Consider the following 144179-nt stretch of genomic DNA (forward strand, 5'->3'; position numbering starts at 1 on the left):
CCTTTAAACACGTCTATCTTAGTTCGGGCCGTCTTCATGAATGGCCTCCCAAGAAGAATCAGCAAGGATGGAGCATGGGTGGTTTCCTCCATTTCAAGGACATAAAAATCCGCCGGGAAGATCAAATTATTCACCTGCACTAAGACATCTTCCAATACGCCATTTGGATAGGCATTAGATCTATCGGCCAACTAAATAATCACACCATCATTTTTCAATTCACCAAGGTTCATTGAAGCATAAATAGAGTATGTCATGACGTTAATTGAAGCTCCTAAGTCTAACATAGCATGTTCGAACTTAGTTTGACCAATAATACAAGGGATTGTAAAGCTACCTGGATCTTTGCACTTTGGTGGTAACTTTCTTTGTAAAACAGCGGAAACATTCTCACTTAACCTTACTACCTCTTTATGTGACGCCTTCTTCCTTGTAGTGCACAATTCCTTCAAGAACTTAGCGTATTTGGGCACTTGCTTTATGGCATCTAGGAGCGGGATATTGACTTGAACTTTCCTAAATGTTTCAAGAATGTCCTTCTCATGCTCCTCCTTCTTTGTTTGCAAAAATCTGTGAGGAAAAGGAACATTGGGTGGAACGGGGTTAGAATTAATCGAATTTGAACCCAACTTACCTTTGGTGGCTGAATGGGATGGCATGGATGAGTTTTGGTCCTTTTGGGCTTGCGGCAATGGAAGTTGTGTCCTTGACGTGGGCTTCCCTTCAGCCTCCTCTTCATGTTGCAATGTTTCTTCTTCGTTAGGACTTGTTTTGGGTGGTGTGGATGTGGTGCCAACTTCTTTTCCACTCCTCAAAGTGATTGCTTTGGCAGATTCGAACCTTCCCTTTGGATTGACAATGGTTGAACTTGGAAGCTTGCCTTGGTCTCGGAATTGTCCCACAAACTCTGCAATCTGCCCTATTTGCTTCTCTAAGTGGTCCACCTTTTTGTCTTGGTTTTGCATTGCCTTTTCTTGGTTTTGCAATACTTTGTTCTGATTTTCTTGCCCCTGAGACAAACTAGTAAGTAACTTAAGAATTGTAGCATTATCTAAAGACGTACCTTGATGGTTTTGGGTAGATTGGGGTTGGTTTTGGTCTTGGCCGTGGGTTTTGGTGTAAAACTGGTTCGAAAATTACTTGACACTCAAATTAAACCCTCGTTTGACAATTGTAGTAGAATGGATAAGTGAGGGATCGTTCTGGACCGGGGATTAGGAGGGATTGTTAACCACTTGGATTTGACTTCAAAAACGTAAAAAACAATATAAAACACTAAACTAGACTCAAAGAATGTGAAAGTAAACGTTAAAACACTAAGACAAACCAAAAGACTCAAAATGCTTTAAAAACACAAACTAAAATGATTTCTAACTAAATTGAACAATAAAGTAAAGGGGGATTGAGTTTTGGACGGAATTAAACTAAATGAACAAATTGCAATTAAAACATAATGTAAATATGAAATTGATGAAATGGAATGAATGGATGCTAGCCAAGGGGTTAATCTCCACACATGTTACACTTGCATAATAAAAAGATTTCTAATTGCTTTTCAATAAACCATGAATTCTCAACGCCCCGGGTTAATTAGGTCCGCTTAAATTAACCGTCAAGTTTTCCTTAAGTTAATGAATTGGATGATTGCATACGACAATCCAAAGCATTCCTCACAAGTTCCCTACATGAATTGCATAATAGAGATACAAGCAAGAATCATTAAGCATCATGAAAACTATAAGTGTTGACGAGGCATTCGTTACTATGATTGCATGAAACTTATGCCAAGAATATGTTTAACGCGATTGTTTATAAGCAACCTCCACTACTTGTGAATATAAGTTCATAACTATTACGTGAAACTCACTTATATTCTAGCGTCAAATTCATGCATGAAAATTAAGCGTTCATTCTTAATAAACATACATAAATAGGTTATCAATCAAACAGTTAAACAAATTGAATTCATAACTTATGAAACGTAATTAAAAGTAATCAAATCATATTACAAACATAAACATAGTTTCGAATCACCCCCTAGCTAAAGGGGGTTTAGTTCCTCATAACTTTGAAATCAAAGAAACACCTAAACATTCCAACAACTCAAAACTTGAATTGTATGAACGTTTAAGCACTCTTTTCTTCCATTTCTCATACGTACAAAACAAAGAGAATTAAAATGAAACTTTGAAATCAAAGAAACACCTAAACATTCCAACAACTCAAAACTTGAATTGTATGAACGTTTAGGCACTCTTCTCTTCCTCGTTGTTGTAGCACAAGGTTTAAGGATAGGTTGGTTGGGGGGATGGAAGTGTTGGGGAATTATGGAAATGGATGAGGATTGGTGGAAATGGAAGATGGTTTTTGGATTCTAAGGGAGAAAGGAATGTGTTTGTGGTGTGTTGTTGTGTTGTGAATGAGATGAGATGATTTGATTGAATGGGAATGCAAGGGTATTTATAGGAGGAGTGGAGGGAACATATGGATGTTTGTTTAAGCATTTGTGTGAAGGAATGATGAAGAATTGCATGTGGAATTAAAGAATGAGTGGTGGTGTAATGATGAAGTGAATGCATGTGGAATTAAAGAGGGAGAATGTGGTGAAATGATGAAGTAGGAAGGTGGAAATGCATGTGAGATGTTGGAAAGGAAATGGGAATATGAGTGCATGTGGGTGAATGATTTGTGGTGCAATGATGAAGAGTGAATAAAGAATGCATGTAGGGTTAGCTAGGAAAGTGGGAATGTGGTTGAATGATTAAAGGGACATGCATGTGGCTTGTTTGATTGCTTGGTGAGATGATGCATGCTTGTAGTTTAGGGTGTTGAATATGGATTTGCATGGCATTTGAATTGATTGTGGGCTTTGGAATTGGAAGGAAATGCATGGCAAAGGGCTTGGTTTAAGAGAGAATGGGCTAGGCCCTTTGTTTTATGTCCAAAGTGAATACAAGGCCTTCAAATTCGTCCAACATTTTGGCTCCAATCATATGCCATCCATTCCAAGCCCAATTTTGCTCCAAAATGCTCCAAAATGCATCTTTTTTTCTTCCTTAAGCCCTTAGAACCTGAAAACACACAAAAGAAGCATAAAGGACTAAAATAACTAGAGAAACATAACGTAAATGCACGAGAACAAGCCATTTAAGTCGCATGAATATGCTCCTATCAAACTCCCCCACACTTATCTTTTGCTAGTCCTCGAGCAAAACAGAAAGAAAAACAAAACAAAACGAAACGAAACAAAACAAGTAAAACACACCTAAACCTTCCAACAACCGTCTTAGGGATTTCCAATGCACATGACAAGTTAAAAATCATCATTCCCACAGATTTTAGTCATCTTCACACTTAAGTACATTCTTAATCATAGTCACCATATACTAGTTCACAATTAAGCATTTAAAACCATGTTTTGAATGTAGTAACATGCCTTAGAGAATTTGCTCAATTCCTTACAAGATATGCACTCGATTTTCACTCAGATTTTCTAACTACACACCCTAATCTAGTCATATGTGAGAAGATTGATGTAAACATGAAAACGAACACTCACATATATGTATCACAAAGAACGCAATTTCTGGAGTTAATAAGCATGTTTAGATATGATCTCATGAATGGAATGCTACTACTTAGACGCGAGAACCAGTGACACCATATGCTCATACCAAATTCAAACTCCACAATTGAAATGCACAACACTCAAGATAGAAGTCAAGGGTTGTAACGGGGCTTGGGATATTGGCTCACAAGGAAAGGTAGGGATAAACAAAAGTTCTTTAAACAATAGCAAGCAAAGTAATGAAATTAAGGCTTAGAATTCACTTGGCATGCAGAAATCAACTTTTAGACATAAGGGGGAGATTCAACAACTCTTAGGGCCTAATTTATTGTTTTGGGCCCTTACTTCAACCAACAATACTTTTCAACTCTTTTTTTTTTTTTTTACTTTTTTTTCTTTCTTTCTTTTTGGCCGTGCCTATGGCACATCAACTCACATAAACACTCTTTCCCCCACACTTATTTTCTGCAATACCTTAATCAAAAGGAATTCATTGCTTACTATGCTTCAAGAACAAGGGTAAGGACGGTCATATTCTAGGTTAGGTGAGGATAAAGTGGGTTAACAAAGAACATGGGCTAACATGGCTCAACGGGGGTAAAACTTACAACATATACGAAATATGGGAAGTGAGGCTATTTGGCTATGGTGGCAACTACACAACTTCATCTTGATATATGTTATGCAAATCAATAACCTGCTTTGAATGAAATGGGCATGAGTTCTAGCATTTGGAACTATATGATGAAACGCCTTCTAAGTAGTAACCAAGCAAAGAATAATGAGATCATGCAACAACTTTGGAAAACAAGAAATCACAGATTATACTCTCCAAAGAACGTTATAGGCTCAAGTCTCTCAGGGTTGTAGCGTTTGTTTGAGTTCCTTCCTTCAAGCATGTTACATAACTAATTTTTTTCTTTTATGATTGCATGTGAAGTCATACATTATAACCATAACCAAGCATATACCAAGAGTAAATCAAACTTTTCTCCATGTTTATAACTCTTTTTAACAGTCATGCAATTAGAAACCAAATCCTTATCATTGTGTTGGAAGGTGACCTACAACACAAAAATGACTCAAAACACTCTTTTTAGGCTTTTCAAAACATGTTTTTCAAATTTTTATGTGATTTTCAAATTTTTAAGTCAAAACACACTCAACACACTTAAAAACAGCAAGAAACAACATTTGAAGTTATGGTGGATAAAACCCTACGAATTTGCATCAAAACACTTTAGAAACTCCCCCACACTTAAATCAAACATTGTCCTCAATGTTAAAAACCACACTAAACACAAGCAAACATATAAACAGCAATTAAACATACTAAACATGGCAGAATGTATCTAACAAAGAGAAGAGTTTAGAGATGCAAATCTGGTTATGGAGTGTTCGTTCCATCTTCTCCTTGGTGATTGCAGTGAGGCTTGGATCTTTATGATTCCACAGGCTTACTCTTGAACTGCGCTGCTCCCATCGTTGATTTTCCTTTGTGCTACTCTTGAACTGGGCAGCAGGCTTCCTTTGGTCTCCCCCGAAGGTCTGAGCTTCCTTCTCTTATCTGTTTCTTTGTTCAATCTCTCCAATTCGTATTGAAGAGGGTTAGAGGATAGCTCAGCAAAGCTAGGTAAGCAACCAGGGAATAGAGTCTAGATAGACTCCAAGTGCCGGCTGATTGCTTCTTTCACTTTGCTATGCGATTAATAACAAAGACAAAGGAAAAGACAGGGAAAGAGCATGATATGGGATACTTTTGCTTTTGACCTTGATGATATGAGATACCTTTGCTTTTGAAGAAGCGGTGAATGAATCAGCACATGTATGTGTTGTGCTGCTGCCTCCTGGGTCATCTGTACTCCAGGCATCTGGTATCATCTTTGGGGAAGAAGAAAGAAGTGAGTGTTTCGAAAGGCTTTGCTGGGAGTGCGCCCTCAGAGGTGAGAAAGAGTTGGGCATTTTCTTCAGGTTTGCCTTGCCATAAAAGATGAAAGTCGACAAATATAGGGATAGCAGGTGGTGGTACTGTTCTCTTACCCTTGTCGACAAACGTTTTGATCCCGCAAATCCGGCTTTTTGAAATAGTGACGACTCTTCGATATTTGAAGACGCCTCTTCGATTTCTGAGCAGGCGCTTTCTGAAAAGCAGAGAAAGCGTCGCCGAACTTTGCGCTTGTCGGCTAAAGACGTGTAGCTGCGATGATGGCCTCCACGTGTTGAACGCGTTTTCTGAAAAGCTGAGGGAGCGTCGCCGAACTTTACGCCTCAAATTCCGGCTTTTTGAATCGGTGGACGCGTTGCCTTGGCTTTTTATAGAGCTATCGATCACCGCCAACTTACACACTCTGAAGATTTCCCATTCTTGAAACTCGTTTCCGGCCCTTTGAAAATTTACTCCGTCCACCCCTTCTCTTTGAACATTTTTTTTAAAAAATGGCAAACCCATCGAACCTTAGCTTAGAATTGAGTCTCCGCAGTGATACGGGCGTGCCGCTTCAAGGTAACGTATGGCGCCCTTCTTTCTTATCTTCTAACGGTCCTCTTACAGGTGAAGATTCCGTGATGCAGGACGCCACAACAGCTACGATAGTAGCTCGGAACCTCCTCACTCCCAGAGATAGTCAGCTGCTTTCAGGACGGTCCGATGAGTTGGCCGTTCAAGAGTCCCTGGCTCTCAGCGTTCAGTGCGCTGGTTCTGTGTCAAACATGGGCCAACGCCTCCTTGCTCGCTCCCGTCAGGTTGAATCATTGATGGCGGAGGTGGAGAACCTGAAGCAAGAGATAAAACAACTTAAACACGAGAATAGAACTTTGCACGTGCTTGCAAATAATTATTCATCAGGCATGAAGAGGAAGCTTGATGAGCTTGATGACCGTCAACGGTTTGCAGCTTTCTTCCAGAGGCACCTCTTTCCTGGGTCATCCAGCGTTCCACCAAGGTTTGGGGCCTTGAATGATCTATCCTCGGTGCCTCCCGCTCCTATGCCTCCTGCTCCGATGCCTCCTGCTCCTATGCCTCCTGCTCCGATGCCTCCTGCTCCGAGACCTCTTGCTCCGAGAGTGTTGCCACGTAGTGGGGCCTCACGTACACAACCTTTGTAAAGGCTCCATCTTTCTACCATGTTTAGATACAATTGTAATTTATCGAAAAAAAATCAATGAACAAGCAAAAGTTTTATTTACTGTATTGGGTTGCCTCCCAAGTAGCGCTTGCTTTTACGTCTTGTAGCCGGACGAATAACACAATCAAGCCTTAATGGAACCCACGGCATGGAGTTGATCATTGAATGGATGATGATACTTGAAATGTTCCGGCAATGGTTGAATTTCAAGAGTGGGTGCCCTAATCATTGACATCAACAACATATTAGTCAAAAACGACTTTGGATTTTGAGTTGGTGGCTTACCTATGGGCTGCAATATTGGCTCTAAAGTCGCAGCACATTCAACAAATGCACAAGGGATGTTTTCATTCAGATTGGACATTTTGAAGGTTGTGGCTGTGTGATCCACTCCAATTTCCTCCTTGATGAATTCAAGATGCTCCTCAACCACTTTTTCCTCGTGAATTGTTGGAAAGGTGTCCAAGATGTCTTTCTTCCCCTCATCTTTCATGGATTGCATGAACCTGCCAGGGAAGGGTGCATTTGGGGGAACAAAGTTAGAAATAATTAAATTTGGAACAACCTTACTTGAATGGGGTGGTGTAGGAATATTGGGAGGTTGCGGCAAGGGTTGTTCTTCCCTTGCCGTGCCTTGTGCATCCTCCTCCTCTTCGAGCAGTAGCAATTCATCCATGGGCTCATCTTCAACCATTTGTTCTTGAATTTGTTCCATGCATTCTGCATTCTGCCTAAATTGACTGTTCCACTCAGCCAACTTTTTTGCTTGATAGAAATCCTCAATTGGTCGCCAAAATGCGTCTTGTTGAAATGGTTGAGCTTCCCTGCCCTGCTCCACAGAATTCAGTTGTTGAATAACTTCATTATAATAATTTGATATACCTGAATTTGGATGTGAAGATTGAGGGGAAGGCTGTGGTGGTGCATATGAATCCTCATATGGTTGCCAATATGTTTCTTGGTGAGTCTCCTTAGCTTGATTTTGTGAACCCTGCACCAAAGAGTTTAATTCATTAAGAATTTGATTATAATCTATTGACGAATTTGAGTTTGGTTGGGCATATTGAATATGAGGTGGCTCCCAATATCTTTCTTGTTGAACATTTTGAGGTTCCCACCACATAGAAGTTGATTGATCACTCCAATCCGAATTGTAAGTATTGGAAAACACGTTATTCCTTGATTGAAGATCAACTATATCAACGTTTTACATTTGGGACCTTTCCATGAGCTGTGACAAAAGATAAGCATTATCAAATGCCATGTTGTGCTTCTAAAATCAACAAAATAAAACTAAAAATATATACACACAAACGAAAATAAAACAATCCAAGGGATTAGCAAAGTTGCTAATCCCCGGCAACGGCGCCAAAATTTGGTTCGAAAATTACTTGACACTCAAATTAAACCCTCGTTTGACAATTGTAGTAGAATGGATAAGTGAGGGATCGTTCTGGACCGGGGATTAGGAGGGATTGTTAACCACTTGGATTTGACTTCAAAAACGTAAAAAACAATATAAAACACTAAACTAGACTCAAAGAATGTGAAAGTAAACGTTAAAACACTAAGACAAACCAAAAGACTCAAAATGCTTTAAAAACACAAACTAAAATGATTTCTAACTAAATTGAACAATAAAGTAAAGGGGGATTGAGTTTTGGACGGAATTAAACTAAATGAACAAATTGCAATTAAAACATAATGTAAATATGAAATTGATGAAATGGAATGAATGGATGCTAGCCAAGGGGTTAATCTCCACACATGTTACACTTGCATAATAAAAAGATTTCTAATTGCTTTTCAATAAACCATGAATTCTCAACGCCCCGGGTTAATTAGGTCCGCTTAAATTAACCGTCAAGTTTTCCTTAAGTTAATGAATTGGATGATTGCATACGACAATCCAAAGCATTCCTCACAAGTTCCCTACATGAATTGCATAATAGAGATACAAGCAAGAATCATTAAGCATCATGAAAACTATAAGTGTTGACGAGGCATTCGTTACTATGATTGCATGAAACTTATGCCAAGAATATGTTTAACGCGATTGTTTATAAGCAACCTCCACTACTTGTGAATATAAGTTCATAACTATTACGTGAAACTCACTTATATTCTAGCGTCAAATTCATGCATGAAAATTAAGCGTTCATTCTTAATAAACATACATAAATAGGTTATCAATCAAACAGTTAAACAAATTGAATTCATAACTTATGAAACGTAATTAAAAGTAATCAAATCATATTACAAACATAAACATAGTTTCGAATCACCCCCTAGCTAAAGGGGGTTTAGTTCCTCATAACTTTGAAATCAAAGAAACACCTAAACATTCCAACAACTCAAAACTTGAATTGTATGAACGTTTAAGCACTCTTTTCTTCCATTTCTCATACGTACAAAACAAAGAGAATTAAAATGAAACTTTGAAATCAAAGAAACACCTAAACATTCCAACAACTCAAAACTTGAATTGTATGAACGTTTAGGCACTCTTCTCTTCCTCGTTGTTGTAGCACAAGGTTTAAGGATAGGTTGGTTGGGGGGATGGAAGTGTTGGGGAATTATGGAAATGGATGAGGATTGGTGGAAATGGAAGATGGTTTTTGGATTCTAAGGGAGAAAGGAATGTGTTTGTGGTGTGTTGTTGTGTTGTGAATGAGATGAGATGATTTGATTGAATGGGAATGCAAGGGTATTTATAGGAGGAGTGGAGGGAACATATGGATGTTTGTTTAAGCATTTGTGTGAAGGAATGATGAAGAATTGCATGTGGAATTAAAGAATGAGTGGTGGTGTAATGATGAAGTGAATGCATGTGGAATTAAAGAGGGAGAATGTGGTGAAATGATGAAGTAGGAAGGTGGAAATGCATGTGAGATGTTGGAAAGGAAATGGGAATATGAGTGCATGTGGGTGAATGATTTGTGGTGCAATGATGAAGAGTGAATAAAGAATGCATGTAGGGTTAGCTAGGAAAGTGGGAATGTGGTTGAATGATTAAAGGGACATGCATGTGGCTTGTTTGATTGCTTGGTGAGATGATGCATGCTTGTAGTTTAGGGTGTTGAATATGGATTTGCATGGCATTTGAATTGATTGTGGGCTTTGGAATTGGAAGGAAATGCATGGCAAAGGGCTTGGTTTAAGAGAGAATGGGCTAGGCCCTTTGTTTTATGTCCAAAGTGAATACAAGGCCTTCAAATTCGTCCAACATTTTGGCTCCAATCATATGCCATCCATTCCAAGCCCAATTTTGCTCCAAAATGCTCCAAAATGCATCTTTTTTCTTCCTTAAGCCCTTAGAACCTGAAAACACACAAAAGAAGCATAAAGGACTAAAATAACTAGAGAAACATAACGTAAATGCACGAGAACAAGCCATTTAAGTCGCATGAATATGCTCCTATCAAAAACCCCGGGGGTTGCTGCCTAAAGCCTCCTTGTTGGTAAGGTTGTTGAGGCTCCCTCCACTTGAAATTTGGATGGTCTCTCTAACCCGGATTGTATGTATTGGAATATGGATCATTCCTTGGCTGATTTTGGCTTGGAAATCCAATGGCGTTTGCACTCTCTTGCCCCCCATTCTCAATCAATTGAGGGCATTTTTCCGAAGGATGACCTTGAATAAAACATACGCCACATACAATTGGACCTTGGATCTTCATTCCTTCGGCCATCTGAGACACAAGAGAAGTAAGATTAGCTAATTGAGTTTGAATGTCGGATTGAGAACTTACCTCATTCACTTGTTGCCGTGGGGGGTCCCTTTGCCCAATTCCTTCATATTGTTGTGCATTGAGAGCCCGATTCGCAATGAGGTTCTTGGCTGCCATAGGGGTTTTATCCACCAACGCTCCTCCCGCCGAAGCATCAAGCATTTGCCTTTCAATGGGAAGAAGACCTTCATAGAAGTATTGAAGTAGAAGCTCCTCCTTCATTTGATGTTGAGGACATGATGCAACAAGGGTTTTAAAACGCTCATAGTATGTTGGAAAAGACTCCCCCTGACTTTGTTGAATTCCGCTAATCTTCTTTCTCAAGAGAATGACTCTTGAAGTAGGAAAGAACTTTTCAAGAAACGCCCTCTTCATGCTCTCCCAAGAAGTGACCGTTCCGGGTGCTAACTCGTATAACCAATCTTTGGCCTTCTCTAATAGTGAGAACGGGAAAGCCTTCATCTTCAAAATACTACCATCAACGTTGATTGGAGTCATGCTCGAACATACCACCTCGAACTCTTTCAAATGCTTGTTAGGGTCCTCCATGGACAATCCATGGAACTTCGGAATGTGGTGCAACAAACTTGACTTCAATTCAAATTCATCGGTTTTGTCTTGAGCTGCCCTTGGGTATTGGATGCATAAGGGTGCGGCATTGTCCATTCCCAAGGCAGAAAGCTCCTTGATTGTACGATTGTCCGCTGCCATGGTTTCTTCCTCCCTTGCCGTGGGCTCTTCTTCCTCCTCAAGGTTGGGAGCCGAACTAGAACTTGATGGGTGAAGTTCTGGGTTCTTCTTCTTCTTTCTCAAAGTGCGCTCAAAATCGTCGTCAAAATCCAAGATGTTTGCACTTATAGGTTGAGAACTACGAGTCATAAACTAGTACCTACAAACAAGAAAAGAAACTAGGTCAGTAGCTAAAACAAAAAGAAAACAAAAAGAAACAAAAAGAAACAACGGGGGATTAGCAAAATTGCTAATCCCCGGCAACGGCGCCAAAAATTTGATGTGATAGAAGATAGCACACAAATTAAACCCCCTTTTTGACAATTGTAGTATAGATATAAGTAGGGATCGTTCTAGGTCGGGGATTAGGAGGGATTGCTAATCTAATGAAAATTGACTCAAAGATGTGAAAATATGCTTTAAAACACTATAAATAAACTCACAAGACTCTTACTAACTTGTATGACCAAAAACAAACTTTAAAGACTCAACTTAGACTCTAGTACTTAATTTGGACGAAAATACACTTAGTTTTGACTCTAAAGACTCAAAAAGACTCTTTTGGACATATTTGGAACAAGTAAGAAAAGGGGTTTTGATTTTGGACGAATTTAAAAGAAAACAAATAACTTAAAACTTAAAAACAGCTTTTGGACGAATTTAAGAAAGATCAATGGATGATGGGATAGCCAAGGGATACTTCTCCACACATGACACTTTCAAACATAAATTGATTTCCTGTTGCTTTTTCGATAAACCATGAACCTCAACACCCAAGATTAACCGTGGCATCACTAATTAACCCTCAGATTTCCCTTAAGTTAGTGGATTGGATGACATCATACGACAACCCAAAGCATTCTTCAAAAGTCCCCTACATGACATCATAATAGAGATACGATCAAAGATCATTACGTTCAATAGAAATCATAAGTATTGACAAAGCACTTGTAACTATGACATCATGATACTCATGCTAGGAATTTACTTAACATGATTGTGAAAACAACCTTAACTACTTGTGAACATAAGTTTGTAACGAGTATGTGAAACACCCTTATATTCTAGCCCCAAATTCAAGCATGCAAATTAAGTAGGCCTCCCTAATAAACATACAAGAATAAGTTATCCATCAAACGATTAAGTAAATTGCGTTCACAATTTATGAAATCACAATTGGACTTAATCAACTCATATTATAAATGTAATCATGGTTTCAAAGCATCCCTAGGCTAAAACGAGTTTAGCCTCTCATGTTCATGACAAAACAAAGCAACATAGAATTAAACATTGAAAATAAAAGATAGATTACACCTAAAAACGTCCAACACTCCAATTCGAATGCACAAACGCCCAAGGCTTGGTCTTCATTCTCCTCTTCCTTGCTAAGTCACGGCACAAGGTCTAGGGTGGTTTTGTGGATGATTTTCTGGGTTTTGGATGGATTTAGGCAGGTGGGGTGGTGCGGCAAGGTTTGATGGTGGTGTACGGAGGTTGGGATGGAGGTGTGGAAGTAAGGGAATGGTGTAAAGTTGGTTGTAAGGTCACGGCAAGGGATGGTTCTTTGAATGGATGAATGAATGTTGTGTGAAGGGTGGTGATCTAAATGGTGCGGCAAGGGCTGTTTATATAGGCTAATTTGGCACACTTAGTGAAGGAAAAGGATTATACAATCCCATTGAAAAAGGGTTAATTCAAGGCAGAAATCAAGTGGGAATTGGAATAGGTAGTGTAGCTAGGATTTAGGAAATTCTAGAAGGTTAGGTGCGGCACACATGTAGGGATAAGATAAGGTGTTCTAGAATAAGTGTTTAAGGCAGATTCCTAATCCTAAAGGGCCTAGGACATGTGATATAAGAGTAGGAGAAGGATTGTAATTCCTAAACCTACAAGGAATGGTGTCTTGCGGCATTTAAATGGATAAGTCTTCTAGAAACTGAAATAGGTGTTTAGATGTGTAATTAATTCCCTCTAACTAGCTGGGTTTAAGTCCCAACCTGATTTGGATAGGATAGAATAGGATAATGTTAGAGTTAGGATATGATAAGGTTTCTAGGATAGGATAAGATAAGGTTTGGATAAGGTCCCTTGTTTCTTGCTTCTTCCTTATCTTCATTGTAGTAGAACTTCTTCCACCAGATTTGTAGCCTTTCCTAGCTCTTCTTGTCTTCAATTTCGTCCATCCTCTTTGCTCCATGGGTAAGCTATCCAATCCATGCCCAAAAATGCTCTAAATGGCCTCAAAATGCACTTTCTTGCTCCCTTTGCCATTAGGACCTAAAAACATACGAAAATGGCTTAAACTACTAAAACAACTATGAATTAACAACATTAATGCACGGAAACAAGCTAAGTAAGTCGCCTAAATATGCTCCTATCACTCTGTATTACCTCCACCTCCTCTGTCACTTCTTGACAGCCCCAATTCCTTCGGTAACCTCCGATTCCCATCAAATTTCTATCTTTTAGCTTTCTGTTATGATGGTTTTTTTCGAGTTGCGCATCAAGTGTTTGATATGTTTTGCCTCTGAAGGCTATTTTTGTTATGATGGCTTTTTCTGATTCCCATCAATTTTGCTTCCTCTTCCTTCAATCTACTTTTGCTTTCTACCCAATTGTCCAAAGCACTTTTTTTTGCATGTGAGATCTTCTAATTCCTCGAAAATTGCAGTTTTAGAGATCCTTCCACAAGCTTAATCTGCCATAAAGGCACAAAACCCAGGTGGGTTTTTGTGTTGGAGCTCTGAAATGGCCAACTGCTCAGAGAAATTGGATAATGCAATTGGTGAGTTTTGAGTTCTTTTTTTTTTTTTTTATATATATCAAATACCCATGATTCCATTTGCCCTTGATAATGGCTGCATGTTTTAAATTTCACTTCTTTTTGTTACAATTTGATTGGCTTGTAGTAGCTTACTAGATTTATTTTTGTTCATTTTTTATGCTGTTAAATAGCAAAATTGCATCAAAACTTTCAGGAATTGAGGTACCACCTTGAGAAGTCATTCTTAAAGCAGGGCAGGGCCTGTTGAAATTTGAAGCTCAATGGAAAGATCTTAGCAGAGAAAATGAGCAATGGCAAGTTCACCTGCAACAAATGGTATCTAATTATTGTTCTCTCAATATAAATCAAGTTAACTTTGGTTTTGCATATGGTGCATTTTTGTGTTGGTTTGAATGTGATCTGAATTTGAAGTTAGTGCATTCCCATTGGGGTTCTTCAATCCTTACATTTATTCTAGACTTCTACTTATTCCAGTACTTATGTGATATTCAACGAAATAAAAGGGATCTATCGGACACTCTTCTCATGCTTGGTTCTGCATAGTCTTTCCAATTGAAAGCCATGTTTGGACTGAATTTTAAGGAATTTCCAAACACAAAGAAATAAATGATTACTGTTCAGAGATTTTTTTGCAGAAATTTAGAGCTCACACACCCTTTCAATGTAAATTTTATCTGAACGTATTCCGTTTACAAGGCATAACTGAATATCTGAACGTATTCCGTTTATTTTTCTTTATCTTTTCCACCAAAAAATAAAACAAAAACCAATGGACCCGTGGACCCGACCCATTTTAACCGGGCAGGGTAAGGTCTAGTTCCTATATTACAAAGTGTTATCCCTAGCCCGGCCTTGCCTGTGCCCACCCTTAGGGGCAGGGGTAAGAGGTACTTTTCTTTCGTTTTTATTTTTTTATTATTTATTTTTAATTTTTATAATGTTTTAATTTTTATGCAATATATAAAAAGATCGTATGAATCTCATGTATGTTATAAATAGACAAAAGTTGAAGAGATAACCTTTCTAAGGACAGGAGCGAAGCAGATGCAAAATATCACACTATGATTTTAGTAGCTATAACACAAAAAAGGATGGTAGATAAAGAGAGGGAGGGATACTGATATTATTTCTCTTGCTTTCTTTCGCAGTGCATTTGATAACAAACAGAGTGCTCTATTTATGGAGCGATTCTCGTAACTACAACCATCAAAATACAATGATGATACTTTTGAAAGTATCAAACACTATTACTCATTATTACTAAGTTTTTGGGCATTTTTTTGAGTGGGCATTCACCCACTAATTCTATAACACTCCCCCTTGGATGCCCACATATCAACATCAATTGCCTCGTTAAAACCTTGCTAAAAAAAACCCAGTGGGAAAAATGAAGGAAAATTTGTGAAAAACATGTTCATTTAAGCAACATCAATAGCATGCAATTAACAATTAAAGGCGGAATCATGCTTGTATGCACTTAAAACAAAACATTTACCCATGAAATTCAAAGCCTAGTAGATAGGTGAACCAAGACTCAACTCAAAACAAAGTGAGTTGAGAAATCAATACCTTTGTAGATTCCTCTTTGCATAAGCAAAGGCTAATCACCCAAAGAGAGGGCCTTCATTCCTTGCATCTTGGATCCATGGATTTGGATGGATGAAAAGGTTTCTCCAAGTTCCCAAAATTGAGAACCTCTAAGTCTCCACACCAAGGTATATTGTAGAAGAAATGAGTGACCTAGAGGAAGTAAGATTGCTAGCTATTCCCCTCTAGATTGGCCAAAATTTTTGAGAGAAAGGAGAGCTTGTGTTCTCATCCTTTCCCCAAAAATAACCCTTAGTAAATTTTAGGCTATAAAGTCCTTTATATAGTCCCTTCAAATAAGTGACCTAATGGACCAAAAGCCCTATTCTTTTACACATGGCTAGCCTATAGGTTTATTGGGCTTTCAAGCCCTTTGTTTTATTCAAGTTGTCATACAACTTGAGTTAATGGGCTTGACATTCAAATCCCATTGGGCCTTGCGGCCCAAAACTAACCCGAGGTCTTTAACGAACTTATTCGTTTGATTAATTAACATATTAATTAATCCTAGCCATAAATAATTAAACAATTTAATTATTCTTACTCATCTCCGTTGAATCTTCAATCTCTACCTTACACGGTGTACGATCCATTAGGTTCCTTTTAGCGAGGCAGTGGGCGATTCAAACTCTTTCAAATCGATTGTGAATTGAAACTTACTTTCAATTCTCCCGTTAGTGATAATACACTTTTAGGGCTTCCACAAACCATGAGTGACACCTAGCAGCATATCATGGTTACCCAAGCTAATCAGAAGAGGTGGAGAACCTATTCAGTTTAGGATTACAAATGCAATACGGTCTTTCTCTAATACAATACTCTTGACCACATTGTTTGGTTTGATAGTTTATTCATGTCTACTATCCAATGTGAATCTTATACTTATATGATTACCTTGAATGTGATCTAGAACGCATTCCAACATCTCATTCATACTCTGGCCAGAGATTCTAAATCATATCATAGAGTATTCTCCCTCAAACAGTTTGAAGGTTAGAGATCCCTTGTTGCGCATTCACTTGCCTCCATGGCTAAATGGCTTAACCCCAACGATGCCGTGGACACCCTGATAGAGTGACGTTGACAAAATCAAAGATTAAGGACCTAACCACAAGACAACTGTGATGCCTCAGGTCAAAAGACTAATTTGCATTATCCCAACCATGAGTTCTCATGTGACATGAATATGAGAACTCTTCGTTGATCGTGTTCAGTGAACTCATTCTCTATTGAGCACCTACGTACTTGTCTTGATGTCACACACACCAATGACTCGAGACTAGTCACTCTCCCTGAGAGAAGACATAGCACGTACTGATCTTAACGGACTGTCAATGCCCAATTGACAATCCTATGATCAGGAACGTTTAGGATGTGTCAACGAAAGAATGGTCTCATGAATCTAACTTCTTTAGATCGCATTCTTCCAATCACATATTCCTTGGACTTATCGTTTAAGCATATAACATTTATATTAGACGGCTCAAACAATAATCTTTGCCCTTTACATTTAAACTACATTAGTTTGAAATGAACTACATTAGTTTGAAATGTCCGTAAAGTATCATCATATGATTGGTTTTAGGGCACATTTCCAACAATCTCCCACTTGCACTAGAGCCAATCAGCTTAGTCATCATTGATGATACCTCTTCTGTAATTCATTTCATAAATGGCTGAGTAGTAGGCCTAAACAATGAATATCTATATGTTATCCATAGAAGCAACCTTGAGAATAACGACGTCACCATTATACATGATTCTCAATCATGTGGTTCAGTCTCTCATTTGAGTTCGGACCTTGATGAGACCTTGATTCCCTGGCTTGAGCTATCGCCCCATTAGTGTCATACACTTTCTGGTTGGAACCGAATGAAGAGTTCATGAATGAACTTTCCCATCCAAACAACAATGTTGTAAGCTTCTATATGGCAATATATTTTGCATATATGATGGAACACATTAAAGTCATTTACTTTTAACGTTTCCACCCAAATATCTCTTTAGTCATAATAAAGAGATATCTCTTTATCACTTCATTCATAATGAAGAGATATTCTATGATGGATTAGATTCATAATCTAATACATTTACGCTTCCATTACGTTACTCTAATTCTTCCTCATTCTTGAGGAATCCATCCTTAGTATTTCTTAAATACCTAAGGATTCACTTGACAGTTGCCATGGTTCTGATCCTGGGCTTGCATTGATATTATCTTGTACCGTTCTAGGTACGACTTATATCAATGTTTTCATACAATATGAAATACATAAATCACCTTTCTGCGTATGCATAAAGGATTCTATTTACGCATTATTTCTTTGGGAGTCAAAGGGTACATTCCCTTTGAGAAGAACAACTTCCTAGTCTCACTAGAATTGTCATTCTAATTGAAGTTTATCATCATATGAGAAACTTCCTAGCATCTCTTGTCTATTTTAGGGATTGATATAATCCAATTATATCTTGAAATCTATCATTATAGATTTCCATCCCATGTATATAGACTATGTCTCCCATATACATTCTATCATTATAGAATGTTTAAAGTCATAACTTTAACGATGAAGAATTCCTTTCATTTTCAAAATTAATATATATCATGTATATATATTTTATTCTAATTTAGGAATATGATCAACTCCCACTAATCTTTTGTAAACCTAGTAAACAAAAGATTCATTTACATCTTTATGAGAAATCAAACAATTGATCTTTTCTCATAAGACGCTTATAGCTCCCACTAGCTTGCTAAGATCCATGATGGATGGATCTTCTTACAACTAACATGTCTTAGAAGTATATATCATATATATATGGGTAATTGATAATGTCCAACGAACTAAATCTTATTTATGTTCATTCTCTTCCTAATGGAGAAATTCATTATCTTATGATGCTACTTTCCTTGATATTTTTCAAGGAAATTAATCTAAAGTGTTACTTTTTCTTTGGATCAAATCTAAGGAGGTAAATACTTTAGACGTCTTACTCATCTACTTACATTTCTTGAATTCTTTGAAACCTTTTACAAAGTATTCGGACTTATGTTTATTCAAAATAAACTATAGTCCAACCGAGAGTGATCTTCGGTGAATGTCATACAACATGAGTAGTATTATGTTGTGGACAATTGCCACTAACATCTAAGTGAATTAACCTCAACAACTTTGTGATTCTTTCTTCTTTCCAAAAGAATAAAGATTCGAACATTTCGCCTCTATGCAATTTTTAACAAGAAGGTCTTGGATCCGGATCTAACGATCCAAAGCATCCATCTATGACCAACTCGTAACTTATGTTTTAGAGGTATCACAACTCAGTTGGGATTAGTCACTACCTTGCAACCTTTTGGGTTTTAAGCATCATCGTATTCTAAACAGTTAAACTACCACATCATCTCTACTATAGAGACAACCAATTAAATTACAATAATCTAATTATTGATTAATAAAGAACAATGTTTTTGTCAAAACAAAACATTTATCCATCTCTACTATAGTGACGGACTTATGTTCCTTAAAATTGGAATGTAAAGACAATCTTTAGTATTTTCCAATTTCTTTGGTAGTTCATATGAGGAAGTAAGTACAATCCGCTTTCGCAGAGATCTATATTCGATTCACGTTTGGAATGTGAAGTACTTTCTCTTCTCTCATTAATCTTCTACTTCTTATTAGCACACTTTTACATCAATTGTAAAACATAGTTACTAATACAGAATCATGCATTCAAGTAGAAGAACCAACTGTTATGAACTTTTCAAGAACGTTTTTCAACACCTTCGAAATGTGTGTTCTTGACACTTGCAAGACATTTCTTGCAAATACCCCTTCCAATGTCCATCCTTTCATAAAGAAAGTTTGTTCCCTTGGAGTTATTTTGCCTTCTTCATTTGACTTCCCTTTTGATTACAATAGTCATGGTCCCTAAACTCCCATTATCTCTCTTGAAACTTATTTCAAATGTGTTATACACATCAAACGATTTGGAGAGCGTGCGGTTATTGTTCACTATATAGTTTACAATAAACTTAGTGAACCATTAGGATAGGGACACAAAGGTGAAGTCCTTGCCTAGTTTCCGTCTCGTTAAGTGGTTTAACACTTCAACACTCAATGATTCAAAATCATCATAAGTCCATATAAATGGACTATTTTTGTCAACCAACCATTATGTTCTACACATAACAATAAACTCTCAAGAGTTGTTCAAGGCAACTCTCATTTCTTCATACAACAATTTGTAAGTGAAGAAGCATGGCACATAAAGTGTCCATGCCCTTGTGCTTACTTCTCAAGTTCCTTGTTCGTGTAACAAAGAGACAAGCACTAGAGTTTGCATTGTCCTCTTCATGGTAGACTTATCTAACATGTTCTTCCATTGATACATTATCAATAGGAAGATTGTGAGGATGAGACTACTTAGTTACATCTACAAGCCATTAAAGACAATCTATGGGATTGTAGAACTAAGTCCGGAAATTAAAGCGTTTGGTTTTTCATTGTCAAGTTTTGGATAGCGTTTGCAAATATATTGGTAAACAAATACATAACGAATATAAATTGATTGATTTTAAGCCATTTGATTCGGGTCTTTAAATCAAATAGCACCACCCACTATTTTTGGCAAATTCCATATCCCTCATCGGAATTCGAGAGTTTTGGAGGAAACTCTTAGTAGGGTATGGGAGGCTCACCATTACCAAGCCCACCTCACGATTATACGATGTTGGTTAGCAAAAATAATGATGAGAGAATAACGCTTTACTCATTTACAACTCTTGTAATTACCCATCTAGTTTGGCCTCTAGAGAATGAATGCCTCAGAATTATATCATGTTGGCACCATTGCACTTAGTTAAGTTATTCCCACCATGCTTAGTTTATGTAGAGGTTCAAGCACAACCTCAGAATTATATCATGTTGGCCATACTCGTTGTCTACACTCACCTCATCATATGCGTATAGACTCCTCCTGAATGTAAGCATGCACTTTGTACTCCCCCATTATAGGGTGAAGCCGGTGTACAAGTCACAAACGATTGGAGCCTACCACGATGGAAGGCCACGAAGAGATATTCAAAGCATCTCTCGCTTATTGATAGGAGCATATTCATGCGACTTAAATGGCTTGTTCTCGTGCATTTACGTTATGTTTCTCTAGTTATTTTAGTCCTTTATGCTTCTTTTGTGTGTTTTCAGGTTCTAAGGGCTTAAGGAAGAAAAAAGATGCATTTTGGAGCATTTTGGAGCAAAATTGGGCTTGGAATGGATGGCATATGATTGGAGCCAAAATGTTGGACGAATTTGAAGGCCTTGTATTCACTTTGGACATAAAACAAAGGGCCTAGCCCATTCTCTCTTAAACCAAGCCCTTTGCCATGCATTTCCTTCCAATTCCAAAGCCCACAATCAATTCAAATGCCATGCAAATCCATATTCAACACCCTAAACTACAAGCATGCATCATCTCACCAAGCAATCAAACAAGCCACATGAATGTCCCTTTAATCATTCAATTCATCCCACACTTCCATTTCATTCAATTCCATCTCTCCATTCTCACACCACAAATAAACACTTCCCCTTAGAATCCAAAAACCATCTTCCATTTCCACCAATCCTCATCCATTTCCATAATTCCCCAACACTTCCATCCCCCCAACCAACCTATCCTTAAACCTTGTGCTACAACAACGAGGAAGAGAAGAGTGCCTAAACGTTCATACAATTCAAGTTTTGAGTTGTTGGAATGTTTAGGTGTTTCTTTGATTTCAAAGTTTCATTTTAATTCTCTTTGTTTTGTACGTATGAGAAATGGAAGAAAAGAGTGCTTAAACGTTCATACAATTCAAAGTTTTGAGTTGTTGGAATGTTTAGGTGTTTCTTTGATTTCAAAGTTATGAGGAACTAAACCCCCCTTAGCTAGGGGGTGATTCGAAATATATGTTTATGCTTGCAATATGATTTGATTACTTTTAATTACGTTTCATAAGTTGTGAATTCAATTTGTTTAACTATTTGATTGATATCCTATTTATGTATGTTTATTAAGAATGAACGCTTAATTTTCATGCATGAATTTGACGCTAGAATATAAGTAAGTTTCACGTAATAGTTATGAACTTATATTCACAAGTAGTGGAGGTTGCTTATAAACAATCGCGTTAAACAAATTCTTGGCATAAGTTTCATGCAATCATAGTAACGAATGCCTCGTCAACACTTATAGTTTTCATGATGCTTAATGATTCTTGCTTGTATCTCTATTATGCAATTCATGTAGGGAACTTGTGAGGAATGCTTTGGGTTGTCGTATGCAATCATCCAATTCATTAACTTAAGGAAAACTTGACGGTTAATTTAAGCGGACCTAATTAACCCGGGGCGTTGAGAATTCATGGTTTAGAGAAAAGCAATTAGAAATCGTTTTGTATGCAAGTATAACATGTGTGGAGATGAACCCCTTGGCTAGCATCCATTCATTCCATTTCATCAATTTCATATTTACATTCTGTCTAGTTTATTAACTTGTTTCGTTATTTCAATTTTCGTCAAACCTCAATCCCCCTTTTTGCTTTAATGTTCAATTTAGTTAGAAATCAATTTAGTTTGTGTTTTTAAAGCATTTTGAGTCTTTTGGTTTGTCTTAGTGTTTTAACGTTTAGTTTCACATTCTTTGAGTCTAGTTTAGTGTTTTATATTGTTTTTACGTTTTGAGTCAGTTTCCAAGAGATTAACAATCCCTCCTAATCCCCGGTCCAGAACGATCCCTACTTACGTACTTACTACAATTAACAAAAAGAGGGTTTAATTTGTGTGCTTATCTATTTCGCATCACTTATCAACTTAATATTGATTTGTTGAGGGTTTTAGGTCTCATCACATATAAACATACATTTTAATCTAATTAAAACATTTTGGTCCTATTACAACTATTGGTCCATTTGATTGATTTAGTTGTATATAATACTCCCACTAAGCTTTTAAAACGGTTTTTAAAGCAAGAGTATATGATACTACTAACATAAGGTTTGCATTCATTGATGGACTATATAGTTGCCTTAGGGCCTTAGGATGACTATGAACCTTTGATTCGATTCAAACACGAGCCTAGTGTTGAATCTCGTTCTAGGGATGGAGATTGATTTTAGTTACGCGTTTAATCACATTAAGGCGTGTTGTCTTATTGGGCGTTGGACCCAACTACTCCAATTTCATGCATATCGAATAAAACAAGAAAGGAGTACTTCAAAGTAAATAAGAGCTTATGCTCTTTTACAACAATTTATCAAATCAAATTACTTTAAAGTAAAGAAGAGCTTATGCTCTTTTACAACAATTGATCATATCAAATTACAACCAAAATTTAATCTACACATTCCCATGGTTCAAACAAATTTGAAACGGCCTTTCACATAGCTCAATTATCGTAGGCTAAGGTTCATAATCACCCTTTCTTTAATTAATTAACGCTTTAACTAATTAAACTTGAATGCAACATTTTCATTTGGTTTTTGTATCCATAGAATTGATTTAAATGGAGCTAAATGAAATGAAAATCCAATTCTCATTTAAAGAGACAAAACAATTTTGTTCTCTACCTAATTTGGGCCAAAATGCTATGACCTCAACTTGTTTGGGCCATAGTGCAATTAACCTCAACTTTTGGGCTATTTTGCAAAAACTTAAACTTTTGGGGTCACTTTGTAAAAACACAAAAGTCCACTACTTCATGTAATTACAACTAGAACCCAAAATTTTCCACAAAAAATAAAACTTCATTAAAGGAGCAAAACAATTTGTCCTTTTAGTGATTTTGGACCTTTACGTAAAAACGTAAACTTTTGGGTCAAAATGCAAATACACAAAAGTATCAAAACTTTATATAATTGCATGAAAGCCCCACAAGGACCCTAATTGATTAGGGTGGCTGATTTTGAAGCAAAGTAATAAAAAAAAAATTTCAAAGTTTTTGTAAGTGGGGTGTGTGTAATGGAATAAATCATTACACACCAACCCACTAAAATTTCTTTAATTTTTCAAAATAAATATCTAATATATTTAAACATAAGAAATATTTCAAAACAAAAACTTTATGAAATAAATCAAAACTTTGAATCAAAACACCAAACCTTTTGTTCTTGGCAAGAACATATCAAGAACAATGAAGAACATTCATGAAAACCCATAAGAGCTCCATGAACATTCTTCACCCAAAAACATACCAAAACCACTCAAACTTAAGGGAAATAACATACAACCATACTAGGGTACATAGGGGTTCCAAAAGTCACTTTAAAACAATTTTAACAAGTCAAACAAGAACCCAAAATTCCACCCTTTGGATTTGGCCGAATTTCCCCAAAAACATGGCACCAAATTTTAGCTCCAAAATTCATGCTCATATGAACTACATCTACAACATTTGAGATGGCAAATTTTCTAACAAAATTTACATTCAAAGAAGCAAGAATAAAGCTTGTAACAATTACAACATTCAAATCACAAACTATGAACTACAAAACCCAAAAGGATTCACCAACTACTAGACTTAGGCTCTTGATACCACTTGAAGGAAAATTTGTGAAAAACATGTTCATTTAAGCAACATCAATAGCATGCAATTAACAATTAAAGGCGGAATCATGCTTGTATGCACTTAAAACAAAACATTTACCCATGAAATTCAAAGCCTAGTAGATAGGTGAACCAAGACTCAACTTAAAACAAAGTGAGTTGAGAAATCAATACCTTTGTAGATTCCTCTTTGCATAAGCAAAGGCTAATCACCCAAAGAGAGGGCCTTCATTCCTTGCATCTTGGATCCATGGATTTGGATGGATGAAAAGGTTTCTCCAAGTTCCCAAAATTGAGAACCTCTAAGTCTCCACACCAAGGTATATTGTAGAAGAAATGAGTGACCTAGAGGAAGTAAGATTGCTAGCTATTCCCCTCTAGATTGGCCAAAATTTTTGAGAGAAAGGAGAGCTTGTGTTCTCATCCTTTCCCCAAAAATAACCCTTAGTAAATTTTAGGCTATAAAGTCCTTTATATAGTCCCTTCAAATAAGTGACCTAATGGACCAAAAGCCCTACTCTTTTACACATGGCTAGCCTATAGGTTTATTGGGCTTTCAAGCCCTTTGTTTTATTCAAGTTGTCATACAACTTGAGTTAATGGGCTTGACATTCAAATCCCATTGGGCCTTGCGGCCCAAAACTAACCCGAGGTCTTTAACGAACTTATTCGTTTGATTAATTAACATATTAATTAATCCTAGCCATAAATAATTAAACAATTTAATTATTCTTACTCATCTCCGTTGAATCTTCAATCTCTACCTTACACGGTGTACGATCCATTAGGTTCCTTTTAGCGAGGCAGTGGGCGATTCAAACTCTTTCAAATCGATTGTGAATTGAAACTTACTTTCAATTCTCCCGTTAGTGATAATACACTTTTAGGGCTTCCACAAACCATGAGTGACACCTAGCAGCATATCATGGTTACCCAAGCTAATCAGAAGAGGTGGAGAACCTATTCAGTTTAGGATTACAAATGCAATATGGTCTTTCTCTAATACAATACTCTTGACCACATTGTTTGGTTTGATAGTTTATTCATGTCTACTATCCAATGTGAATCTTGTACTTATATGATTACCTTGAATGTGATCTAGAACGCATTCCAACATCTCATTCATACTCTGGCCAGAGATTCTAAATCATATCATAGAGTATTCTCCCTCAAACAGTTTGAAGGTTAGAGATCCCTTGTTGCGCATTCACTTGCCTCCATGGCTAAATGGCTTAACCCCAACGATGCCGTGGACACCCTGATAGAGTGACGTTGACAAAATCAAAGATTAAGGACCTAACCACAAGACAACTGTGATGCCTCAGGTCAAAAGACTAATTTGCATTATCCCAACCATGAGTTCTCATGTGACATGAATATGAGAACTCTTCGTTGATCGTGTTCAGTGAACTCATTCTCTATTGAGCACCTACGTACTTGTCTTGATGTCACACACACCAATGACTCGAGACTAGTCACTCTCCCTGAGAGAAGACATAGCACGTACTGATCTTAACGGACTGTCAATGCCCAATTGACAATCCTATGATCAGGAACGTTTAGGATGTGTCAACGAAAGAATGGTCTCATGAATCTAACTTCTTTAGATCGCATTCTTCCAATCACATATTCCTTGGACTTATCGTTTAAGCATATAACATTTATATTAGACGGCTCAAACAATAATCTTTGCCCTTTACATTTAAACTACATTAGTTTGAAATGAACTACATTAGTTTGAAATGTCCGTAAAGTATCATCATATGATTGGTTTTAGGGCACATTTCCAACAAAAAAACCATAGCAAAAGAAAAAGAGTATAAGTTTACCTGGATTGTTGATATAATGTTATGTATGCTTATGTTGCCTCGGTAAAACATTGATAGGAAAAACCTTGTGGGAAAAATCCTAGTCAAAGGAAAAAGAGTACAACAAGCATGTATCATGGATGTTTCCCCTGATATTTATCTCTCCTGATTCCGCATTCTTAAAATTTAGCTGATTGGTAAATCGACGGAATCTGATACTCTGCACTAACTTCTGAAACGTGCACTTTGGTAGAGACTTGGTGAACAGGTCTGCCAGATTTTCATTGAAACGGATTTGTCTGATTTCAATAACTTTAGCTTTCTGAAGCTTATGTGCACTGAAAAACTATGGCGATATGTGTTTAGTCTTATCGTTCTTAATGAATCATTGCTTCATTTGGACAACACAGGTTGCATTATCTTCATGGATGACAATTGGATTATTTGTCTTTGAAGGTAGACCACATGAATTCCGAATATGATGGATCATTGATCTTAACCCAGAACATTCACGACTTGCTTTATGTAAAGCAAATATTTCTGAGTGATTTGAAGATGTAGCAACTAATGTTTGCTTTGTTGAGCACCATGAGATTGCTGTATCTTCATTAGTGAACACATATCCAGTTTGTGAATGGGCTTTATGCAGATCAGAGAGGAAACCAACATCTGCTTATCCAGCAAGGATTTGGTCATTTGTGTATTTTCCTGAGTAGAAGAGGCCCATGTCTGTTGTTCCACGAAACTATCACAAAACATCTTTGACTACTTTCCAATGACGCATTGTTGGAGCAGAGCTATACCTTGCTAACAAGTTAACTGAAAAAACTATATCTAGTCTAGTACATTGCGCTAAGTACAATAAAAGCACTTATTGCACTCAGATATGGTACTTCTGGACCAAGGACCATTTCATCATCTTATTTTGGATGGAATGGATCTTTCTTAATGTCCAAAGAATGAACGGCCATTGGCATGCTGAGTGGATAAACCTTGTCCATGCCAAATCGCTTCAGGATTTTTTCAATGTAAGCTGATTGGTGGACCAAAATTCTATTAGCACAATGCTCGATCTGCAGGCAGAGACAATATTTTGTTTTCCCGAGGTCTTTCATTTCAAATTCGCTTTTCAGATATTCAGCAGTTTTATTGAGCTCTTCAGGAGTTCCAACTAGGTTTATATCATCAACATATACTGCCACTATAGAAAATCCAGAATTGGATTTCTTAATGAACACATAAGGGCAAATGACATTGTTGATATATCCTTCCTTGATCAAATATTCACTGAGACGATTATACCTAGGGTTGGTTCGGTATGAGATCCCAAACCGAAAATGGGATCCCTAATTCCAAACTGATTTTTTTCGGGACAAGGTTTTGGAAACCAAAACCAAACCGAAATTTCGGTATTCCTGAATATCGGGATTTCAGTATAGTTCGGGATTCATCAACTTCCCACCTTCCCCGCTAGCCCACACGGCCACACCTCATCCCAGATTCATCTCCCCATCTCCATCCCTCTCTAATGCGTTACGAATGTGACATACAAATTAAACCCTATTTGTGACAATTGTAGTAATGATGTAAGTAGGGATCGTTCTAACCGGGGATTAACTAGGGGTGCTAAACACTTTAAACTGACTCAATTAAATAAAACTAACCTTTAAAACACTTAACTTACTTAACAAAAAAACTCAAAACAAGTCCACAAGACTCCAAATACTTAAAAACACAAAATAAGATAGATTGTAATGACTAAGACTAAACAAAATATGGGGGGGATTGAGGTTTTGACGAAATTAAACTAGAATGCACAGATTGCAATTAAGGGCAGAATGTAAATATGAATGTGATGAAAATATGGATGAATGCTAGCTAGAAGGTTCTTCTCCACACATGTTACACTTACATACAAGATGATTTTCGATTGGTCTTTCGATGAATTATGAAACTCAACACCCCGGGTTAATTAGGTCCGCTTAAATTAACCGTCAAGTTTTCCTTAAGTTAATGAATTGGATGGGTTAGCGCAACGCAATTCACAACATTCTCCAAAAGTCCTTTACGTGAAAAGCACAATAAAGATACAATCAAAGATCATTAAGCATAATGAAAACTATAAGTGTTGACGAGGCATTCGTTACTATGATGAGCATGAAACTAGTGCCAAGAATTCATTTAACGCGATTGTTTATAAGCAACCTCCACTACTTGTGAATATAAGTTCATAACTATTAGGTGAAACTCACTTATATTCTAGCATCATATTCATGCATGAAAATTAAGCGTGCACTCTCAATAAACATACATAAATAAGTTATCAATCAAATAGTTACACAAATTGAATCCACAACTCATGAAATTCCAACCAAAGGTAATCAATTCATATTGCAAGCATAAACATGGTTTCGAATCACCCCCTAGCTAATGGGGGGTTTAGTTCCTCATATGTACAAGACAAAGATAAGTAAATTAACCATTGAAATCAAGGAGAGAAAACACCTAAAAATTCCAACAACTCAAACTTGAATTGTATGAACGTTTAGGCCCTCTTTTCCTCCTCTTTGTTGTGGCACAAGGTCTAAGGAAAGGTTTTGGGGTGGTATTTGTATGGAGGAATGGATGTGTGATGGTAGGGTAGTGTTTTGGAGGGATGGGGATGTTGGAAATGTGCCCTAAAACCAATCATATGATGATACTTTACGGACATTTCAAACTAATGTAGTTTAAATGTAAAGGGCAAAGATTATTGTTTGAGCCGTCTCATATAAATGTTATATGCTTAAACGATAAGTCCAAGGAATATGTGATTGGAAGAATGCGATCTAAAGAAGTTAGATTCATGAGACCATTCTTTCGTTGACACATCCTAAACGTTCCTGATCATAGGATTGTCAATTGGGCATTGACAGTCCGTTAAGATCAGTACGTGCTATGTCTTCTCTCAAGGAGAGTGACTAGTCTCGAGTCATTGGTGTGTGTGACATCAAGACAAGTACGTAGGTGCTCAATAGAGAATGAGTTCACTGAACACGATCAACGAAGAGTTCTCATATTCATGTCACATGAGAACTCATGGTTGGGATAATGCAAATTAGTCTTTTGACCTGAGGCATCACAGTTGTCTTGTGGTTAGGTCCTTAATCTTTGATTATGTCAAAGTCACTCCATCAGGAGGGTGTTTACAGCATCGTTGGGGTTAAGCCACTTAGCCATGGAGGCAAGTGAATGCGCAACAAGGGATCTCTAACCTTCAAACTGTTTGAGGGAGAATACTCTATGATATGATTAAGAATCTTTGGCCAAAGTATGAATGAGATTTAGGAATGTGTTCCAAATCACATTCAAGGTAATCATATAATCACAAGACTCACATTGGATAGTAGACATGAATAAACTATCAAACCAAACAATGTGGTCAAGAGTATTGTATTAGAGAAAGACCGTATTGCATTTGTAATCCTAAACTGAATAGGTTCTCCACCTCTTCTGATTAGCTTGGGTAACCATGATATGCTGCTAGGTGTCACTCATGGTTTGTGGAAGCCCTAAAAGTGTATTATCACTAACGGGAGAATTGAAAGTAAGTTTCAATTCACAATCGATTTGAAAGAGTTTGAATCGCCCACTGCCTCGCTAAAAGGAACCTAATGGATCGTACACCGTGTAAGGTAGAGATTGAAGATTCAATGGAGATGAGTAAGAATAATTAAATGGTTTAATTATTTATGGCAAGGATTAATTAATATGATTATTAATCAAACGAATAACTTCGTTGAAGACCATGGGATAGTTTTGGACCTTAAGGCCCAATAGGCTTCGAACGTCAAGTCCATTGACTTAAGTTGTGTGACAACTTAATGAATAATGATTCACAAAGGCCCAAATAGCCCAATGAATACCCTAAGGCCGGCCATGTTAGAGAAGGAGTGGTTTTGGACTTATTTACAAGTTTGCCACTCAAATGAATTAAGGAATAAGTATGACTTAATAGCCAAAATTCATTAAGGGTTGTTTTTGGGGAAATTGGAGAAACACAAACTCTCATTTCTCTCTAGAAATGGTCGGCCACCCTTGAGGAAAACATCTAACAATCTTACTTCCTCAAGATCACTCATTTCTTCTACAATATGCCTTGGTGTGGAGACTTAGAGGTTCTCAATTTTGGGAACTTGGAGAAACCTTTTCATCCATCCAAATCCATGGATCTAAGATGCAAGGAATGAAGGCCCTCTCTTTGGGTGATTAGCCTTTGCTTATGCAAAGAGGAATCTACAAAGGTATTGATTTCTCAACTCACTTTGTTTTGAGTTGAGTCTTGGTTCACCTATCTACTAGGCTTTGAAGTTCATGGGTTAAGTTTTGTTTTTGAGTGCATATAAACATGATTCCGCCTTTTAATTGTTAATTGCATGTTGTTGATGTTGCTCAAATGAACTTGTTTTTCACAAATCTTCCTTCAGGGGAGTGGTTGGAGTGGCTGCAATGGAGGAGAAAATGCTGGAAAGCTGGAGGGTTATGCACGGCAATGGATGTTGTTGGTGTGGATGTGTGATGCACGGCTTTCTTTGGGAGATGGTGTGAAGTGTGTATGAATGGATTTTGTGGCTGCAATGGATGTTTATTTATAGGTGGCTGAATGATTTAAAGAGGGAATATGACAGCTAAGGAGAGAATGTGGCTGCCATCATGAAGAGTGCATGGATGTGGCTGAATAATGAAATGGGAAAGCATGTGGGTGAATGGATTAAAGAGGGAATGATGATGGGAGAGCATGTGGGTGACAGCTAGGTTGTTTGGTGGCTGCAATGGAGGTGTGGAATGCTGGAAAGGGTATGAAATGCACGGCAAAGGGGTTTGGAGGTGCTGGAAAATGATGGTGAATGCATGGGTTTAATTTGTGGCTGAGATGCTTTTGTGGCTGAATAGAATGAATAATGAAATGGGAAAGCATGTGAGTGACAACTAGGTTGAATGATGATGAGTGCATGTGATTGGTGGGTACGGCTCAAAGGGAGAGAATGTGGCTGAGATGGAATAATGTTGGAATGGAGTGGGGAATGGTGGGAAGATGGCTGGAATTGGTGAGAATGGAGGGGGAAGTGCACGGCTTTGGTGTTAGAATGGGCTAGGCCCTTTGTTTTATGTCCTAAAGTGCATACAAGGCCTTCAATTTCGTCCAACACTTTGGCTCCAAGCATAAGCTATCCATCCTTAGCCCAAAAGTGCTCCAAAAGGCTCCAAAATGCACTTCTTTGCTCCTTTAGCCTTTAGAACCTGAAAACATACGAAAATAACTTAAAAGACTTAAAGAACTAAGAAATAACAACGTAAATGCACAAGAACAAGCCAACTAAGTTGCCTAAATATGCTCCTATCAAATTCCCCCACACTTAGTTTTTGCTAGTCCTCGAGCAAAACAAAACAACAAAAGAACATGAAACTAGACAAAACGAACAAAACACAACCTACACCCTCCAACGTTGCCTCAGGGATTTTCAATGCACATGACATGTTAAAAATTCATTATCTCCACAGATTTTACTTAAGTACATTCTTAATCATAGTCACCACATACTAGTTCACAATTAAGCATTTAAAACCATATTTTGAATGTAGTAACATGCCTTAGAGAATTTGCTCAATTCCTTACAAGATATGCACTCAATTTTCACTTAGATTTTCTAACTACACACCCTAATCTAGTCATATGTGAGAAGATTGATGTAAACATGAAAACGAACACTCACATATATGTATCGCAAAGAAAGCAATTTCTGGAGTTAATAAGCATGTTTAGATATGATCTCATGAATGGAATGCTACTACTTAGATGCGAGAACCATTGACACCATATGCTCATACCAACTTCAAACTCCACAAATTGAAATGCACAACACTCAAGATAGAAGTCAAGGGTTGTAATGGGGCTTAGGGTATTGGTTAACAATGGAAAGATAGAGGGAAACAAAGGTTCTTAAAGCAATAGCAAGCAAAGTAATGAAATCGAAACTTAGAACTCACTTTAAAACACAGAAATCAACTTTTAACACAAAGGGAAGAACTAAGCAACACTCAGGGCCATATTCAACATTTTTGGACCCTTTCCTCAACTACCACAAACATGTGAACTTATTTTCATTTATTTCATACTCTTTTTTTTTTTTCCTTTCTTTTCACAACTTTTTCTTTTCTTTTTCTTTTTGCCTTTTCTCTTTTCCACCCGTGCCTATGGCACACTAACTCACATGAAACCTACTTCCCCCACACTTGGGTTCTGCCAAACATTAATCAAAGGGAGTTCAATTCAAATCATGCTTTGCTATGCTTCAAGAATAAGGGCATGGAAAGTCCTAATCTAGGCTAGGTGAGGATAGTGTGGGTTAACAAAGAATGTAAGCTTAACAAGGCTCAATGGGGTTAACTTAAACATATAATGAAGTAGGATACACGACAATTTGGCTTTGGTGGTGGTCACTACACAACTTCTTCTTGAATATGTGTTATGCAAATCAATAACATGCTTTGAATGAAATGGGCATGAGTTCTAGCATTTGGAACTATATGATGAAACGCCTTCTAAGTAGTAACCAAGCAAAGAATAATGAGATCATGCAACGACTTTTAGAAAACAATAATGCATAGATTTTAACTCTCCAAATAACGTTTAGGCTCAAGTCTCACAAGGTTGTAGTGTTTGTTTGAGTTCCTTCCTTCAAGCATGTTACAAAACTAATTTTTCTTTTATGATTGCATGTGAAGTCATACATTATAACCATAACCAAGCATATACCAAGAGTAAATCAAACTTTTCTTCATGTTTATAACTTTTTTTAACAGTCATGCAATTAAAAACCAAATCCTCATCATTGCGTTGGAAGGTACCCTGATAGGAGCATATTTATGCGCCTTAGTTAGCTAGTTCTTATGCATTTTTGTTATGTTTTATTCGTTAAAGTAGTCTTTTAAGCTACTTTCATGTGTTTTCAGGTTTAAAGGACATATTACATGAAATGATGCAATTGGGAGCTTTTGGAGCAAAACTGAGCTGGAATGTGGTGTATGCAAATGGAGCACGAGGAATGAACGAGGTTGAAGGTCAAAGGAGCTTAAGAAATGAAGAAATGAAAGTGAAGAGCAAGGAAGTCGGAATTGGTAACCAAAGTTTCTAAAGTTGGAAGTTTCTATTCTTGGAGGTTTCCATTGTCGTGAGTTTCTATTCTTGGCTTTGGGCTTTTAGATGACCTAAACCCTAACCTTAGCCCATTTTAGAGCCATTGCCATGGGCTTTAGCCCAAGTCCTTTCCCTTGCCATGCAAGGGGAGGCATTTTAGGCCCAAATCCATGCATTAAACCCTTCACCCTAATTCTTCCTCCTAATTAGTGCATCCCACCATTCCATTCCATAATTTCCATTAGTGCATCCCACCATTCCATTCCATAATTTCCATTAGTGCATCCCACCATTCCATTCACACTTAAATGCCCATTATCCCATTTTTTTTAGCTTTTAATTCCACACCATCCCATTATCCTTTACATCCACTAAACCATGCATCCACATTCACCTAAATAAACCCTAAATTACATCCACTAAACCATCCATCCACCATAATTCCCACCATCCACACCTTTTCCCATCCACCAAATACCTTAAACAAACATCCATTAACACCCATTCTCTTCCTATAAATACCCATTCATTCCATTCACCAAATCATCTCATTTTCCATTGTAATACACAAACACTTCCCCTTCTCCATTTTCTCCATTTCCACTCCATTCCACACTTCCATCCCATCAACCAACCTATCCTTAAACCTTGTGCTACAACAACGAGGAAGAGAAGAGTGCCTAAACGTTCATACAATTCAAGTTTGAGTTGTTGGAATGTTTAGGTGTTTCTTTGATTTCAAAGTTTCATTTTAATTCTCTTTGTTTTGTACGTATAAGGAATGGAAGAGAAGAGTGCTTAAACGTTCATACAATTCAAGTTTTGAGTTGTTGGAATGTTTAGGTGTTTCTTTGATTTCAAAGGTATGAGGAACTAATCCCCCTTTAGCTAGGGGGTGATTCGAAACTATGTTTATATTTGCAATATGAATTGATTAACTTTCGTTGGAATTTCATAAGTTGTGGATTCAATTTGTTTAACCGTTTGATTGATAACTTATTTATGAATGTTTATTAAGAATGCGCGCTTAATTTTCATGCATAAATATGACGCTAGAATATAAGTGATTTTCACCTAATCGTTATGAACTTATATTCACAAGTAGTGGAGGTTGCTTATAAACAATCGCGTTAAATGAATTCTTGGCACGAGTTTCATGCTCATCATAGTAACGAATGCCTCGTCAACACTTATAGTTTTCATAATACTTAATGATCTTTGATTGTATCTTTATTGTGCTGTTCACGTAAAGGACTTTTGGAGAATGTTGTGAATTGCGTTGCGCAAACCCATCCAATTCATTAACTTAAGGAAAACTTGACGGTTAATTTAAGCGGACCTAATTAATCCGGAGTGTTGAGTTTCATAATTTATCGAAAGACCAACTGAGAATCAATCTTGTATGCAAGTATAACATGTGTGGAGAAGAACCCCTTAGCTAGCATTCATTCCATATTTCATCACATTCATATTTAAATTCTACCTTTAAATTACAATTTGTGCATTTAATTTATTTTCGTCAAAATCTCAATCCCCCTTTACTTTATTGTCAAATTAGTTAGTAATCAATTTAGTTTGTGTTTTTATAGAATTTTGAGTCTTTTGGTTTGTCTTAATGATTTAACGTTTAGTTTCACATTCTTTGAGTCTAGTTTAGTGTTTTATATTATTTTTACGTTTTTGAGTCAAAAATCCAAGTGATTTAGTAATCCCTCCTAATCCCCGGTTTAGAACGATCCCTACTTATACTTATACTACAATTGACAAAAAGAGGGTTTAATTTGTGTGCTTACTTAGTTCGCATCAAATTTTGGCGCCGTTGCCGGGGATTAGCAACTTTGCTAATCCCTTGGATTGTTTTATTTTCGTTTGTTTTTATTTTCCCAGATTCTTAAATTTGTTTTGTTTCTTGTTTTAGGTACTAGTTCATGACTCGGAGTTCTCATCCGATTCGTGAACATATCATGGAGTGATTGGGTTCTTCGTCCGGCTGCAAGACGTAAAAGAAAGCGCTACTTGGGAGGCAACCCAATACAGTGAATAAAGTTTGTTTATTGATTTCCGAGTGATGAAAAAAAAAAAAAAAAAAAAAAAAACATGGCAAAAAGATGGAGTCTTCACAAAGGTTGTGTACTTGAGGCCCCACTACGTGGCAACACTCTCGGAACAGGAGGCATCGGAACAGGAGGTCTCGGAGCAGAAGGCATTGGAGCAAGAGGCATCGGAGCGGAAGGCATAGGAGCGGGAGGCACCGAAGATAGATCATTCAAGGCCTCAAACCTTGGTGGAACGCTGGATGACCCAGGAAAGAGGTGCCTCTGGAAGAAAGCTGCAAACCGTTGACGGTCATCAAGCTCATCAAGCTTCCTCTTCATGCCTGACGAATAATTGTTGGCAAGCACGTGCAAACTTCGGTTCTCGTACTTAAGCTGTTTGATCTCCTGCTTAAGACTCTCCACCTCCGCCATCAAGGATTCAACCTGACGGGAGCGAGCAAGAAGGCGTTGGCCCATGTTGGACACAGAGCCAGCGCACTGAACGCTAAGAGCCAAGGACTCTTGAACGGCCAACTCATCGGACCGTCCTGAAAGCAGCTGACTGTCTTTGGGAGTGAGGAGGTTCCGAGCCACTATTGTAGCCGTTGTGGGATCCGTCATCACAGAGTCCTCATCTGTAAGAGGGCCATGGGAAGATAAGAAAGACGGGCACCATACCTTACCCTGACGAGATGCGACCGGATCACTGCTTAGACTCAAATCTAAGCAAAGGTTCGATGGGTTGGATGAGCTAGCCATTGTTCACGAAGTTAAAAGAGAAGGGGTGGACGGAGTAGATTTTCAAACGGGCCGGAGACGATTTCTGGGCAATTTTCAAGTGTGCATGCTAGAAGGTGATCAATCACCTCTATTAAAGGAGAGGCGTTCACCAATTCAGAATGAAGAGACACCACTCTTCTCGTCAGACGCAATCCCAGCTTTTCAGAAGACGCGTGGAAGGCGAGAAATCAGCTGCACACTTTAGCTGACAAATGTGGGAGACAAAGCCGAAAGCTCCCGGCTTTCCAGAAAGCGTGTGCATATTTGTCGAAAACTCCCGGCTTTGCAGAAAACGTGTGCCACTTGTCAAAAGATCTCAGACAGAGCCGCATCCGCGCTGCTACGTGTCGTTCAGAAAGCGAAGGGCATCGTTCAGAAATCGAAGGGGCGACTGCTCAGAAATCGAAGAGGCAAATTCAAAGATCGAAGAGTCGTCACTATTTCAAAAAGCCGGATTTGCGGGATCAAAACGTTTGTCGACAATGGTAAAAGAACAGTACCACCACTTGCTATTGAATTCCCTATATATGTCGACCTTCATTTTTTTTGGCAAAGCAGAACTGAAGAAAAAGCCCAACTCTTTCTCACCTCTGAGGGTGCACTCCCAGCAAAGCCTTTCGAAATACTCTATTCTTTCTTCTTCCCCAAAGATGATAGCAGATGCCTGGAGTACAGATGACCCAGGAGGAAACAGCACCACAAATACATGTGCTGATTCATTCACCGCTTCTTCAAAAGCAAAGGTATCTCATATCATCAAGGGCAAAAGCAAAGGTATCTCATATCATGCTCTTTCCCTGTCTTTTCTTTTGTCCTTGATATTACTTGCATGGCAAAGTGAAAGAAGCAATCAGTCGGCACTTGGAGTCTATCTGGACTCTATTCCCTGGTTGCTTACCTAGCTTTGCTGAGCTATCCTCTAACCCTCTTCAATACGAATTGGAGAGATTGAACAAAGAAACAGATAAAAGGAGGAAGCTCAGACCTTCGGGGGAGACCAAAGGAAGCCTGTTACCCAGTTCAAGAGTAGCACAAAGGAAAATCAACGATGGGAGCAGCGCATTTCAAGAGTAAGCCTGTGGAATCACTCAAGATGAAGCCTCACTGCAATCACCAAGGAGAAGATGGAATTTACACTCCATAACCAGATTTGCATCTCTAAAACTCTTCTCTTTGATAGATACATTCTGCCATGTTTAGTATGTTTAGTTGTTGTTTTATATGTTTTCTTTTGTTTGGTGTGTTTTAAGCTTAAAACATTGAGGACAATGTTTGATTTAAGTGTGGGGGGGTAACTAAGTATGTTGATGCAAATTTGTTGGATTTTATCACCCATAACTTCAAGTATTGATCCTTGCTGTTTTAAAATGTTTTTAAACTGTTTTAATGTGTTTTGACTTAAAAATTCGAAAATCCCATAAAAATTTGAAAAATTGTTTTGAAAAACCCAAAAAGAGTTGTTTTTGTGTGTTTGTGTCGTAGGTTACCTTCCAACACAATGATGAGGATTTGGTTTTTAATTGCATGACGGTTAAAGAAAGTTACAAACATGGATGGACGTTTGATATACTCTTTGGTTTATGCTTGGTTGTAGTTATAGTTCACGAATTCACATGCAATCACAAAGAAAAAAATTAGTTTTTGTAACATGCTTGAAGGAATGAGCTCAAACTAACACTACATCCCTGTGAGACTTGAGCTTAAACGTTTATTTGGAGAGTTAAAATCTGTGCATTCTTTGTTTTCTAAAGTCGTTGCATGATCTCATTATTCTTTGCTTGGTTGCTACTTAGAAGGCGTTTCATCACTTAGTTCCAAATGCTAGAACTCATGCCCATTTCATTCAAAGCATGTCATTGATTTGCATAACACGTATTCAAGATGAAGTTGTGTAGTGAACACCATAGCCAAATTGCCATATTTCCCTTTTCATTTGTTTTATAGGATTTAACCCCGTTGAGCCTTGTGTAGCCTACTTTCTTTGTTAACCCACATTATCTTCACCTAGCCTAGATTAGGAACATCCGTACCCTTGTTCTTGAAGCATAGTAAGCATGAATGAATTCTCTTTGATTAATGTGTGCAGAAAATAAGTGTGGGGGAAAGTGTATTCATGTGAGTTTTTGTGCCATAGGCACGGTGGAAAAAAAAAAAAAAAAAAAAAAAAAAAGAAAAGAAAGAAAGAAAAAGAAAAGAAAAAAAATGGAAAAAGAGTTGAAAATAGTTGAAAAGTATTGGTTGTTGAAGTAAGGGCCCAAAACAATGAATTAGGCCCTAAGAGTTGTTTGAATCTCCCCTATTTGTTTAAAAGTTGATTTCTGCATTCTAAGGGAATTCTAGGTCTTAATTTCATTACTTTACTTATTATTGCTTAAAGAACGTTTGTTATTCCTTACCTTCCCTTGTTAGCCAAAACCCCAAGCCCCGTTACAACCCTTGACTTCTATCTTGAGTGTTGTGCATTTCAAATGTGGAGTTTGAATTTGGTATGAGCATATGGTGTCACTGGTTCTCGCATCTAAGTAGTAGCATCCCATTCATGAGATCATATCCATACACGTTTAATTACTCCCGAAATTGCTTTCCTTGTATAACGTATGTGAGTACTAGTCTTTCATGTTTACATCAATCTTCTCACATATAACTAGTGTAGGGTGTGTAGTCAGAAAATTTGAGTGAAAATTGAGTGCATAACGAGTGAGGAATTGAGGGAATTCTCTAAGGCATGTTACTACATTCAAAATATGTTTTAATTGATTAAATGCGAACTAGTGAATGGTGACTATGATTAAGTATGTGCTTGAGGGAAAGGAAGACTAAAAGCCATGTGAGTAATGAATTTTGACATGTCATGTTTCATTGGAAATCCCTGAGGCGAACGTTGGAAGGTTTAGTTTTTGGTTTTGGTTAGTTTGTTTCCTTTTGTTTTCTTTCTTTTGTTTGTTTTGCTCGAGGACTAGCAAAAGCTAAGTGTGGGGGAATTTGATAGGAGCATATTTATGCGCCTTAGTTAGCTAGTTCTTATGCATTTTTGTTATGTTTTATTCGTTAAAGTAGTCTTTTAAGCTACTTTCATGTGTTTTCAGGTTTAAAGGACATATTACATGAAATGATGCAATTGGGAGCTTTTGGAGCAAAACTGAGCTGGAATGTGGTGTATGCAAATGGAGCACGAGGAATGAACGAGGTTGAAGGTCAAAGGAGCTTAAGAAATGAAGAAATGAAAGTGAAGAGCAAGGAAGTCGGAATTGGTAACCAAAGTTTCTAAAGTTGGAAGTTTCTATTCTTGGAGGTTTCCATTGTCGTGAGTTTCTATTCTTGGCTTTGGGCTTTTAGATGACCTAAACCCTAACCTTAGCCCATTTTAGAGCCATTGCCATGGGCTTTAGCCCAAGTCCTTTCCCTTGCCATGCAAGGGGAGGCATTTTAGGCCCAAATCCATGCATTAAACCCTTCACCCTAATTCTTCCTCCTAATTAGTGCATCCCACCATTCCATTCCATAATTTCCATTAGTGCATCCCACCATTCCATTCACACTTAAATGCCCATTATCCCATTTTTTTTAGCTTTTAATTCCACACCATCCCATTATCCTTTACATCCACTAAACCATGCATCCACATTCACCTAAATAAACCCTAAATTACATCCACTAAACCATCCATCCACCATAATTCCCACCATCCACACCTTTTCCCATCCACCAAATACCTTAAACAAACATCCATTAACACCCATTCTCTTCCTATAAATACCCATTCATTCCATTCACCAAATCATCTCATTTTCCATTGTAATACACAAACACTTCCCCTTCTCCATTTTCTCCATTTCCACTCCATTCCACACTTCCATCCCATCAACCAACCTATCCTTAAACCTTGTGCTACAACAACGAGGAAGAGAAGAGTGCCTAAACGTTCATACAATTCAAGTTTGAGTTGTTGGAATGTTTAGGTGTTTCTTTGATTTCAAAGTTTCATTTTAATTCTCTTTGTTTTGTACGTATAAGGAATGGAAGAGAAGAGTGCTTAAACGTTCATACAATTCAAGTTTTGAGTTGTTGGAATGTTTAGGTGTTTCTTTGATTTCAAAGGTATGAGGAACTAATCCCCCTTTAGCTAGGGGGTGATTCGAAACTATGTTTATATTTGCAATATGAATTGATTAACTTTCGTTGGAATTTCATAAGTTGTGGATTCAATTTGTTTAACCGTTTGATTGATAACTTATTTATGAATGTTTATTAAGAATGCGCGCTTAATTTTCATGCATAAATATGACGCTAGAATATAAGTGATTTTCACCTAATCGTTATGAACTTATATTCACAAGTAGTGGAGGTTGCTTATAAACAATCGCGTTAAATGAATTCTTGGCACGAGTTTCATGCTCATCATAGTAACGAATGCCTCGTCAACACTTATAGTTTTCATAATACTTAATGATCTTTGATTGTATCTTTATTGTGCTGTTCACGTAAAGGACTTTTGGAGAATGTTGTGAATTGCGTTGCGCAAACCCATCCAATTCATTAACTTAAGGAAAACTTGACGGTTAATTTAAGCGGACCTAATTAATCCGGAGTGTTGAGTTTCATAATTTATCGAAAGACCAACTGAGAATCAATCTTGTATGCAAGTATAACATGTGTGGAGAAGAACCCCTTAGCTAGCATTCATTCCATATTTCATCACATTCATATTTAAATTCTACCTTTAAATTACAATTTGTGCATTTAATTTATTTTCGTCAAAATCTCAATCCCCCTTTACTTTATTGTCAAATTAGTTAGTAATCAATTTAGTTTGTGTTTTTATAGAATTTTGAGTCTTTTGGTTTGTCTTAATGATTTAACGTTTAGTTTCACATTCTTTGAGTCTAGTTTAGTGTTTTATATTATTTTTACGTTTTTGAGTCAAAAATCCAAGTGATTTAGTAATCCCTCCTAATCCCCGGTTTAGAACGATCCCTACTTATACTTATACTACAATTGACAAAAAGAGGGTTTAATTTGTGTGCTTACTTAGTTCGCATCATACCCTAAGACACAAACACACAAAAACGACTCAAAACACTCTTTTTAGGCTTTTCAAAACTTGTTTTTTTTTTTTTTTTTTCAAATTTTTATGTGATTTTCGGATTTATAAAACAGAACACACTAAAACACTCCAAAACAGCTTAAAAACACTTTAAAACAGCAAGGAACAACATTTGCAGTTATGGGTGATAAAATCCCACGAATTTGCATCAAATATACTTAGCTACCCCCCCACACTTAAATCAAACATTGTCCTCAATGTTTCAAGCTTAACACCACACTAAACACAAGCAAACACATAAACAGCACTAAACTCATTAAACATGGCAGAATGTAAATAACAAAGAGAAGAGGTTTAGGGACGCAAATCTGGTTATGGAGTGTAAATTCCTTCTTCTCCTTGGTGATTGCATTGGCGGTTTCAAAATTCAGACACATGGCAGACAAGCACGAGGTGGAGGTGATGACCTGTTTCTTTGTTCAATCTTTCCAATTCGTATTGAAGAGGGTTAGAGGATGACTCAGCATATGCAGTTGTTGCGTTTACTGACGATCCACAAGATTGATGTTTCATTGTCACTCGTTTTAGCTGTTCTTCAAGCATATGTGGTCCCTTCTTTGGAAGTGTATCAACCGTTGAAGATGACTACTCGAGAGCAACGCTAGGTAAGCAACCAGGGAATAGATTCCAGGTAGTCGGTTCCAGATCGAAAGACTGACTCCAAGTGTCGGCTGATTGCTCTCTTTCTCTTTGCCATGCGAGTAAGAACAAGGACAAAGGAAAAGATAGGGAAAGAGCATGATATGAGATACCTTTGCTTTCGCCCTTAATGATATGAGATACTTTTGCTTTGGAAGAAGCAGCGAATGAATCAGCACATATATTTGTTGCGCTTGTCTCCACATGCTTCGATCTACCGTTTCCTCCTGCCTCATCTGTACTCCAGGCATCTGGTATCTTCTTTAGGGGTACATCAATGGTTGAATAGGTGTTCTCAAGGGAAGAAGAAAACTGAGCATGTTGAGAGGTTTGGTTGCAGCTACATTCTCGGCCGAGAAGAAAAGTCATGCGTCTTTGGATGTATGCCTTGCCATGAATGTTGACGTATATAGGAATTTTAATGGCAAGTAGTAGTGCCGAGATTGCGGCTTTGTCACCCACGCTTGTCGGCAAAAGTGTGGTAGTTGGGATAATGACCTCCACGCGTTTTCAATTTTGTCAGAGATCTTTTGACAAAGTTGCACGCGTTCTCTGAAAAGCCGAGATTGCGGCTTTGTCACCCACGCTTGTCGGCAAAAGTGCATTATCTGAAAAGCCGAGATTGTGTCTGAAAAGTGTTGACGAACTTTACGCAGGAAAATCCGGCTTTTAAGATTTGAAGAGTGGTGTCCCTTCAATTTTGAATCGGTGGTTGTGTCGCCTCTCCTTTTATAGAGGTATCGATCACCTCTAACATGCACACTTTGAAGATTGCCCATTCGTGAAAATCGTCTCCGGCCCTTTGAGATTTTACTCCATTCAACCCTTCTCTTTTAACATCTTTGAAAATGGCTAACCCATCTAACATTTGCTTAGATTTGAGTCTCGGCAGTGATACGGGTGCGCCTCGTCAAGGTAATGTCTGGTGCCCATCTTTCTTATCTTCTCATGGCCCTCTTACAGGTGAAGAAGGTGCATTTTTCTAAATTCATCTTCATGTTATACTTCTAGAGCAGGTTGAATGATTCTTGGAGATGCATTATATGGTCCTTCTTTTCTTTGCTATTGACATTCATATCATCCATGTAAACTTCCATTATGTCTCCAATTTTTTCTTTGAAGATTCGGTTGACGAGTCTTTGGTACATTGCCCTTGTGTTTTTTAGTCCAAAAGGCATAACCTTGTAGCAGTAGGTACCTCGGGTGATAACAAAGGATGTTGCTTCCCTGTTTGGCTCATACATCTTTATTTAGTTGTACCTGTAGTAGGCATCCATAAAGCTTAGGAGCTCATGGCCTGCTGTTGAGTCTACCAATAGGTCGGTTCGTGGGAGAGGGTATGGATATTTCGGACAAGCCTTGTTTAAGTTTGTAAAGTCCACACATACTCTTCATTTTTCGTTCTTCTTTTGTACCAGCACAACATTCGCTAGGCAAAGTAGATGGTGCACTTCAACAATAAACTGGGCGTCCTTGAGTTTATCTATTTCTACCTTTATGGTCTTACTCCGTTTTGTACCGTGGCTCTGTTTGCGTTGGATAACTAGTCTGGCATTTGGGTCCAAGTGGAGACAGTGACAGATTATTGAGGGGTCGATCCTAGGCATGTCCTCTGCTGACTATGCGAACATGTCTTTGTTAGCTCGCAAGAAGTTGGTAAATATTTCTCTTTCTTGGTTGGTTAGCCTTGAGTCGATTCAAGCTTTTCGTTTCTTCTTATCAAGGTCGAGGTTGATGTAGACGACATCTTCGTCTGCTTCAGACTCTAGGTTGATGTCGTTCTGAGGGTTGAGATCCAAATCAAATTCTTTATAATTCGTTTGTGGACTCCATGACTGTGATTGCTATGCTGATTCGTTCACACGTGTGCTGGAACTTTGTTCCCCTTTTCTTATCATGTTCATACTTTCAATAGGGAAACAACATACTGCCGACTGGTCTCATTTTATCTATTTTACTCTACCAGGTGCCAGGTAATGAAGTAATTGGAAGAAATAGCCTTCATTTTGTGTAACCAGTTTCGACCAATGATGGCATTGTGAGGATCGGGCAATCAATCACATGGAATGCTATTAGGTGGTTGTGGGGTTTCGCCTGGATGACCAACTTCATAGTTCTTAGGGATTGTACTGGTGCCCTATTGAAGGTGTGCAAGGTTGTATTCTTTATATTGATGTTGTCGAGAATTGCCATATTTTCAGCAGCATCTTTGAAGAGGATGCTAAATCCCAAACATTGTCTACTAAAACACAGCTGACTAGGGTGTTTGAGATCTGGACCTTAACAACAAGGCGAGTTAATGTCTTCTAAATCTCGATCAAAGAACATTAAGATGTTGGAGTCGATGGCAAGTGGCTTGTTGATGTTGGCAACTAGCCTTGGTTTCTTGCAAACTGCATTCCTTTCTTTTCTGGTGTTTCCAAGGTATTCTTGTTCCCCATACATGCAGTTAATCCTAGACGTCGATTGGACTGAACAAAGTTTCGGGAGCCTCCTAGATTTCCTGCAATGTTTTTCTAGGAAGGAGTGTTGGGATGATTCTTCAAAGGTTAGATCGATCACCTCCGTCCCTCGAGTAGCCAATTTCTCTAAGTGTGAAATTGCTTCTTAGGGATTTTTGATGCAGGCCTTTATATCAACGAGTCGGGTAGGTTCTCTGGCCAATAGATTATGAAGAACGATGTGACATCCCACATCACCCAGGGAGAGTCATCCTTATATGTATATTCCCATCTCTACCTAGCACGAGGCCTTTTGGGAGCTCACTGGCTTCGGGATCTATCGGAACTCCGAAGTTAAGCGAGTAGCGCGCAAGAGCACTCCTAGGATGGGTGACCCATTGGGAAGTTCTCGTGTGAGTTCCCAAAAACAAAGTCGTGAGGGCGTGGTCGAGGCCCAAATCGGACAATATCGTGCTACGGTGGTGGAGCGGGCCCGGGAAGTGGTCCTCCCCGGGTCGGGATGTGACAATTTGGTATCAGAGCCTAACCCTGGCCGCGTGTGTGCCGACGAGGACGTCGGGCCCCTAAGGGGGGTGGATTGTGACATCCCACATCACCCAGGGGGAGTCATCCTTACATGTATATTCCCATCCCTACCTAGCACGAGGCCTTTTGGGAGCTCACTGGCTTCGGATTCCGTCGGAACTCCGAAGTTAAGCGAGTAGCGCGCGAGAGCACTCCCAGGATGGGTGACCCATCGGGAAGTTCTCGTGTGAGTTCCCAAAAACAAAATCGTGAGGGCGTGGTCGGGGCCCAAAGCTGACAATATTGTGCTACGGTGGTGGAGCGGGCCAGGGAAGTGGTCCCCCCCCCGGGCGGGGATGTGACAAATGACTTCGAAGGACAAATAAACATTCATGACATTTTCCACATCTCGTCAATGGCCGTGACACCACTGTGCCCCTAGTAGGCATTGTCTGGGGAAAGGTAGGACCTTTGTTGTTAACTAAGCTCTCTAACATATCAGAGGGTGGATAAGTCTGGTCAAGAGGAATATAGGTTCTCTCTCAATGAAAGTACCAATTGTTGAAACCAAATCTGTGTACCTCCGCGAGCGGTGGTTGAGCACAAATTCGTGTAGTATGGAACAACTTGCAAAATGGTGAAACAATTGTATGCAAACCTTAGGCCACGCGGCCCTGAGGGAGGGGGTGTGCTAGCGAAAGGCTATCCGACGGTCAAGTTGGCGAATGATTTTAGACTCAAGCAGTGGGCAAGAGAATTCAAGTGAATAGATTGCGTTACCATAGATGAACCCTAGATGGGTGCATTTATACCGTGGGAGAGACCTTTTTAGTGTAGAATCCTTGTTCAAAGCTGGCAGAATCCTTGAGGATTCCTAGTAAGTAGATATTGCATCCCCTTATGAGTGTGATTACTTATGGCGCATGCCTATCCCTAGATTGTAGGGACTCCAAGACTTATAAGATTTGATTAAGTCCATATCCTAAATCAAATTGCATGTTTTGCGGAACAAGCATGGTCATCCTATTGCCCCGGAGTAGAGTAATGGTGGCACCCTGCTCCATCGATACAGCTTAGCCCGGAGCTAGTAAATCCATGACCAGACTTCTGAGGTAACAATATTCAAATTAGCTTTACTCTGGCCCTGAAAAATTATGGTCCCCCAAAGAGGATTTGTTCTCTTTTCCGAAAAACTTATACTTCCTTCCTTTGTAGGGCTTCCAATGTTTCTTTTGCTGTGGTGCATCCATACTTTTGTACATAATTTTTTCAAAATTTTGCTAGTGTGGACTGTTAAGAAGGTTTCATGATTTGTCTTAATTGTTGAGCCTAGCATGCCCAAAAGAACCCAAAAATTTAATGAAGTCTCTAAAACCCACAAATTTATGAAAAAGTTTCATGAAATCTGAAAATTTTAATAAAATCAATTTATTTTAATCACAAATTCAAATAAGATGTTCACATCCAATAAGTTTAGAAGGTATCTAGAGTGATGCTCACTTGGGAAAATTGTCGCAAATCAATGGGCGAATTCTTTGTTGCGGCAACATCACTTGGTTCAGATCAGATAGAGGACATGGGATATGTTGGTCTGTGGAAGGAGATGAAAATTGTGATCTTTTGGGAGATCACAATTTAAAGTGCTTCTAGTTTATAAATTTAAATTTAATTTTTGGAAGATTTTCTATACCTTTTATATGGTACTAATGTTCAACACTAGTTTAAAGTGCTTCTAGTTTATAAATTTAAATTTAATTTTTTATAATTATTAGACCTTTTATTTTTAATTTATTTTGAACAAATGTAGTTGGGCGGCTGACGAGGACACAATAGTGAGCTTTCCGACGGTAAGAATGAAGAGGAGGATGCCAATAAGGGTCAAAAGGAAAGTTGGAAGTTATGAGACTTTTGTAGGGGAACATTGTTGTTCCCATCCGAAACTTTGATATATGTTCATCATACACTTATGCTAACTATACATTTAATCATCTGACACATGTCATTTCATTTAACTTTGGTCAATTCTTTTCAAAATTAAAAAAGTATCATTTAATGTAAAAGTTAATTAAAGTTAAGTAAAAGAACACATAATAAAAAAAATTAAATGTATGATTCGCCTACATTATAGTTAGGGTTGTGAGCACAAGTGCTCTCCTTTTATACACAACAATACAAAATAGCCAGACATGAAAAGAAAAGAAAAGAGTTGCACACGTGTGGTGTGGTGTGACGTGGTGGACAAAGACAATAATACAAGTATATGGTGTTTATGGGTCCTCAATTAAACACCTTCGATTTTTTTCACTTATTCTTTTCTTACCTATTACTACATGCAATACAATAGAAAAGGAATCGCTTACCTCTTTTTTCTTTTTAATGTTGAAGAAAGGTTTTGTTATGTAGGGTCATGGTTAGGGGTGATTTTCGAACATATCGGATTGGAAACAACACTTCCAATATAATTTCTAAATTTCATAATTGAATCACAATTTTTAATTTAAAATTTTAGGAATCAGAGTAATCTCATAATTTTGGAACAGAATTCTGAAATTCAATATTTTTGAATATTCTCAGGCGTACATGCAATTTTTTTTTTCTTTCTTAACATATGGCACGTGCTATGTATAAATTCAATTAATTTTTTGGTATAGTATGTTGTGTTAGATCCCACATCGTCCAGGGGAGTGGATTCTCTATGCTTTCTATGTACATGCCCACCTTCATTTAGCATGAGGCCTTTTGGGGACTCACTGACTTTGGATTCCATTGGAACTCCGAAGTTAAGCGAGTTCGGACGAGAGCATTCCTAAGATGGGTGACCTACCGGGACATTCTCATATGAGTTCCCAGAAATAAAACCGTGTGGGCGTGGTCGGGGCCCAAAGCAGACAATATTGTGCTATGGCGGAATCGAGTCCGGGATGTGGTGGAGCCCGGATCGGAATGTGACATGTTGTGTATGTTTAATATAAAAAACAATGAACAAAAGGTGTCCAAAACTAACAACAAAATATAAAGGTTTATTACAAAATGCATAATTTGTGTAAATAACTACAAAAAAAGTTAGAATATTTTGGGACTTTTTGTCAGAATATGTTCGGAATATTTCAAAAAAAATCGAATCACATATTAAGAAATTAACGGAATCCCTCAATGCATTCCAATTTTCATTTATTCATTTCGAAATTTTCGGATCCAGATTCAAAATTTTATTTCCAAAATCGGTAGCACCATTCCAACTTGCACGTATCCCTAATCATGGTGGACTATAGGCTATTGTTGAAAGGCAATACTTTGTGCCATTTACCTGGGTGCACCTCTTTGTACACCTAGTTGTATTTCACCTATTTTAATCGGATGGACATTGCTTATTGATGTGAAAATTAACTTGACATACAAATTAAACCCTATTTGTGACAATTGTAGTATATATGCAAGTAGGGATCGTTCTAGACCGGGGATTAACTAAGGATGCTAATCAACACAAATAAGACTCAAAAACACTTAACTAGACTCTATAGACTCAAAACTAACTTAAAACACTCAAAACAGCAACAAACAATCAAAAAGACTCAATTTTAGACCTACCAAGTGATTTTGACGAAAATAAAACTTAACTTGACTCAAAAGACTAAAAGAAAACAGATTTTGACTCAAATAACAAGACTAAATGAAAGGGGGATTGTTTTTGATGAAATTAAAAATTAAAACAGAAACTTTGCATAAAACACTTTGTAAAAACGAATTTGGGTGAATTAAATGGGTGAAAGGCTAGTTAGATGGTCCTTCTCCGCACATGACATATGCATATAAACCAATTTCCAGTTATTATTCCTTTAGACTATGAATGACAACGCTCCAAGTTAATTGCATCGCACAATCAACATCAGATTTTCCTTATTTCATTGACTTAGATGGAATACGCATCGCAACCAAATTATCTTTCTCAAGTTCCCTATATGAAACGCATAATAAAGATACATATCAAAAGTCATTAAGTTCTATGAAAATCATATGCATTGACAAGGCATTCATCACTATGAAACGCATGAGACTCATACCAAGGATTTACTTAACACGATTGTGACTAGCAACCTCCACTACTTGTGAATATAAGTGAATAACTATTAAATGAAACTCCCTTATACTCTAGCATCAAATTCATGCATGCAAATTAAGTGTCGACCCTCAACCAATATACATAAACAAGTTTTGATAACTTGGATAAGCAAATCACATTCAAGACTTAAGAAACAATAACTGGATATAATCAATTCATATAAAACATATAATCATGGCTTCGAATTCACCTCCAACTAAAAAGAAATTAGTTCCACATGTTCATCATAATTGAAAACCAAATTAATACAAACATTGAACTAAAACTAAGGATAGAATACACCTAGAAACACTCCACACTCCAATGGCATGCACGGCACTCCCTTGGATGGCAGATTGCACAAGTCTTCTTCTCCTTCCTTCCTTGCTTGCAGCACTAGGGTGATGTGGTGTGAATTATGGTGTTTAATGGCTGAAAGTTTGAATGAATGAATGAGTGAATGGATGGAATGAATGGTGCGGCAAAAGCTTGAATTTATAGGCTAGGTTTTGCACAATTTATGAAGGAAAAGGATTGCACAATCCAATGGGAAAAGGACTAGGGTTTTGGACCTTCTAGAAATCTGAAAACCAAAGAGAATATGGAGAGGGTGCGGCTCCTTTGTAGGAGGAAGATAGGGCTTCTAGAAAGGATGTTTGAGGACATATTTCTGGACCTAAATGGACAAGGACTCACGACATAGGTGTAGAAGAGGGATTATAACTCCTAAACCTTCAAGAAATGGCCTATATGCGGCACACAAAGGGATTAGGCTCCTAGAATCTGAATTATATGTTTAAATGTATAACTAATCCCTTCTAAATAGCTAGAATTAAGGCACAAACTGATTTGGATAAGATAAGATAGGATAATGTTTGATTTAGGAATGGATAAGGTTGGTTAGGATAGGATAAGATAAGGTTGGATAATGTTCCTTATTTCTTGCTCTTTCCTTATCTTCTTTATATTTGAACTTCTTTCTCCATATTTGTAGCATTTCCTAGTCTCTCTTGACTTCAATTTCGTCCATCCACTTTGCTCCATAGTTAAGCTATCCAACCCATGCCCAAAACTACTCCAAATGGCTCCAAAATGCACTTTCTTGCTCCTTTTGCCATTAGGACCTAAAAACATACGAAAATAGCTTAAAAGACTATAATAAGTAGTAATTAACTAACTAAATGCAAGGAAACAACATAGCTAAGTAGCATAAATATGCTCCTATCAAATTCCCCCACACTTAGCTTTTGCTAGTCCTCGAGCAAAACGAAATAAACAAAACAACAAAACATAACCTAAACCTTCCAACAATTGCCTCAGAGATTTCCAATGCAACATGACATATTAAAGATCACCACTCACATAAAGTTTAGTTATCTCTACCCTCAAGCACATACTTAATCATAGTTAACACTCACTAGCTCGCATTTAATCAATTTAAAACAACATTTTGAATGTAGTAACATGCCTTAGAGAATTCCCTCAATTCCTCATTGGATACACTCTCTATTTTCACACAGATTTTCTGACTACACTCCCTACACTAAGTATATGTGAGAAGATTGATGTAAATATGTAAGCTAATACTTACATATGTATAATCAAAGAAGGCACTTTCTGGAATTATTAACATGTAAACTAATACTCACATATGTATAGCTCCATAGTTAAGCTATTCAATCCATGCCCAAAACTGCTCCAAATGGCTCCAAAATGCACTTTCTTGCTCCTTTTGCCATTAGGTCCTAAAAACATACGAAAATAGCTTAAAAGACTATAATAAGTAGTAATTAACTACCTAAATGCAAGGAAACAACATAGCTAAGTAGCATAAATATGCTCCTATCACTTATATTGGATTTGATCGAATTATGACAAAATATTGCATGTGTTTATAGTGTATATAATCTTTCTTGCACGCTATGAGTATAAGTTTGTCAATAGTTTAAACCCTATTATATTGACCATGAAACCACCGAGTATTGGTCAAATAGGAGGTCTCAGTGACCCTTGGCACCCTTCTCGAAGCACACGAACTGACCTCACAACAAGTGAGAGCCACGATAAGTGGCTATTCCTAAAACTAATGAGAGACTTCCCTCCAACTTGGAGTCTAGTCACAATGTGACAAGTGACAACACCACATTAAATCCAATCAATCCCATATTAGCCAAGTTAAGAATTCTCCTCCAACGTTGCATCTATAAAGATAACTTCTCTGCCATTCAAAAGTTTAATCATGTTTACTATTCAACACTATTTTACCATTAAATCCGCCCATGTGGCACTCTAAACATGCTTTGTTAATTTAGGCATCAAAGGCTTTTAGGCAGGTACTATTGGAATTGTGCCCTAGAAGCCAATTTCATAATATAGGTTATTATGTAACAACTCCATTTTAATTAAGTAATAATACGGCAAGTTTAATTCATTCATAAGTTTGACTTTATGTTATAGAGAATGAATAAGTCCATAGGACTTAAGGTATGGAAATAGTGTCCTAAATGAGGTTAAGGCAGGAAACTTGTATTCCATAGTCACTTAGTCCTTAAACAAAGTTCCTAGCCATTTGGAAAGTCAACTAGGCATTGACTCTTTGGAAAGGTCGGTGTATATCGCATTAAGGTTAGTATGATCTAATGCTACCCATGTTGAACATGTGGTGGATATGAAGGTGCTTGTCTATTGAACAAGTTCACAGGAGATTGGGCACCCTATAAGCTTTATCGTATGGATGCTTACCACATGTCAAATGTTATAAAGCTACGGGTTTTAGTATGAAAATAGTTCTCATACTTGAGGCTTCATCAGATATCTTGTGCTTATAGTTATGAACTTCAAATTCACCTCAAAGTCACTATCTCGCAGGGCCCGATAGTGTGTTGCTATAAATGAATGAATAACAAGGAATGTTTCACTTTCTGGAAATTGTACAATAAGAGGAGATATCACTTGAAGCCACTTGAACATCCATTTTAGAAATCTTTGGCGGAAGTACTTATTGATGAAGCTATGTTTGTAAGAACTACTTCAACATGAAATGCATCATGGTGATCATATATATGTATCTATGATTTGACATGGTTTTAATTACAATAGGCCTTGGTCTTTAGTTAATTAAAAGAGCTCCAAATCACAAGCCCAAGGGGGGTAGTAGAAATAGATTCGATGGAAGGAGAAAGTCTCCTTGGCTTAAAGCCCACTAAAGGTTCTGCTAATGTATTATAAATACCCATTATTCACTGATATGTCCCTAAGGATTATATTTTCCCCTTAGATAAAAAGAGAGAAAAACTCATGGTTGTTAGTGTGCCTAAGAGATTTAATCTAAGTAAGTGATCTCGCTAGCACAATCAAATCCCTCACTTCTTCTTTTGTCATTGGTGTGTTAGTATGAATACTCCAAGAGGCTCAACATAAGAATGATCATACTGTAAACACAAAAATTCTATAATGAATGAAACAAGAACACGTGTACAAAGTAGATTTGTATTGATTTGAATTTGTAGGTTACAATCTCTGTTTATAACTTTCCTCTGATTTAGTCTTCAAATTTGATGTAGATGTGTAGGTTGTTGATCCAAGGGTCGTGATGATTTGATCTTGGACGAACGATTGAACGATTGCTCCAAGTTTTGAGCTTGAAACGATGTGTGGATGGTCTTCATCTAAAAGTTGTGACAAAGATGATGTAGATACGGGATTTCATTGATTCAACGGTCTTGGCGACTTGATCTTGAAACGAACTTCGTTACAAGTTTTGAGCTTGCAGCAAAGTCTTGAAGGAATCGGCACGAATGCTTGTTGATTCTTCAAGGGGAGTGCTTCAGCTTTGTGAAGAACATATTTGTGAAAACTAGTTCATTTGAGCAACATCTATGCATGCAATTAACAATTAAAAGGTGGAATCATGCTTGTATGCACTCAAAAACAAAACTTTACCCAAGAAATTCAAGGTAGAGTAGTTGTGGTAAACCAAAACTCAACTTAAGAACAAAGTGAGTTGAGAAATATTATACCTTTGTTGATTCCTCTTTGCTTAAGCAAGGGCTAATCACCCAAGAGAGAGGGCTTTCATTCCTTACTTCTTAGCTCCATGGATTTCTTGGAGGAGGATGGATGAAAAGATTCTCTAAGTTCCCAAAATAGGGAACTTCTAAGTCTCCACACCAAGGAGAGCATTGAGGAAGAGATGAGTGATCTGGAGGAATAAATATTGCTAGCTATTTTCCTCTTGGGTGGCCGGCCTCCTAAGAGAAGAAAGAGCTTTGTGTTCTCATATTTTCTCTCTAGAAAACCCTAATGAACTTTTGGCTGTAAAGTCCTTTATAAAGTCACTTCACTTAAGTGACAAAAAGAACCAAAACCCATTCATGTACAATATGGCCGGCCTTCTAAAGGCTTTGGGCTTTTGGGCCCTTTTGAGTCTTGATAGGAGCATATTTAGGCGACTTACTTAGCTTGTTTTCGTGCATCTATGTTGTTAATTCATAGTTGTTTTAGTAGTTTAAGCCATTTTCGTGTGTTTTTAGGTTCATATGGCTAAGGAAGCAAAAAGATGCATTTTGGAGCATTTTGGAGCAAAATTGGGCTTGGAATGGATAGCATATGATTGGAGCCAAAGTGTTGGACGAATTTGAAGGCCTTGTATTCATTTTGGACATAAAACAAAGGGCCTAGCCCATTCTCTCTTAAACCAACCCCAAGGCCATGCATTTCCTTCCAATTCCAAAGCCCACAATCACTTCAAAAGCCATGCAAAGAACCATCTATTCCATCAAAAACAATCCATCAATTCACATGCAAAACCACCATTAACACACATGCACCCAAACAAAGCCAACCTAGCTAACCCTACATGCATTCTTTATGCAACTCTTCATCATTCCACCATTCATTCTTTATTCCACAAACAAGTCACATGCATTTCCACCTTCCTACTTCATCATTTCACCACATTCTCCCTCTTTAACTCATTTCATTATTCATTCACTTTGCATTCATTCAATTCCACCCCACATGCACCCTTTATTCTTCATCATTGCAACCAAGGCACATTTACACCAACAAAACAACTCCCATGCCATGGCCTACTCATATTCCCATTTCCTTTCCAACATCTCACATGCATTTCCACCTTCCTATTTCATCATTTCACCACATTTTCCCTTTTATTTCCACATGCAATTCTTCATCATTGTAGCCACAAACACCTTAAACAAATAGCCATATACATCTCCACTCCTCCTATAAATACCCTTGCATTCATTCATTCAAAGAACATCTCATCTCATTTCATACACAACACACCACAAACACTTCCATTTCTTCCTTAGCCGTGAGTTCCTCTCCCTTATAATCCAAACACCACTCCTCATCCATTTCCATAATTCCCCAATCCATTCAACACACCAACAACATCCCTTAGACCTTGTGCCACAATAAAGAGGAAGATAAGAGGGCCTAAACGTTCATACAATTCAAGTTTTGAGTTGTTGGAATGTTTAGGTGTTTCTTTGATTTCAAAGTTTCATTTTAATTCTCTTTGTTTTGTACGTATGAGAAATGGAAGAAAAGAGTGCTTAAACGTTCATACAATTCAAAGTTTTGAGTTGTTGGAATGTTTAGGTGTTTCTTTGATTTCAAAGTTATGAGGAACTAAACCCCCTTTAGCTAGGGGGTGATTCGAAACTATGTTTATGTTTGTAATATGATTTGATTACTTTTAATTACGTTTCATAAGTTGTGAATTCAATTTGTTTAACTGTTTGATGGATAACCTATTTATGTATGTTTATTAAGAATGAACGCTTAATTTTCATGCATGAATTTGACGCTAGAATATAAGTGAGTTTCACCTAATAGTTACGAACTTATATTCACAAGTAGTGGAGGTTGCTTATAAACAATCGCGTTAAACGAATTCTTGGCATAAGTTTCATGCAATCATAGTAACGAATGCCTCGTCAACACTTATAGTTTTCATGTTGCTTAATGATCTTTGATTGTATCTTTATTATGATGTCATGTAAGGAACTTTTGAAGAATGCTTTGGGTTGTCGTATGATGTCATCCAATTCATTAACTTAAGGAAAACTTGACGGTTAATTTAAGCGGACCTAATTAACCCGGGGTGTTGAGAATTAATGATTTATTGAAATGCAATTGGAAATCATTTTATTATGCAAGTGTAACATGTGTGGAGATGAACCCCTTGGCTAGCATCCATTCATTCCATTTCATCAATTTCATATCTACATTATGTTTTAATTGCAATTTGTTCATTTAGTTTAATTCCATCCAAAACTCAATCCCCCTTTACTTTATTGTTCAATTTAGTTAGAAATCAATTTAGTTTGTGTTTTTAAAGCATTTTGAGTCTTTTGGTTTGTCTTAGTGTTTTAACATTTAGTTTTGCATTCTTCGAGTTTAGTATAGTGTTTTATATTGTGTTTTTACGTTTTTGAGTCAAATCCAAGTGATTAACAATCCCTCCTAATCCCCGGTCCAGAACGATCCCTACTTATACTTATACTACAATTGACAAAAAGAGGGTTTAACTTGTGTGCGCATAAATCACGCATCAAGTCTTTAGTCATTAGTTGTCATACAACTTAAGTTAATGGGCCTTGAGGTCGTATAATTACTCAAAAGCTAAAACGAACTTATTCGTTTGATTAATTAACTTATTAACTAATCCTAGCCATAAATAATTAAACCATTTAATTATCGTTACTCTTCTCCATTGTTTCTTCAATCTTTACCTTACATGCTGTACGATCCATTAGGTTCCTTTTAACAAGGCAGTGGACGATTAGAACTCTTCAAATCGATTGTGAATTGAAACATACTTTCAATTCTCCCTTTAGTGATTATACACCTTTAGGGCTTCAACAAACCATGAGTGACACCTAGCAATATATCATAGCTACCCAAGCTAATTAGAAGAGGTGGATAACCTATTCAGTTTAGGATTACAATGCAATACGGTCTTTCTCTAATACAGTATTCTTGACCACACTGTTTGGTTTGATAGTTTATTCATGTTTACTATCCAATGTGATTCTTTTACTTATATGATTACCTTGAAAGTGATTTGGAACGACTTCCTAAATCTCATTCATACTCTGGCCAGAGATTCTTAATCATATCATAGAGTATTCTCCCTCAAACGATTTGAAGGTTAGAATGAGATAGTCAAAGATCAAGGAACTAACCACAAGACAACTATGATGCCTCAGGTCAAAGGACTAATTTACATTATCCCAACCATAAGTTCTCATGGGACATGTGTATGAGAACTCCTTGTTGATCGCGTTCAGTGGACTCATTTTCTATTGAGCACCTACATGCTTGTCTTGGTGTCAGCCACACCAATGACTCGAGACTAGTCATTCTCTCTAAGAGAAGACATAGCAGGTACTGATCTTAACGGACTATCAATACCCAATTGGCAATCCTATGATCAGAAAAGTTTAGGATATGTATACGAAAGAGACTGGTCTCATGAATTTAACTTCTTTAGATCATATTCTCCCAATTACATATTCCTTGGACTTATCATTTAAGCATATAACATTTATATGAGACAGCTTTAAACAATAATATTTGCACTTTATATTAAACTAGACTAGTTTAACATGTGCTATGTCCGTAAAGCATCATCATATGATTGGCTTTTAAAGCACATTTCCAACAATCTACCACTTGTTCTAAAGCCAATCAGCTTGGTGATCAGTGATGACACCTCTTCTGAATTCATTTCAAAAATGGTTGAGTAGTAGGCCTAGACAATGGATATCTATATGTTATCCATAGAAGCAACCTTCAGAATAACGACATCACCATTGTACATGATTCCCGATCATGTGGTTCAGTCTCTCATTTGAGGTTGGATCTTGATGCGACCTTGATTTCCTGGCTTAAGTTATTTCCCCATTAGTGTCGTAGTGAGGGTACGCTAGAGATACTTTCTGGTTGGAATCGAATGGAGAGTTCACAGATGAACTTTCCCATCCAAACAATATTGTTGTAAGCTTCTATATGGCGATATATTTTGCATGCATGATGGAACACACTAAAGTCATTACTTATAACGTTTCCACCTAAATATCTCTTTAGTCATAATAAAGAGATATCCAATTATCTCTTCATTCATAATGAATAGACATCCAATGATGGTTACGATATTATATTCATAATCTAATACATTTACGTTTCCATTGCGTTACTCTAATTCTTCCTCATTCTTAAGGAATCTATCTTTTAGTATTTCTTAAATACCTAAGGACTCACTTGACAGTTACTATGGTTATGATCCTGGGCTTGCACTGATATCATCTTGTACCGATCTTGGTACAACTCATATCAACGTGTTTCATACAATATGAAATACGTAAATCACCTTTATGCGTATGCATAATGGATTCTATTTACGCTTTATGCTTCTTTGGGAGTCAAAAGGGTGCATTCCCTTTTAGAAGAGCAACTCTCAGTTTGACTAGAATTGTCCCTTCATTTGAAATTTATCATTCGAGAAACTTCCTACATCTATCATCTATCAATAGGGATTAAGATAATCCAATCATATCTTGAAATCTATCATTATAGATTTCCATCCTATGTATATAGTCTATGTCTCCCATTTACATTCTATCGTTATAGAATGTTTAAAGTCATAACTTTAACGAAGAAGAATTCCTTTCATTTCCAAAATTAATATATCATATATATGTTCAAATTCAGGAATATGATTAACTCCCACTAATCTTTTATAAACCTAGTAAACATAAGATTCATTTACATCTTTATGAGAAATCAAACGATTTGATCTTTCTCTCATAAGACGCTTATAGCTCTTATTAGCTTGCTAAGATTCATGATGGATGGATCTCTACAACTTACACGTCTTGTGACTCCTAGTCTTAGACATATATATTATCAAGACTATCTTGATAATGGTTTTGGAAACCCATATTATGTCTAAACATTGAATCACCATTTAGTTATAGCTAGCAATCTTCGAATTAACAGAAACCAAGACTACGTCAAAGATGGTTTCTTCCAGGTCAACAAATCTCATTGATTGTAGTCACCTTAAGCTACCAATTAGCTATGAATGCTTCACTATTTCGGGTCAAATGGTACTATACCATTTCCTTAAGTATATGTCGTATAGACACTCAATGTAGTCATAAGGATTTTCATTCTTATTTCTTTCGAATTAAGAGGTATAACTCTATGACATAGTCATAAAGTTCAAAACATTCAACTGAGATGGTTTATAAATCCTTCTCGACTACCTTGGAGCTAGTGGTATAGGAACTAGGTTGTTATATTTTCTGATTATCATCTTATCACTCAAAGAACCCATTCTTTTAGTTCTATCTCTCGTTTATTTGCTCTATCTTAGGCAAATCCTATTGTAGGATTACAATGAACTACCCAACAAATAACATTTGTTAGTTGGTTTACAGAAGTGATATCCAAAGGTTAATTTTGAGGATATCCCACAAGATTGTTCTCAAACAAATATTACTTATTAGCGCACAACCCTAAATCATAACACGATTAAGACTTGTCTTTCTTTCCAACTACATCCTATGGAGTCGTGGAAATTTTTGGAAGATCTTCTAATTGATAATCATATTGTCTTAGAAGTGTGTGTATATATATATAACTTTTGTAGTTGTTTTAACTTTTTAAGATCTGTTTCTATGCAAAATTCAAAAGTAATCTTTTGGCCAAAAACCTTTGTTGAAATACAGTTGTGATGAACATTAAAAGGATAAATTAATGCAATGAAAGGAAGTCCCAAAATAACTGGATCAGAAATATTTTTAATTAAAACAAATGGAGTTTTAAAACAAACATTTTGTTGACAAACATGGGCTTTGGGGATCTCATATTTTAAATTCATTGGGGATTGATTAGCAGCGCTAAGTACCTCAGTTGATTTGTGATAATACTTTGTAGGTATTAACCCTTCTTGAATGCAATTTAAATCTGCGCCTGAATCAATTAAAGCGATGGTTTCTAAAGAAAAATCGTCAATTATTATTTTGATTTTAGAATACCATTTTCTAATTCTAATTTTGTCTAAAAGACTTAAAACAAGATCTTTTGAAGAAGAAGATTTTTTTGAGTGAGCGTCGGAATCGGAGTTTGAGGAAGAATTACCTGTTTCTTCTACAAGCGCTTGTGTACGTGTTCTACTGAGTTGTGAACGAATTTCGGTATTTTCTGATTTTAAAAACTTAATTTCTGATTTAATTTGATTAATTTCTTTTTGTAAATCCTTGATGGTTAAATCCTTTTTTGGTTTATTAAACCGTTCCAAAGTGGTGCTGAGAGAAATCTTTTGAGAAGAAATTTGACTAGTGCCAGGTTCATGAGAAGAAATCAAATTTTTAAGTTTTTTCAAATAAAAAGATTTTAAATCAGGGTCATCGACTTTACTAATTAATTCCATTAAAAACTCTTCTTGTTCTTCTTGCTTATTAAGTACTGAAATCTTATTACAACAAGTGTCCGTGCACCCAAACTTAATGTTTGGCGAGGAGACGTTGCTAGAACTGCTAGAGTCAGAGACGGAAAAATCGGGATTTTTATCAGATTGACTAGAGTCGGTATTTCTAATTTCTAAAGCCTGAATAAGTTGAACCTTCTCTTCTTCAGAGATTTTTAGTTGGTTAATAACCTTTTTAACTCTACATTCATTTGCATAATGACCAAATTTGCCACATTTGTAGCATTTTCCCTTTTTATTTTGAAAATTCTTTTTAGGCTTTCGAAAAGGTTTTTTGTTTGGAGATGGTTTTTCATAAAATTTATTTGTTTGAAAAGGTTTGTTGGAAGATCTTTTGTTTTTATAAAATCTGGATTGATATTTAGAAAACCTGCTTGTTTGTTGGGCTTTTTTCTTTTTGCTTGAAGGAGCTATTGGAGGTAAACCGTATTGTTCACAGAACGTTCCAAGTTCGTATTTAGCAATAGATTTATCTTTATTAACTTGTTTTGAAATTTTCATGTCGATACACATTTTCAATCCTTCCTTTTGTATAACATTGACTATGTTACCATAAGTAAGGATATGATAAGGTATGACACCTTCTTCGTTTACTAAAACATTTCGAATTTTGTGAGCAAAAAGGTTTGGTAAACCATTGATAAATTTTTCTTTCCAAAAAGGTTGATTACTATCTTCCCGAAGCATAACTCTGGATATAAAAACATCTTTATACCATCGTGAATACGTGTAGTAACGTTGCTAGGTGTTCCTATAAAGTGTTCTATAATCGTATAAAGTAAAGTATTTACTTCGTCGGGTATTCCCTGTCCTATCGTTTCATCAAAGATGGGAAGTCCTTCCTCATCTTTTTTGACCGCAAAACGTATTTCATCTCTGGACTGAGAAGTTAAGTGCTTCTCCCACCAAGAATGAAGCATTCCAGTGAAACCAATGACGAGAAGATCAACGATTTGTGTTTGTGTAAAATTGTGATTTGAAATGTAGCTATTAGCAACCATGGACATATGTTGAAGTTTGTTCAAAAGTTCTTGTTCCGACAATCCATCTATATTCCATTCATAGAGTTTGTCAGCAGAGACTGAAAATTGATTTTGGATATTTCTTTCTTCAAACTGAAGATCAGGGGGAGTTGGCCTGGGATACCAGTTTTTTGTAAGAGAAGTAGGGTTGACAGGACGAGTATGAATGCGTTTTAAATCAAAAGTTGGCTGAAGATCAATGTTTTGAAAAGCATTTTCAATATTTTGGATAGCAGAACTAGTTTCCGTGTCCTGAGAAGAATCTGGGCCAGATGTGTTTTCTTCTTCAACAGAAACATCATTGTTTTGCAAAACATTGACAACTTTCTCTTTTTTGAGCTGAGTGAACATATGATCAATTTTTTGTAAAGTAGTCATAGATTTTAAAGCAGTGGAACTTGAAGCGGTATCAGTAAAATTTACTAAAGGTTTTTCTTTTTGAGAAGATTTTGGTTGAGACAATTTGTCAATTTTTGTTGCAATTTTATCTAACTATTTTCCAATAGTGTGAAGACTCTGGTTTGTAAAATTATTCTGCTCAATGACAGGTTTAAAACCAGAATCTTCTTTTGGAATTTTGAAAGGGGTTGCGGGAATGTTGGTATTACCAGTAGAAATTAAAATAGTTTCTTTGGGAGGATGACTAGAGGAAACCAAAGTTTTGTCTTCCTTAACCCAATTTTCTTTGGTAACAACCGTAACTTTGTTTTTGGTTTCATAATGTTTGTCAATAAAATCAAAGAAAGATATTTCAAATTGTTATTGTTCCACAAAAGCTTTCCACTCGGCATAAATGACTAGCTTTTCATCATCACAATACTTTTTTCTAAAAATATTTCTTCTGGGGATGTGTCAGCTTTAAGCTTCCTCCATCGGATTTTATGTGGTTTGTTTAAAACAAGTAATTGGTGATTCACCGATGTTGTTTCAAAATCAGAAGCAGTTGGAGAAGTGAGTTCTTCTTGGTTTGGAGGATGATAAACAGGATGTGCAACTTGTGAAGAAGTGTCGACAGACTTTAATTTGAGCAAATCATTGATTAAATCTTGTTGTGCAGTTTCCTGCTCTTTTAACTTTTTGTTTACTAAGGATTTGATCAAATCTTGATCTCGACCCAGTCTATCGGTTGACGTGGATCCAGAAAAAGACTGTCTGCTAGGAGCAAAAGATTTGTGTGAATGTACTGATTCGCAAGATTGCCTTGCTGGTCGATCAAAATTGATTTTTACAATGCCGTCAAAATATTGTTCAATGTTGTCAAGATTAACAAGACTGTTTTCGACGGAAACCGGTTTACTTTCGTTGATTAAACACCAATCTGAAATGAGACTGATGTCTGACCACCTAATGGTTCTTGGTAATCTTATGTTTGCGCTTTCTTGGGTTGTTTGGATCAAAAGAGTGTGGTCGCGAGGACTTTTGTTCAAAGCTTGAAAATTCATGTTTGTGCCATTGACTTTGTAGTAAATTCTAAAAATAAGTGCTAAAGGTTGTGTTCCTTCCAGGACTTGGTACCCGGAGGTTTTGATATTAAGAGTAAGAGCTTTTAAAACATGTGGATCTGAAAGACTTATTGTGAGATCGGGAAAACAATCAAAATGGATAGGTCCGTTGTAAAGACTAGATTCGATCATTCCGAGGATACTATCGTTGAAATCAGTAAATCTAGCGTCACGTAGACATAAAAGGATAGAAGTGTTAAGACCTTTTCGTGTTAATGGTTTAACTACGATTTGAACTAAACCAATATGAAGATAGTTATGACCATTTTTGCGATGCGCTTTGATTTGTTCCGGAGAAAATAATTGACAAGTCTCATGTTCTTTGCTAAGAGCATAAGCCTTCTCAACTGTTTTGACGTGATGTTCGGATTTAAAAGAAGTCAAAGACCATTTTTTCTTGTAAATATTTTGGGTTGAAACTTTTGGAAGGTTCCAGTCAGAAAAATCAATACTTTCATCTGTTTGAAAATCAAGTTTTTGTTCCTCATTGACAATGTCAGGTATGGTTCCTAAGTTGGATCTAGAGCTAGTGCTGGCTATTGAATTAGATCTAAATAATCTACTCATGATGCACACAAAAACAAATATGCTATATGCAAGACTTAAAAGATTCACCTTCCTCGTATGTCTAGACTTTTCCCCTGTTCATGCGCTCCGCTCATGCCTCTCCTGGGACTTATTGTTTGGACCACGTCTTACTGTTTGGCTGGAAGAAAGAAGAACTGAGGACCGACGATTAAGAAATGCAGATAGAATATAAGAATGTATGAATCAGAAATAGATCAGATAGATGCTAATGCAATTACCAACCACTTGGCTCTGATACCAAATGGGGTGGAACTACTGGTAGGAGGCAAAGCCTTCCATAGAATGTAAAGTGCGGAAGTAAAATATAAAATAGCAGCAGGAGGCATAGCCTTCCATATAATTCAGAGTGCGGAAGTAAAACATATAAAGAAAATAATGAATTAAATGTAATGATGCAAATATATTTTTGAAAATAAGTTTTATTGAAAACTTACTGCAATGCAGATTACAAACAGGTATTGCCTAATGGCAGATGAAATAAGTAAACAAGGTGGAGCTCGCAGGCATCCTGAATAATATGTATTACAAGTGTTTGGAAATATTCTCTGTTCTAGTGAATGCGCAGAGAGTGTTTAAAAAACTATATCTTTCTTCTGAAGATGAGTTCCTCTTTTATAGAAGGAGGAGAATGATTGAGGGATGCCATTTTGAACCGGGAATCCCGCTGGCTGATTGAAGAACCTCTACTGTGGAGTCACGTTGTTACTTTTACAAAAGCTGAATGAATAGTGAAGATGCTTTGATTCTTTTACAAAAGTTAAATGAATAGTGACCTTTTTGTTTTTCACTATTGTGAATAGTGACCTTTTTGTTTTTCACTATTGAAGAATAATGCCTTGTCTTTTGTGAAAGGGATGATAACAGCTACTGCTGATGATGTTGTTGGGCTGACACAATCACATGGGCAAAAAATGCAGTTCAATAATCAAACGGATCTTGAGCGTCTTGAAGGTCCACTTGATCAGCCCAATTGGCGGGAGGTTGAGATCCTGCATCAGAAACGTCAGAGTCCGAATCGGAACCTTTCTTTTTCTAGAGCATTGCTGCTTCAGCCATGAGCTGATGGGCCATATCCAGAAGCTGGGTAGTCTTTGTAGATTTTTCTTTCTTTGAACTAGAGGATTTGGCTGACTTGGACTTTCCTTTGAGGGAGGAGGATGGACTAATGTCTGATAGAGACTGAACTGGTTCTTGAGTTCTTGGGAGCTCAGGAAATTGCTGAGTGTCTGGCAAGGCCTGCGAGGGAGATGCAGCAATTGCTGGGGTTGAACTTTGGGCAAAATCTGCACGAACTAGATCAAGAATCTTCTGGTGATTGAATTTGTCCCACCATTTTACCCACCGGGCCCTGAAGATTCCTCCATTGTCTAACTGGAAATTCCATTTTAAGATCCATGGAACTCTGTATTCGGCCATGAATAGAGAGAATAGGGAAACCCTGCTGTCAAAATGGCTACGGTCAAAACCAGTCTTGAAACTATTGTTTAGTGCTTGACGAAGATCATCAGGAACAAGGGAAATATTTGGGCCATGAGTAGCCCACCAGTCTGGAAACCATGCTGGGAATCTCATTCTGAAACTTTTATCAAAAGTCACGAACCATGAATGACTAAAATCTTCCGTCTGATGAAGAAAAATATTAGTCCAAGCTTGAATGTAATCATAATAATTATAATTGTTGTTTGGTATGAGAACATGCTGGGTGTGAAGGGGTTTGGTATGATAAAGTGGGAGACCCCAATCTTGCTCAATGAGAAATTTTCCAATATGAAGTGAATGGTATAAAATTTTATTTTGGTTAGTGGTGCTATAGATTGGCTTAATAGCAATGCTTTCGGTCTCAGAGAGAATGGCCTGGTAGTATTTGAGGCTTTTGTATGGTGCTGCTGGGAGATAATGAGAATTTGGGGGCAGAAGCAATTTAGCAATGCGTTCTGGAGCTTGATTTTTATCAATGTCAAGAGGTATGCAAAAAAGCTTTTCAGTAGTGGGGTTTTGGATATATGGAGAGGTTTTAGCATAGCTAGGTGTTTTGGGTTGTGAAGGTGTTGGAGAACGTACTGAAGAGTAAGGATCAAAAGGAGTAGCTAAAGCTGTTTGGTAATTTGGTCGGATATTTCCTAGTGTGGATCCTAATGGAGTGAATCTGTTTGTAATGGCGAGCGCCGAAGAAGAGTCGGGAATAGACTCTTGTTTTACTGGTGCTGGGGTTTGGGTGAAAGTGGCTGGAAGCCTTCTTTGATTAGGATTGGAACCCATTGTTGCCCTGCAAAAATTCTCTGGTCAGAAAATCTGGTATGCAATTCTGGCTGCCTTTAATGTATTCAATATCAAAATCAAAAATACTTAATATGGCTTGCCAGCGTGCAAAAATTTGTTTTGATTCAATATTTTGAACATCCTTTTGTAAAACATGTTTTGCAGATTTGCAATCAACACGAACTAAAAAATTTTGATTTAATAAATCATCTTGGAATTTGCTAATGCATAATACAATTGATAAAATCTCTTTTTTAATAGTACTATAGTTACTTTGAGCCGGATTCCAAATTCCTGAATGGAAACGAACAATTTGTTCAGGAGATTCAGAAGAAGTTTTTTGTTTGAGGATACCTCTATAACCGATATCAGAAGCATCGGTCTCGACTATTTTGAGAGAGCCGGGAGTTGGAATGCCAAGGCAAGGTAAAGACCAAGGAGGTTTGCTTTTACGGATAATTCCTTTTTCTAAAAGTTGATTAATTTCGGTTTTACAAAACTCTAAAACTTCTTGGTTCATTTGAATCGTTCGTGCCTTGGTGGGGATTTTTGATTCAACAAAATCTTAATATAAGGGAGTTTAACAATATGCTGTTTTCTATGCCAAAAAGCATTTGGAAGATCTGAACAAATTTCTTTGGTAAGTTTATCAGAAAAGTGGCGACTAGAATCTAATAAAGATTTGTTTGTTAACTGTTCTTCAATTCTTTTGTGAAGAATTTCTTCCTGTAAAAAAGCAATTTGTTGGGATTTTGCAGTAATCTGGTTGAGAGTTTTTGAAACACTATCCTTTTGTAGTTGTTTTAACTTTTTAAGATCTGTTTCTATGCAAAATTCAAAAGTAATTTTTTGGCCAAAAACCTTTGTTGAAATACAGTTGTGATGAACTTTAAAAGGATAAATTAATGCAATGAAAGGAAGTCCCAAAATAACTGGATCAGAAATATTTTTAATTAAAACAAATGGAGTTTTAAAACAAACATTTTGTTGACAAACATGGGCTTTGGGGATCTCATATTTTAAATTCATTGGGGATTGATTAGCAGCGCTAAGTACCTCAGTTGATTTGTGATAATACTTTGTAGGTATTAACCCTTCTTGAATGCAATTTAAATCTGCGCCTGAATCAATTAAAGCGATGGTTTCTAAAGAAAAATCGTCAATTATTATTTTGATTTTAGAATACCATTTTCTAATTCTAATTTTGTCTAAGAGACTTAAAACAAGATCTTTTGAAGAAGAAGAATTTTTTGAGTGAGCGTCGGAATCGGAGTTTGAGGAAGAATTACCTGTTTCTTCTACAAGCGCTTGTGTAAGTGTTCTACTGAGTTATGAACGAATTTCGGTATTTTCTGATTTTAAAAACTTAATTTCTGATTTGATTTGTGAAGGAAAATTTGTGAAAAAAATGTTCATTTAAGCAACATCAATAGCATGCAATTAACATATTAAAGGCGGAATCATGCTTGTATGCACTTAAAACAAAACATTTACCCATGAAATTCAAAGCCTAGTAGATAGGTGAATCAAGACTCAACTCAAAAGAAAGTGAGTTGAGAAATCAATACCTTTGTAGATTCCTCTTTGCATAAGCAAAGGCTAATCACCCAAAGAGAGGGCCTTCATTCCTTGCATCTTGGATCCATGGATTTGGATGGATGAAAAGGTTTCTCCAAGTTCCCAAAATTGAGAACCTCTAAGTCTCCACACCAAGGTATATTGAAGAAGAAATGAGTGACCTAGAGGAAGTAAGATTGCTAGATTTTCCCCTCTAGATTGGCCGAATTCTTTGAGAGCAAAGGGAGGTTTGTGTTCTCATCTTTACTCCCTAAAAACCCTAAGGATGAAATGGCTATAAAGATGTCTTTATACCACCTCACAATGGAGTGGCAAACTTGCAATTAAGCCAAATTCACTACCCTCCTCTAAATGGCCGGCCTATGGGGATTAATTGGGCTATTTGGGCCTTTGTGAATCATTATTCATTAAGTTGTCATACAACTTAAGTCAATGGGCTTGACGTTCGAAGCCCATTGGGCCTTAAGGTCCAAAACTATCCCGAGGTCTTCAACGAACTTATTCGTTTGATTAATAATCATATTAATTAATCCTTGCCATAAATAATTAAACCATTTAACTATTCTTACTCATCTCCGTTGAATCTTCAAACTCTACCTTACACGGTGTACGATCCATTAGGTTCCTTTTAGCGAGGCAGTGGGCGATTCAAACTCTTTCAAATCGATTGTGAATTGAAACTTACTTTCAATTCTCCCGTTAATGATAATACACTTTTAGGGCTTCCACAAACCATGAGTGACACCTAGCAGCATATCATGGTTACCCAAGCTAATCAGAAGAGGTGGAGAACCTATTCAGTTTAGGATTACAAATGCAATACGGTCTTTCTCTAATACAATACTCTTGACCACATTGTTTGGTTTGATAGTTTATTCATGTCTACTATCCAATGTGAATCTTGTGCTTATATGATTACCTTGAATGTGATCTGGAACGCATTCCAACATTTCATTCATACTCTGGCCAGAGATTCCAAATCATATCATAGAGTATTCTCCCTCAAACAGTTTGAAGGTTAGAGATCCCTTGTTGCGCATTCACTTGCCTCCATGGCTAAGTGGCTTAACCCCAACGATGCCGTGGACACCCTGATAGAGTGACGTTGACATAATCAAAGATTAAGGACCTAACCACAAGACAACTGTGATGCCTCAGGTCAAAAGACTAATTTGCATTATCCCAACCATGAGTTCTCATGTGACATGAATATGAGAACTCTTCGTTGATCGTGTTCAGTGAACTCATTCTCTATTGAGCACCTACGTACTTGTCTTGATGTCACACACACCAATGACTCGAGACTAGTCACTCTCCCTGAGAGAAGACATAGCACGTACTGATCTTAACGGACTGTCAATGCCCAATTGACAATCCTATGATCAGGAACGTTTTAGGATGTGTCAACGAAAGAATGGTCTCATGAATCTAACTTCTTTAGATCGCATTCTTCCAATCACATATTCCTTGGACTTATCGTTTAAGCATATAACATTTATATGAGACGGCTCAAACAATAATGTTTGCCCTTTAAACTACATTAGTTTGAAATGTCCGTAAAGTATCATCATATGATTGGTTTTAGGGCACATTTCCAACAATCTCCCACTTGCACTAGAGCCAATCAGCTTAGTCATCATTGATGATACCTCTTCTGTAATTCATTTCATAAATGGCTGAGTAGTAGGCCTAAACAATGGATATCTATATGTTATCCATAGAAGCAACTTTGAGAATAACGACGTCACCGTTATACATGATTCTCAATCATGTGGTTCAGTCTCTCATTTGAGTTCGGACCTTGATGAGACCTTGATTCCCTGGCTTGAGCTATCGCCCCATTAGTGTCATACACTTTCTGGTTGGAACCGAATGAAGAGTTCATGAATGAACTTTCCCATCCAAACAACAATGTTGTAAGCTTCTATATGGCAATATATTTTGCATACATGATGGAACACATTAAAGTCATTTACTTTTAACGTTTCCACCCAAATATCTCTTTAGTCATAATAAAGAGATATCTCATTATCATTTCATTCATAATGAAGGGATATTCTATGATGGATTAGATTCATAATCTAATACATTTACGCTTCCATTACGTTACTCTAATTCTTCCTCATTCTTGAGGAATCCATCCTTAATATTTCTTAAATACCTAAGGATTCACTTGACAGTTGCCATGGTTCTGATCCTGGGCTTGCACTGATATCATCTTGTACCGTTCTAGGTACGACTTATATCAATGTTTTCATACAATATGAAATACATAAATCACCTTTCTGCGTATGCATAAAGGATTCTATTTACGCATTATTTCTTTGGGAGTCAAAGGGTACATTCCCTTTGAGAAGAACAACTTCCTAGTCTTACTAGAATTGTCATTCTAATTGAAGTTTATCATCATATGAGAAACTTCCTAGCATCTCTTGTCTATTTTAGGGATTGATATAATCCAATTATATCTTGAAATCTATCATTATAGATTTCCATCCCATGTATATAGACTATGTCTCCCATATACATTCTATCATTATAGAATGTTTAAAGTCATAACTTTAACGATGAAGAATTCCTTTCATTTTCAAAATTAATATATATCATGTATATATATATATTCTAATTTAGGAATATGATCAACTCCCACTAATCTTTTGTAAACCTAGTAAACAAAAAGATTCATTTACATCTTTATGAGAAATCAAACAATTGATCTTTTCTCATAAGACGCTTATAGCTCCCACTAGCTTGCTAAGATCCATGATGGATGGATCTTCTTACAACTAACATGTCTTAGAAGTATATATCATATATATATGGGTAATTGATAATGTCCAACGAACTAAATCTTATTTATGTTCATTCTCTTCCTAATGGAGAAATACATTATCTTACGATGCTACTTTCCTTGATATTTTTCAAGGAAATTAATCTAAAGTGTTACTTTTTCCTTGGATCAAATCTAAGGAGGTAAAATACTTTAGACGTCTTACTCATTTACTTACATTTCTTGAATTCTTTGAAACCTTTTGCAAAGTATTCGGACTTGTGTTTATTTAAAATAAACTATAGTCCAACCGAGAGTGATCTTCGGTGAATGTCATACAACATGAGTAGTATTATGTTGTGGACAAGTGCCACTAACATCTAAGTGAATTAACCTCAACAACTTTGTGATTCTTTCTTCTTTCCAAAAGAATAAAGATTCGAACATTTCGCCTCTATACAATTTTAACAAGAAAGTATTGGATCCGGATCTAACGATCCAAAGCATCCATCTATGACCAACTCGTAACTTATGTTTTAGAGGTGTCACAACTCAGTTGGGATTAGTCACTCCCTTGCAACCTTTTGGGTTTTAAGCATCATCGTATTCTAAACAGTTAAACTACCACATCATCTCTACTATAGAGACAACCAATTAGATTACAATAATCTAATTATTGATTAATAAAGAACAATGTTTTGTTAAACAAAACATTCATCCATCTCTACTATAGTGACGGATTTAAGTTCCTTAAAATTGGAATGTAAAGACAATATTTAGTATTTTCCAATTTCTTTGGTAGTTCATATGAGGAAGTAAGTACAATCCGCTTTCGCAGAGATCTATATTCGATTCACGTTTGGAATGTGAAGTACTTTCTCTTCTCTCATTAATCTTCTACTTCTTATTAGCACACTTTTACATCATTGTAAAACATAGTTACTAATATAGAATCATGTATTCAAGTAGAAGAACCAACTGTTGTGAACTTTTCAAGAACATTTTACAACATCTTCGAAAGGTGTGTTCTTGACACTTGCAAGACATTTCTTGCAAATACCCCTTCCAATGTCCATCCTTTCATAAAGAAAGTTTGTTCCCTTGGAGTTATTTTGCCGTCTTCATTTGACTTCCCTTTTGACTACAATAGTCATGGTCCCTAAACTCCCACTATCTCTCTTGACACTCATTTCAAATGTGTTATACACATCAAACGATTTGGAGAGCGTGCGGTTATTGTTCACTATATAGTTTACAATAAACTTAGTGAACCATTAGGATAGGGACACAAAGGTAAAGTCCTTGCCTAGTTTCCGTCTCGTTAAGTGGTTTAACACTTCAACACTCAATGATTCAAAATCATCATAAGTCCATATAAATGGACTATTTTTGTCAACCAACCATTATGTTCTAAACATAATAACAAACTCTCAAGAGTTGTTCAAGGCAACTCTCATTTCTTCATACAACAATTTGTAAGTGAAGAATCATGGCACATAAAGTGTCCATGCCCTTGTGCTTACTTCTCAAGTTCTTTATTCGTGTAACAAAGAGACAAGCACTAAAGTTTGTGTTGATTAAGGGTTGTTCAAAGCAACTCTTATTTCTTCATACAACATTTGTATTTGAAGAATTATGACATTAAAAGTGTTGTCCTTCTCATGTTAGACTTATCTAACATATTCTTCCAATGATACATTATCAATAGGAAGATTGTGAGGATGAGACTACTTAGTTACATCTACAAGCCATTAAAGACAATCTATGGGATTGTAGAACTAAGTCCGGAAATTAAAGCGTTTGGTTTTTCTTTGTCAAGTTTTGGATAGCGTTTGCAAATATATTGGTAAACAAATACATAACGAATATAAATTGATTGATTTTAAGCTATTTGATTCGGGTCTTTAAATCAATTAGCACCACCCACTATTTTTGGCAAATTCCATATCCCTCATCGGAATTCGAGAGTTTTGGAGGAAACTCTTAGTAGGGTATGGGAGGCTCACTATTACCAAGCCCACCTCACGATGATACGATATTGGCTAGCATTAATAATAATGAGAGAGTACGCTTACTCATTTGCATCTTATGCAAGTACCCATCTTATTTGGCCTCTAGAGAATGTTGCCTCACAATGATATGATATCGGCGCCATTGCACTTAGTTAAGTTATTCCCACCATGCTTAGTTCATGAAGGGGTTCAAGAATAACCTCACAATGATATGATATTGGCCATCCTCGTTGCCTACACTCACCTCATCATATGCGTATAGACTCCTCCTGAGTGTAAGCATGCACTTTGTACTCCCCCATGATAGGGTGAAGCCGGTGTACAAGTCACAAACGATTGGAGCCTACCACGGTGGAAGGCCACGAAGAGATATTCAAAGCATCTCTCGCTTATCAACTTAATATTGATTTGGTTGAGGGTTTTTAGGTCTCATCACATATAAACATACATTTTAATCTAATTAAAACATTTTGATCCTATTACAACTATTGGTCCATTTGATTGATTTAGTTGTATATAATACTCCCACTAAGCTTTTAAAACGGTTTTTAAAGCAAGAGTATATGATACTACTAACATAAGGTTTGCATTCATTGATGGACTATATAGTTGCCTTAGGGCCTTAGGATGACTATGAACCTTTGATTCGATTCAAACACGAGCCTAGTGTTGAATCTCGGTCTAGGGATGGTGATTGATTTTAGTTACGCGTTTAATCACATTAAGGCGTGTTGTCTTATTGGGCGTTGGACCCAACTACTCCAATTTCATGCATATCGAATAAAACAAGAAAGGAGTACTTCAAAGTAAATAAGAGCTTATGCTCTTTTACAACAATTGATCAAATCAAATTACTTTAAAGTAAAGAAGAGCTTATGCTCTTTTACAACAATTGATCATATCAAATTACAACCAAAATTTAATCTACACATTCCCATGGTTCAAACAAATTTGAAACGGCCTTTCACATAGCTCAATTATCGTAGGCTAAGGTTCATAATCACCCTTTCTTTAATTAATCAACGCTTTAACTAATTAAACTTGAATGCAACATTTTCATTTGGTTTTTGTATCCATAGAATTGATTTAAATGGAACTAAATATAATGAAAATCCAATTCTCATTAAAGAGACAAAACAATTTTTGTTCTCATTCTATTTGGGCCATTTTGCAAAAACACAAACTTTTGGGTCAAAATACAAATACACAAAAGTATCAAAACTTTATTTAATTGCACAAAAGCACCCCACTATAGGGGTGGCCGGCCATAGGATAGTAACATAGAGTTTTTTTTTTGATAAAAAGAATTTTGTAAGTGGATTTTGGTGGGTGAGATTAAAGATGGTGGGGATGGTTTGAAAAGAAAATATACCTTTGATATAATTAAAAACATTTAATTATTTCTTACCAACAAACATCATCCATCAACTAATATTCAAAATTATATCTTTGACATAATCATCACCCATTAACTAATAATCAAAATTATATCTTTGACATAATCATCACCCATCAACTAATAATCAAAACTTTATGTAAAACATAAAACTTTTGAATCAAAACTTCAAAACTTTTTGTTCTTGATAAGAACTTCAAGAAATATGAAGAACATACATGAAAACTCATAATAGCTCCATGGATGTTTTCTTTCATCAAAAACTCAAATTTTCACAACTCAAAAGAGGGTTAATATCCTAGGGTACTTAGGGGTTCCAAAAAGCACTTTAAAACCATTTTAACAAGCCTAACATGAACCCAAAAAATCACCCTTTGGATTTGGCCGAATTTCCCAAAACACTTGGCACCAACTTTTAGTTCCATTATTCATGCTCATATGAACTACATCTACAACATTTGAGATGGCAAATTTTCTAACAAAATTTACATTCAAAGAAGCAAGAATAAAGCTTGTAACAATTACAACATTCAAATCACAAACTATGAACTACAAAACCCAAAAGGATTCACCAACTACTAGACTTAGGCTCTTGATACCACTTGAAGGAAAATTTGTGAAAAACATGTTCATTTAAGCAACATCAATAGCATGCAATTAACATATTAAAGGCGGAATCATGCTTGTATGCACTTAAAACAAAACATTTACCCATGAAATTCAAAGCCTAGTAGATAGGTGAATCAAGACTCAACTCAAAAGAAAGTGAGTTGAGAAATCAATACCTTTGTAGATTCCTCTTTGCATAAGCAAAGGCTAATCACCCAAAGAGAGGGCCTTCATTCCTTGCATCTTGGATCCATGGATTTGGATGGATGAAAAGGTTTCTCCAAGTTCCCAAAATTGAGAACCTCTAAGTCTCCACACCAAGGTATATTGAAGAAGAAATGAGTGACCTAGAGGAAGTAAGATTGCTAGATTTTCCCCTCTAGATTGGCCGAATTCTTTGAGAGCAAAGGGAGGTTTGTGTTCTCATCTTTACTCCCTAAAAACCCTAAGGATGAAATGGCTATAAAGATGTCTTTATACCACCTCACAATGGAGTGGCAAACTTGCAATTAAGCCAAATTCACTACCCTCCTCTAAATGGCCGGCCTATGGGGATTAATTGGGCTATTTGGGCCTTTGTGAATCATTATTCATTAAGTTGTCATACAACTTAAGTCAATGGGCTTGACGTTCGAAGCCCATTGGGCCTTAAGGTCCAAAACTATCCCGAGGTCTTCAACGAACTTATTCGTTTGATTAATAATCATATTAATTAATCCTTGCCATAAATAATTAAACCATTTAACTATTCTTACTCATCTCCGTTGAATCTTCAAACTCTACCTTACACGGTGTACGATCCATTAGGTTCCTTTTAGCGAGGCAGTGGGCGATTCAAACTCTTTCAAATCGATTGTGAATTGAAACTTACTTTCAATTCTCCCGTTAATGATAATACACTTTTAGGGCTTCCACAAACCATGAGTGACACCTAGCAGCATATCATGGTTACCCAAGCTAATCAGAAGAGGTGGAGAACCTATTCAGTTTAGGATTACAAATGCAATACGGTCTTTCTCTAATACAATACTCTTGACCACATTGTTTGGTTTGATAGTTTATTCATGTCTACTATCCAATGTGAATCTTGTGCTTATATGATTACCTTGAATGTGATCTGGAACGCATTCCAACATTTCATTCATACTCTGGCCAGAGATTCCAAATCATATCATAGAGTATTCTCCCTCAAACAGTTTGAAGGTTAGAGATCCCTTGTTGCGCATTCACTTGCCTCCATGGCTAAGTGGCTTAACCCCAACGATGCCGTGGACACCCTGATAGAGTGACGTTGACATAATCAAAGATTAAGGACCTAACCACAAGACAACTGTGATGCCTCAGGTCAAAAGACTAATTTGCATTATCCCAACCATGAGTTCTCATGTGACATGAATATGAGAACTCTTCGTTGATCGTGTTCAGTGAACTCATTCTCTATTGAGCACCTACGTACTTGTCTTGATGTCACACACACCAATGACTCGAGACTAGTCACTCTCCCTGAGAGAAGACATAGCACGTACTGATCTTAACGGACTGTCAATGCCCAATTGACAATCCTATGATCAGGAACGTTTTAGGATGTGTCAACGAAAGAATGGTCTCATGAATCTAACTTCTTTAGATCGCATTCTTCCAATCACATATTCCTTGGACTTATTGTTTAAGCATATAACATTTATATGAGACGGCTCAAACAATAATGTTTGCCCTTTAAACTACATTAGTTTGAAATGTCCGTAAAGTATCATCATATGATTGGTTTTAGGGCACATTTCCAACAATTTGATTAATTTCTTTTTGTAAATCCTTGATGGTTAAATCCTTTTTTGGTTTATTAAACCGTTCCAAAGTGGTGCTGAGAGAAATCTTTTGAGAAGAAATTTGACTAGTGCCAGGTTCATGAGAAGAAATCAAATTTTTAAGTTTTTTCAAATAAAAAGATTTTAAATCAGGGTCATCGACTTTACTAATTAATTCCATTAAAAACTCTTCTTGTTCTTCTTGCTTATTAAGTACTGAAATCTTATTACAACAAGTGTCCGTGCACCCAAACTTAATGTTTGGCGAGGAGACGTCGCTAGAACTGCTAGAGTCAGAGACGGAAAAATCGAGATTTTTATCAGATTGACTAGAGTCGGTATTTCTAATTTCTAAAGCCTGAATAAGTTGAACCTTCTCTTCTTCAGAGATTTTTAGTTGGTTAATAACCTTTTTAACTTTACATTCATTTGCATAATGACCAAATTTGCCACACTTGTAGCATTTTCCCTTTTTATTTTGAAAATCCTTTTTAGGCTTTCGAAAAGGTTTTTTGTTTGGAGATGGTTTTTCATAAAATTTATTTGTTTGAAAATGTTTGTTGGAAGATCTTTTGTTTTTATAAAATCTGGATTGATATTTAGAAAACCTGCTTGTTTGTTGGGCTTTTTTCTTTTTGCTTGAAGGAGCTATTGGAGGTAAACCGTATTGTTCAAAGAACGTTCCAAGTTCGTATTTAGCAATAGATTTATCTTTATTAACTTGTTTTGAAATTTTCATGTCGATACACATTTTCAATCCTTCCTTTTGTATAACATTGACTATGTTACCATAAGTAAGGATATGATAAGGTATGACACCTTCTTCGTTTACTAAAACATTTCGAATTTTGTGAGCAAAAAGGTTTGGTAAACCATTGATAAATTTTTCTTTCCAAAAAGGTTGATTACTATCAATATCAAAACCTCCGGGTACCAAGTCCTGGAAGGAACACAACCTTTGGCACTTATTTTTAGAATTTACTACAAAGTCACTGGCACAAACATGAATTTTCAAGCTTTGAACAAAAGTCCTCGCAACCACACTCTTTTGATCCAAACAACCCAAGAAAGCGCAAACATAAGAGTACCAAGAACCATTAGGTGGTCAGACATCAGTCTCCCTTCAGATTGGTGTTTAATCAACCAAAGTAAACCGGTTTCCATCGAAAACAGTCTTGTTAATCTTGACAACATTGAACAATATTTTGACGGCACTGTAAAAATCAATTTTGATTGACCAGCAAGGCAATCTTGCGAATCAGTACATTCACACAAATCTTTTGCTCCTAGCAGACAGTCTTTTTTTGGATCCACGTCAACCGATAGACTGGGTCGAGATCAAGATTTGATCAAATCCTTAGTAAACAAAAAGTTAAAAGAGCAGGAAACTGCACAACAAGATTTAATCAATGATTTGCTCAAATTAAAGTCTGTGGACACTTCTTCACAAGTTGCATATCCTGTTTATCATCCTCCAAACCAAGAAGAACCCACTTCTCCAACTGCTTCTGATTTTGAAACAACATCGGTGAATCACCAATTACTTGTTTTAAACAAACCACATAAAATCCGATGGAGGAAGCTTAAAGCTGACATCACTTCTGAGGAAAACATCCCCAGAAGAAATATTTTTAGAAAAAAGTATTGTAATGATGAAAAGCTAGTCATTTATGCCGAGTGGAAAGCTTTTGTGGAACAATACCAATTTGAAATATCTTTCTTTGATTTTATTGACAAACATTATGAAACCAAAAACAAAGTTATGGTTGTTACCAAAGAAAATTGGGTTAACGAAGACAAAACTTTGGTTTCCTCTAGTCATCCTCCCAAAGAAACTATTTTAATTTCTACTGGTAATACCAACATTCCCGCAACCCCTTTCAAAATTCCAAAAGAAGATTCTGGTTTTAAACCTGTCATTGAGCAGAATAATTTTACAAACCAAAGTCTTCACACTATTGGAAAACAGTTAGATAAAATTGAAACAAAAATTGACAAATTGTCTCAACCAAAATCTTCTCAAAAAGAAAAACCTTTAGTAAATTTTACTGATACCGCTTCAAGTTCCACTGCTTTAAAATCTATGACTACTTTACAAAAAATTGATCATATGCTCACTCAGCTCAAAAAAGAGAAAGTTGTCAATGTTTTGCAAAACAATGATGTTTCTGTTGAAGAAGAAAACACATCTGGCCCAGATTCTTCTCAGGACACGGAAACTAGTTCTGCTATCCAAAATATTGAAAATGCTTTCCAAAACATTGATCTTCAGCCAACTTTTGATTTAAAACGCATTCATACTCATCCTGTCAACCCTACTTCTCTTACAAAAAACTGGTATCCCAGGCCAACTCCCCCTGATCTTCAGTTTGAAGAAAGAAATATCCAAAATCAATTTTTAGTCTCTGCTGACAAACTCTATGAATGGAATATAGATGGATTGTCGGAACAAGAACTTTTGAACAAACTTCAACATATGTCCATGGTTGCTAATAGCTACATTTCAAATCACAATTTTACACAAACACAAATCGTTGATCTTCTCGTCACTGGTTTCACTGGAATGCTTCATTCTTGGTGGGAGAAGCACTTAACTTCTCAGTCCAGAGATGAAATACGTTTTGCGGTCAAAAAAGATGAGGAAGGACTTCCTATCTTTGACGAAACGATAGGACAGGGAATACCCGACGGAGTAAATACTTTACTTTATACGATTATAGAACACTTTATAGGAACACCTAGCAACGTTACTACACGTATTCACGACCAACTGAGTAATTTAAGGTGTCCAACCTTAAGTGATTCCAGAGTTATGCTTCGGGAAGATAGTAATCAACCTTTTTGGAAAGAAAAATTTATCAATGGTTTACCAAATCTTTTTGCTCACAAAATCCGAAATGTTTTAGTTAACGAAGAAGGTGTCATACCTTATCATACCCTTACTTATGGTAGCATAGTTAATGTTATACAAAAGGAAGGATTGAAAATGTGTATTGACATGAAGATTTCAAAACAACTTAATAAGGATAAATCTATTGCTAAATACGAACTTGGAACATTTTGTGAACAATATGGTTTACCTCCAATAGCTCCTTCAAGCAAAAAGAAAAAAGCCCAACAAACAAGCATGCTTTCTAAATATCAATCCAGATTTTATAAAAACAAAAGATCTTCCAACAAACCTTTTCAAACAAATAAATTTTATGAAAAACCATCTCCAAACAAAAAAACTTTTCGAAAGCCTAAAAAGGATTTTCAAAATAAAAAGGGAAAATGCTACAAGTGTGGCAAATTTGGTCATTATGCAAATGAATGTAAAGTTAAAAAGGTTATTAACCAACTAAAAATCTCTGAAGAAGAGAAGGTTCAACTTATTCAGGCTTTAGAAATTAGAAATACCGACTCTAGTCAATCTGATAAAAATCCCGATTTTTCCGTCTCTGACTCTAGCAGTTCTAGCGACGTCTCCTCGCCAAACATTTAGTTTGGGTGCACGGACACTTGTTGTAATAAAATTTCAGTGCTTAATAACCAAGAAGAACAAGAAGAGTTTTAATGGAATTAATTAGTAAAGTCGATGACCCTGATTTAAAATCTTTTTATTTGAAAAAACTCAAAAATTTGATTTCTTCTCATGAACCTGGCACTAGTCAAATTTCTTCTCAAAAGATTTCTCTCAGCACCACTTTGGAACGGTTTAATAAACCAAAAAAGGATTTAACCATCAAGGATTTACAAAAAGAAATTAATCAAATTAAATCAGAAATTAAGTTTTTAAAAACCGAAAATACCGAAATTCGTTCGCAACTCAGTAGAGCACGTACACAAGCGCTTGTAGAAGAACAAGGTAATTATTCCTCAAACTCCGATTCCGACGCTCACTCAAAAAAATCTTCTTCTTCAAAGGACCTTGTTTTAAGTCTTTTAGACAAAATTAGAATTAGAAAATGGTATTCTAAAATCAAAATAATAATTGACGATTTTTCTTTAGAAACCATCGCTTTAATTGATTCAGGCGTAGATTTAAATTGCATTCAAGAAGGGTTAATACCTACAAAGTATTATCACAAATCAACTGAGGTACTTAGCGCTGCTAATCAATCCCCAATGAATTTAAAATATGAGATCCCCAAAGCCCATGTTTGTCAACAAAATGTTTGTTTTAAAACTCCATTCGTTTTAATTAAAAATATTTCTGATCCAGTTATTTTGGGACTTCCTTTCATTGCATTAATTTATCCTTTTAAAGTTCATCACAACTGTATTTCAACAAAGGTTTTTGGCCAAAAAATTACTTTTGAATTTTGCATAGAAACAGATCTTAAAAAGTTAAAACAACTACAAAAGGATAGTGTTTCAAAAACTCTCAACCAGATTACTGCAAAATCCCAACAAATTGCTTTTTTACAGGAAGAAATTCTTCACAAAAGAATTGAAGAACAGTTAACAAACAAATCTTTATTAGATTCTATTCGCCACTTTTCTGATAAACTTACCAAAGAAATTTGTTCAGATCTTCCAAATGCTTTTTGGCATAGAAAACAGCATATTGTTAAACTCCCTTATATTAAAGATTTTGTTGAATCAAAAATCCCCACCAAGGCACGACCGATTCAAATGAACCAATAAGTTTTAGAGTTTTGTAAAACCGAAATTAATCAACTTTTAGAAAAAGGAATTATCCGTAAAAGCAAATCTCCATGGTCTTGCCCTGCTTTTTATGTCCAGAAAAACGCAGAATTAGAACGCGGCGTTCCACGATTAGTTATTAACTACAAACCTTTGAATGATGTTTTAGAATGGATCCGATATCCAATCCCCAACAAAAGAGATTTGATAAAAAGACTTTCTCAAACAACTGTTTTTTCCAAATTTGACATGAAATCAGGCTTTTGGCAAATTCAAATTCATGAATCTGATAAGTACAAAACTGCTTTTGTAACTCCTTTCGGACACTATGAATGGAATGTAATGCCTTTTGGTTTGAAAAACGCACCAAGTGAATTTCAAAATATCATGAATGAGATTTTTAATCAATACAGCCATTTTTCGATTGTTTATATTGATGATGTATTAATTTTCTCAAAATCAATAGATGAGCATTGGAAACATTTGCATGCATTTGTTAGGATCATTAGGTCGAATGGGTTAGTCGTCTCGGCATCTAAGATTAAGTTATTTCCAACCAAAGTTAGATTTTTAGGTTACCATATTTACAGGTCTACCATTCAGCCAATTGATCGAATCATCCAGTTTGCTGATAAGTTTCCAGACCAAATTATTGATAAAACCCAGCTTCAGAGATTCCTTGGTTCTCTCAATTATGTTTCAGAATTTTATCCTCATCTTCGTCAACAATGTAAACCTTTGTTTGATCGTCTCAATGAGAATCCTCCATCATGGACTCAAAATCATACTTCCATTGTCAAACAGATAAAAAATCACGTCAAGACTTTACCTTGCCTTGGCATTCCAACTCCCGGCTCTCTCAAAATAGTCGAGACCGATGCTTCTGATATCGGTTATGGAGGTATCCTCAAACAAAAAACTTCTTCCGAATCTCCTGAACAAATTGTTCGTTTCCATTCAGGAATTTGGAATCCGGCTCAAAGTAACTATAGTACTATTAAAAAAGAGATTTTATCAATTGTATTATGCATTAGCAAATTCCAAGATGATTTATTAAATCAAAATTTTTTTAGTTCGTGTTGATTGCAAATCTGCAAAACATGTTTTACAAAAGGATGTTCAAAATATTGCATCAAAACAAATTTTTGCACGCTGGCAAGCCATATTAAGTATTTTTGATTTTGATATTGAATACATTAAAGGCAGCCAGAATTGCATACCAGATTTTCTGACCAGAGAATTTTTGCAGGGGAAGAATGGGTTCCAATCTTAATCAAAGAAGGCTTCCAGCCACTCTCACCCAAACCCCAGCACCAGTAAAACAAGAGTCTATTCCCGACTCTTCATCGGCCCTCGCCATTACAAACAGATTTACTCCCTTAGGATCAACAGTAGGAAATATCCGACCAAACTACCAAACGGCCTTAGCCACCCCTTATGATCCCTACTCTTCAGTTCGTCCTCCAGCTCCTTCACAGCCTAAAACACCTAGCTATGCTAAAACATCTCCATATGTCCAAAATCCCAATTCAGAAAAGTTTTTTAGCATCCCTCTTCACATTGACAAAAACCAACCCCCATAGCGCATTGCCAAATTACTCCTTCCACCAAATTTTCATTTCTTACCAACTGAATCCTATAAAAGCCTAAAATATTACCAGGCTATCCTTTCAGAAACAGAAAGCATTGCTATTAAGCCTATTTACAGTACCACTCATCAAAACAAAATATTGTATCATTCACTCCATATTGGAAAATTCCTTACCGAACTCGAATGGGGAATTCCCCTTTATCACACAAAACCCCTTCATACTCAGCATGTCCTCATCCCAAACAATCATTACAATTACTATGATTATATCCAAGCATGGACCAACATTTTTCTCCACCAGACAGAAGACTTTAGTCATTCATGGTTCATAACCTTTGATAAAAATTTCAGATTACGGTTTCCTGCATGGTTTCCAGATTGGTGGGCCTCCCATGGCCCAAGCTCTTCTATCATTCCAGATGACCTTCGTCATGTACTCACAAACAATTTCCAGCCCAGTTTTGATAGAAGTCGTTTCGACAATAGAGTTACTATTTTTTCACTGCTCATGGCCAAGTACAAGATTCCATGGATTCTCAAATGGAACTTTGAAGTAGACACTGGTGGTATTTACAGATCCCGATGGGTAAAATGGTGGGATAAATTCAACCACCAAAAAATTATTGATCTTGTAAAAATGGAATTTCCCCAGGTATCTTCTCAGGCACTGCCAATCAAAGTTTCAACTTCGTCCTCACAAGCTTTGCCAGTTCATCAACAATTTCCTGAGTTGCCAAAAACCCAGGAGCCAATTCAATCCCTATCAGACATTAGTCCGTCATCTTCCCTCAAAGGAAAACCTGCTAAGTCCTCTAGCTCGAAGAAAGAAAAATCTGCAAAGTCTACCTAGTTTCTGGATATGGCCCAACTGCTCATGGCTGAAGCAGCAATGCTACAAAAAAGAAAAGGTTCAGATTCGGACTCTGACGCATCTGATGCCTCATCTCAACTTCCCTCCAAATGGGCAGATCAAGCAGATCTTCAAGATGCCCAGGATCCATTTGATTATTAACATACAGTATTTGCCCATGTGATTGTTCCAGCCAAACAACATCATCAGCAGTAGCTGCTTTCATCTCTTCCGTAAAAGACAAGGCATTATTCTCCAATAGTGAAAAACAAAAAGGCCACTGTTCATCCAGCTTTTGTAAAAGAATCGAAGCATCTTCACTATTCATTTAACTTTTGTAAAAGAATCAAAGCATCTTCACTATTCATTCAACTTTTGAAGAAGAAACAACGTGATTACACAGCTTTGTCAGCCTTCTTCAGAAGACAGCGGGATTCCCGGATCCATTTGGCAAGCCTCATTCAGTCTCCTCGCTCTATATAAGGAGGACTCATATATTTGCATCATTACATTTAATTCATTATTTTCTTTATATGCTTTACTTCCGCACTCTGAATTATATGGAAGGCTATGCCTCCTGCTGCTATTTTATATTTTACTTCCGCACTTTACATTCTATGGAAGGCTTTGATAGGAGCATATTCATGCGACTTAAATGGCTTGTTCTCGTGCATTTACGTTATGTTTCTCTAGTTATTTTAGTCCTTTATGCTTCTTTTGTGTGTTTTCAGGTTCTAAGGGCTTAAGGAAGAAAAAAGATGCATTTTGGAGCATTTTGGAGCAAAATTGGGCTTGGAATGGATGGCATATGATTGGAGCCAAAATGTTGGACGAATTTGAAGGCCTTGTATTCACTTTGGACATAAAACAAAGGGCCTAGCCCATTCTCTCTTAAACCAAGCCCTTTGCCATGCATTTCCTTCCAATTCCAAAGCCCACAATCAATTCAAATGCCATGCAAATCCATATTCAACACCCTAAACTACAAGCATGCATCATCTCACCAAGCAATCAAACAAGCCACATGCATGTCCCTTTAATCATTCAACCACATTCCCACTTTCCTAGCTAACCCTACATGCATTCTTTATTCACTCTTCATCATTGCACCACAAATCATTCACCCACATGCACTCATATTCCCATTTCCTTTCCAACATCTCACATGCATTTCCACCTTCCTACTTCATCATTTCACCACATTCTCCCTCTTTAATTCCACATGCATTCACTTCATCATTACACCACCACTCATTCTTTAATTCCACATGCAATTCTTCATCATTCCTTCACACAAATGCTTAAACAAACATCCATATGTTCCCTCCACTCCTCCTATAAATACCCTTGCATTCCCATTCATTCAAATCATCTCATTCACAACACAACAACACACCACAAACACATTCCTTTCTCCCTTAGAATCCAAAAACCATCTTCCATTTCCACCAATCCTCATCCATTTCCATAATTCCCCAACACTTCCATCCCCCCAACCAACCTATCCTTAAACCTTGTGCTACAACAACGAGGAAGAGAAGAGTGCCTAAACGTTCATACAATTCAAGTTTTGAGTTGTTGGAATGTTTAGGTGTTTCTTTGATTTCAAAGTTTCATTTTAATTCTCTTTGTTTTGTACGTATGAGAAATGGAAGAAAAGAGTGCTTAAACGTTCATACAATTCAAAGTTTTGAGTTGTTGGAATGTTTAGGTGTTTCTTTGATTTCAAAGTTATGAGGAACTAAACCCCCTTTAGCTAGGGGGTAATTCGAAACTATGTTTATGTTTGTAATATGATTTGATTACTTTTAATTATGTTTCATAAGTTGTGAATTCAATTTGTTTAACTGTTTGATTGATAACCTATTTATGTATGTTTATTAAGAATGAACGCTTAATTTTCATGCATGAATTTGACGCTAGAATATAAGTGAGTTTCACATAATAGTTATGAACTTATATTCACAAGTAGTGGAGGTTGCTTATAAACAATCGTGTTAAACATATTCTTGGCATAAGTTTCATGCAATCATAGTAACGAATGCCTCGTCAACACTTATAGTTTTCATGATGCTTAATGATTCTTGCTTGTATCTCTATTATGCAATTCATGTAGGGAACTTGTGAGGAATGCTTTGGATTGTCGTATGCAATCATCCAATTCATTAACTTAAGGAAAACTTGACGGTTAATTTAAGCGGACCTAATTAACCCGGGGCGTTGAGAATTCATGGTTTATTGAAATGCAATTAGAAATCTTTTTATTATGCAAGTGTAACATGTGTGGAGATAAACCCCTTGGCTAGCATCCATTCATTCCATTTCATTAATTTCATATTTACATTATGTTTTAATTGCAATTTGTTCATTTAGTTTAATTCCGTCCAAAACTCAATCCCCCTTTACTTTATTGTTCAATTTAGTTAGAAATCATTTTAGTTTGTGTTTTTAAAGCATTTTGAGTCTTTTGTTTTGTCTTATTGTTTTCACGTTTAGTTTCACATTCTTTGAGTCTAGTTTAGTGTTTTATCTTGTTTTTACGTTTTTGAAGTCAAATCCAAGTGGTTAACAATCCCTCCTAATCCCCGGTCCAGAACGATCCCTACTTACATCCATACTACAATTGTCAAAAAGAGGGTTTAATTTGTGCGCGTATAATTCTCGCATCAAATTTTGGCGCCGTTGCCGGGGATTAGCAACTTTGCTAATCCCTTGGATTGTTTTATTTTCGTTTGTGTGTATATATTTTTAGTTTTATTTTGTTGATTTTAGAAGCACAACATGGCATTTGATAATGCTTATCTTTTGTCACAGCTCATGGAAAGGTCCCAAATGCAAAACGTTGATATAGTTGATCTTCAATCAAGGAATAACGTGTTTTCCAATACTTACAATTCGGATTGGAGTGATCAATCAACTTCTATGTGGTGGGAACCTCAAAATGTTCAACAAGAAAGATATTGGGAGCCACCTCATATTCAATATGCCCAACCAAACTCAAATTCGTCAATAGATTATAATCAAATTCTTAATGAATTAAACTCTTTGGTGCAGGGTTCACAAAATCAAGCTAAGGAGACTCACCAAGAAACATATTGGCAACCATATGAGGATTCATATGCACCACCACAGCCTTCCCCTCAATCTTCACATCCAAATTCAGGTATATCAAATTATTATAATGAAGTTATTCAACAACTGAATTCTGTGGAGCAGGGCAGGGAAGCTCAACCATTTCAACAAGACGTATTTTGGCGACCAATTGAGGATTTCTATCAAGCAAAAAAGTTGGCTGAGTGGAACAGTCAATTTAGGCAGAATGCAGAATGCATGGAACAAATTCAAGAACAAATGGTTGAAGATGAGCCCATGGATGAATTGCTACTGCTCGAAGAGGAGGAGGATGCACAAGGCACGGCAAGGGAAGAACAACCCTTGCCGCAACCTCCCAATATTCCTACACCACCCCATTCAAGTAAGGTTGTTCCAAATTTAATTATTTCTAACTTTGTTCCCCCAAATGCACCCTTCCCTGGCAGGTTCATGCAATCCATGAAAGATGAGGGGAAGAAAGACATCTTGGACACCTTTCCAACAATTCACGAGGAAAAAGTGGTTGAGGAGCATCTTGAATTCATCAAGGAGGAAATTGGAGTGGATCACACAGCCACAATCTTCAAAATGTCCAATCTGAATGAAAACATCCCTTGTGCATTTGTTGAATGTGCTGCGACTTTAGAGCCAATATTGCAGCCCATAGGTAAGCCACCAACTCAAAATCCAAAGTCGTTTTTGACTAATATGTTGTTGATGTCAATGATTAGGGCACCCACTCTTGAAATTCAACCATTGCCGGAACATTTCAAGTATCATCATCCATTCAATGATCAACTCCATGCCGTGGGTTCCATTAAGGCATGATTGTGTTCTTCGTCCGGCTACAAGACGTTAAAGAAAGCGCTATTTGGGAGGCAACCCAATACAGTAAATAAAACTTTTGCTTGTTCATTGATTTTTTTCGATAAATTACAATTGTATCTAAACATGGCAGAAAGATGGAGCCTTTACAAAGGTTGTGTACGTGAGGCCCCACTACGTGGCAACACTCTCGGAGCAAGAGGTCTCGGAGCAGGAGGCATCGGAGCAGGAGGCATAGGAGCAGGAGGCATTGGAGCAGGAGGCATAGGAGCGGGAGGCACCGAGGATAGATCATTCAAGGCCCCAAACCTTGGTGGAACGCTGGATGACCCAGGAAAGAGGTGCCTCTGGAAGAAAGCTGCAAACCGTTGACGGTCATCAAGCTCATCAAGCTTCCTCTTCATGCCTGATGAATAATTATTTGCAAGCACGTGCAAAGTTCTATTCTCGTGCTTAAGTTGTTTTATCTCTTGCTTCAGGTTCTCCACCTCCGCCATCAATGATTCAACCTGACGGGAGCGAGCAAGGAGGCGTTGGCCCATGTTTGACACAGAACCAGCGCACTGAACGCTGAGAGCCAGGGACTCTTGAACGGCCAACTCATCGGACCGTCCTGAAAGCAGCTGACTATCTCTGGGAGTGAGGAGGTTCCGAGCTACTATCGTAGCTGTTGTGGCATCCTGCATCACGGAATCTTCACCTGTAAGAGGACCGTTAGAAGATAAGAAAGAAGGGCGCCATACGTTACCTTGAAGCGGCACGCCCGTATCACTGCGGAGACTCAATTCTAAGCTAAGGTTTGATGGGTTTGCCATTTTTTTAAAAAAAAGTGTTCAAAGAGAAGGGGTGGACGGAGTAAATTTTCAAAGGGCCGGAAACGAGTTTCAAGAATGGGAAATCTTCAGAGTGTGTAAGTTGGCGGTGATCGATAGCTCTATAAAAAGCCAAGGCAACGCGTCCACCGATTCAAAAAGCCGGAATTTGAGGCGTAAAGTTCGGCGACGCTCCCTCAGCTTTTCAGAAAACGCGTTCAACACGTGGAGGCCATCATCGCAGCTACACGTTTTTAGCCGACAAGCGCAAAGTTCGGCGACGCTTTCTCTGCTTTTCAGAAAGCGCCTGCTCAGAAATCGAAGAGGCGTCTTCAAATATCGAAGAGTCGTCACTATTTCAAAAGGCCGGATTTGCGGGATCAAAACGTTTGTCGACAAGGGTAAGAGAACAGTACCACCACTTGCTATCCCTATATTTGTCGACTTTCATCTTTTATGGCAAGGCAAACCTGAAGAAAATGCCCAACTCTTTCTCACCTCTGAGGGCGCACTCCCAGCAAAGCCTTTCGAAACACTCACTTCTTTCTTCTTCCCCAAAGATGATACCAGATGCCTGGAGTACAGATGACCCAGGAGGAAGCAGCACAACAAATACATGTGCTGATTCATTCACCGCTTCTTCAAAAGCAAAGGTATCTCATATCATCAAGGTCAAAAGCAAAAGTATCCCATATCATGCTCTTTCCCTGTCTTTTCCTTTGTCTTTGTTATTAATCGCATAGCAAAGTGAAAGAAGCAATCAGCCGGCACTTGGAGTCTATCTAGACTCTATTCCCTGGTTGCTTACCTAGCTTTGCTGAGCTATCCTCTAACCCTCTTCAATACGAATTGGAGAAATTGAACAAAGAAACAGATAAGAGAAGGAAGCTCAGACCTTCGGGGGAGACCAAAGGAAGCCTGCTGCCCAGTTCAAGAGTAGCACAAAGGAAAATCAACGATGGGAGCAGCGCAGTTCAAGAGTAAGCCTGTGGAATCACAAAGATCCAAGCCTCACTGCAATCACCAAGGAGAAGATGGAACGAAAACTCCATAACCAGATTTGCATCTCTAAACTCTTCTCTTTGTTAGATACATTCTGCCATGTTTAGTATGTTTAATTACTGTTTATATGTTTGTTTGTGTTTAGTGTGGTTTTTAACATTGAGGACAATGTTTGATTTAAGTGTGGGGGAGATACTAAAGTGTTTTGATGCAAATTCGTAGGGTTTTATCCACCATAACTTCAAATGTTGTTTCTTGCTGTTTTTAAGTGTGTTTAGTGTGTTTTGACTTAAAAATTCGAAAATCACATAAAAATTTGAAAAACATGTTTTGAAAAGCCTAAAAAGAGTGTTTTGAGTCGTTTTTGTGTCGTAGGTACCTTCCAACACAATGATAAGGATTTGGTTTGTAAGTGCATGACTGTTAAAAAGAGTTATAAACATAGAGAAAAGTTTGATTTACTCTTGGTATATGCTTGGTTATGGTTATAATGTATGACTTCACATGCAATCATAAAAGAAAAATTCGTTTTTGTAACATGCTTGAAGGAAGGAACTCAAACAAACGCTACAACCCTGAGAGACTTGAGCCTATAACGTTCTTTGGAGAGTATAATCTGTGATTTCTTGTTTTCTAAAGTCGTTGCATGATCTCATTATTCTTTGCTTGGTTACTACTTAGAAGGCGTTTCATCATATAGTTCCAAATGCTAGAACTCATGCCCATTTCATTCAAAGCATATTATTGATTTGCATAACACATATACAAGATGAAGTTGTGTAGTGACCACCATCAAAGCCAAAAAGCCATGTGCCCTTAACTCATTTTGTGTTTAAGTTTAACCCCATTGAGCCGTGTTAGCCCATGTTCTTTGTTAACCCACTTTATCCTCACCTAACCTAGAATATGACCGTCCTTACCCTTGTTCTTGAAGCATAGTAAGCAATGAATTCCTTTTGATTAAGGTATTGCAAGAAAATGAGTGTGGGGGAAGGAATGCTTGTTCTTACGTTTATATGTATGTTTTGATAATCAAAAAAAAAAAATAAAAAAAAATAAGTGAAAATAAGTAAGAATGAACTCACGAGCGTTGATGGTTGAAGAAAGGGTCCAAAAAGTGAATATGGCCCTAAAGTTTTGTGTGACTTTCCCTTGGGTGTTCAAAGTTGACTTCTGCGTTCTTAAGGGAATTCTAAGTGCCTGATTCAATACTTTGCTCACTATTGCTTTAAGAATGTTTGTTTACCCTTCACCTTTCATTGTTAGCCAATACCCTAGCCCCATTACAACCCTTTGACTTCTATCTTGAGTGTTATGTATTTCAATTGTGGAGTTTGAATTTGGTATGAGCATATGGTGTCACTGGTTCTCGCGTCTAAGTAGTAGCATTCCATTCATGAGATCATATCTAAACATGCTTATTAACTCCAGAAATTGCGTTCTTTGTGATACATATATGTGAGTGTCGTTTTCATGTTTACATCAATCTTCTCACATATGACTAGATTAGGGTGTGTAGTTAGAAATTCTGAGTGAAAATCGAGTGCATATCTTGTAAGGAATTGAGCAAATTCTCTAAGGCATGTTACTACATTCAAAACATGGTTTTAAATGCTTAATTGTGAACTAGTATATGGTGACTATGATTAAGAATGTACTTAAGTGTGAAGATGACTAAAATCTGTGGGAATGATGATTTTTAACTTGTCATGTGCATTGGAAATCCCTAAGACGGTTGTTGGAAGGTTTAGGTGTGTTTTACTTGTTTTGTTTCGTTTCGTTTTGTTTTGTTTTTCTTTCTGTTTTGCTCGAGGACTAGCAAAAGATAAGTGTGGGGGAGTTTGATAGGAGCATATTCATGCGACTTAAATGGCTTGTTCTCGTGCATTTACGTTATGTTTCTCTAGTTATTTTAGTCCTTTATGCTTCTTTTGTGTGTTTTCAGGTTCTAAGGGCTTAAGGAAGAAAAAAGATGCATTTTGGAGCATTTTGGAGCAAAATTGGGCTTGGAATGGATGGCATATGATTGGAGCCAAAATGTTGGACGAATTTGAAGGCCTTGTATTCACTTTGGACATAAAACAAAGGGCCTAGCCCATTCTCTCTTAAACCAAGCCCTTTGCCATGCATTTCCTTCCAATTCCAAAGCCCACAATCAATTCAAATGCCATGCAAATCCATATTCAACACCCTAAACTACAAGCATGCATCATCTCACCAAGCAATCAAACAAGCCACATGCATGTCCCTTTAATCATTCAACCACATTCCCACTTTCCTAGCTAACCCTACATGCATTCTTTATTCACTCTTCATCATTGCACCACAAATCATTCACCCACATGCACTCATATTCCCATTTCCTTTCCAACATCTCACATGCATTTCCACCTTCCTACTTCATCATTTCACCACATTCTCCCTCTTTAATTCCACATGCATTCACTTCATCATTACACCACCACTCATTCTTTAATTCCACATGCAATTCTTCATCATTCCTTCACACAAATGCTTAAACAAACATCCATATGTTCCCTCCACTCCTCCTATAAATACCCTTGCATTCCCATTCATTCAAATCATCTCATTCACAACACAACAACACACCACAAACACATTCCTTTCTCCCTTAGAATCCAAAAACCATCTTCCATTTCCACCAATCCTCATCCATTTCCATAATTCCCCAACACTTCCATCCCCCCAACCAACCTATCCTTAAACCTTGTGCTACAACAACGAGGAAGAGAAGAGTGCCTAAACGTTCATACAATTCAAGTTTTGAGTTGTTGGAATGTTTAGGTGTTTCTTTGATTTCAAAGTTTCATTTTAATTCTCTTTGTTTTGTACGTATGAGAAATGGAAGAAAAGAGTGCTTAAACGTTCATACAATTCAAAGTTTTGAGTTGTTGGAATGTTTAGGTGTTTCTTTGATTTCAAAGTTATGAGGAACTAAACCCCCTTTAGCTAGGGGGTAATTCGAAACTATGTTTATGTTTGTAATATGATTTGATTACTTTTAATTATGTTTCATAAGTTGTGAATTCAATTTGTTTAACTGTTTGATTGATAACCTATTTATGTATGTTTATTAAGAATGAACGCTTAATTTTCATGCATGAATTTGACGCTAGAATATAAGTGAGTTTCACATAATAGTTATGAACTTATATTCACAAGTAGTGGAGGTTGCTTATAAACAATCGTGTTAAACATATTCTTGGCATAAGTTTCATGCAATCATAGTAACGAATGCCTCGTCAACACTTATAGTTTTCATGATGCTTAATGATTCTTGCTTGTATCTCTATTATGCAATTCATGTAGGGAACTTGTGAGGAATGCTTTGGATTGTCGTATGCAATCATCCAATTCATTAACTTAAGGAAAACTTGACGGTTAATTTAAGCGGACCTAATTAACCCGGGGCGTTGAGAATTCATGGTTTATTGAAATGCAATTAGAAATCTTTTTATTATGCAAGTGTAACATGTGTGGAGATAAACCCCTTGGCTAGCATCCATTCATTCCATTTCATTAATTTCATATTTACATTATGTTTTAATTGCAATTTGTTCATTTAGTTTAATTCCGTCCAAAACTCAATCCCCCTTTACTTTATTGTTCAATTTAGTTAGAAATCATTTTAGTTTGTGTTTTTAAAGCATTTTGAGTCTTTTGTTTTGTCTTATTGTTTTCACGTTTAGTTTCACATTCTTTGAGTCTAGTTTAGTGTTTTATCTTGTTTTTACGTTTTTGAAGTCAAATCCAAGTGGTTAACAATCCCTCCTAATCCCCGGTCCAGAACGATCCCTACTTACATCCATACTACAATTGTCAAAAAGAGGGTTTAATTTGTGCGCGTATAATTCTCGCATCAGGCTTCTTGTTTTTCACTATTGGAGAATAATGCCTTGTCTTTTACGGAAGAGATGAAAGTAGCTACTGCTGATGATGTTGTTTGGCTGGCACAATCACATGGGCAAATACTGTATGTTAATAATCAAATGGATCATGCGCATCTTGAAGATCTGCTTGATCTGCCCATTTGGAGGGAAGTTGAGATGAGGCATCAGATGCGTCAGAGTCCGAATCTGAACCTTTTCTTTTTTGTAGCATTGCTGCTTCAGCCATGAGCAGTTGGGCCATATCCAGAAGCTGGGTAGACTTTGCAGATTTTTCTTTCTTCGAGCTAGAAGACTTAGCAGGTTTTCCTTTGAGGGAAGATGACGGACTAATGTCTGATAGGGATTGAATTGGCTCCTGGGTTTTTGGCAACTCAGGAAATTGTTGATGAACTGGCAAAGCTTGTGAGGACGAAGTTGAAACTTTGATTGGCAGTGCCTGAGAAGATACCTGGGGAAATTCCATTTTTACAAGATCAATAATTTTTTGGTGGTTGAATTTATCCCACCATTTTACCCATCGGGATCTGTAAATACCACCAGTGTCTACTTCAAAGTTCCATTTGAGAATCCATGGAATCTTGTACTTGGCCATGAGCAGTGAAAAAATAGAAACTCTGTTGTCGAAACGACTTCTGTCAAAACTGGGCTGGAAATTGTTTGTGAGTACATGACGAAGGTCATCTGGAATGATAGAAGAGCTTGGGCCATGGGAGGCCCACCAATCTGGAAACCATGCAGGAAACCGTAATCTGAAATTTTTATCAAATGTTATGAACCATGAATGACTAAAGTCTTCTGTCTGGTGGAGAAAAATGTTGGTCCATGCTTGGATATAATCATAGTAATTGTAATGATTGTTTGGGATGAGGACATGCTAAGTATGAAGGGGTTTTGTGTGATAAAGGGGAATTCCCCATTCGAGTTCGGTAAGGAATTTTCCAATATGGAGTGAATGATACAATATTTTGTTTTGATGAGTGGTACTGTAAATAGGTTGAATAGCAATGCTTTCTGTTTCTGAAAGGATAGCCTGGTAATATTTTAGGCTTTTATAGGATTCAGTTGGTAAGAAATGAAAATTTGGTGGAAGGAGTAATTTGGCAATGCGCTCTGGGGGTTGGTTTTTGTCAATGTGAAGAGGAATGCTAAAAAGCTTTTCTGAATTGGGATTTTGGACATATGGAGATGTTTTAGCATAGCTAGGTGTTTTAGGCTGTGAAGGAGCTGGAGGACGAACTGAAGAGTAGGGATCATAAGGGGTGGCTAAGGCCGTTTGGTAGTTTGGTCGGATATTTCCTACTGTTGATCCTAAGGGAGTAAATCTGTTTGTAATGGCGAGGGCCGATGAAGAGTCGGGAATAGACTCTTGTTTTACTGGTGCTGGGGTTTGGGTGAGAGTGGCTGGAAGCCTTCTTTGATTAAGATTGGAACCCATTCTTCCCCTGCAAAAATTCTCTGGTCAGAAAATCTGGTATGCAATTCTGGCTGCCTTTAATGTATTCAATATCAAAATAAAAAATACTTAATATGGCTTACCAGCGTGCAAAAATTTGTTTTGATGCAATATTTTGAACATCCTTTTGTAAAACATGTTTTGCAGATTTGCAATCAACACGAACTAAAAAATTTTGATTTAATAAATCATCTTGGAATTTGCTAATGCATAATACAATTGATAAAATCTCTTTTTTAATAGTACTATAGTTACTTTGAGCCGGATTCCAAATTCTTGAATGGAAACGAACAATTTGTTCAGGAGATTCGGAAGAAGTTTTTTGTTTGAGGATACCTCCATAACCGATATCAGAAGCATCGGTCTTGACTATTTTGAGAGAGCCGGGAGTTGGAATGCCAAGGCAAGGTAAAGTCTTGACATGATTTTTTATCTGTTTGACAATGGAAGTATGATTTTGAGTCCATGATGGAGGATTCTCCTTGAGACGATCAAACAAAGGTTTACATTGTTGACGATCAAACAAAGGTCTACATATATAGGATATATATATATATATATATATATATATATATATATCCTATATATGGGTAATTGATAACATCCAACGAACTACATCTTATTCGAGTTCATTCTTCTCCCAATGGAGAAATCCATTACCTTATGATGCTACTTTCCTTGATATCTTTCAAGGAAACTCTTCTAAAGTGTTATTTTTTCTTGGATCAAATCTAAGGAGGTAAATACTTTAGACGTCTTACTCATCAACTTACATTCTTAAATTCTTTGAATCCTTTTGTAAAGTATTTGGACTTGTGTTTATTTAAAATAAATGATAGTCCAACTGAGAGCGATCTTCAGTGAATGTCTTACAACATGAGTAGTATTATGTTGTGGACAAGTGCCAGTAACATCTAAGTGAATTAACCTCAACAACATTGTGATTCTTTCTTTTTTTCAAAAGCATAAAGATTCGAACATTTCGCCTCTATATAATTTTAACAAGAAGGCATTGGATCCGGATCTAAGGATCCAAAGCATCCATGTATGACCAAGTTGTAATTTATGTTGTAGAGGTGTCACAACTCAGTGGGATTAGTCACCACCTTGCAACCTTTTGGGTTTTAAGCATCGTTATATTCTAAACAATTAACACTACCACATCATCTCTACTATAGAGACAATCAATTAGATTACAATAATCCAATCATTCATTAATAAAGAAAATGTTTTGTCAAACAAAACATTCATTCATCTCTTAAAATTACAATAACAGAATTAAGTTCCTTATTCAAATTGGAATGTAAAGACAATCTTTGTTTTTCCAATTTCTTTGGTAGTTCATATGAGGAATTAAGTACTACTGTTTTCGTAGAGATCTATATTTTATTCACGTTCCGAATGTGAAGTACTTACTATTCTCTCATTGATCTTCTACTTCTTATTAGCCACACTTTTATAACGATTGTAAAATATAGTTACTAATGCTGAATCAAGCATTCAAGTAGAAGAAGCAACTGTTTTGAACTATTCAAGAACAATTTACAACACCTTCAAAAGGTGTGTTCATGACACTTGCAAGACATTTCTTGCAAATACTCCTTCCAATGTCCATCCTTTCATAAAGAAAGTTTGTTCCCTTTGAGTTATTTCGCCTTCTTCATTTGACTTCTCCTTTGACTACAATAGTAATGGTCCCTAAACTCCCACTATCTCTCTTGAAACTTATTTCAATTGTGTTATACACATCAAACTATTTGGAGAGCGTGCGGTTATTGTTCACTTTATAGTTTACAATAAACTTAGTGAACCATGTGGATGGGGACACATAGGTGAAGTCCTTGCTTAGTTTTTGTCTCCTGAAGTGGTTTAACACTTCAACACTCTATGATTAAAAATCATCATAAGTCCATTTTGATGGACTATTTTTATCAATCAACCATTATGTTCTGAACATGATTACAAACTTTCAAGAATTGTTCAAAGCAACTCTCATTTCTTCATACAACAATTTGTAAGTGAAGAATCATGGCACATAAGGTGTCCATGCCCTTGTGCTTATTTCTCAAGTTCCTTGTTCATGTAACAAAGAAACAAGCACTACTGTTTGCGTTAACTAAGAGTTTGTTCAAAGCAACTCTTATTTCTTCATACAACGATTTGTAATGGAAGAATTATGACACTAAAAGTGTCCATGTCTTTGTGCTAATCTTCTTAAGTTCCTTTGTTCATACAACAAAGGAATAAGCACTAGTTGTTTTTGTTGTCCTCTTTATGATAGACTTATCTAACATGTTCTTCCATCGATACATTATCAATAGGAAGATTGTGAGGATGAGACTACTTTGGTACATATACAATCCATTCAAGACAATCTATGGGATTGTGGTACCAAGTCCGGAAACTAAAGCCTTCGGCTTTTCTTTGTCCAGTTTTGGATAGTGTTTGCAAATATATTGGTAAATAAATACATAAAAAATATAAATTGTTTGATTTTAAGCTATTTGATTGATAGGAGCATATTTAGGCGACTTACTTAGCTTGTTCTCGTACATTTACGTTATGTTTCTTTAGTTATTTTAGTTCTTTATGCTTCTTTTGTGTTTTTCAGGTTCTAAGGGCTTAGGGAGCAAGAAAGTGCATTTTGAGGCTATTTGGGGCACTTTTGGGCATGGATTGGATAGCTTAATCATGGAGCAAAGAGGATGGACGAAATTGAAGCCTTGTATGCTCTTTGGGGAAATCAAACAAATCCTTTGAGCCATGGAAAACCTCTAGCCCAATCAAACATATTATGCCATGCAAACCAACCTATTTTAGGCCCATTCTATGTACTTAAACCCTAGCCCTTTAAACTAGCCTTATTATCACTTATCACTTCCATTCACTTATCACTCACCACATATCATTCATTTATCACTTATCAAACCATTCACTTATCATATCATACACTTATCACTTATCACAACAACAACCTAAAACACATGCACATGCACCACTAATCCCTTCACTTTCATGCCATCATTTCTCACCCCCCTTTGCCGTGCAATACACATCAACACATTCCAGCTTTTCTCCTTCTCTTTGCAGCCACAAGTCACATGCATTCACACATAATCATTCACCCTATCCATCCTACATTCCACAAACAATGTCACATGCAAAACAACAATCATTCACACACAAAACAGCATCATTCACCCTTGCCGTGGCCTTCACTCACATTTCCAGCTTTCCACCTTGCATTTCCACATGCATTCACTTCATCATTACACCACCACTCATTCTTTATTCCACTTACACTCATCATCACACACCTTAGCAATCAACACATGCAATCACATGCATCACAACCATAAAGAACCATCCCCAAAACACTTTGCCGTGGGCACCATTCCACATTCCAGCTTTCCACCATGCTTTTCCATCATTTCCTCCACACAAACACCTTAAACAAACAGCCATTTACACCTCCACTCCTCCTATAAATACCCTTGCATTCCCATCATTCAAAGCATCTCATTTCATACACAACACACCACAAACACTTCCATCTTCCCCCTTTGGCCGTGAGTTCTCTCCATTTTCTGCACCATTTTCTCCACCACTCCTCATCCATTTCCATAATCCCCCAATCCATTCAACACACCAACAACATCCCTTAGTCCTTGCGCCACAATAAAGAGGAAGATAAGAGGGCCTAAACGTTCATACAATTCACGTTTGAGTTGTTGGAATGTTTACGCGTTTCTTTGATTTCAATGTTTAAATTCAATTCTCTTTGTTTTGTAATATGAGGAATGGAAGAGAAGAGTGCCTAAACGTTCATACAATTCAAGTTTGAGTTGTTGGAATGTTTAGGTGTTTCTTTGATTTCAAAGTTATGAGGAACTAAACCCTTTTTGGCTAGGGGTGATTTCAATACCATGATTATTTATGTAATATGAATTGATGAATTCCGGTTATGAACTCTTGATTCGTGAATGCAATTGGCTTAACTATTTGATGATTAACTTATTTGTGTTTGTTGATTGAGGGTCGACACTTAATTAGCATGCATGAATATGTGGCTAAAGTTTAAGAAGGTTTCACATAATCGTTACTAACTTATACTTGAAAGTAGTGAAGGTCGCTTGTCACGATCGCGTTAAGTTTAATTCTTAGCATGAGTAACATGATGTCATAGTTGCAAATGCTTTGTCAATGCTTATGGTTTTCATTATTCTTAATGATCTTCGATTGTATCTCTATTATGATGACATGTAGGGAACTTTTGAGAATGTTTTGGGTTGTCGAATGATGCCATCCAATCCAATAATATAAGGAAAATCTGAGGGTTAACTAGTGATGTCACGGTTAATTTGGGGCATTGTCGTTCATAATTCAATGAAGGAATAACTGGAAATTGATTCATATGCATAAATATCATGTGTGGAGAAAGAACCTCTAGCTAATTCACCAACCGTCTTATTTCATCAATTTCATATTTACATTCTGTCTGGTTATTAACTTGTTTCGTTATTTCAATTTTCGTCAAACCTCAATCCCCCTTTTGCTTTAATATTCAATATAGTTAGAAATCAATTTAGTTTGTGTTTTTAAAGCATTTTGATTCTTTTGGTTTGTCTTAGTGTTTTAACGTTTAGTTTCACATTCTTTGAGTCTAGTTTAGTGTTTTATATTGTTTTTACGTTTTTAAGTCAATTTAGAAGGTTTTAGCAAACCCTCCTAATCCCCGGTCTAGAACGATCCCTCACTTATCCATTCTACTACAATTGTCAAACGAGGGTTTAATTTGAGTGTCAAGTAATTCTCGCATCAAATTTTGGCGCCGTTGCCGGGGATTAGCAACTTTGCTAATCCCTTATCTTTATTTTTATTTTTTTTGTTTTTCGTGCATTCTTATTTCAGATTCTTAGTTTGTTTGTTTTCTTGTTTTTCAGGTACTGTGTATGACTCGTAGCTCTCGGCCTATTATAGAGAACATCTCCAACTTTGGCGGTGATTTTGAACGCACTTTGAGGAGAACGAGGAGTCAACAAGAGCCACCACAACCTCCACCACAACCTGGGCTTGAAAAAGACGAAGTAGGTGTAGAAGAAAAGCCCACGGATCAGATTTTTGAAGAAGAACAAGCCATGGCAGGAGATAATAGAACCATCAAGGAGCTTTCGGCCTCGGGTTTGGATAATGCATTGCCTCTTTGTATCCAATACCCCACGGCTGCTGAAGGGAAGACTGAGGTGTTTGAACTCAAATCCAGTTTGTTACACCATATTCCGAAGTTCCATGGCTTGTCTATGGAAGACCCCAACAAACACTTGAAGGAGTTCGAGGTGGTTTGTTCGAGCATGACCCCCGTCACTGTGGACGAGAGTATATTGAAGATGAAGGCCTTTCCATTTTCACTTATGGACAAGGCCAAAGATTGGCTCTACGAACTAGCCCCGGAAACTGTGACTTCGTGGGAGAGTATGAAGCGTGCTTTCTTGGAGAAATTCTTCCCTACTTCGAGAGTGATTCTCCTACGGAAGAAAATTAGTGGTATTCAACAGAATCATGGTGAGACATTCCCGGCTTATTATGAGCGCTTCAAGGGCCTTGTAGCTTCATGTCCTCAACATCAAATGAAGGAGGAACTTCTCCTTCAATATTTCTATGAGGGCCTCCTTCCTATCGAACGTCAAATGCTTGATGCATCAGCGGGCGGAGCATTGGTGGACAAAACACCAAGGGATGCCAAGATTCTCATAGCCAACCGAGCACTCAACGCTCAACAATATGAAGGAGTGGGCCAAAGGGAAGCCCCACGGCAACAAAGTGTAAATGAGGTGAGTGCTATTTCTGAAATTCAATCACAACTTGCTAATCTTACTTCTCTTGTTTCTCAGGTTGTGATTGGTCTAAATGCACAAGAACACCAAGTTTGTGGCGTGTGCTCAATTCAAGGGCATCCATCCGACAAGTGCCCTCAACTAATCGAGAATGGTGGGTGGGAATCTGCCAATGCAATTGGTTTCCAATGACAAAATCAAAACAACCCATACTCGAAAACTTACAATGCCGGATGGAGGGACCATCCAAACTTCAAATGGAGGGAGCCACAACAAGCTGCCCAACAAAGAGGATTTAGGCCAAACCCCCCTGGTTTTTATTCCAAGCCGTATGCACCCCAACAACCCCAACAACCTTCGGCATCATCTCATTCAGGTACGTCCTTGGAAAGTGATCAAGCTATGCAATTACTGACCTCTATTTCGCAGGGGTTGCAAAATCAAAACAACCGTATAGAAAATAACGAGAATGAGATGATGGATATGAAGAAACAAATAGGGCAGATTTCTGAGTTCCCTGGACAGATTAGAGAGCAAGGAAAGCTTCCTAGCTCAACCACAGTCAATCCAAAGGGAGGATTCGAATCCGCCAAGGCCATCACCCTAAGGGGTGGAAAAGAAGTTGGGACCGAGCCAAACAATCCCAAATCTGCCCAGAAAGTAGATGAAGAGACGACACAACCTGAGGAAGTGTCTAGTTCACCCACGGAAAGGGTGAAAAACCCAATGCCGCAGGCCCCCAATCACCCTAACTCGGCCAAATCAGGTAATTTAAGTTCAAATTCATGTACTTCACGTCCTAATCTGCCCAATGTACCTTTTCCTCGCAGGTTCATGCAAGAAAAAAAGGAAGAAAGCGAGAAGGACATTCTTGAAACGTTCCGGAAGGTGCAAGTGAACATACCGCTTCTCGATGCAATCAAACAGGTTCCAAAGTATGCTAAATTCCTCAAGGACCTATGCAATACAAAGAGAAGAAGGGCAAACAAAGAGGTAGTGAAGGTAAGCGAGAATGTGTTCGCTGTTTTGCAACGTAAACTGCCTACCAAGTGCAAAGACCCCGGTAGTTTCACGATTCCTTGTGTGATTGGACATAATCGTTTTTAACATGCCATGCTTGATTTAGGTGCATCCATAAATGTCATGCCTTACTCTATTTATGCATCTATGAATTTGGGTGAATTAAAACAAGATGGTGTAATTATACAATTGGCCGATCGTTCTAACGCGTATCCAAAAGGAGTTTTGGAAGATGTGCTTGTGCAGGTGAACCATTTAATTTTTCCGGCTGATTTCTACGTCCTAGACATGGAGGATTCAGCCCATTCTACATCTTTGCCGATTCTCCTTGGTAGGCCATTCATGAAGACGGCCCGAACGAAGATTGATGTATACAAAGGCACCTTGACAATGGAATTCGATGGGGAAGTGATTGATTTTAATATTTCTGAAACTATGAGATATCCCGTTGATGACCATTCTTGTTTTTCCATTGATGTTATTGATTCTTTGGCGTAGGTATACCTTGAAGAATTGAACGAGGACGCCCTGGAAACAACCATCACTAAGGCCATAGAGTGCAAAAATGAAGGATTTGGGCCAATGCAAGGCCACGGCAAGGAGGAGGAATTCTTTGCCATAGGTTATAGTGAAGAAATAATTGAGGTTGTGGCAGCCCTTGAGTCATTGCCACAACAATATGGTAAGGTTCCACTCTCACTTTCAAATTCAGTTTCCACTAAGATGCTACCTTCTGTTGTTCAGGCACCATCGCTTGAACTTAAGCCGTTGCCGGACCATTTGAAGTATGTGTTTTTGGGAGAAGGCGAAACATTGCCCGTCATCATTTCATCAAGTCTCACGGCAATGGAGGAGGAGAAGCTTGTGAGGGTGCTGCGAGAACACAAAACGGCCATAGGGTGGACTTTGGCCGACATTAAAGGAATAAGCCCTACCACATGCATGCACCGTATACTTCTTGAGGAGGGGACTAAGCCATCCCGAGAGGCTCAACGCCGTCTCAACCCTCCGATGATGGAAGTGGTGAAGAAGGAAATAATCAAGCTTTTGGATTGCGGAGTGATCTACCCTATCTCCGATAGCCGTTGGGTCTCTCCAGTTCAAGTCGTTCCCAAGAAGTCTGGAGTAACTGTTATCAAGAATGATGAGAATGAGCTTGTGCCTACACGCATTCAGACTGGATGGCGAGTATGTATCGATTACCGGAAGCTAAATGCCATGACTAGGAAAGATCACTTTCCTTTGCCATTCATCGACCAGATGCTCGAAAGGTTAGCCGGTCATGCTTTTTACTGTTTTCTTGATGGATACTCTGGATATAACCAAATTGTGATAGCCCCGGATGATCAAGAGAAGACCACATTCACATGTCCCTTTGGAACATTTGCTTATCGTCGCATGCCATTTGGCTTATGCAACGCACCGGCCACTTTCCAAAGGTGTATGGTAAGTATATTTTCCGATTTTGTTGAAAAGATCATTGAGGTTTTCATGGATGATTTCAGTGTGTTTGGGAGTTCATTTGATAATTGCTTGGATAATCTGACCTTAATTTTAAAACGATGTGTTGAAACTAACCTTGTCTTGAATTGGGAGAAATGTCACTTTATGGTGAAACAAGGTATAGTTTTAGGACATATTGTTTCAGAAAAAGGAATTGAAGTAGATAAATCGAAAATAGACCTTATACGTCACTTACCCTCTCCTACTTCGGTTAGAATGGTACGTTCGTTTATTGGCCATGTAGGGTTCTATAGGCGTTTTATCAAGGACTTCTCCAAGATGTCCAACCCTCTTTGCCGATTGCTTCAAAAAGATGTGTCATTCAAGTTTGATGAAGAGTGTAATTCGGCATTTAACCAACTCAAGGAGAAGTTAGTCTCGGCCCCCATTATTGTACCTCCAGATTGGAGCCTTCCGTTCGAGCTCATGTGCGATGCATCCGACTATGCATTAGGAGCTGTTCTAGGACAAAGAAGAGACAAGCGGCCGCATGTCATATACTATGCCTCTCGGACTCTCGATGATGCCCAATTGAACTACTCCACGACGGAAAAAGAACTTCTAGCTGTGGTTTTTGCTTTAGATAAATTCCGTTCATATTTAATTGGTACTAAAGTAATCGTTTATTCTGATCATGCAGCTTTGAGGTACTTGCTCACGAAAAAGGAAGCAAAGCCGAGGCTTATCCGTTGGATTCTTCTTCTTCAAGAATTTGATATTGAAATCCGGGATAAGAAAGGAAGCGAGAATGTAATGGCTGACCATTTAAGCCGAATGATCTACGAGGAGCATGAACATGCCGTACCTATCCCTGAAACTTTTCCCGATGAGCAGCTGCTATCCATTGAGGTAAGTGAACCATGGTATGCAGATTTAGTGAATTACTTGGTGGTTAAACAATTTCCAAATGAACTAAACAAGCACCAACGTGATAAGCTTAAAAATGATGCACGTTTCTATGTTTGGGATGACCCTTATTTGTGGAAGTATTGCTCAGATCAAATTGTACGTAGATGTGTGCATGATTCTGAATTTCACTCAATTGTAAGCTTTTGTCACACATATGCATGTGGTGGTCATTTTGGCACACAACGCACTGCCCTCAAGGTTCTAGAGTGTGGTTTTTATTGGCCGACTATATTTAGGGATGCTAGAACCTTTTGTATGTCTTGTGATCGTTGCCAATGAATGGGTAACATAGGTACCAAGGACCAAATGCCGCAAACCCCTGTCTTTAATGTTGAAATTTTTGATGTTTGGGGCATTGATTTCATGGGCCCTTTCCCTCCATCTTATGGTTTCACTTATATCTTGCTAGCCGTTGATTATGTTTCTAAATGGGTGGAAGCAAAAGCCACCCGTACTAACGATTCTAAGGTGGTTGCAGATTTCGTGAAAACTAACATTTTTGCTAGGTTTGGAATGCCGAGAGTAATCATAAGTGATGGAGGGTCTCACTTTTGCAATCGGACCATTGAGGCGTTGCTAAGAAAGTACCATGTCAACCATAAGGTCTCCACACCTTACCATCCTCAAACAAATGGCCAAGCCGAGGTGTCTAACCGAGAAATCAAACAAATTTTGGAGAAGACCGTGGGACCAACAAGGAGGGATTGGAGTTTACGTTTAGATGATGCACTGTGGGCATATCGTACGGCGTACAAACACCCATTGGGATGTCACCTTTTCGGCTCGTCTATGGTAAGCCATGTCATTTGCCCGTAGAGTTAGAGCACAAGGCACATTGGGCCGTGAAGACTTTCAACATGGACATAGATGCAGCGGGAGTTCATAGGAAGCTCCAATTGAATGAACTTGAGGAGATTCGGAATGAAGCCTATGAGAATGCCCGGATGTACAAAGCCAAGACCAAAGCATTCTATGATAAAATGATTCGAACCAAGACCTTCACAGTTGGGCAGAAAGTGTTACTTTTCAACTCTCGCCTACGTTTGTTTCCTGGTAAGTTGCGTTCTAAATGGATTGGCCCGTTTGTTGTTACTAACGTTTTACCTTATGGTGCAGTCCACATAAAAAGCTTAAGGAATGGCGTAGAATTCAAGGTGAACGGGCATCGGTTGAAGCCATATTACGAGCATGGTGTGGGGCAAGTGGTGGAAGACATTCCTTTCCATTCCGTGGGCTCAAATGAAGATTGAAGAGAGTACTCGTCCGGCTGCAAGACGTAAAAGAAAGCGCTTCGTGGGAGGCAACCTATTACAGTGAATAACGCTTGTTCATTGATTTCCCAGTGATTACAAAAAAAAAAAAAAAAAAAAAAAACATTGTAGAAAGATGGAGCCTTTACAAAGGTTGTGTACGTGAGGCCCCACTACGTGGCAACACTCTCGGAGCAAGAGGCATCAGAGCAGGAGGCATCGGAACAGAAGGTATCGGAGCGAGAGGCATAGGAGCGGGAGGCACCGAAGATATATCATTCAAGGCCCCAAGCCTTGGTGGAACGCTAGATGACCCAGGAAAAAGGTGCCTCTGGAAGAAAGCTGCAAACCGTTGACGGTCATCAAGCTCATCAAGCTTCCTCTTCATGCCTGTCGAATAATTGTTGGCAAGCACGTGCAAACTTCGGTTGTCGTACTTAAGCTGTTTGATCTCCTGCTTAAGACTCTCCACCTCCGCCATCAAGGATTCAACCTGACGGGAGCGAGCAAGAAGGCGTTGGCCCATGTTGGACACAGAGCCAGCGCACTGAACACTCAGAGCCAGGGATTCTTGAACGGCCAACTCATCGGACCGTCCTGAAAGCAGCTGACTGTCTTTGGGAGTGAGGAGGTTCCGAGCCACTATCGTAGCCGTTGTGGGATCCGTCATCACAGAGTCCTCATCTGTAAGAGGGCCATGGGAAGATAAGAAAGACGGGCACCATACCTTACCCTGACGAGGCGCGACCGGGTCACTGCTTAGACTCAAATCTAAGCAAATGTTCGATGGGTTGGATGAGCTAGCCATTGTTCAAGAAGTTAAAAGAAAAGGGTTGGATGAAGGAAAAATCTCGACGGGCCGAAGATGATTTTTGGGAAGTTTTCAAAGTGTGCAGATAGAGGTGATCGATCACCTCTATTAAAGGAGATGCGTTCACCGATTCAGAAATGAAGAGACACCACTCTTCAAAATCGGATTTCCCGGCGTAAAGATCGCCAGCTCTTCAGACGCAATCCAGGCTTTTCAGAAAGCGTGTGTAAATTTGTCAAAAGCTCCCAGCTTTTCAGAAGACGCGTGGAAGGCGAGAAATCAGCTGCACACTTTAGCCGACAAACGTGGGTGACAAAGTCGAAAGCTCCCGGCTTTCCAGAAAGTGAGTGCAACATTGTCAAAAGCTCCCGGCTTTTCAGAAGACGCGTGCCACTTTATCAAAAGCTCCCGGCTTTTCAGAAGACGCGTGGAAGACATTGCCGCATCTGCACTGCCATTTGCCATTACAATTCCTATATACATCAACATTCATGGCAAGGCATACACCCAGAAGCGCATAACTTTCCTTCTCGGCCGAAAATGTAAGCTGCAACCAACCCTGTCAAACATGCTCAGATTTCTCCTTCTCTTGAGAACACACTTTCAAACATGGATGTATCCCCCAAAGAAGATACCAAATGCCTGCAGTACGAATGAGGAAGAGGAAACGGTGGATCGAAGCATGTGGATTCATTCGCTGCCTCTTCGAAAGCAAAGGTATCTCATATCATCAAGGGCGAAAGCAAAGGTATATCATATCATGCTCTTTCCCTGTCTTTTCCTTTGTCCTTGATATTACTTGCATGGCAAAGTGAAAGAAGCAATCAGCCGGCACTTGGAGTCTATCTGGACTCTATTCCCTGGTTGCTTACCTAGCTTTGCTGAGCTATCCTCTAACCCTCTTCAATACGAATTGGAGAGATTGAACAAAGAAACAGATAAGAGGAGGAAGCTCAGACCTTCGGGGGAGACCAAAGGAAGCCTGCTGCCCAGTTCAAGAGTAGCACAAAGGAAAATCAACGATGGAGCAGCGCAGTTCAAGAGTAAGCCTGTGGAATCACAAAGATCCAAGCCTCAATGCAATTACCAAGGAGAAGATGGAATTTACACTCTATAACCAGATTTGCGTCTCTAAACTCTTCTCTTTGTTAGATTCATTCTGCCATGTTTAGTATGTTTAATTGCTGTTTATATGTTTGCTTGTGTTTAGTGTGGTTTAAAGCTTAAAACATTGAGGACAATGTTTGATTTAAGTGTGGGGGAGTTACTAAAGTGTTTGATGCAAATTCGTAGGGTTTTATCCACCATAACTTCAAATGTTGTTTCTTGCTGTTTTTAAGTGTGTTTAGTGTGTTTTGACTTAAAATTCGAAAATCACATAAAAATTTGAAAAACATGTTTTGAAAAGCCTAAAAAGAGTGTTTTGAGTCGTTTTTGTGTCGTAGGTCACCTTCCAACACAATGATAAGGATTTGGTTTCTAATTGCATGACTGTTAAAAAGAGTTATAAACGTGGAGAAAAGTTTGATTTACTCTTGGTATATGCTTGGTTATGGTTATAATGTATGACTTCACATGCAATCATAAAAGAAAAAAATTAGTTATGTAACTGATGCGAAATTTATACGCACACAAATTAAACCCTCTTTTTGACAATTGTAGTATAAGTATAAGTAGGGATCGTTCTGGACCGGGGATTAGGAGGGATTGCTAAAACCTTGGAAACTGACTCAAAAACGTAAAAACAAGATAAAACACTAAACTAGACTCAAAGAATGTGAAACTAAACGTTAAAACACTAAGACAAACCAAAAGACTCAAAATGCTTTAAAAACACAAACTAAATTGATTTCTAACTAAATTGAACAATAAAGTAAAGGGGGATTGGATTTGGACGACTTTAAACTAAAAATGGAAACTTGGAAACAAAACAAATTGTAAATATGGATTTGACGGAAATGAATGGATGGGAAGCTAGCTAAGGGGTTCATCTCCACATATGTTATACTTGCATACAAAACGATGTCTAATTGCTTTTCAATAAACCATGAATTCTCAACGCCCCGGGTTAATTAGGTCCGCTTAAATTAACCGTCAAGTTTTCCTTAAGTTAATGAATTGGATGATTGCATACGACAATCCAAAGCATTCCTCACAAGTTCCCTACATGAATTGCATAATAGAGATACAAGCAAGAATCATTAAGCATCATGAAAACTATAAGTGTTGACGAGGCATTCGTTACTATGATTGCATGAAACTTATGCCAAGAATATATTTAACACGATTGTTTATAAGCAACCTCCACTACTTGTGAATATAAGTTCATAACTATTACGTGAAACTCACTTATATTCTAGCGTCGAATTCATGCATGAAAATTAAGCGTTCATTCTTAATTAACATACATAAATAGGTTATCAATCAAACAGTTAAACAAATTGAATTCACAACTTATGAAACGTAATTAAAAGTAATCAAATCATATTACAAACATAAACATAGTTTCGAATTACCCCCTAGCTAAAGGGGGTTTAGTTCCTCATAACTTTGAAATCAAAGAAACACCTAAACATTCCAACAACTCAAAACTTTGAATTGTATGAACGTTTAAGCACTCTTTTCTTCCATTTCTCATACGTACAAAACAAAGAGAATTAAAATGAAACTTTGAAATCAAAGAAACACCTAAACATTCCAACAACTCAAAACTTGAATTGTATGAACGTTTAGGCACTCTTCTCTTCCTCGTTGTTGTAGCACAAGGTTTAAGGATAGGTTGGTTGGGGGGATGGAAGTGTTGGGGAATTATGGAAATGGATGAGGATTGGTGGAAATGGAAGATGGTTTTGGATTCTAAGGGAGAAAGGAATGTGTTTGTGGTGTGTTGTTGTGTTGTGAATGAGATGATATTTGAATGAATGAATGCAAGGGTATTTATAGGAGGAGTGGAGATGTATATGGCTATTTGTTTAAGGTGTTTGTGGTTGCAATGATGAAGAATTGCATGTGGAAATAAAAGGGAAAATGTGGTGAAATGATGAAGTAGGAAGGTGGAAATGCATGTGAGATGTTGGAAAGGAAATGGGAATATGAGTAGGCCATGGCATGTGAGTTGTTTTGTTGGTGTAAATGTGCCATGGTTGCAATGATGAAGAATAAAGGGTGCATGTGGGGTGGAATTGAATGAATGCAAAGTGAATGAATAATGAAATGAGTTAAAGAGGGAGAATGTGGTGAAATGATGAAGTAGGAAGGTGGAAATGCATGTGACTTGTTTGTGGAATAAAGAATGAATGGTGGAATGATGAAGAGTTGCATAAAGAATGCATGTAGGGTTAGCTAGGTTGGCTTTGTTTGGGTGCATGTGTGTTAATGGTGGTTTTGCATGTGAATTGATGGATTGTTTTTTTTGATGGAATGGATGGTTCTTTGCATGGCTTTTGAAGTGATTGTGGGCTTTGGAATTGGAAGGAAATGCATGGCCTTGGGGTTGGTTTAAGAGAGAATGGGCTAGGCCCTTTGTTTTATGTCCAAAATGAATACAAAGCCTTCAAATTCGTCCAACACTTTGGCTCCAATCATATGCTATCCATTCCAAGCCCAATTTTGCTCCAAAATGCTCCAAAATGCATCTTTTTGCTTCCTTAGCCATATGAACCTAAAAACGCACGAAAATGGCTTAAACTACTAAAACAACTATGAATTAACAACATAGATGCACGAAAACAAGCTAAGTAAGTCGCCTAAATATGCTCCTATCAAACTCCCCCACACTTATCTTTTGCTAGTCCTCGAGCAAAACAGAATAAAAACAAATAAACAAAACGACACTAAACACGTAAAACACAACCTACACCTTCCAACAATCGTTTCAGGGATTTCCAATGCACATGACAAGTTAAAAATTATTATTCCCATAGAATTTAGCCATCTTTACCCTTGAGTACATTCTTAATCATAGTCACCACATACTAGTTCACAATTAAGCATTTAAAACCATGTTTTGAATGTAGTAACATGCCTTAGAGAATTTGCTCAATTCCTTACAAGATATGCACTCAATTTTCACTCAGATTTTCTAACTACACACCCTAATCTAGTCATATGTGAGAAGATTGATGTAAACATGAAAACGAACACTCACATATATGTATCACAAAGAACGCAATTTTTGGAGTTAATAAGCATGTTTAGATTATGATCTCATGAATGGAATGCTACTACTTAGATGCGAGAACCAGTGACACCATATGCTCATACCAAATTCAAACTCCACAATTGAAATGCACAACACTCAAGATAGAAGTCAAGGGTTGTAACGGGGCTTGGGATATTGGCTCACAAGGAAAGGTAGGGATAAACAAAAGTTCTTTAAACAATAGCAAGCAAAGTAATGAAATTAAGGCTTAGAATTCACTTGGCATGCAGAAATCAACTTTTAGACATAAGGGGGAGATTCAACAACTCTTAGGGCCTAATTTATTGTTTTGGGCCCTTACTTCAACCAACAATACTTTTCAACTCTTTTTTTTTTTTTTTTTTTTTCTTTCTTTCTTTCTTTTTGGCCGTGCCTATGGCACATCAACTCACATAAACACTCTTTCCCCCACACTTATTTTCTGCAATACCTTAATCAAAAGGAATTCATTGCTTACTATGCTTCAAGAACAAGGGTAAGGACGGTCATATTCTAGGTTAGGTGAGGATAAAGTGGGTTAACAAAGAACATGGGCTAACATGGCTCAACGGGGGTAAAACTTACAACATATACGAAATATGGGAAGTGAGGCTATTTGGCTATGGTGGCAACTACACAACTTCATCTTGATATATGTTATGCAAATCAATAACATGCTTTGAATGAAATGGGCATGAGTTCTAGCATTTGGAACTATATGATGAAACGCCTTCTAAGTAGTAACCAAGCAAAGAATAATGAGATCATGCAACAACTTTGGAAAACAAGAAATCACAGATTATACTCTCCAAAGAACGTTATAGGCTCAAGTCTCTCAGGGTTGTAGTGTTTGTTTGAGTTCCTTCCTTCAAGCATGTTACATAACTAATTTTTTTCTTTTATGATTGCATGTGAAGTCATACATTATAACCATAACCAAGCATATACCAAGAGTAAATCAAACTTTTCTCCATGTTTATAACTCTTTTTAACAGTCATGCAATTAGAAACCAAATCCTTATCATTGTGTTGGAAGGTGACCTACAACACAAAAATGACTCAAAACACTCTTTTTAGGCTTTTCAAAACATGTTTTTCAAATTTTTATGTGATTTTCGAATTTTTAAGTCAAAACACACTAAATACACTTAAAAACAGCAAGAAACAACATTTGAAATTATGGTGGATAAAACCCTACGAATTTGCATCAAAACACTTTAGAAACTCCCCCACACTTAAATCAAACATTGTCCTCAATGTTAAAAACCACACTAAACACAAGCAAACATATAAACAGCAATTAAACATACTAAACATGGCAGAATGTATCTAACAAAGAGAAGAGTTTAGAGATGCAAATCTGGTTATGGAGTGTTCGTTCCATCTTCTCCTTGGTGATTGCAGTGAGGCTTGGATCTTTGTGATTCCACAGGCTTACTCTTGAACTGCGCTGCTCCCATCGTTGATTTTCCTTTGTGCTACTCTTGAACTAGGCAGCAGGCTTCCTTTGGTCTCCCCCGAAGGTCTGAGCTTCCTCCTCTTATCTGTTTCTTTGTTCAATCTCTCCAATTCGTATTGAAGAGGGTTAGAGGATAGCTCAGCAAAGCTAGGTAAGCAACCAGGGAATAGAGTCCAGATAGACTCCAAGTGCCGGCTGATTGCTTCTTTCACTTTGCCATGCAAGTAATATCAAGGACAAAGGAAAAGACAGGGAAAGAGCATGATATGAGATACCTTTGCTTTTGCCCTTGATGATATGAGATACATTTGCTTTTGAAGAAGCGGTGAATGAATCAGCACATGTATTTGTGGTGCTGTTTCCTCCTGGGTCATCTGTACTCCAGGCATCTGGTATCATCTTTGGGGAAGAAGAAAGAATTGAGTATTTCGAAAGGCTTTGCTGGGAGTGCGCCCTCAGAGGTGAGAAAGAGTTGGGCATTTTCTTCAGTTCTGTCTTGCCAAAAAAAAATGAAGGTCGACATATATAGGGAATTCAATAGCAAGTGGTGATACTGCTCTTTTACCGTTGTCGACAAACATTTTAATCCCGCAAATCCGGCTTTTTGGAATAGTGATGACTCTTCGATCTTTGAAGACGCCTCTTCGATAAAGCTGCACGCGTTTTCTGAAAAGCAGATAAAGCGTCGCCGAACTTTGCGCTTGTCGGCTAAAGACGTGTAGTTGCGATGATGGCCTCCACGTGTTGAACGCGTTTTCTGAAAAGCCGAGGCTTTTTGAATCGGTGGACGCGTTGCCTTGGCTTTTTATAGAGCTATCGATCACCGCCAACTTACACACTCTGAAGATTTTCCATTCTTGAAACTCGTCTCCGGCCCTTTGAAAATCTACTCCGTCCACCCCTTCTCTTTTAACTTCGTGAACAATGGCTAGCTCATCCAACCCATCAAACCTTTGCTTAGATTTGAGTCTAAGCAGTGATCCGGTCGCGTCTCGTCAGGGTAAGGTATGGTGCCCGTCTTTCTTATCTTCCCATGGCCCTCTTACAGATGAGGACTCTGTGATGACGGATCCCACAACGGCTACGATAGTGGCTCGGAACCTCCTCACTCCCAAAGACAGTCAGTTGCTTTCAGGACGGTCCGATGAGTTGGCCGTTCAAGAATCCCTGGCTCTGAGTGTTCAGTGTGCTGGCTCTGTGTCCAACATGGGCCAACGCCTTCTTGCTCGCTCCCGTCAGGTTGAATCCTTGATGGCGGAGGTGGAGAGTCTTAAGCAGGAGATCAAACAACTTAAGTACGAGAACCGAAGTTTGCACGTGCTTGCCAACAATTATTCGACAGGCATGAAGAGGAAGCTTGATGAGCTTGATGACCGTCAACGGTTTGCAGCTTTCTTCCAGAGGCACCTCTTTCCTGGGTCATCCAGCGTTCCACCAAGGTTTGGGGCCTTGAATGATCTATCCTCGGTGCCTCCCGCTCCTATGCCTCCTGTTCTGATGCCTCTTGCTCCTATGCCTCTTGCTCCGAGACCTCTTGCTCCGAGAGTGTTGCCACGTAGTGGGGCCTCACGTACACAACCTTTGTAAAGGCTCCATCTTTCTGCCATGTTTAGATACAATTGTAATTTATCGAAAAAATCAATGAACAAGCAAAAGTTTTATTTACTGTATTGGGTTGCCTCCCAAGTAGCGCTTGCTTTAACGTCGTACAGCCGGACGATGCTCCCTTGAAGGTTTATGGAACCCCACGGCATGGAGGGGTGCAAATACAATCTGTCTGACGAACCACTTCATGCTTTGGGTCCTTGAATGGAGTGGGATAATGATCCTTTCTTATTGTCGTGTTTTGCTTTTCTACATCAACACGAATTCTCCCATGACGTTGAATTCGATTAGGTACCTGCACCACACGAGGTAACAACCTATTAGTTAAAATGGGAATCGAATTTGGAATAGGTGGCTTACCTTTGTACGGCAAAGAAGTGGTAGCACAATGGACGGATGCACAAGGGTTGTTCATGGCCAATTGTGGTGCTTTCAAGGTTGGAGCCGTGCATTCCTTGTGCTCTACTCCAAGTTCCTTCTCGGTGGTAGTTCGAGAAACATCCTTCTTGATCTTTGTTGAATACTCCGTCCCTATGTGTTCAATTACATTAATGGCACAACAAGAACGAACATCATTAGTATTCTCAATCGATTCAGGAATCTTAAAGTTAATCATATCACCACCAAAGGCCATAGTGACTGCTCCCTTGGCCACATCAATCTTGGTTTGAGCTGTTTTCATGAAAGGTCGTCCAAGTAAGAGTGGTGATGATGGAGAGTGTGCCGAATCTTCCATGTCTAGGACGTAGAAATCAGCCGGAAAAATTAAATGGTTCACCTGCACAAGCACATTTTCCAAAACTCCTTTTGGATACGCGTTAGAACGATCGGCCAATTGTATAATTACACCATCTTGTTTTAATTCACCCAAATTCATAGATGCATAAATAGAATAAGGCATGACATTTATGGATGCACCTAAATCAAGCATGGCATGTTCAAAACGATTATGTCCAATTACACAAGGAATCGTGAAACTACCGGGGTCTTTGCACTTGGTAGGCAGTTTACGTTGCAAAATAGCGGACACATTCTCACTTACCTTTACTACCTCTTTGTTTGCCCTTCTTCTCTTTGTATTGCATAGGTCCTTGAGGAATTTAGCATACTTTGGAACCTGTTTGATTGCATCGAGAAGCGGTATGTTCACTTGCACCTTCCTGAACGTTTCAAGAATGTCCTTCTCGCTTTCTTCCTTTTTTTCTTGCATGAACCTGCGAGGAAAAGGTACATTGGGCAGATTAGGACGTGAAGTACATGAATTTGAATTTAAATTACCTGATTTGGCTGAGTTAGGATGATTGGGGGCCTGCGGCATTGGGTTTTTCACTCTTTCCGTGGGTGAGCTAGACACTTCCTCAGGTTGTGTCGTCTCTTCATCTACTTTCTGGGCAGATTTGGGATTGTTTGGCTCGGTCCCAACTTGTTTTCCACCTCTTATGGTGATGGCCTTGGCGGATTCGAATCCTCCCTTTGGATTGACTATGGTTGAGCTAGGAAGCTTTCCTTGCTCTCTAATCTGTCCAAGGAACTCAGAAATCTGCCCTATTTGTTTCTTCATATCCATCATCTCCTTCTCGTTATTTTCTATCCGGTTGTTTTGATTTTGCAACCCCTGCGAAATAGAGGTTAGTAATTGCATAGCTTGATTACTTTCCAAGGACGTACCTGAATGAGATGATGCCGAAGGTTGTTGGGATTGTTGGGGTGCATACGGCTTGGAATAAAAACCAGGGGGGTTTGGCCTAAATCCTCCTTGTTGGGCAGCTTGTTGTGGTTCCCTCCATTTGAAGTTTGGATGGTCCCTCCATCCGACATTGTAAGTGTTCGAGTATGGGTTGTTTTGATTTTGTCCTTGGAAACCAATTGCATTGGCAGATTCCCACCCACCATTCTCGATTAGTTGAGGGCACTTGTCGGATGGATGCCCTTGAATTGAGCACACGCCACAAACTTCGTGTTCTTGTGCTTTTGGACCAATCACAACCTGAGAAATAAGAGAAGTAAGATTAGCAAGTTGTGATTGAATTTCAGAAATAGAACTAACCTCATTTACACTTTGTTGCCGTGGGGCTTCCCTTTGGCCAACTCCTTCATATTGTTGAGCGTTGAGCGCTCAGTTGGCTATGAGAATCTTGGCATCCCTTGGTGTTTTGTCCACCAATGCTCCTCCCGCTGATGCATCAAGCATTTGACGTTCGATAGGAAGAAGGCCCTCATAGAAATATTGAAGAAGAAGTTCCTCCTTCATTTGATGTTGAGGACATGAAGCTACAAGGCCCTTGAAGCGCTCATAATAAGCCGGGAATGTCTCACCATGGTTCTGTTGAATACCACTAATTTTCTTCCGTAGAAGAATCACTCTCGAAGTAGGGAAGAATTTCTCCAAGAAAGCACGCTTCATACTTTCCCACGAAGTCACAGTTCCCGGGGCTAATTCGTAGAGCCAATCTTTGGCCTTGTCCATAAGTGAAAATGGAAAGGCCTTCATCATCAATATACTCCCATCCACAGTGACGGGGGTCATGCTCGAACAAACCACCTCGAACTCCTTCAAGTGTTTGTTAGGGTCTTCCATAGACAAGCCATGGAACTTCGGAATATGGTGTAACAAACTGGATTTGAGTTCAAACACCTCAGTCTTTCCCTCTGCAGCCGTGGGGTATTGGATACAAAGAGGCAATGCATTATCCACACTCGAGGCTGAAAGCTCCTTGATGGTTCTATTATCTGCTGCCATGACTTGTTCTTCTTCAAAAATCTGATCCGTGGGCTTTTCTTCTACACCTACTTCGTCTTCTTCAAGCCCAGGTTGTGGTGGAGGTTGTGGTGGCTCTTGTTGACTCCTCGTTCTCCTCAAAGTGCGTTCAAAATCACCGTCAAAGTCGGAGATGTTCTCTATAATAGGTCGAGAGCTACGAGTCATACACAGTACCTGAAAAACAAGAAAACAAACAAACTAAGAATTTGAAATAAGAATGCACGAAAAACAAAAAAAAAAATATATATATATATAAAAATAAAGACAAGGGACTAGCAAAGTTGCTAATCCCCGGCAACGGCGCCAAAATTTGATGCGAAATTTATACGCACACAAATTAAACCCTCTTTTTGACAATTGTAGTATAAGTATAAGTAGGGATCGTTCTGGACCGGGGATTAGGAGGGATTGCTAAAACCTTGGAAACTGACTCAAAAACGTAAAAACAAGATAAAACACAAAACTAGACTCAAAGAATGTGAAACTAAACGTTAAAACACTAAGACAAACCAAAAGACTCAAAATGCTTTAAAAACACAAACTAAATTGATTTCTAACTAAATTGAACAATAAAGTAAAGGGGGATTGGATTTGGACGACTTTAAACTAAAAATGGAAACTTGGAAACAAAACAAATTGTAAATATGGATTTGACGGAAATGAATGGATGGGAAGCTAGCTAAGGGGTTCATCTCCACATATGTTATACTTGCATACAAAACGATGTCTAATTGCTTTTCAATAAACCATGAATTCTCAACGCCCCGGGTTAATTAGGTCCGCTTAAATTAACCGTCAAGTTTTCCTTAAGTTAATGAATTGGATGATTGCATACGACAATCCAAAGCATTCCTCACAAGTTCCCTACATGAATTGCATAATAGAGATACAAGCAAGAATCATTAAGCATCATGAAAACTATAAGTGTTGACGAGGCATTCGTTACTATGATTGCATGAAACTTATGCCAAGAATATATTTAACACGATTGTTTATAAGCAACCTCCACTACTTGTGAATATAAGTTCATAACTATTACGTGAAACTCACTTATATTCTAGCGTCGAATTCATGCATGAAAATTAAGCGTTCATTCTTAATTAACATACATAAATAGGTTATCAATCAAACAGTTAAACAAATTGAATTCACAACTTATGAAACGTAATTAAAAGTAATCAAATCATATTACAAACATAAACATAGTTTCGAATTACCCCCTAGCTAAAGGGGGTTTAGTTCCTCATAACTTTGAAATCAAAGAAACACCTAAACATTCCAACAACTCAAAACTTTGAATTGTATGAACGTTTAAGCACTCTTTTCTTCCATTTCTCATACGTACAAAACAAAGAGAATTAAAATGAAACTTTGAAATCAAAGAAACACCTAAACATTCCAACAACTCAAAACTTGAATTGTATGAACGTTTAGGCACTCTTCTCTTCCTCGTTGTTGTAGCACAAGGTTTAAGGATAGGTTGGTTGGGGGGATGGAAGTGTTGGGGAATTATGGAAATGGATGAGGATTGGTGGAAATGGAAGATGGTTTTTGGATTCTAAGGGAGAAAGGAATGTGTTTGTGGTGTGTTGTTGTGTTGTGAATGAGATGATATTTGAATGAATGAATGCAAGGGTATTTATAGGAGGAGTGGAGATGTATATGGCTATTTGTTTAAGGTGTTTGTGGTTGCAATGATGAAGAATTGCATGTGGAAATAAAAGGGAAAATGTGGTGAAATGATGAAGTAGGAAGGTGGAAATGCATGTGAGATGTTGGAAAGGAAATGGGAATATGAGTAGGCCATGGCATGTGAGTTGTTTTGTTGGTGTAAATGTGCCATGGTTGCAATGATGAAGAATAAAGGGTGCATGTGGGGTGGAATTGAATGAATGCAAAGTGAATGAATAATGAAATGAGTTAAAGAGGGAGAATGTGGTGAAATGATGAAGTAGGAAGGTGGAAATGCATGTGACTTGTTTGTGGAATAAAGAATGAATGGTGGAATGATGAAGAGTTGCATAAAGAATGCATGTAGGGTTAGCTAGGTTGGCTTTGTTTGGGTGCATGTGTGTTAATGGTGGTTTTGCATGTGAATTGATGGATTGTTTTTTTTGATGGAATGGATGGTTCTTTGCATGGCTTTTGAAGTGATTGTGGGCTTTGGAATTGGAAGGAAATGCATGGCCTTGGGGTTGGTTTAAGAGAGAATGGGCTAGGCCCTTTGTTTTATGTCCAAAATGAATACAAAGCCTTCAAATTCGTCCAACACTTTGGCTCCAATCATATGCTATCCATTCCAAGCCCAATTTTGCTCCAAAATGCTCCAAAATGCATCTTTTTGCTTCCTTAGCCATATGAACCTAAAAACGCACGAAAATGGCTTAAACTACTAAAACAACTATGAATTAACAACATAGATGCACGAAAACAAGCTAAGTAAGTCGCCTAAATATGCTCCTATCAGTAACATGCTTGAAGGAAGGAACTCAAACAAACGCTACAACCCTGAGAGACTTGAGCCTATAATGTTCTTTGGAGAGTATAATCTATGATTTCTTGTTTTCCAAAGTTGTTGCATGATCTCATTATTCTTTGCTTGGTTACTACTTAGAAGGCGTTTCATCATATAGTTCCAAATGCTAGAACTCATGCCCATTTCATTCAAAGCATGTTATTGATTTACATAACATATGTCAAGATGAAGTTGTGTAGTTACCACCATAGCCAAATAACCTCACTTCCCATATTTCGTATATGTTGTAAGTTTTACCCCCGTTGAGCTTTGTTTAGCCTTTATTCTTTGTCAACCCACATTATCCTCACCTAGCCTAGTTTAGGACAATCCACACCCTTGTTCTTAAAAGATAGTGAGCATAACTTAAATGAATTCCTTTTGAGTTACAATTTGCAAGAAAATGAGTGTGGGGGAAGGAATGCTTGTTCTTAAGTATGTTTTGAGTTTCAAAAGAAAAGAAAAAACAGAAAAGAAAAGAAAGAAAGAAAGAAAAAAAAGAGCTAGAAAAAAAAAAAAAAAGAATGAGTGATTGAAGAAAGGGCTCAAAACACCAATTCTGGCCCTAAATTGTCTCCCTTTTTGTTCCAAAGTTGAGTTTTCATTCAAAAGTGAATTCTAAGTTGATTCAATTGCCTTGCTCACTATTTCTTTAAGAACCTTTGTTTTCCATATCCCTTCGTTGTTATCCACACGCCCCAAGCCCCATTACAACCCGTGACTTCAATCTTGAGTGTTATGTGTTTCAATTTGTGGAGTTTGAACTTGGTATGAGCATATGGTGTCACTGGTTCTCGCGTCTAAGTAGTAGCATTCCATTCATGAGATCATATCTAAACATGCTTATTAATTCCAAAAATTGCGTTCTTTGTGATACATATATGTGAGTGTTCGTTTCCATGTTTACATCAATCTTCTCACATATGACTAGATTAGGGTGTGTAGTTAGAAAATCTGAGTGAAAATTGAGTGCATATCTTGAAAGGAATTGAGCAAATTCTCTAAGGCATGTTACTACATTCCAAACATGGTTTTAAATGCTTAATTGCGAACTAGTATGTGGTGACTATGATTAAGAATGTACTTAAGGGTAAAGATGGCTAAATTCTGTGGGAATAATGATTTTTAACTTGTCATGTGCATTGGAAATCCCTGAAACGATTGTTGGAAGGTGTAGGTTGTGTTTTACGTGTTTAGTGTCGTTTTGTTTATTTGTTTTTATTCTGTTTTGCTCGAGGACTAGCAAAAGTTAAGTGTGGGGGAGTTTGATAGGAGCATATTTAGGCGACTTACTTAGCTTGTTCTCGTACATTTACGTTATGTTTCTTTAGTTATTTTAGTTCTTTATGCTTCTTTTGTGTGTTTTCAGGTTCTAAGGGCTTAGGGAGCAAGAAAGTGCATTTTGAGGCTATTTGGGGCACTTTTGGGCATGGATTGGATAGCTTAATCATGGAGCAAAGAGGATGGACGAAATTGAAGCCTTGTATGCTCTTTGGGGAAATCAAACAAATCCTTTGAGCCATGGAAAACCTCTAGCCCAATCAAACATATTATGCCATGCAAACCAACCTATTTTAGGCCCATTCTATGTACTTAAACCCTAGCCCTTTAAACTAGCCTTATTATCACTTATCACTTCCATTCACTTATCACTCACCACATATCATTCATTTATCACTTATCAAACCATTCACTTATCATATCATACACTTATCACTTATCACAACAACAACCTAAAACACATGCACATGCACCACTAATCCCTTCACTTTCATGCCATCATTTCTCACCCCCCTTTGCCGTGCAATACACATCAACACATTCCAGCTTTTCTCCTTCTCTTTGCAGCCACAAGTCACATGCATTCACACATAATCATTCACCCTATCCATCCTACATTCCACAAACAATGTCACATGCAAAACAACAATCATTCACACACAAAACAGCACCATTCACCCTTGCCGTGGCCTTCACTCACATTTCCAGCTTTCCACCTTGCATTTCCACATGCATTCACTTCATCATTACACCACCACTCATTCTTTATTCCACTTACACTCATCATCACACACCTTAGCAATCAACACATGCAATCACATGCATCACAACCATAAAGAACCATCCCCAAAACACTTTGCCGTGGGCACCATTCCACATTCCAGCTTTCCACCATGCTTTTCCATCATTTCCTCCACACAAACACCTTAAACAAACAGCCATTTACACCTCCACTCCTCCTATAAATACCCTTGCATTCCCATCATTCAAAGCATCTCATTTCATACACAACACACCACAAACACTTCCATCTTCCCCCTTTGGCCGTGAGTTCTCTCCATTTTCTGCACCATTTTCTCCACCACTCCTCATCCATTTCCATAATCCCCCAATCCATTCAACACACCAACAACATCCCTTAGTCCTTGCGCCACAATAAAGAGGAAGATAAGAGGGCCTAAACGTTCATACAATTCACGTTTGAGTTGTTGGAATGTTTACGCGTTTCTTTGATTTCAATGTTTAAATTCAATTCTCTTTGTTTTGTAATATGAGGAATGGAAGAGAAGAGTGCCTAAACGTTCATACAATTCAAGTTTGAGTTGTTGGAATGTTTAGGTGTTTCTTTGATTTCAAAGTTATGAGGAACTAAACCCTTTTTGGCTAGGGGTGATTTCAATACCATGATTATTTATGTAATATGAATTGATGAATTCCGGTTATGAACTCTTGATTCGTGAATGCAATTGGCTTAACTATTTGATGATTAACTTATTTGTGTTTGTTGATTGAGGGTCGACACTTAATTAGCATGCATGAATATGTGGCTAAAGTTTAAGAAGGTTTCACATAATCGTTACTAACTTATACTTGAAAGTAGTGAAGGTCGCTTGTCACGATCGCGTTAAGTTTAATTCTTAGCATGAGTAACATGATGTCATAGTTGCAAATGCTTTGTCAATGCTTATGGTTTTCATTATTCTTAATGATCTTCGATTGTATCTCTATTATGATGACATGTAGGGAACTTTTGAGAATGTTTTGGGTTGTCGAATGATGCCATCCAATCCAATAATATAAGGAAAATCTGAGGGTTAACTAGTGATGTCACGGTTAATTTGGGGCATTGTCGTTCATAATTCAATGAAGGAATAACTGGAAATTGATTCATATGCATAAATATCATGTGTGGAGAAAGAACCTCTAGCTAATTCACCAACCGTCTTATTTCATCAATTTCATATTTACATTCTGTCTGGTTATTAACTTGTTTCGTTATTTCAATTTTCGTCAAACCTCAATCCCCCTTTTGCTTTAATATTCAATATAGTTAGAAATCAATTTAGTTTGTGTTTTTAAAGCATTTTGATTCTTTTGGTTTGTCTTAGTGTTTTAACGTTTAGTTTCACATTCTTTGAGTCTAGTTTAGTGTTTTATATTGTTTTTACGTTTTTAAGTCAATTTAGAAGGTTTTAGCAAGCCCTCCTAATCCCCGGTCTAGAACGATCCCTCACTTATCCATTCTACTACAATTGTCAAACGAGGGTTTAATTTGAGTGTCAAGTAATTCTCGCATCATTGATCTGGGTCTTTAAATCAAATAGCACCACCCACTCTTTTTGGCCAATTCCATATCCCTCATCGGAATTTGAGAGTTTTGGAGGAAACTCTTAGTAGGGTATGGGATGCTCATTATTACCAAGCCCACCTCACAATGATATGATGTTGGCTAGCATCAATAATAAACTTACTCATTTACATCTCATGTAAATACCCATCTTATTTGGCCTCTAGAGAATGATGCCTTACAATGATATGATGTTAGCTCCATTACACTTAGTTAAGTCATTCCCACCATGCAAGTTCAGTTAGGGGGTTCAAGAACAACCTAACAATGATATGATGATGATCATTCTCATTGCTGACCTTCAAAACATCATGTATGCGTATAGAACTCATCCCGAGTGTAAGCACATACTCTGTACTCTCTCCATGATAGGGTGAAGTAGGTGTAATTATCGGAGCCTACCATAGTGGAAGGCCACGAAAGAGTGTTCAAAGCACTCTCACACTTGTCAACTCAATAACGGTTTGGTTGAGGATTTTTAGGTCTAACCATATATAAGTATGCATTTTAATCTCATTAAAACAATTTTGGTCCTATTACAACTATTGGTCCATGTGATTGATTTAGTAGTATATGATACTCCCACTATGCTTGTAAAACGGTTTTTAAAGCAAGAGTATATGGTACTACTAACATAAGCTTTGCATTCATTGATGGACTATATAGTTGCCTTAGGGCCTTAGGATGACTATGAACCTTTAGTTCGATCCAACACGAACCTAGTGTTGGATCTCAGTCTGGGGATGGTAATTGATTTTAGTTATGCGTTTAATCACATTATGGCATGTTTTCCTATTGGGCGTTGGACCCTACTACTCCAATTTCATGCATATCAAATAAAAGAAAGGAATACTTCAAAGTAAAGAAGAGCTTATGCTCTATTACAACATTTGACCAAATCAAATTACTTTAAAGTAAAGAAGAGCTTATGCTCATTTACAACATTTGATCATATCAAATTACAACCAAAATCTAATCTACACATTCCCATCGTTCAAACAAATTTGAGAGACGGCATTTCAAATAGCTCAATTATCGTAAGCTTAGGTTCGTAATCACCATTTCTTTAATTAATTAACGCTTTAACTAATTAAACTTGAATGAAACTTTGTCATTTGGTTTTTGTATCCATAGAATTGATTTAGATGGTGCTAAATGAAATGAAAATCCAATTCTCATTTAAAGGTACAAAACTATTTTGCATAACTAATTTGGGCTGCAATAACCTCACCCTTTTGGGCTATATTGCAAAACACAAACTTTTGAGGTCACTTTGTAAAAACACAAAAGTTCACTACTTCATGTCATTACAACTAGAACAAAAAAAAAACAAATGCAAAAACTTCATTAAAGGAGCAAAACAATTTGTCCTTTAGTGGTTTTGAGCCTTTCGTAAAAACGTAAACTTTTGGGTCAAAGTACAAATACACAAAAGTATCAAAACTTTATGTAATTGCATAAAAGCCCAAAAGTACCCCCATCATAGGGGTGGCCGGTCATGGTGAGTAGTGATGGTGTGTGTGAGTTGATTTATGTGTTTGAAAGGTGATTGAAAGTTGTAAGTGATTGGTATGGTGTGAATAGTAAAAAGAGTATGGGTGTTGTTTGAAAAATCATACCATCCATCACTAACAAAAACAAATAAACAACCAAACACCTTTTTGAATCAAAACAACAAACTTTTTGTTATTGGTAAGAACAACAAGAACAAAGCAAGAACATTGAAGAACATGCATGAAAACCCATAAGAGCTCCATGAATGTTTTCACTCAATCAAACTTAAATTTTCACTACTAAAAAAAGGGTTAACATCCTAGGGTACTTAGGGGTTCCAAAAGTCACTTTAAAACATTTTTAACAAGACAAACATGAACCCAAAAATCCACCCTTTGGATTTGGCCGAATTTCAACATAAACATGGCACCAAATTGTAGCTCCAAAATTCATGCTCATATGAACTACATCTATAACATTTGAGATGGCAAAATTTTCAAGCAAAATTTACATTCAAAGAAGCAAGAATAAAGCTTGTAACAATTACAACATTCAAATCAAAGATTATGAACTACAAAACCCAAAAGGATTCACCAACTACTAAACCTAGGCTCTGATACCACTTGAAGGATATATTTGTGAAACTAGTTCATTTGAGCAACATCTATGCATGCAATTAACAATTAAAAGACGGAATCATGCTTGTATGCACTCAAAAACAAAACTTTACCCATGAAATTCAAGGCATAGTAGTTCTGGTGAACTAAGACTCAACTCAAGAACAAAATGAGTTGAGAATACTTTTGTTCATTGCTCTTTGAATAAGCAAAGGCTAATCACCCAAGAGAGAGGGTCTTCATTCCTTACTTCGAAGCTTCATGGATATCTTGGAGGAGGATGGATGAATGGATTCTCCAAGTTCCCAAAATAGGGAAGCTCTAAGTCTTTACACCAAGAAGAGCATTGAAGAAGAGATGAGTGACCTAGAGGAAGAAAGATTGCTAGCTATTTTCTTCTAGGGTGGCTGGCCTTCTAAGAGAAGAGAGAGATTTGTGTTCTCATATTTTCTCTCTAGAAAACTCTAATGTACTTTTGGATATAAAGTCCTTTACATAGTCACTTCACTTAAGTGACAAAAAGAACCAAAACCCATTCATTTACAATATAGCTGGCCTTCTAAAGGCTTTGGGCTATTTGGGCCCTTTTGAGTCTTTAGTCATTTAGTTGTCATACAACTTAAGTTAATGGGCTTGACGGTTCTAAGCTTAATGGGCCTTAAGGTCGTATAATTACGCAAAAGCTGAAAAAAACTTATTCGTTTGATTAATTAACATATTAATTAATCCTAGCCATAAATAATTAAACCATTTAATTATCCTTACTCATCTCCATTGTTTCTTCAATCTCTACCATACACGGTGTATGATCCATTAGGTTCCTTTTAGCGAGGCAGTGGGCGATTAGAACTCTTCAAATCGATTGTGAATTGAAGCATACTTTCAATTCTCCCTTTAGTGATTATACACCTTTAGGGCTTCGACAAACCATGAGTGATCCCTAGCAGTATATCATGGCTACCCAAGCTAATTAGAAGCGGTGGATAACCTATTCAGTTTAGGATTACAATGTAATACGGTATTTCTCTAATACAATACTTTTGACCACATTGTTTGGTTTGATAGTTTATTCATGTCTACTATCCAATGTGATTCTTTTACTTATATGAGTACCTTGAATGTGATTTGGAACGACTTCCTAAATCTCATATTCATACTTCGACTAGAGATTCTTAATCATATTATAGGGTATTCTCCCTCAAATGGTTTGAAGGTTACAAATCCCTTCTTGTGCATTCACTTGCCTCCATGGCTAAGTGGCTTAATCCTAACTATGCCATGGACATCCTTTGACGGAGTGACTTTGACATAATCAAAACTCAAGGACCTAACCACATGACAACTATGATGCCTCAGGTCAAATGACTACTTTGCATTATCCCAACCATGAGTTCTCATGTGACATGAGTATGAGAACTCCTTGTTGATCACGTTTAGTGGACTCATTCTCTATTAAGCACCTACATGCTTGTCTTGGTGTCAGTCACATCAATGACTCGAGACCAGTCACTCTCTCTAAGAGAAGACATAACACGTACTGATCTTAACAGATTGTCAATGCCCAATTGGCAATCCTATGAACAGGAACATTTAGGATATGTATACGAAAGAGAATGGTCTTATGAATCTAACTTGTTTAGATCACATTCTCCCAATTACATATTCCTTGGACTTATCATTTAAGTATATAACATTTATATAAGACGGCTTTAAACAATAATCTTTGCCCTTTATATTAAACTAGACTAGTTTAACATGTGAAATGTCCATAAAGTATCATTATATGATTGGCTTTTAGGGCACATTTCCAACACTTTAGTTTTACGTTCTTTGAAGAGAGCTTTGGCAGCATATTAGTCTTTGAGCAGTGGTTCTTGTCAATGTGCAATTTTCAACCCGTTTGTGTGTCTTGGGTCCTTGTATTTATAGACTTCCAAAGCCATGCCTTTGGATGGATTTGGCCTTGATTTGTGTCTTGATTCGTCCATGGGAGAATTTAGGCATGTTTTGTATCTTAATTTCAACCACCTTCCTCTTATTGGTCGAAATTTATTTATTGGCCTTGTTGCCTAGTTGTGAGCAATCTTCAATTCTTTCTTATTTTGTGAAGATGTTTTGGCTTTCTTTTCGGTTTTGAGAGATTTTGGGCATGTTTGCCGATTTTAAGGGATACTTTCTCCCTTCTGCCGAATTTTGGGAAGTTTTATTCTTCCTTTGCTTGATTTGTGTCACACGTCATTAATAACTTGTCCATTTGCAATGAGTCATATGCCATGTGGAACTTTGTGATGCATCATTTGTATGCAAATAAATTTATATGTCTACAAATGCCCCCACTTCAAGGCGCATTGCAGGCATGTGCTTGTCACTTGTAAGAAATGTGTTTTGAAGTCCTGCAATGTGAATGCTTTAACTCAAGGGACATTGAGACTTGATCTTGAATTAGCTTGCTTCTTTAAGGGCCCTAGAGGCTTGATCTTGAATGAAACATTTCTTCAAAGGCCGTTGATGTGTATTTCTTGAATTGAGATGATGAATTTCGTCAAGGGCCGTTGAGGTGTATTTCTTGGACAAAACATTTCTTCAAGGGCCGTAGAGGCTTGATCTTGAATTGAGATGATGAATTTCGTCAAGGGCCGTTGAGGCGTATTTCTTGGACGAAACATTTCTTCAAGGGCCATTGAGGCTTGATCTTGAATGAATGAAACTTTTCTTGAAATTTTTCTTCAAGGGCCGTAGAGGCCTGATCTTGAAAGAAATGAAACTTTTGGCTTAATCTTGAAAGAAATAAAAAAATTTCTTAAAGGGCCGTAGAGGCTTGATCTTGAAAGAAAATTTGGAAATGAATAAATCGGTACATACTTATTGTGCGTATTGATTTTGTTTTTTCATAATTTTGACAAAATACATTTGGTGTATTTTGCATTTTTTCCTTGTGGTTGTAGGAAATTTTTTTTTTCCTTCTTAGGTAGGAACCTCCTTCGATTTCCTTCAAAATGTTGGAAAGCTTTAATTATTTCCATCAAGGTTTTGGAAAGCCTTCATGATTTCCTTCAAGATTTTGGAAAGCTTTGATGATTTGCTTCAAGGTTTTGGAAAGGTTTAATGCTTGTCCTTGGGTATGTAGGATTTGCATTTTTTTCTTTCCCTTTTTTTTTCTTTTTTGTTTCGGCCAAGGGGGTATTTTCCCTCTTAGTTTGGGAAACTTGAAGACTTGTCCTTACTTTGGAGGGATTCCCTTTTATATTTTGGCAAGGAAAGGTATTTCCTTTGATGTTTCAAAATTTTGAAGCCCTTTCCTTATTTTATTTTATTTTGTTTCCTTTTGTTCTCTTTGCTGATTTTTGGTGCAAAACCAGCATGCTTTTGTTTTGGGAAACTTTGAAGATTTGTCCTTGGTTTGGGAAACATGTCCTCTGACTTGCACACTAAGTTTGAGGTCGATTTCTCTTCTGGAAAATTCTGTAAAAATATGGGAAACGTAGCTTTATCTCTTATCTTTTCAGGCATATATCGCACACCACTAGGAAAAATCGGAAAAGCCTTGAACTCGTCATTTTCCCACAGCTGCGCAGTCCTGACGGGAAAACAACTTCTGCAAGGTTGACTTTGAAAACTGGAACGTTTGCCTTTAGGGAAAATTATGAAATTTGGATACAATAATCATCAGCCTTTTAGCTTCTTTCTCCAATTGGCCTTGCATCAAAATTCTTCCCGAAAGTTGAATTATCACCAAAAACGTCCTGCTTGTGCAGATTGGCTGAAACTTGCCATTTTGGGTATGTATTTCCCTTATAGCATTAGGAAGCAATTGACCCCATTTATAGGACCATTGGGTGTGTGCAAGAAACTGTTTTTGTAGTCGCTGCGAGGTTGCGTAGTGCGGTTGCGTAGCATTTTGGTTTTCTTTGCTACTGTAGCGTGTGTTGAAGGACCGTCTTGTAGCTACCCTCTTTGCCGTGGAGTGCAAGAAACTGCTTACGTAATCGCTGCGGGTTTGCGTAGTACGATTGCGTAGCATTTTGCTTTTCTTTGCTATTGTAGCATGCGTTGAAGGACTATCTTATAGCTGCCCTGTCTTATAGCTGCCCTCCTTGCCATGCTCTTCAAGATTTTGTGGCTGATTTCTTTTCGTCGTTGTGACTTTGTCATCGTCATCCTTCAACGCTTGTGAGGTTTGTCTCGTATGTCTTTTGCTTTAGTGAAGCTTTTTTTTTTTCTTCTTCTTTTTTTTCTCTTATTGTCCCACCTTGTGCTTATGTTATCTTTTCACTTTTTTTCTTTTTTTCGTTGCAGCCATGGTATTTTTCAAGTGCTTTAAGAGCAATACCATCACCATTCTTGTGAAGGAATGCAATTCGCAAGATAGGGGAACAACGTTGAAGCTTTGTGTACCATTGACCGGCCCTAAGGCGCTTGTTCTTCCTACGAAAGATAACTTGATACATATCAAGTCATGCTCTTCTGAAGTATCTTGGGAGGTGACAGATTTCGGTCTACCAAATATGAAAAAGAAGGTGTGTACATCAAGGATTCTTATCTTGAATCCTTCGCACCATAATAAGAGCATATTTATGCGACTTAACTGGCTTGTTCTCGTGCATTTATGTTGTGTTTCCTTAGTTATTTTAGTGTTTAAAGTCATTTTTGTGTGTTTTCAGAGTATAAAGCCAAAGTGTGCAAGAAGATGCAAATTGGAGTCTTTTGGAGCAAAAGATGAATGAATGAGTTGAAGACTTGAAGAAATGTGAATTCATAATTGAAGATGGATTCCTACTCCAACGAGGATTCTTACTCCAACGAGGATTCCTACTCCAACAAGGATTCCTACTTGAAGTATGAAAGTTAAGCCTAGGTTTCCCATTTTGGTAACCTTTCCTAATCTTAAAAATCCTTATTTTCCAGCCACTTTGAAGGCCTTGTATGCACTTTAGGACACAAAACAAAGGCCCTAGACCACTTACACACCTTTGCCGCACCTCTCCCTTTCTCCCCATCCCTTGCTGTGCAAGGGGGGGTATTTATGTCCTATTTTATGCACTTAAACACATTCCCCTTTCTAAATAAAACCCTAGCCGCATATTTTAGCCAATTTCCTTTTAATTTCTGATTTGATTTCCTAATTCTAGAAGCTTTTGACTTAATTTTAGTTAACCAAAATAAATTAGGGTTTTAATTTCTGAAAACCCTATATATTCTTGGAATTAGCCGCACCCTAGAAATTTCATTATTCATTCTTTCATCATTCCACATCTCTGCTGCAACCACCATCCCTCTCCCACCTTCAATCCGCAACATCCATCCATTCCAGCCACCTTCCACCTCCTTGCCGCAGCCTTCCATCCAATTTCCCACCATTCTACACCTCCATACATCACCCACAACCCTTGCCGCACCACCATACCATCCTAACTCCCTTCCTAAACCAAAATCACATCCAAAAATCCCCTAAAACCTCTCTGCAGCAGCAAGGCGAAGAAAAAAGAGGAGCTTGAAACGTGCAGAAATTCAAAGTGGATTCTTTATTGTGCTTTTCACGTAAAGGACTTTTGGAGAATGTTTTGAATTGTTGTATGCGTTGTCCCATCCAATTCATTAACTTAAGGAGAACTTGAAGGTTAATTTAAGCGAACCTAATTAACCCGGGGTGTTGAGTTTCATGATTCATCGAAAGAGCAACTGAAAATCATCTTGTATGCAAGTGTGACATGTGTGGAGAAGAACCTTCTAGCTAGCATTCCATCCATATTTTCGTCAAATTCATTTTTACAATCTGTTTTTATTACAATCTGTCTTCTTTATTTTAATTTCGTCAAAACTAAATCCCCCTTTACTTTAGTATTTCAATTTAGTTAGAAAGTGTCTTAGTTTGTGTTTCTAAGTGTTTTGATTCAAGTTATAACCCAAATTCGTCCAAATTAGGTTAGGTGTTCAAAACTGCCCAGATTGTGTTTTTAAGGCAGTTTTGAGTGTTTTGTTGCTGTTTTGAGTCTTTTGGTTTGTTTTAGTGTTTTAGTGTTTAGTTTTGCATTCTTTGAGTCTAGTTTAGTGTTTTAACCTTTGTTTTACGTTTTTGAGTCAGTTTTCAAGTGATTTAGCAATCCCTCCTAATCCCCGGTGTAGAACGATCCTTACTTATACATATACTACAATTGTCAAAAGAGGGTTTTAATTTGTGTGCTTATATATTTCGCATCAAATTTTTGGCACCGTTGCTGGGGATTAGCAACTTTGCTAATCCCTTGGATTGTTATTTTCTATTTATTTTATTTTGTTAAAGTTTCTGACCTTGTTTTGTTTTTCTTGTTTTAGGTACTAGTTTATGACTCAAAGTTCTCAACCGATTCGTGAGCATATCTTGGACTTTGACAGGGATTTCGAGAGGACTTTGAGACGAAAGAGGAAGCAACACGAATCAAATCCACCAAGCCCGGAACCTGACCTTGAAGAACAAGTCCTAGAAGAGGAAGAAGAGGTTACGGATCAGATTTTTGAAGAAACCCAAGGCATGGCAGTGGACAACCGGACACTCAAGGAGCTTTCTGCTTCAGGATTGGATAATGCCGCACCTTTGTGTATCCAATACCCCCCACCTGCCGAAGGTAAGACCGAAGAGTTCGAGTTGAAGTCAAGTTTGCTCCACCACATTCCAAAATACCATGGGTTGTCCATGGAGGATCCGAACAAGCATCTGAAAGAATTCGAAGTGGTGTGTTCAAGCATGACTCCTATCAACGTCGATGGAAGTATTTTGAAGATGAAGGCTTTTCCATTCTCTTTAATGGACAAAGCCAAAGATTGGTTGTACGAATTAGCTCCAAGAACCGTCACATCATGGGAGAGTATGAAGAGGGCATTTCTGGAGAAGTTTTTCCCAACTTCTCGAATCATCCTTCTACGTAAAAGGATAAGTGGAATTCAGCAAGATGAAGGTGAGTCTTTTCCTACATATTATGAACGTTTTAAATCACTTGTTGCTTCTTGTCCACAGCATCAGATGAAGGAGGAGTTACTTCTACAATACTTCTATGAGGGGCTCCTACCAATTGAATGTCAAATGCTCGATGCCTCGGCGGGTGGAGCATTGGTGGACAAGACACCCATGGTTGCCAAGGTCTTAATTACTAATGGAGCGTTGAACGCTTAACAATACGAAGGAGTAGGCCAAAGAGGACCCCCACGGCAGCAAGTTCATGAGGTAAGTTCCACACCCGACATTCATTCACAATTAGCTAATCTTACTTCCATTGTGTCTCAGATGGCCGAAGGAATGAGGATGCAAGGACCAATTGTATGCGGAGTGTGTTCTATCCAAGGACATGCTTCTGAGAAGTGCCCACAACTAATTGAAAATGGTGGATGGGAAAGCGCAAATGCAATTGGATTTCAAGGTCAAAACCAACCAAGGAACGATCCATATTCGAACACATATAATCCAGGTTGGAGAGACCACCCAAACTTCAAGTGGAGGGAGGCCCAACAACCACCACAACAAGGAGGCTTTAGACAACAACCCCCGGGTTTCTTCACTAAGCCATACGCACCCGCACATGCTCCACAACAATCTGCCCCAAATGCTTCAGGTACATCCCTAGACAATGATACACTTCTTAAGTTACTAACTAATTTGTCTCAGGGGCAAGAGAATCAAGCCAAAGCCATGCAAAACCAAGACAAGAGGGTGGATCAATTGGAGAAACAAATTGGGCAGATTGCAGATTTTGTAGGGAAGTTTCGTGACCCAGGCCAACTTCCTAGTGCTACCATTCCAAACCCAAAGAGAGGCTTCGAAAGTGCAAAGGCCATACTCTTGAGAAGTGGAAAAGAAGTTGGGGCAGATCCTACACCATCACCATCAAGTCCCGAAGAGGATGAAAAACTGAAAATTGAAGAGGAGGAAGCAAGCCAACCTACAGCAAAGGTGGAAACACCTTTGCCGCAAGCTTCTAGCGACCCCAAACTGTCCAATTTGTCCAAAAAGGGTAAGAATGTGTCAAATTTGGTTCCTACTAATGTTTTTCCTTCGAAAGTGCCTTTTCCTAGTAGGTTCATGCAAACAAAGAAAGAAGAAGCCGAGAAGGACATCCTTGAGACATTTAGGAAAGTTCAAGTTAACATACCCCTCTTGGATGCAATCAAGCAAGTCCCGAGATACGCCAAGTTTTTAAAGGAGCTTTGCACCACGAGGAAGAGGATTTCGACCGAAGAGGTGGTAAAGGTAGGTGAAAATGTCTCCGCCATCTTGCAACGCAAACTACCCCCCAAATGCAAAGATCCGAGTAGTTTTACCATTCCTTGTGTCATAGGTAACACTCGTTTTGAATCTACCATGCTAGACCTAGGTGCCTCTATAAATGTCATGCCATATTCAATTTATGCATCTATGAACCTAGGAGTATTGAAAAATGATAGTGTAATCATACAATTGGCCAATAGATCTAATGTCTATCCAAAGGGAGTTTTGGAAGATGTGTTAGTGCAGGTTAATCATTTAATCTTTCCGGCGGATTTCTATGTGCTCGAGATGGATGAATCTGATCATGCCCCTTCGTTGCCAATCCTCCTTGGCCGACCATTTATGAAGACGGCTCAGACGAAGATTGATGTGTTTAATAGAACTTTGTCCATGGAATTTGATGAGGAAGTTGTTAATTTTAATCTTTCTGATTCTATTAAGTATCCTAGTGAGGATCATTAATTTTTCTCCATTGATTTAGTTGACTCTTTGGCGCAGGGATACCTTGAAGAGTTGAACGCCGATGCACTTGAAAATGTCATTACAAGAAGCATGGCACTCAAAACCAAGGGAGGGGAACCCTTGCTCACCCACGGCACACATGATGTATTCCATGCTGTGCCTCCTAGTGAGGAATGCATTGAGTTGGTTGCTGCCCTTGAGTCATTGCCTAAGCACGATGGTAAGTCTTCTAACTTCGAGTCAATTCCCATTTCGACTAACAAGTTGCTTCCATCCATAATTCAGGCACCTATCCTTGATCTCAAACCACTACCGAGCCATTTGAAGTACATTTTCTTGGGGGAAAAGGAGACCTTACCTGCCATTATTTCTTCATCACTCACGGCACAAGAAGAAGAGAAACTAGTGCGTGTTTTGAAGGAGTTCAAATCTGCCCTAGGTTGGACCTTGGCCGATATCAAAGGTACTAGTCCCACAACATGTATGCATCACATATTTCTTGAGGAGGGGGCCAAACCAACTAGAGAGGCTCAACACCGTCTCAACCCTCCGATGATGGAAGTGGTGAAAAACGAGATAATCAAGCTTCTTGATTGTGGAGTGATTTACCCCATCTCCAATAGCCGTTGGGTTTCACCTATCCAATGTGTTCCCAAGAAATCTAGAGTGACGGTTGTGGAGAATGCGGAGAATGAGCTTGTGCCCACCCGAATCCAAACCGGTTGGCGCGTATGCATTGATTAAGGAAGATAAACGCCACCACAAGGAAGGACCACTTCCCATTGCTGTTCTTAGATCAAATGCTTGAGAGGTTAGCGGGTCATTCCTTTTATTGTTTTCTTGACGGATATTCTGGTTATAATCAAATTGTTATTGCCCCGGATGATCAAGAAAAGACCATTTTTACTTGTCCCTTTGGAACGTTTGCATATCGACGCATGTCATTCGGTTTGTGCAATGCTCCTGCCACGTTTCAAAGGTGTATGGTTAGCATATTTTCTGATTATGTTGAGAGGATTATTAAGATATTCACGGATGACTTTAGTGTGTTTGGTGATTCCTTTGATCATTGTTTAGCTAATCTCACTTTAACCTTGAAACGTTGTGTTGAAACAAACCTTGTGTTAAATTGGGAGAAATGCCACTTTATGGTTAAACAAGGTATTGTTTTGGGTCATATAATCTCTGAAAAATGAATTGAAGTTGATAAGTCTAAAATAGATCTTGTACGCTACTTACCCTCTCCTACTTCGATGAGAGAGGTTCGTTCTTTTCTTGGTCATGCAGGATTCTATCGACGATTTATCAAGGACTTTTCCAAGATTGCACAACCCCTATGCCGTCTCCTACAAAAGGAAGTACCTTTCGAGTTCAACGAGGCGTGTGAGAAAGCATTCAACCATCTCAAGGACCTCTTTGTTGGAAGTATGCCCACAAAGCCACTCATTTGATGTAATAGCTTTTTGGAATACTTATTGTGTTAAACTTTTATATGTTTAATAGAAGGGCAAAGCTTATTGTTAATCACTATTTATAGTATCTTGTGTTTAAGCAATAAGGGAATCCAAGGAATGTATTTGATCTAAGAGACAAGTGATTTAAGTTAGTTAAATTAACGAGACCTTTCTCTTATGTTCATTCCTAAAACGTTCCTAGCCATAGGATTGCCAATTGGGCATTGACAATCCGCTAAGGTTAGTATGTGTTATGTCGACTCAAGCGTGAGTATGAACTAGTCTCAAGTCATTTGGTGTTGGACACTAAGGCAAACACATAGGTGCTCGAAAGAGTAATCGAGTACACTGAACTACGATCAAACAAGAGTTCGAACATACATGTCATGTAAGAACTCAATAGTTGCAATATGCAAAGTAGTCCTTTGACCTGAGGCATCATTGATGTCTAATGGTTAGGTCCTTGATCTTTGATTATGTCAACGGCATTCCATTGGAGTGTCCACGGCATTGTTGGGGTCAAGCTATCTAGTCATGTAGGCATATGAATGTACAACAAGGGATCTCTAACCTTCCATGATGGAAGGAGAATACTCTAAGATATGATTCGAGAGTCTTTGGCCAAAGCATATGAATATGACTAAGGAAGATGTTCCAAATCTTATTCGATTGAATCATATAAAGAAGTATCACATTGGATAGTAGACATGAAACAAACTATCACTCAAACAATGTGATTAAGAGTATTGTATTAGAGAAGGACCGTATTGCATTGTAGTTGTAACTGGATAGGTTCTCCAACCACTTCTACTTAGCTTGGGTAACCATGACATGCTGCTAGGCGTCACCCATGGTTTGTGGAAGCCCTAAAGATTAGCAAACACTAATTTAAGGGAGAATTGAAATGTGGTTTCAATTCACAATCGATCGTTAAGAGTAACATCGCCCACTACCTCGCTAATTGGAACCTAATGGATCGTACACCGAGTAAAGATATAAGTGAAGAAATTATATGAAATGGATAAGCAATTAAATGGTTTAATTGAAGAATGGTCAAGATTAATTAAATAGTTAATTAAATACGAAACGTTCGTATTGGGCGTTTAAGTTAGTTTTGGGCTTCGGGGCACAAAAACGTTTTGGCCCACAAGGCCCATTATGTTTAAGATTGTATGACAACTAAAACAAAATGGGCAATTAAGCCCAAAAACACTAAATGGCCGGCCATAACCTTAAGGGTAGTGAACTTGGCTTAATTGCAAGTTTGCCACTCCATTGTGAGGTGGTATAAATACATCTTTATAGCCATTTCACCTTAAGGGGTTTCTAATTGAATTTGGGTGAAACCTATTCTCTCATTACCTTAGGTGAGGAACATCTAGCAATCTTTCTTACCTAAGTCATCCATTTCATCTTCACACAATATCTTTGGTGTGGAGACTTAGAGACACCAAACTTTTGGTGTTTTGGAGATCAAATCCTCAAAGAAGAAAAGGAGCACTAAAAGGGAGGAAATCACAAGGAAGATTCAAGGAGCAAGGAGGTGACTTGAAGGCCCTCCACTTGGGTGAATCCCTTGTGTAATCAAGGATGAGCTTCAAGGGTAAAGAATCTCTAAATTCTTATTCTCTTTAATTTTGTTAAAGAGTCTTATGGTTCACCATATACTAGGCTTTGAAAGTCATGGGTTTTATGAATTGTTTTTGAATGCATGCCTACTTTAAAGAGTTATTAGTTTGCATATGTATTCAAATGTTCTTACATGTTCTTAGCTAGGACAAAATTTTTCCTTCAAGTGGTATCAGAGCCTAGGCCTAGTTTATGGTGGATCCTTTTGGGTTTTGTGATTTTTCATATTTTGTGATTTAAGTGTTGTAAATGTTACAAGCTTTGTTCTTGCTTTGAATATAAATTTTACTTGAAAATTTAGCATCTCAAATGTTGTAGATGTATTTCATTAAAGCATGAATAATGGAACTAAAAGTTGGTGCCAAGTGTTTTGGGAATTTCGGCCAAATCCAAAGGGTGATTTTTTGGGTTCATGTTAGGCTTGTTAAAATGGTTTTAAAGTGCTTTTTGGAACCCCTAAGTACCCTAGGATAATAACCCTCTTTTGAGTTGTGAAAATTTGAGTTTTGATGGAAGAAAACATCCATGGTGCTATTATGAGTTTTCATGTATGTTCTTCATATTTCTTGAAGTTCTTATCAAGAACAAAAAGTTTTGAAGTTTTGATTCAAAAGTTTTATGTTTTACATAAAGTTTTGAATATTAGTTGATGTGTGATGATTATTGATAGGAGCATATTCATGCGACTTAAAAGGCTTGTTCTCGTGCATTTACGTTATGTTTCTCTAGTTATTTTAGTCCTTTATGCTTCTTTTGTGTGTTTTCAGGTTCTAAGGGCAAGGTATGCAAAAGGATGCATTTTGAAGCATTTTGGAGCAAAATCGGACTTGGATTGGATAGCTTATATTTGGAGCAAAAGGAATGGACGAAATTAAAGACCAAACTATCATAACCACCTATCATTACTTATCATCACTTAACATATCATTCATTTATCACTTAACATATCATTCATTTATCACTTAGCATATCATTCATTTATCAATTATCAAACCATTCACTTATCACTCACCACATATCATTCATTTATTACTTAAGATATCATTCATTTATCATATCATTCATTTATCACCACATATCATTCATTTATCACTTATCATAACCATACACTTATCACTTATCATACTCATAATCATCTACACATTTCAACCATTTAAAACATTCCACATGCTTTCACAACTTAATTCACATGCACATTCATCCACCTTTCTCCAAAGAACATCTCACATGCATTTCCACCTTCCTACTTCATCATTTCACCACCTTCTCCATCTTTATTCCACATGCATTTATCATAATTCACCCTAGCTACCACCATTCACACACACATGCACTTATTCTTTCATCATTGAACCACCAATTCAACACATGCATTCACACACCCTTTAATCATCCCCCCTTTAAGTTATGATTTTATTTCCTAACCCTACATGCATTATTTATTAACTCTTCATCATGCATCCACATCTCATTCACAACACAACACAACACCACAAACACATCCACCTTCCTTAGCCGTGAGTCTCCCTTAGAATCCAAAAACCATCTTCCATTTCCATCACTCCCCACTCCATTCCACACTTCCATCCCCCCAACCAACTATCCCTAGACCTTATGCTACAATAAAGAGGAAGATAAGAGGGCCTAAACGTTCATACAATTCAAGTTTGAGTTGTTGGAATGTTTAGGTGTTTCTTTGATTTCAAAGTTTAAATTCAATTCTCTTTGTTTTGTACGTATGAGGAATGGAAGAGAAGAGTGCCTAAACGTTCATACAATTCAGGTTTGAGTTGTTGGAATGTTTAGGTGTTTCTTTGATTTCAAGGTTATGAAGAACTAAACCCCCTTTAGCTAGGGGGTGATTCGAAACTATGTTTATATTTGCAATATGAATTGATTAACTTTCGTTGGAATTTCATAAGTTGTGGATTCAATTTGTTTAACTATTTGATTGATAACTTATTTATGTATGTTTATTAAGAATGCGCGCTTAATTTTCATGCATGAATTTGACGCTAGAATATAAGTGAATTTCACCTAATCGTTATGAATTTATATTCACAAGTAGTGGAGGTTGCTTATAAACAATCGCGTTAAACAAATTCTTGGCATAAGTTTCATGCAATCATAGTAACGAATGCCTCGTCAACACTTATAGTTTTCATGATGCTTAATGATTCTTGCTTGTATCTCTATTATGCAATTCATGTAGGGAACTTGTGAGGAATGCTTTGGGTTGTCGAATGATGTCATCCAATTCAATAACATTAGGAAAACTTGACGGTTAATTTAAGCGGACCTAATTAACCCGGGGTGTTGAGTTTCATAATTTATCGAAAGACCAACTGAGAATCAATTTTGTATGCAAGTATAACATGTGTGGAGATGAACCCCTTGGCTATTCCATCATCCATATTTTCATCTCATTCATATTTACGTTTTCCCTTTAATTACAATTTGTCCATTTAATTTAATCTCGTCCAAACACAATCCCCCCTTTACTTTATTGTCAAATTAGTTAGAAATCAATTTAGTTTGTGTTTTTAAAGAATTTTGAGTCTTTTGGTTTGTCTTAATGTTTTAACGTTTAGTTTCACATTCTTTGAGTCTAGTTTAGTGTTTTATATTGTTTTTACGTTTTTGAGTCAAAATCCAAGTGATTAACAATCCCTCCTAATCCCCGGTCCAGAACGATCCCTACTTACACACTTCACTACAATTGACAAAAAGAGGGTTTAATTTGTGCGCGTATAATTCTCGCATCAAATTTTGGCGCCGTTGCCGGGGATTAGCAACTTTGCTAATCCCTTGGATTGTTTTATTTTCGTTTGTTTTTATTTTTCCAGATTCTTAAATTTGTTTTGTTTCTTGTTTTAGGTACTAGTTCATGACTCGGAGTTCTCATCCGATTCGTGAACATATCCTGGAGTGATTGGGTTCATCGTCTGGCTGTACGACGTTAAAGCAAGCGCTACTTGGGAGGCAACCCAATACAGTAAATAAAACTTTTGCTTGTTCATTGATTTTTTTCGATAAATTACAATTGTATCTAAACATGGCAGAAAGATGGAGCCTTTACAAAGGTTGTGTACGTGAGGCCCCACTACGTGGCAACACCATCGGAGCAGGAGGCATCGGAGCAGGAGGCATCGAAGCAAGAGGCATCGGAGCAGGAGGCATAGAAGCGGGAGGCACCGAAGATAGATCATTCAAGGCCCCAAACCTTGGTGGAACGCTGGATGAACCAGGAAAGAGGTGCCTCTGGAAGAAAGCTGCAAACCGTTGACGGTCATCAAGCTCATCAAGCTTCCTCTTCATGCCTGTTGAATAATTGTTGGCAAGCACGTGCAAACTTCGGTTCTCGTACTTAAGCTGTTTGATCTCCTGCTTAAGACTCTCCACCTCCGCCATCAAGGATTCAACCTGACGAGAGCGAGCAAGAAGGCGTTGGCCCATGTTGGACACAGAGCCAGCGCACTGAACACTCAGAGCCAGGGATTCTTGAACGGCCAACTCATCGGACCGTCCTGAAAGTAGTTGACTGTCTTTGGGAGTGAGGAGGTTCCGAGCCACTATCGTAGCCGTTGTGGGATCCGTCATCACAGAGTCCTCATCTGTAAGAGGGCCATGGGAAGATAAGAAAGACGGGCACCATACCTTACCCTGACGAGGCGCGACCGGGTCACTGCTTAGACTCAAATCTAAGCAAATGTTCGATGGGTTGGATGAGCTAGCCATTGTTCAAGAAGTTAAAAGAAAAGGGCTGGATGGAGGAAAATCTCGACGGGCCGAAGATGATTTTTGGGAAGTCTTCAAAGTGTGCAGATAGAGGTGATCGATCACCTCTATTAAAGGATAGGCGACACAATCACCAATTCAGCATTGAAGAGACACCGCTCTTCAAAAACCGGATTTTCTGGCGTAAAGATCGCCAGCTCTTCAGACGCAATCCAAGCTTTTCAGAAAGCGTGTGCAAATTTGTCAAAAGCTCCCAGCTTTTCAGAAGACGCGTGGAAGGCGAGAAATCAGCTGCACACTTTAGCCGACAAACGTGGGTGACAAAGCTGAAAGCTCCCGGCTTTCCAGAAAGCGAGTGCAACTTTGTCAAAAGCTCCCGGCTTTTCAGAAGACGCGTGCCACTTTGTCAAAAGCTCCCAGCTTTTCAGAAGACGCGTGGAGGACATTGCCGCATCCGCACTGCCATTTGCCATTACAATTCCTATATACATCAACCTTCATGGCAAGGCATACACCCACAAATGCATAATTTTCCTTCTCAGCCGAAAATGTAAGCTGCAACCAACCCTCTCAAACATGCTCAGATTTCTCCTTCTCTTGAGATCACACTTTCAAACATGGATAAATCCCCCAAAGAAGATACCAAATGCCTGCAGTACGAATGAGGAAGAGGAAACGGTGGATCGAAACATGTGGATTCATTCGCTGCCTCTTCGAAAGCAAAGGTATCTCATATCATCAAGGGCGAAAGCAAAGGTATCTCATATCATGCTCTTTCCCTGTCTTTTCCTTTGTCCTTGATATTACTTGCATGGCAAAGTGAAAGAAGCAATCAGCCGGCACTTGGAGTCTATCTGGACTCTATTCCCTGGTTGCTTACCTAGCTTTGCTGAGCTATCCTCTAACCCTCTTCAATACGAATTGGAGAGATTGAACAAAGAAACAGATAAGAGGAGGAAGCTCAGACCTTCAGGGGAGACCAAAGGAAGCCTGCTGCCCAGTTCAAGAGTAGCACAAAGGAAAATCAACGATGGGAGCAGCGCAGTTCAAGAGTAAGCCTGTGGAATCACAAAGATCCAAGCCTCACTGCAATCACCAAGGAGAAGATGGAACGAAAACTCCATAACCAGATTTGCATCTCTAAACTCTTCTCTTTGTTAGATACATTCTGCCATGTTTAGTATGTTTAATTGCTGTTTATATGTTTGTTTGTGTTTAGTGTGGTTTTTAACATTGAGGACAATGTTTGTTTTAAGTGTGGGGGAGTTACTAAAGTGTTTTGATGCAAATTCGTAGGGTTTTATCCACCATAACTTCAAATGTTGTTTCTTGCTGTTTTTAAGTGTGTTTAGTGTGTTTTGACTTAAAAATTCAAAAATCACATAAAAATTTGAAAAACATGTTTTGAACAGCCTAAAAAGAGTGTTTTGAGTCGTTTTTGTGTCGTAGGTCACCTTCCAACACAATGATAAGGATTTGGTTTCTAATTGCATGACTGTTAAAAAGAGTTATAAACATGGAGAAAAGTTTGATTTACTCTTGGTATATGCTTGGTTATGGTTATAATGTATGACTTCACATGCAATCATAAAAGAAAAATTCGTTTTTGTAACATGCTTGAAGGAAGGAACTCAACCAAACGCTACAACCCTGAAAGACTTGAGCCTATAACGTTCTTTAGAGAGTATAATCTGTGATTTCTTGTTTTCTAAAGTCGTTGCATGATCTCATTATTCTTTGCTTGGTTACTACTTAGAAGGCGTTTCATCATATAGTTCCAAATGCTAGAACTCATGCCCATTTCATTCAAAGCATGTTATTGATTTGCATAACACATATTCAAGAAGAAGTTGCGTAGTGACCACCACCATAGCCAAATAGCCTTACTTCCCATATTTCGTATTTGTTGTAAGTTTTAACCCCGTTGAGTTTTGTTTAGCCTGTATTCTTTGTTTACCCACATTTTCCTCACCTAGCCTAGTTTAGGACAATCCACACCCTTGTTCTTAAAAGATAGTGAGCATGACTTAAATGAATTCCTTTTTACATTATGCAAGAAAATGAGTGTGGGGGAAGGAATGCTTGTTCTTAAGTATGTTTTGAGACAGTAAAGAAAAGAAAAACAGAAAAGAAAAGAAAGAAAGAAAGAAAAAAAAAAAAAAAAGAGCTTGAAAAAAATGAAAGAATGAGTGATTGAAGAAAGGGTCCAAAAAGTGAATATGGCCCTAAGTTTTGTGTGACTTTCCCTTGGGTGTTCAAAGTTGACTTCTGCGTTCTTAAGGGAATTCTAAGTGCCTGATTCAATACTTTGCTCACTATTGCTTTAAGAATGTTTGTTTATCCTTCACCTTTCATTGTTAGCCAATACCCAAGCCCTGTTACAACCCTTGACTTCTATCTTGATGTGTTGTGCATTTCAATTGTGGAGTTTGAACTTGGTATGAGCATATGGTGTCACTGGTTCTCGCGTCTAAGTAGTAGCATTCCATTCATGAGATCATATCTAAACATGCTTATTAACTCCAGAAATTGCGTTCCTTGTGATACATATATGTGAGTGTTCGTTTTCATATTTACATCAATCTTCTCACATATACTTAGTGTAGGGTGTGTAGTTAGAAAATCTGAGTGAAAATTGAGTGCATATCTTGTAAGGAATTGAGCAAATTCTCTAAGGCATGTTACTACATTCAAAACATGGTTTTAAATGCTTAATTGTGAACTAGTATGTGGTGACTATGATTAAGAATGTACTTAAGTGTGAAGATGACTAAAATCTGTGGGAATGATGATTTTTAACATGTCATGTGCATTGGAAATCCCTAAGACAGTTGTTGGACGGTTTAGGTTGTGTTTTACTTGTTTTGTTTCGCTTCGTTTTGTTTTGTTTTTCTTTCTGTTTTGCTCGAGGACTAGCAAAAGATAAGTGTGGGGGTATTTGATAGGAGCATATTCATGCGACTTAAAAGGCTTGTTCTCGTGCATTTACGTTATGTTTCTCTAGTTATTTTAGTCCTTTATGCTTCTTTTGTGTGTTTTCAGGTTCTAAGGGCAAGGTATGCAAAAGGATGCCTTTTGAAGCATTTTGGAGCAAAATCGGACTTGGATTGGATAGCTTATATTTGGAGCAAAAGGAATGGACGAAATTAAAGACCAAACTATCATAACCACCTATCATTACTTATCATCACTTAACATATCATTCATTTATCACTTAACATATCATTCATTTATCACTTAGCATATCATTCATTTATCAATTATCAAACCATTCACTTATCACTCACCACATATCATTCATTTATTACTTAAGATATCATTCATTTATCATATCATTCATTTATCACCACATATCATTCATTTATCACTTATCATAACAATACACTTATCACTTATCATACTCATAATCGTCTACACATTTCAACCATTTAAAACATTCCACATGCTTTCACAACTTAATTCACATGCACATTCATCCACCTTTCTCCAAAGAACATCTCACATGCATTTCCACCTTCCTACTTCATCATTTCACCACCTTCTCCATCTTTATTCCACATGCATTTATCATAATTCACCCTAGCTACCACCATTCACACACACATGCACTTATTCTTTCATCATTGAACCACCAATTCAACACATGCATTCACACACCCTTTAATCATCCCCCCTTTAAGTTATGATTTTATTTCCTAACCCTACATGCATTATTTATTAACTCTTCATCATGCATCCACATCTCATTCACAACACAACACAACACCACAAACACATCCACCTTCCTTAGCCGTGAGTCTCCCTTAGAATCCAAAAACCATCTTCCATTTCCATCACTCCCCACTCCATTCCACACTTCCATCCCCCCAACCAACTATCCCTAGACCTTATGCTACAATAAAGAGGAAGATAAGAGGGCCTAAACGTTCATACAATTCAAGTTTGAGTTGTTGGAATGTTTAGGTGTTTCTTTGATTTCAAAGTTTAAATTCAATTCTCTTTGTTTTGTACGTATGAGGAATGGAAGAGAAGAGTGCCTAAACGTTCATACAATTCAAGTTTGAGTTGTTGGAATGTTTAGGTGTTTCTTTGATTTCAAGGTTATGAAGAACTAAACCCCCTTTAGCTAGGGGGTGATTCGAAACTATGTTTATATTTGCAATATGAATTGATTAACTTTCGTTGGAATTTCATAAGTTGTGGATTCAATTTGTTTAACTATTTGATTGATAACTTATTTATGTATGTTTATTAAGAATGCGCGCTTAATTTTCATGCATGAATTTGACGCTAGAATATAAGTGAATTTCACCTAATCGTTATGAATTTATATTCACAAGTAGTGGAGGTTGCTTATAAACAATCGCGTTAAACAAATTCTTGGCATAAGTTTCATGCAATCATAGTAACGAATGCCTCGTCAACACTTATAGTTTTCATGATGCTTAATGATTCTTGCTTGTATCTCTATTATGCAATTCATGTAGGGAACTTGTGAGGAATGCTTTGGGTTGTCGAATGATGTCATCCAATTCAATAACATTAGGAAAACTTGACGGTTAATTTAAGCGGACCTAATTAACCCGGGGTGTTGAGTTTCATAATTTATCGAAAGACCAACTGAGAATCAATTTTGTATGCAAGTATAACATGTGTGGAGATGAACCCCTTGGCTATTCCATCATCCATATTTTCATCTCATTCATATTTACGTTTTCCCTTTAATTACAATTTGTCCATTTAATTTAATCTCGTCCAAACACAATCCCCCCTTTACTTTATTGTCAAATTAGTTAGAAATCAATTTAGTTTGTGTTTTTAAAGAATTTTGAGTCTTTTGGTTTGTCTTAATGTTTTAACGTTTAGTTTCACATTCTTTGAGTCTAGTTTAGTGTTTTATATTGTTTTTACGTTTTTGAGTCAAAATCCAAGTGATTAACAATCCCTCCTAATCCCCGGTCCAGAACGATCCCTACTTACACACTTCACTACAATTGACAAAAAGAGGGTTTAATTTGTGCGCGTATAATTCTCGCATCAATTATGTCAAAGATATATTTTTTGAATATTAGTTAATGGATGATGTTTGTTGGTAAGAAATGATTAAATGGTTTTAATTATATCAAAGATATATTTTCTTTTCAAACCATCCCCACCATCTTTAATCTCACCCACCAAAATCCACTTACAAAATTTTATTGTATCAAAAACTCAATATATCTATGAATGGCCGGCCACCCCTCTAGTGGGGGGCTTTTGTGCAATTAAATAAAGTTTTGATACTTTTGTGTATTTGTATTGGCCCAAAAGTTTGTGTATTTGCAAAATGGCCCAAATAGAATGAGAACAAAAATTGTTTTGTCTCTTTAATGAGAATTGGATTTTCATTATATTTAGTTCCATTTAAATCAATTCTATGGATCCAAAAACCAATTGTTTAAAGTTGCTTTCTTAGTTAATTTAGTTAATTGAGAAAAGGGTGATTATGAACCAAAGGCCTCGATAATTGAGCTATGTGATTGGCCGATTTACATTATGAATGCTTGGGTTTTAAGTAATGTAGATATGAATGTAATTTGATTAGTTCAAGTTGTTGTAAAGGGCATAAGCCCATTATTTGTGTTGTAAAAGGGCATAAGCCCTTCTTATTATTTCATGTATTCCTCTTTGATTATATGTATGCAAATTGGAATAGTTGGGTCCAACGCCCAATAGGAAATAACGGTTTAATTGGATTAAACGCGTAACTAAAATCAACAACTATCTACCTTAAACCCAAGGTCCAACACAAGGCTCGTGTTGGATCAAATCAAACGGTTCATAATCATCCTAAAACCTAATATGACTATATAGTCCATATGAGGATGCAATGCGTTCGTTAGTAGTTCCATATAGTCTCGCTTGTTTCAACGAAACAGTGGGAGTATTATATGCTACTAAATCATATTAACTTGGACCAATAGTTATGATAGGGCCATGTTCTTTTAATATGATTAAAATGTTTTGATGTAGCCCAAAACTACTCCCTCAAACGAATATTAAGTTGATAAACGAGAGATGTTTTGAACATTTCTTCGTAGGCCTTCCACCGTGGTGGGCTCCAATCGTTTGTGACTCATG

The sequence above is a fragment of a genome, unplaced genomic scaffold, assembly GCF_019419815.1.
Source record: "Pyrus x bretschneideri cultivar Hongxiangsu unplaced genomic scaffold, Pyrus_bretschneideri_v1 Contig95, whole genome shotgun sequence".
Taxonomy (NCBI): domain Eukaryota; kingdom Viridiplantae; phylum Streptophyta; class Magnoliopsida; order Rosales; family Rosaceae; genus Pyrus; species Pyrus x bretschneideri.